This window comes from Pan paniscus, chromosome 12, assembly GCF_029289425.2.
Source record: "Pan paniscus chromosome 12, NHGRI_mPanPan1-v2.0_pri, whole genome shotgun sequence".
NCBI lineage: Eukaryota > Metazoa > Chordata > Mammalia > Primates > Hominidae > Pan > Pan paniscus.
Genome location: NC_073261.2, coordinates 57,564,683 through 57,708,861, shown reverse-complemented (window position 1 = coordinate 57,708,861; position 144,179 = coordinate 57,564,683). Strand labels below are relative to the sequence as shown.

At 42.6% G+C, this 144,179-nt stretch overlaps 1 protein-coding gene across 5 annotated transcripts; it reads left to right on the top strand.

Moving 5' to 3' along the window:
- Positions 1-27,809: 27,809 nt before the first annotated feature.
- On the top strand, positions 27,810-120,040 carry ARHGAP25 (Rho GTPase activating protein 25). 5 transcript variants are annotated; one of them, XM_003830920.3, is made up of 11 exons: positions 27,810-28,275; positions 68,538-68,737; positions 75,552-75,639; positions 81,134-81,250; positions 100,532-100,739; positions 106,524-106,656; positions 109,510-109,583; positions 111,093-111,214; positions 112,342-112,538; positions 115,545-116,077; positions 119,197-120,040. In XM_003830920.3, the coding sequence occupies exons 1-11, from the start codon at positions 28,215-28,217 to the stop codon at positions 119,402-119,404; spliced, it is 1,941 nt and encodes a 646-aa protein (XP_003830968.1). In that variant the 5' UTR covers positions 27,810-28,214; the 3' UTR covers positions 119,405-120,040. The 5 variants fall into 5 exon arrangements, with proteins under 5 accessions (XP_003830968.1, XP_034809192.1, XP_063450965.1 ...); XM_034953301.3 differs by having other exon boundaries at positions 27,826-28,275; positions 100,535-100,739; XM_008956336.5 differs by having other exon boundaries at positions 27,890-28,275; positions 68,163-68,737.
- Positions 120,041-144,179: the final 24,139 nt, after the last annotated feature.

The following is a 144,179-nucleotide window of genomic DNA, read 5'->3' as shown; positions in this document are numbered from 1 at the left end:
TATTCCCTTCACAGCAATCAGGGTAATCTTTTGAACATACAAATCAGGTAATGCTACTCTCTGCTTAAATCCCCTCATGGCTATACAATACACTTTAAATAAACTTCAAACTCCTAATTACCTAGGAAGCCCTAAATGATCTGACATTTGCCTATCCCTACAAATCCATCTCAACCTGTATTCCCTCAGCCAACTGGAGTCTAGCATTGCTGGCCTTCTGTATTAGTCCATTTTCACACTGCTATAAGTGTATGTAATTTATAAAGAAAAGAGGTTTAATTGACTCACAGTTCTGCATGGCTGGGGAGGCCTCAGGAAACTTACAATCATGGTGGAAGGCAAAGGAGAAGCAAGCACCTTCTTCACAAGGTGGCAGGAGAGAGAGAAAGAGTGAAGAAAGCCACATACTTTTAAACCATCAGATCTTGAGAAAACTCACTCACTCTCATGAGAACAGCAAGGGGGAAATCCGATCCTATGATCCAATAGGCTCCCACCACATCCCTACCCTGACACATGGGGATTACAATTCGACATGAGATTTGGGTGGGGACACTGAGTCAAACCATATCACCTTCTTCTCTCTTCCTGGAGCACATCAACTGATCTTCCAAGGACTCTGAGAATACCCTTCTCTTTGCCATTTTAACTAAGTCAGCTCCATTCCCACCCTCAGATCCCTCCGTTGGACTCTTCCCCCCAGAGTTTATAAGTGCATGACAGTGAGAGTTCATGCCCATGTTGTCTACCATTATATATCTAGTTCTAATACAATGCCTGAAACGTAGAAGGCATTCAATAATGACGTCAAGGCCTTCATATCTGTGTTTTCTGTTCTGAAGTACCCTTCCTCCACATCTTCACACCACTTGCTCCTTCATATCCGTTCCCTGAGCTCCTCTCCCCTGTCACCTCTTCCAAGAGACCTTCCCATCACACTCACCCATAGCTCTCTTTACCTTTAGGTAAGCCTTCATTATGTGAACTATTTTATATATTCCCTTAAGGAACATGAGCTCCATGAAGGCAGTGGCTTTGTTCATTGCTTTATGTCCAACACTGAAAGTAGCACTTAGAACATAGTGATACTTCATAGACATTTGTTGAATGAATGAATGTAGAAAGCCAGGGAATGTAACATTAAAATCCAAAGTGAAATTGCTGTGAAGAAGACTAGAAAATAAGTTTGCATTAATTGCCAATTATTAGCAGTGTGAGAACAGACTAATACAAATGCAAATTCATTTTTCAAAAAACTCCCTGATTTAAAAATTACAGGTATATGTATAAATATATGTGTATGTGTCCATATGTAGACACAGACACAAAGTAACAAATTATAACAAACCAGTGTAACAAATCAGTATGGTTTTGTAGTGTGACAGTTGACTGTAAAACAGTATTAATATGCTTTGTAAAGAACGAAGGGTTGCAGGAAGGTATTATATTATGTGTTTATAATATCTTCCTAGATAGAAAAAACTATATAAATCTTTTGTTCCCTTGTCCTATGTGTGCTTTGACTGACCCATGACTACTTGGGCAAATTTTGGACTGCTTCCTTTGGTAGGAAATAACTGAGACCATACATTTGTAAGGCATCTATCTGGCCAAGGTCATGGACATAGCCTAGAGCCTTGAAATCATTTTTCTTGGGGAGCTCTAACTAGTGTAAATAGTGCTCTGGCCAGTGACAACCAACCTTTTAGTCTCTGAATCGACATGAAAAAATCTCTTCTTTTGCCAGGGATAGATTTGATCCATAGACCTCAGGACTATGGGCTCAGTGTGCTCTGTGTGTCATTCAGCACTGTGCCCTGGCTTCCCTGCCATCATGCACAATGAATGGCTGTGAACAGGTTGGGAGTTGTTGGGAAAGGCTAAGACCTGTCTTCCCAGTTGATGTGGACCGGACTTTCCTACCAGCTCACATTTGGCAAGAAGATGGCCCTCGATGTGTACAAAGCTCAGATGCAATTTTGTCACTGGGTGGGTCAGCTGGCTGCTCACCAGCTTCAGAAAGAATGCAGTGGAACTAGGAAAATCTTTAGGGACAAGAAATAAGAAAGCTCAAGATGAGAAAGCAGCAAGATCTTTGGAAATTTGGGTATATTGCTGAAATTCTCTCGGAATTGCTGTTATTGGTTCCTGAAAATCTTTGAGGAGAATAGGAACCATGAAGAAAAGATAACATAATTAATAACATTTTTGTTGTTGTTCGAGGAAGCAAAGCTATAGGTCCCATTTAAATAACCAAGCATATTGAGTCAGATTGATCAACCGTTCTCCATTTATTTCCCTACTAAGCCTGAATAAGTGATATAGATTTAAACTATGGCAGTCAGAGTTTGCATTAAACATAACACATAGCTTCGGGACCAGAGTAAACATGCCTCAGTCTTATTTCTTTGTGGGGTGGGCTGGAGAATCTGTGTTTGAATTTGGACTTGCCACGGGGAGGCCCCTCTTCCGTTCTCATCTTTTGAATCACCAGGTTCCTTGAGAAGCCAAGATCTGTCTTCCTAGTTGATGTGGACCGGACTTTCCTACCAGCTCACATTTGGCAGGAAGCTGGCCCTCCATGTGTACAAAGCTCAGGATGGGATCCTGAGGGGACAGGTGGTTTTCTGAAAGGCCAGCAGAGGGAGCTAAGAAACAAGAGTTTTTTCCTTCTGTCAACTATTCCCAGTGGTTACCGATGTGGATAAACAGTCTTTTCTCTACCAGGTTATGATCTGGAACATATTAAACCAAGATCCAAACACCCCGTAATTTGGCAAGTGAGTGCGCCTTGTGTATCAGTCACTCTGTGCCTCCCTGAGCCAGCCATGTGGTCTTTGTCTCTGAGTGCTAGGAGGACAAATGCAACACAGGCCAGTCTATGTGGATGTCTGCACTGCTTTATGATCCTCCTGGGGTGGAGGCAAAGAGAGCAGAACCCAATCGCATTTTGGATTATGAGACTGTTTCGCCAATACATTTCTCCTCAATTCTTTTGTTCTAATAAATTAAAGAATGGCTTTCCTTAAGGTAATAGTGTTAACCCTTCTGAGATGCTTTATAAAAGAGTCTGATGACAATCTCTTCATAAAGGAAGCAGCCAATTACCCAGGGAAGATAGCACGGGGTTGATTTTATGTTAGGTCAGTCAGCAAATGGACCAATTAGGTAATTTACAAATTTAAAAAAAAATAGCCATAGAAAGGCAGGAAAAAAACAATAATTCAACCCAGAATTGCAATTGTAAAGAGAAAAAGAAATGCTTTTTAAAAAGTACATAAATTTGAATTCTCGAAGAAATTCATCTATGAACAGAATCCATTAAATCTCCAAACAAATGGACTAATAACAATAATTTTGCACTAATGGAAGACCTCCAGATTATTTCCTGGGCATTAGTGGGGAATGATGACTAGAACCAAATGGAACATAAGTATTATTTGAATCAGTCTTTATTCTTCAGATGTGAATGAAATAATGATTATGGACTGAACTGGGCTAAAAATAACTACAGAGCTTTTATTTATTTACTTACAGAGTCTCCTGCAATGATTCAGACTTGGCTTTTCTGGCTTCTTCCATAGATAAGCACCAGCCTAGGAGCTCTCAAAGTTGTTCCAGCTAAAGGACACACTCAGCTTTTGGTCTACAGTGACTTCCAGCCTAAGTGGCTCTGGACACTGCTGGAACCCCCTGCTCCATCTCCCTCCATAAATATGTCTCTGCAGCAGGTGAGTGACAGCTCCTTCTCAGAAGGTCAGAGTCCTCAGTCATCTGGTGATTTGACAAGGCTCAAATATTTGATCCCTGACATAAACTTGGTGGCTTTTTCTTATATAACTGAGAGTTAGCTAGGGGGCTGCCTGCTGCTTGAGATGGAGGCAAAATTGGCTTCAACTCTCTAATAAATGGGCCTATGGAAAGTGAAAACCAAGATCTCTGCTACATCTCTCTAGTGTGGACTCACCTTATATGGTTCTCAGAGTCTTTTCTGCCTCCTTGGACTTCCACTTCCTCCCTGGTTGTCTAGGTCATCCTATGTCAAACTTGAACTTGGCCTTTTAAGTTTCCACCACAACAAAATCATTCATACAGAATGCAGCCCCCTCCCTCTCAATGGCACCCATTTAACTTGCCGTCTTTTCTGTGCTGGATTTGACAAGGAAATCCAATGTCTTCTCCTTTTATTTGTAGTGCATTCAGCTCCTTTCTCTTCAGCCTTTGTGCTGACCTTCATGAACATCCATGGTACTGGTTGTGGTGGATGGGGGAGGAATGGAGGTGAACTTTCCCGTAAGTCCTTCTCAAAGTATTTCCAAAGGGGAAGAGTGACTTTACTAAGATAAATTTTGGTGCAAACCACAGGTTGATATTTTGCCAACCTCATTATGATGATTTTAACTCAATTATTAGTATTTATTTTCATTTTGAGATGGAGTCTTGATCTGTCACCCAGGCTGGAGTGCAATGGCGTGAATTATTAGTATTCTTGAAAGAATAGCTACTCCCACCTCCATTAAGCTCCATTCACAACCTCCATCTTTTAAAAAAATTTTTTTAATATACTTTAAGTTCTGGGATACATATGCAGAACGTGTAGGTTTGTTACATAGGTATACATGTGTCATGGTGGTTTGCTGCACCCATCAACCCATCATCTACATTAGGTATTTCTCCGAATGCTATCCCTCCCCCAGCCACCCACCCCCGGCAGGCCCCAGTGTGTGATGTTCCCCTCCCTGTGTCCATGTGTTCTCATTGTTCAACTCCCATTTATGAGCAAGAACATGAAGTGTTTGGTTTTCTGTTACTGTGTTAGTTTGCTTAGAATGATGGTTTCCAGCTTCATCCATGTCTCTGCAAAGGACATGAACTCATCCTTTTTTACAGATGAATAGTATTCCATGGTATATATGTGCCACATTTCTTTATCCAGTCTATCATTGTGCATTTGGGTTGGTTCCAAGTCTTTGGTATTGTGAATAGTGCTGCAATAAACACACATTAGCATGTGTCTTTATAGTAGAATGATTTATAATCCTTTGGTTATATACCCAGTAATGGGAATCCTGGGTCAAATGGTATTTCTGGTTCTAGATCCTTGAGGAATTTCCACACTGTCTTCCACAATGGTTGAACTAATTTACACTCCTACCAACAGTGTAAAAGCATTCCTATTTCTCCACATCCTCTCTAGCATCTGTTGTTTCCTGACTTTTTAATAATCACCATTCTAACTGGCGTGAGATGGTATCTCATTGTGGTTTTGATTTGCATTTTTCTAATGGCCAGTGATGATGAGCTTCTTTTCATATGTTTTTTGGCCACATAAATGTCTTCTTTTGATAAGTGTCTGTTCATATCCTTCACCCACTTTTTGACGGGTTTCTTTCCTTGTAAATTTGTTTAAGTTTCTTGTAGATTTTGGATATTAGCCCTTTGTCAGATGGATAGATTGCAAAAATTTTCTCCCATTTTGTAGGTTGCCTGTTCACTCTGAAGATAGTTTCTTTTTCTGTACAGAAGCTCTTTAGTTTAATTAGATCCCATCTGTCTATTTTGGCTTTTGTTGCCATTGCTTTTGGTATTTTAGTCATGAAGTCTTTGTCCATGCCTATGTCCTGAATGGTATTGCCTAGGTTTTCTTCTAGGGTTTTTACGGTTTTAGGTCTTATGTTTAAGTTTTTAATCCATCTTGAGTTAACTTTTGTATAAAGTGTAAGGAAGGGGTCCAGTTTCAGGTTTCTGCATATAGCTAGCCAGTTTTCCCAGCACCATTTATTAAATAGGGAATCCTTTCCCTATTGCTCGTTTTTGTCAGGTTTGTCAAAGATCAGATGGTTGTAGATGTGTAGCATTATTCCTGAGGACTCTGTTCTGTTCCATTGGTCTATATATCTGTTCTGGTACCAGTACCATGTTGTTTTGGTTACTGTAGCCTTGTAGTATAGTTTGAAGTCAGGTAGCATGATGCCTCCAGCTTTGTTCTTTTGGCTTAGGATTGTCTGGGCTATACAGGCTCTTTTTTCATTCCATATGAAATTCAAAGTAGTTTTTTCTAATTCTGTGAAGAAAGACAATGGTAGCTTGATGGGGATGGCACTGAATCTATAAATTACTTTGGGCAGTATGGTCATTTTCACAATATTGATTCTTCCTATCCATGAGCACAGAATGTTCTTCCATTTGTTTGTGTCCTCTTTTATTTCCTTGAGCAGTGGTTTGTAGTTCTCCTTGAAGAGGTCCTTCCCATCCCTTGTAAGTTGTATTCCTAGGTATTTTATTCTCTGCAGCAATTGTGAATGGGAGTTCACTCATGATTTGGTCCTCCATCTGTTATTGGTGTATAGGAATGCTTGTGATTTTTGCACATTGATTTTATATCCTGAGATTTTGCTGAAGTTGCTTATCAGCTTAAGGAGATTTTGGGCTGAAACGATGGGGTTTTCTAAATATACAATCATGTCATTTGCAAACAGAGACAATTTGACTTCCTCTCTTCCTATTTGATTATTTCTTTCTCTTGCCTGATTGCCCTGGCCAGAACTTCCGATACTATGTTGAATCGGAATGGTGAGAGAGGACATCCTTGTTTTGTGCTGGTTTTCAAAGGGAATGCTTCTAGCTTTTGCCCATTCAGTATGATATTGGCTGTGGATTTGTCATAAATAGCTCTTATTATTTTGAGATACATTCCATCAATACCTAGTTTATTGAGAGTTTTTAGCATGAAGGGCTGTTGAATTTTATCGAAGGCCTTTTCTGCATCTATTGAGATGATCATGTGGTTTTTGTTATTGGTTCTGTTTAAGTGATGGATCACATTTATTGATTTGTTGATGTTGAACCCAGGGATGAAGCCAACTTGATCATGGTGGATAAGTTTTTTGATGTGCTGCTGGATTCAGTTTGCTACTATTTTATTGAGGATTTTTGCATTGATGTTCATCAGGGATATTGGCCTGAAATTTTCTTTTTTTGTTGTGTCTCTGCCAGGTTTTGGTATCAGGATGATGCTAGCCTCATCAAATGAATTAGGGAGGAGTCCCTCTTTTTGTATTGTTTGAAATAGTTTCAGAAGGAATGGTACCAGCTCCTCTTTGTACCTCTGGTAGAGTTCGGCTGTGAATCCGTCTGGTCCTTGGCTTTTTTTTTGATAGGTAGGCTATTAATTACTGCCTCAATTTCAGAACTTATTGTTCTATTCAGGGATTTGACTTCTTCCTGGTTTAGTCTTGGGAGGGCGTATGTGTCCAGGAATTTATCCATTTCTTCTAGATTTTCTAGTTTATTTGCATAGAGGTGTTTATAGTATTCGCTGATGGTAGTTTGTATTTCTGTGGGATCAGTGGTGATATCCCCTTTATCATTTTTTATTGCATCTATTTGATTCTTCTCTCTTTTCTTCTTTATTAGTCTGGTTAGTGGTCTATGTATTTTGTTAATCTTTTCAAAAAACCAGCTCCTGGATTCACTGATTTGTTGAAGGGTTTTTCCTGTATCTATCTCTTTCTTCTGCTCTGATCTTAGTTATTTCTTGTCTTCTGCTAGCTTTTGAATGTGTTTGCTCTTGCTTCTCTAGTTCTTTTAATTGTGAGGTTTCGGGTGCCAATTTTAGATCTTTCCTGCTTTCTCCTTTGGGCATTTAGTGCTATACATTTCCCTCTAAACACTACTTTATCCGTGTCCCAGAGATTCTGGTATGTTGTGTCTTTGTTCTCTTTGGTTTCAAATACCTTATTTATTTCTGCCTTAATTTCGTTATTTACCCAGTAGTCATTCAGGAGCAGGCACAACCTTCATGCTGATACACAGAAATGCCTGGTTGGAGAAGGGCAAAAAGTTGAAAATATTCTTTAGTAGAAAAAAAAATGTGCACTAAAAAGTATTTTTTATTAAAATACAGAAGGAAAGAAAAATACAATGGGTTCAGATGGGCATATGACAATAATAAAATGTCTCACTTCCGTTCCTCCCCTTCTCTCCCAGCACTCCCCTGAGGTTGCCATTTTTGGACATTTCTGCTTTTAGCTCTTCTGGTGGTTAGAATCATGACTTCCCTGACTGAGAGGCATGACTAGCCCTGAGCATGAGGGTGGGGCTTGTGCGCTGGAAGGCTTAACTTGAACCTTGTGAGCAGGAAGTCAGGCTAGAACCACACTCCTAAAGTGCCTGGGGAGGTTGGGACTTTTCACTGTTGGTTGCTTCCTCAAATCCAATGGTTCTCGAACTGGAATCCTCAGCACTGCCTGAAAAGTTGGTAGAAATGCAAATTCTTGGGCCCTACCCCAGACTTATGGAATCAGAACCTTTGGAGGTGGTGCCCAGCAACCCATGTGCTATTTTAACAAATTCTCCAGGCCATTCTGATGCCTGCTCAAGTTTGAGAAGCCCCGTTCTAAGACAGCCAATCAAACAACCAAACACCACCACCACCACCAACAAAGAGACAAAACTCATTTCTTCTTCCAGTGATTGGTTTGGGGTGGGCACGTGACCCTGCTCTGGCTAATGCAGTGCAATGGGAGGCTTGTTTAAGGGCTTCCGGGAGGAGGTCGTGCTCTTGAAAAAGATGCTTGGGAAGAGTAAGAGGCATTGCACCGGGTGCTTTCCCGTGTAGGTGAGAGGCATGGGGCTGCTACTGCCATCTTGTGGACACACTGAGTGGAGGAGGTGAACCGAGGGAAGAACCTGGATGCCTGAGGAATGAATGCCAGAGCCCCCAGAGTAACCATCTGGGAGCCATCCTACTGTGGACTTCTTGTATGATATGTATTATTTTTTAAAGTTAAGAACATGTTGAGTTTGGTTTAGCAGTGAGGCACCCGGACACAGTTCCATTCTGGAACTGTATCTCCTCCCAGACATAGATGAGTGGCTGCCAAGAACAGCTCTCTGGGTAGGCTGGGCCATAAAAGCCACTATTACATGAACAGGTGAGGGCGGTTGGGAGGAGAAATGAATCTACTTCACTCTTTATTCCATAGGTATTTTCAGTCGTTTTCACACCTGCCATTTCTGAGTCCGGGGCCCTTCTGGCGCCCTGCCCTCTTTCATCCTTCTCTGGGCCATGTTCTGAGCTGTTGTTCCTTCTGCTAATGTTACTTCCTGAGTGTAATTCCATCCACTGACAGGCTTCCAGAAGTTAATGAAAATCCTTGGCCTGCCCATCCTTTCCTGTGCCCGCCATTCTTCCTATCTTCCTTACTGCCATCTATTTGGGGAAAGTAGAGAGATAAAGGAGTGTTTGGCTTGCCAACTTGAATGGGAAGGCCCAGATTGTTTCATTGTTTGCTTTTACTGAGACTTGGTTATCATTCTCCCTTTTCAAAAGAAGAAAGAAAGATGAAATAGTGGAGGAGGAGAGCTGCCCAGCAAGGTTCCCTCTGGGACATCCATGTAACCCTCTTGGAACATATGCTAATGCTATGGAAATGATTCTTAACTCTTCATTTTGTGGCTCCTTCCAAAATGCAGACCATTCAAGGTAGATGGGGACACTGTGGTGAGTAAACTTGATGGGGAGGGGCTCTCAGAGCTCCCGAGTTTGTCCTAGATTACGTCTATCCTTCCCCGGAGCTTGGGTGGACATCTTTCTCTCTAAGAAGATGAAGAACATGGGTCTCTTTGCCTTCATAAGTTTGTGAAACTGAAATTTCAGTTGTCCAGCACAAGCAGAGTGAGAATGTATATACATAGTTTTATTCAAACCTTCAACCACATGATGTTATCTTGAGGTAGCACTTACACTGGTGAGAAACCACCGTGGGATCTTAGGGTCATCTCAGATAGGCGTCCTTATTCTACTGTATAAGTTTTCTGAACCAAACTTCCTTCATTGTGACATGGTTTTGCCACAGCTGGTCTTTCTCTTTACTCTTTGATCCTGGTTGAACGATTCCTGTAGATTCTATCTCTCTTTAAATGTCAGAATGTGACATTCAATATTTTTGGCGGTATTTGTTTTATGTGTATTCCTTAATGTTTCTGTTTTAGTTAAATACAGTCACGCATCATTTAACAATGAAGATATGTTCTGAGAAATAGGTTGTTAGGTGATTTCAGGTGATTTCATCGTTGTGCAAATGTCATAGAATATACTTACACAAAACTAGGTGGTATACACCTAGGCCATATGGTACAGGCTATTGCTCCTAGACTACAAATCTGTATAGCGTGTTACTGTACTGTAGGGAATTGTAACACAATGGTAAGTATTTGTGCATCTAAACATATCTAAACATAGAAAAGGTACAGTAAAATACAATATTATTATCTTATGAAACCACTACTGTATATGGGATCTGTCATCAACAGAAATGTCTTTATGTGGCACATGACTGAATACATCAAACCTTAGGTTCATTGCTGTGTGAATCAGGGACCTCTATGTTAAAAGGCACAGTATGGGAGAAGCATTGTGATCTGGCCCAGGGTCAGGATGTTGAGGCTTTTACTGGCTCTAGAACTGAGTCAATTCAATCTTTTCTTTTTAAGCTTTAGACACTTCCTCTGCAAAAGACGATAACTTAATCACAGCCTCTGACAGGTTTGTGGAGTTGAGGCTTGACAAGGGTGTTAGGTAAAAACTGCAGTCTTGCATATGTGAAGCCAAAGGTCTGAGCTGTGAGCAAACCTATCATCACCGCTATTGAGTGACAGCAGTCACTCGGCCTTTCACATTCCAACTTAAAAAGCAGATGCCTATTCCTATGGCTTTTCTTTGTATAAACACTATCCATAAAGCAATGGCAGAAAAGTTCTGGTTTCTCTAAAGTGGGAGTGAAAACTAAGACATATTTTAAGGTGTTCCAAGTGTAGAGGTTTTTATGAGTCCCCCTTCCACTTACCCACATGTGAATTGACATATTTTTGCCAATATAAATTTATTCTTCCTTTCCAAAGCCATTAACTTAATATTCATAAAAAGAGCTCTGTTTTTTCTTTTGCACTCATATTTCATTGGTTTAAGTAACCCACTTTATCATATAATTAGAATAGTAAGTACGGTTTATATCATCTTGGAATGCATTAGCTGGGCAACAGATAATTCACTTGGTGGGAGTAGAAGTAAATGGTGTACTACCAGCTGTGAACACTCAGCAGCTACTATGCACTCATCAAAGAGTGTTATAAAGGGTTACAGAGAATTGGGAACTTAGTTAAGGGCAGATTTGTTAAAAAAAAAAAAAAGTATCTTCTTTGCCAATCAAATGTGTCCCCTCAAAGTAGACCTCTAGAGCCTGGCTACTCAAAGTCTGATCCAGAGACCAGCAGCATCACATCACATTTTCTTTTTCTGGAGGATCTAAGGGGAGAATCATTTTCTCACCTTTCCCAGCTTCTAGAGGCTTCCAGCATTGCCTGATGGCCCCTTTCTTCCATCTTTCTGACCTTTGTTTTGTACTCACACTTTCTACTTCTACAGTCAAATCTCTTCTTACCTCCTTCCTATAAGGGCACACTTGGATAATCCAGCATGGCATCCCCATCTCAATATCCTTGACTTAATCGCATCTGCAAAGTACTTTTACCATATTGTGAAATAATAAGAAATATATAAGTGTGTGTGTGTGTGTGTGTGTATGTATAGATAGATAAATAGATAGATACCTAGACAGATAGATACGTACATAGATAGATAGATAGATACATAGATAGAGATATTTGTCTCTGACCCCAGTTCCTGACATAGAGCTCCTAAACTTTTCTAATACCCTAAGTGGTACGGGTACTAGCAGCATGATTTGTTCTAACATTTGGTCTTTGAGTCCAGTTCCTGACACAGAGCTCCTAAATTTCTTGGTATTTTCTGGGTGATAAGAGTGTCTTTTATTCAAATGAAACAACTCTTGATGAGGCCTTGGATAGCTTTAGGATAGGGGCTTGTCATCAGAAAGACAAGGCCATGATTAGAAGCTTAGCACTTTTAATTCCCAACCTTCATTCTCTGGGGAGGGCAGAGGAGCTAGAGATTGAGTTAGTAATAGATCAAGCCTACATGATGAAGCCTCCAAGAAAAAAAAAATTCCCTAAAGTATGGGTTTTGGAGAGCTCTGGGGTTGGTAAACACATCCATGTACCAGAAGTGTGGTGCACCCCAGCTCCACAGGAATAGAAGCTCCTGCACTCAGAGCCCTTCCAGACCTCATCCTACATACCTCTTTATGTCCTTTATTATAAAAGAAAGTGGCAAACACAATAAGTGTCTCCCTGAGTTTTTTAAACTATTCTAGCAAACTATCAACCCCAAGGAGAGGGTCATGGGAGCCCCAGTTTATGGCCAGTCTGTTAGAAGCACAAGTGAGAACCCTGGACTTTTGACTGGTGTCTGAAGTGGGGGCAGTTTTGAAAGACTGAGCCCTTCGTCTGTGGGACCTGATGCTAACTCCAGGTAGATAGTGTCAGAACCGAATTGAATTGTAGGACACCCAGCTGGTATCAGGGAATTGGTCGACATGGCAAAAAAAAAAACCCCCCACAAAACAAACAAACAAACAAATAAGAACAATGCCCACATTTTGGTGACCAGATGCAAAGTGTTGAAAATGTAGAGGAAAAAAATAACCTTTTTTTTTTCTATATACATGTAAAGGAACACATTCTCATGTTCTAGGGATTAGGATGTGGATATCCTCGGGGGCTGTTATTCAGCCTACCACAACTTTGCTGTCAGATACCATTTTAAGGTAACTTAATGATTATTAACACTACTGTTTAACAAGTGCCTGCTATGACCCAGGCACTTTACATATACATGAAACCTACTTCTTATAAGAATACCCCACAGTAGATATTATCACCCTATCCATGTAGATGAGAAGTCTGGGGTTCAGAAATCCCAGTAGGTAATGACAGAGCAGGGGTTGGTACCCAGACCCCCATGGGTCCCAGCCTCTGACCTTCTCTTGGTACCTGGCTCATGCCACCATCATAATCATCTGCTTTATTCCCAAACTCAGCATAAGGTACGTCTATGTCCAGGTTTGTCCAGTGACCTGTCGTGTTCACTGATCTAAAGTCCATGCTTAAAGATTTCCTTTTGAAAAGGAATCTTTAATGTTACATGAAGACCAAATTGATGGTTTCGGTAAAAAGCCAGAGCAACTTCCTGTGCACTATCAGCTGACTGATCAGGGTTCTTTTCTAGAAATCACACACCCAGTCAGGGAAGGTCTCCATCTTCAAAATTACAGGAGTTAGACAGAAATGCTGTCCCTTGGCAGGAAGTGGCTTGAGAGATGCCACTCTAATGGGCTTCCTTGATAAACTGTGCCTTAAGGGTTTAGTGGAGCCATGGGATGAAACTGGGAAAAAACAGGAATTGCAGACATAGAAACATTTCAGCCAAAAAAAAAAAAAAAAAAGAAAGAAAAGAAAAGAAAAAAGAAAAAAAAAAGCTCCTATACTTGCTCTGGAAACTTTACCCTGTACAGAGATTAACTTCTTCTTAATTATGTAGCCATTATGTAGCCATAATCACTTTGTTGTTGGTATCATCCAAAAGGACAAGTTCTGGATGCATAATGGCCACAGTCTGTTTTTTGCCTTTTCTTCACCTTCCTGATTCCCAAAGTCCTACAGTAAGTTGGGCAAAAATCTATGTAGTTTTAAAATTTGTAGGCTATTTTCTAATAGACTTTCTCTATGCTAGATGTTTTGGGGCATTTGAAGGTGATCCCAGTAGATTCCTCTGCTTGACCAAAATTATCTTTCAAAACTGAAATCGATTTTTATCTGGATGTCAGGATTATAACTCTCCCCTTTCCTACCTACCCCTTCCCACAACACAACTTCCTTTCACCTGGTGAGTCTAAGCTGACCAAACTGGGTGTGCCATTGTTTGCACACGTACTGGGCCACTGGGCAGGCAAGGAGGGGCTCCTTAAACCACACCAGAGGTTTTTGGTCCAGAACTGGTCACCACCCTCAGCATGTCACCATGCAGTGCTTTGTGGACTGAAATCCATCTGTATTCACAGATGTGGCTGAACGCAGAAACACTCAAGGCACCCCCAGACTCCAAAGCCTTACTGTGGCATAATATCCTCATTGCTTTTTCCCTCCTTATGTTCCTGGAGCTACACATGAAACTTCTTGGGGGCAACTTCAACTAATGCCAACTTGATTAACATTGGAAATAGTTATGTTTCAAATAAAAATGTACACAAGTTTTAATTGCACTGGCTACCTCAAATTTTCTGAACAAAGCTTTTTTGCATAAGAGATAAAGGTTGGTGACGCCTTTTATGAAATTGGTCCAAACTCATCAGAACTAGCAATCAAAAATTAATTCCTTGTTTTATTTTGAATTTTATACTTTATTGTAATGATCGTATTGTATATTTCTGAGCATTAGGTTTGCAACAACTCATGGATAAAGTATGGATTTCTGACCTGACCTGTAAGCAAATTACTCCTCCATTCCACACCTCTTTTCTGTGAAACGGGATGACTTAATCTCTGCCCTATTTACATACAAAGTCATGATGACAGTCATGAGAAGGAAGTGGATTTGAAATGGCAATGAAAGTCAAAGTGTTATCTTTGCCAGTGTGTGGACTCAGTTTACATTAAAGTTACAGGTTCCCACCAGCTCCTCCTCTCCCCAGGAGGTCTGGTGTTCTACGTGTAATCACTCAAGGTGAACCATGACTTTCATATCAGCAGTGAAATCAGCTGCTTTAGTTATTTCCTGTTCTGGCAGCACCCTGCTGAGCATCTCGTGATTTCAGGAGAGTAGAAGCTGGGTGGTGGAGCAGTCCAGGTTTGTCTTAAAAGTACAGTTCTCCAGCTGTTGTATTGGATTTCCTCTCACGGAAACCTAAGGTCGACAGAGGATTACAAATTTGCCTTTCCATAACTTGGATCCCTTGCTCTTCTCTAGGTGTCGGGATTATAACTCTCTCCTTTCCTACCTACTCCTTCCCACGACACCACTTCCTCTCACCCAGTGTGTCCAAGCTGATCAAACTGGGTGTGTCATTGTTCGCACACTTGCTGGGCCATGGGGCAGGCAAGGAGAGGCTCCTTAAACCACACCAAAGGTTCGTGGTCCAGAATTGGTCACCACCCTCAGCATCTCAGCATGCAGTGCTTTGTGGACAGACAGCGTCCTTTCTCACTCCTTTGAGTGACCCTCCCCAGCTGGCTCAAGTTGGCCTTGCAGCCTGATAGGCCTTTTAAACAAGGAAAGGAAGGTCTCTCAGCACACTTTAACTTATTAGTTATTCAGCTTATTTTCTTAATAAGCCACAAGCTCTAAGGGCTCTTCAGAACTCCTAATTTCAACATTGGAAATTATTTTCTTCTCTTTATTAAGAATTTGTAGCCAGGTGTGGTGGCTCACGTCTGTAATCCCAGCACTTTGGGAGGCCAAGGCAGGTGAATCACTTGAGGTCAGGTGTTCAAGACCAGCCTGGCCAACATGTTAAAACCCTGACTCTACTAAAAATGCAAAAATCAGCCAGGCGTGGTGGCACATACCTGTAATCCCAGCTATTCGGGAGGCTGAGGCAGGAGAATCGCTTGAACCAGGGAGGCGGAGGCTGCAGTAAGCAGAGATTGCACCACTGCACTCCAGCTTGGATGACAGAGCGAGACCCTGTCTGAAAAAAAAAAAAAAAAAAAAGAATTTGCTACATGCCAGGCACTATATTGAGTGCTTTTTATATATAAGAAGTAAAGCTTAAAGAGGTTAAGCAACATGCCCAGGGTCACCCAGGCAGTGAGCTGAGGAGGTAGGATTTGAACCCACTCTGGCTCTAGGGCCCATGTCTCACCCTAGCTCAGGCTCCTGAACCTCCCAATTTTTCCCCATCAAGCTGGGCACATGAGCCCTCAAGGACAGCTTTGCAAAGCACCATACAAAGTGCTTGAGGCAAATACGAGTGTCACTTGGTGCAGACACCCTCAGGCCAAGGTCAACAGCCACATAGGCTCCCCACTCTCCAAATGGGAGAGGTGCGCTAGGTCTGGAGTTCAGCTGGAAACACATGGGCCTGTGCTCCAGCAGAGGGCTCCCACCACCTCTCCGCTCTCTTTTTTTATGAAGCAAGGGTGACAGCGCCTCCGTTTTGCTTCTTGAACTGGCCATTCCAGTGCTCATTTAGATGCACCGGTAATGGTTCATAGGAGTGTGGAATATCCAGCAAATTCCACGATGCTGGGTGTGGTCATGGGAGGCAGTGGTCATAAATGAAGTTCTTGCTGTGGGATTGTCAGGGAATCCAGCACATGACAAAGGGAGTTATCCATGATCATAGTAGTCTGTGATCATTCCCTTGGAAGAGACAGACAACTTCATGCCTTGAGAATGTTTTCAAGAAAGTGAAGTCCCCTAATCGGGGGCAGGGAGCCTATAAAGTTAGCCTTCTAGTTATGGGCCATGCCACATCCTGGTGGGATGCAGCCCAGCTCACTCAAACCACATGCCGCTTAGCTGGTAAGCAGTCTATCTCTGTGTCACATAGATTCCCTGTTGGGCTTCCCAGTCCTTGGTGGCTGTTTCATGACTGTGCTGAGTCCTGCAGGCCTCTATGGTCTGTGGTATAATATTATGGCTCCTGCATCCAGAGGCTTCTTGGGCTTCTTCATTCCAAATGCTTTTCTCAGAAGCGGTCTTTTCTGTGCAGCACAGTCCCACACTGCTAGCTGAGAGGATGGGGACTGTGGGCACCTGCTAACTCTTCTATCCCTAGTCCCAGCCTGTGGAAGTGATGGCCCTGGTGTTTTCTCTAGCAGAGTATACCAACGTGGAATGAATGATGTCTGACTAGGCCTGCAGAAGGGGTCAACAAGGCCCTACAGGGTGGTTTATTTCATTTTGGAAGGAGGAGGAGAGACCCTAATTGTTCAGGTGTAGACACATCTGATAATGGGAAATGGGTGGTGTGGGAATAAATCTCTCTCTCTCTCTTTCTCTCTCGGTGGGGCAGGCTCTCACTCGGTTGCCTTGCTGGGGTGCCGTGGCACCATCTCAGCTCACTGCAGCCTGGACCTTCGGGCTCAAGTGATTCTCCCACCTTGGCTACCTGAGTAGCTGGGACTACAGGTGTGCCACCACGCCCAGCTAATTTTTGTCAAATCTCTCCCTTCTTTGAGGTCTGAGTATGACAGGACAATGGCCTCCATTGATGAGCCACTGGGGCCAGAGAGCAGAACCGTGCAGCTGAGAAGGACCGTCAGATGACTGACCTCTGGAGCTCTCTGGACAGCCTGGAAGAGTGGCTTCTTTCTTCCAGGGAGAAAGCCTCAGTCTCTCCTGGACTGGGCCCCAAACTCTCTGCACTTCACACTGGACTGGCCCCGAACTCTCCAGGTGTTAAGGAGCTGACATTTCCCCCCAACTCTCTAAACATCTGGTCTCTAAGCTTAGACTACCTGACACCTAAATCTATAATGTTTATTTCTCCTGAGCAAAACCTCTCTCATACTAGCCCCTCTGCAACAGCAGGCAGCTGCCTCACTGGGGAAGCTCCACAGTGCATGACCTCTGTGGGATGCTAAGAGGATGGGACTATAGCCACCTGCTGACCCTCAGGCCATTACCAATTGTATTTGCTGATGTTCTTCCTGAGCCACTCTGAGTGACAAAAAATATTTAAGGTTGAGGAAAGAAGCCTTTGACATTATTTAACTATGCTCCAATGGACCTCTGCCCTAAACACCAGTGGCAGTAGGATCTCCATTTGGAGATGTTTACTGGGCATCTTTGGCCTAATGCGGGCCTATCTCCAGCCTCTGTCCAGCCTGCTCCTTCCCTGTCTTTCCCATCTCAGCAAACGGGACCTTCTCCCTTCCATTTTCTCAGGCCGTGCTCGACCTTGTCATTTTTCCCTTGGCTTCTCTCATTCTGTCACGCCTGTCATCCAACCCATTGGGAGAGCAGATAAGATCGATCCAGGATATATATGAAGTATTGGACACTTCTCATCACCTCCCTGGCTACCAGCAGAGCCTTTGCTGGTCTATATTGTGTTGCTTTTCTACAATTTAGAAAAACATCACCCCCATGACTGAATGGGTGGCAGAGCCTTTGAGTAGAGAACGCTACTCCTTCCTTGGATGGCTGAAGCCCCACAGTTAGACTCTGGGCTGATGCTCAGTGCCCTGACTAGACTCCAGTCCCACCTATCCATGAGGCTGGTGCCTTGCTCTCTGCATCACCTGCACAATCATGCGCAGTGAGCTGAGCAGGCCACGCTGGTGCAGACCTGCTGTCTCACTCACCTAGACCATTGCAGTCAGCTCTAAGGTCGCCGCTTTTACCCTTGCCCTACCACCTTTCAGTCTATTCTCAATGCAGAGGCCACAGCGATCTTTTATTATTTTATAATAATAATTATTATTATCATTGAAACAGAGTCTCTCTCTGACACCCAGGCTGGAGTACAGTAGTGTGATTGTGGCTCACTGTAGCCTCAAACTCTTGGGCTCACACATTCCCCCCATCTCAGCCTCCTGAGTAGCGGCGATTACAGGTGTGTGCCATCCTACCTGGCCAATTTTTTTCTTTTCTTTTCTTTTAGAGATGGGGCCTCAACTGTGTTGACCAAGCTGTTTAGAATTCCTGGGCTCAAGTCATCCTCCTACCTCAGCCTCCCAAAGTGCTGGGATTACAGGCATGAGCCACCATGCCCAGCCTGATTATTTAAAAGTATACATCAAATCAAGGCACTCCTCTGCTGTAAACCTCACTCTAAGCAAAAGCCAAAGTTCCGGCAAAGTCCTATGAAGCCCCATACAATTCGTCCCCTATTACCTTGTTGACCCATCTCTTGTTATCTTCGCCTTCCTCCCTTTGCTATGAACACAAGACCTCCCTGGGGTCTCTTGAAGTGCTAGGCCTCCTCTCACCTCTGGCAGAGCTCTTGCACTCACACCTCCATCTGCTGGAAGGTTCTCCCACATAGGTTTACCTGGCTCATTCTCAACCTGGCTTAGGTCTTTACTCAAATGTCACCTATTCTGTGAAATGTCACCTTCGCTGTCCAACTATTTAAAAATGCAATCTCCCTCCTCTCTCCCCTCAATCTGACATTTCTTTCACCCCTTCCCATAGCACTTTTTCTTTTTCTCCACAGCCCTTACCACCATCTAACACGTTACATTTATTTCACTTATTTATTTTCTTGTCTCTTTCCTCATTAGAACAAGCTCCACAAAAGCAGGCATTTTCATCTGTCTTCTTGTTGGCTGTGTTCTCAGCCCCTAGAGCACTGCCTGATCCCTAATAGGTGAACGGTTCCTTTATATTTGTTGAATGAATGAGTGGCAGGAGGCAGAGTGGGCCTATTATGTGGAAATAAATGAAATTGTTCTTGCTAGTCAAAAGCTGTCAAATATTGGCAGCTTCACGTGGTTCAAATTAATGTAACGTAATACAGAACAATGGCCAAAAGGAGGTGTTACGTGAGGGACATTTGCTCCTGATTTTCTCAGTGTGCTCCTTCCTGTTGGAAAACATGAGATTCTTTTATAATCCCTTGGGAACGAATTTCCCATATAAATAGACATTTCCCTTCCTGAGCCCATCATTCACAGAGCAGCCTTCTTCCAGGTAGAGCCCCAGCAGTAATAATGCCCGTCTTGGCCTTCAGGCCTCCAGATATAAATTTTTTGGCTATGGGACAATTTTTTTTGGCTATGGGACACTTAGAAAAAATAAAGATCAATAGACTATCAAACTGTAGCCAGACATCAGATCCAATGCCAGGGACCTTGGCAAAGGTGACATCAGTAACGAGAGGAGGTGCCTCCAACTCACTGCTCAGGGCTGGGAGGAACAAGCCTCTGTGGTCTGAGCCCAGGAGCCTGCACCCCATCCACTGGGCTCACACAGAGTGTTCAGAGCCCAGAAATCTCTTCCTCTGCCAGGTCTGCCTCTGCTGAGCTTGCAAAAAGGCATAGTCCTATTGCACAAATCTTTTTTTTTTTCTTTTCCTTTCTGTTTTTTTTCCATATACCTAAGGGAATGGGAATAAAACCTTGATTTTGTGCCTTGTAAATACAGCTTTTAAAAAGATATAGACTATTAAAATCCAAATAAAAAAGATCTTTACGTTTGGTGTCTCCAAATGCTATATTCCAGGACGTACATGCTGAGGCATCTGTCAGTCAAGACCACAAGATACAGCCATCCGGCCTATGCACTTAGTATTTGCTAAAAGCGTGGTTACTGGTTGAGTGCATCTGCAACACGGGGGCCCACATTCAAATGCCTGCATGAGCCAGGTGGGAAATACAAGCGAGTGAAACTGGCTGACTCATGGCCACAAAGAAATGTGTTTCCTCCCAATCTGCTTGACTTCAGGCCATCTTTTTTTCCCCTCACTTTTGGTTAAGATGTGGATACAAAAAGTATTATGCTTTTCTTCTTAAATCTATTAGAAGGAAAATATCAATACAAGTGTGACTACAATAGCACCTGGCACAGTCTCCCAGGAATGTAAAGGTTTGTGCCAATTTAGGGCACTTGATCTGCCTCAGAGGGTCTGCCTCTGCGGAGCTTCCATCTGCTGATTAACAGGGCATCGCCCTACTTCACAAAGGCCTGTGTTCAGAGAAACCTCCCCCGGCTTTGTGCCATGGCCAGGGACCTCCTGACAAAGGTAGACCCTCACATTCTGACTCTCCTGGAGTCTGTTCTTCACTCTGACCCAAACTGTGTCAAGTTCAGAAAACTGATCTCTGCTTCTCCCTCCATCCATTTATCTGATGCTCATCCGTGAGGCAGCTGGAATAGGATTGCTCCATTCCCCTGCCCAGGCATTGTTTTAAATCCCTGCAGAAAACAACAGCTACAACCATCATGGTGATGAGGGATGACGGTGACAACCACAACCTGGAGAGCTCGATGGAGAAGGAGAGGGAGAGATCTGGTGACAAGTGACTCTCTTCAGCAGATCTAATCACTCCTAGAAAGATGTGACTGCCTTTTCATGCACAGCATCACTTAAAAGTTCTAGAGAACTAGGCAAGGGGTAGGGGAAATGCAGCTGAAGTACATAGAAAAAAGTCTGCCGGAAATTTGAAATGATACTGAGTACAATGTACATCAGAAGGATTAAATGGAAATAAGGCAAAAGTAGGAAAGTTTCAGTCAAAGTTGAAGGCTTGAGTTTTAGCTGGATGTGGTCTTGAGGAAATGCAGGTTCAGTGGGACTACATCATCGGATGTTTCACGAAGCAGGAATTCTGCTTTGGAAAACCAAACCAGCCAATAAGCAAATGAAAAGATGCTTAACATCATTAGTCGTCAGGGAAATGCAAATCAAAACCCCAATGAGATAATAACATTTCATCCTAACCATCCACTAGAATGGCTAAAATAAAAAAAGACTGATGATAACAAGTGTTGGGGAATACGTGGAAAAAAATGAAACCCTCATACATTTCTGGTGGAAATGTAAAATGGTGCAGCTACTTTGTAAAACATTTTGGCGGTTCCTCAAAAATTTAAACATAAAGTCACCATATAACCCAGAAATTCCACTGCTATGCCCATCCCCAAGAGAGATGATTTTTTAATTAAAAAAAAACTTGCTTATTCAATTGAAAATAATTTTTAATAAAAGCAATGATAATGCCATTTTGTCAGGGGAAGATAATAGTTTATAAAACTTGTGCACAAGGCCAGGCATGGTGGCTCACACCTGTAATTCCGGCACTTTGAGAGGCTGAGGCAGGAGAATCACTTGAGCCCAGAAGTTTGAGACCAGCCTGGGCAACATAGTGAGACTCCAATCTTTATAAGTAATATAAGTAAACATAAGTAAATAAATAAATAAAATTTTAAAAACTTGTGCACAAATGTTCATAGCATCATTTTTCATAATAGCCAAAACCTGGAAACAATCCAAATGTCCACCCACTAAATGAACAGATAAACAAAATTTGATCTATCCACACAATGGAATATTATTTGGCCATGAAAAGAAATAAAGTTCTGATACATGCTGCAATATGAATGAAACTTCAAAACATGCAAAGGGAAAGAAGCCAGTCACAAAAGACCACATATTACAGTATATGACTTCATCGTGTGAAATGTCCAGAACAGACACCTTTGTCTATACACAAATCTATAGAGACATAAAGTGGTTGCCTAGTGCTGGGGAAAATGAGGAGGGTCTGCTAATGGGTATGGAGTTTCTTTTGTGGAAGATGAAAGTGTTCTACAGTTGATTGTGGCAATGGTTGCACAACTCTGAATGTACTAAATCACTGAATTGTACACTTTGATGGGTGAATTGCATGGTATGTGAATTATGTATCAATACAGCTCATAAAAAACAAGCAGTCAGGTGAAGAACAAACATGAGAAACTGTCTTCAAATGCAGATAACAGTAACAGAGATGACAAAATGAAAGACAAGGAAGTGACAGAGTGGAGAGCTAACATGCAGATAACTGACGCTCCTGAGGAAGATCCTAGAGCCAGTGGGCTGCAAATCAGAAATAAAGATATAAGAAACTCCCCCTGCACTGATTCCTTGCAAAATCACTCAGACACATCGACACCTAGACACATCCAACCCTTACAAATGCCCAATAAACACATTAAAAAATAACTTTAGTTTCACTATTTAATAAAAAAAGTATTTGCTTATTCAACTGAAAATGATTTATAATAAAAGCAATGATAATGCCAACTGTTAGTGAGGCTCTGAGGGAACTGGGCCCTACATATATTGTTAATGGAAACATAAACCGTAGAACTTTCTCATGTTTGTTCTTCACCTGACTGCTTGTTTTTTTATGAGCTTTATTGATACATAATTCACATACCATGCAATTCACCCATCAAAGTGTACAATTCAGTGATTTAGCAATTTGAGAGCACATAGCAAACCTTAGTATAAGTATATTCTTATTCAATTTCCCAGCATTTCTATCTCTAAGAATTCCCCCTGAGGGGGGAAAAGGACTAGATTTATCCAGATATTTAGCTATAAGAATATTATGAAAATTTATGCATATCTCCAATGCTCAATGACACAGGGATTTGTTAAATTAATTTTGCTCTCATCAAATATTAAAAATCATGAGGCCACTGATGATGTTTTGGAAAAATGCTTAATGACAGATACTTTTTCATGATTTTTTTTTGTCAAAGGAAGATAACGGTTTATAAGACAGCATATGCACCATTTAAAAAATTTACAATACATGCATACATACATACATTACATGTACACATGAGTAGAGAGTGAGGGAGAAGTAGGAAACCAAGAATGGGAAAAGTTCTTATTACACATTAAGTGGTAACAATGATTTTTATTTTCTTTTTGCTTTTAAAACACTTGTATGGTGATTATGCACGGACTTCTGTAATGGTAAAAATAATAACGAAAGATGTTTTAAGAGTTCTCCAGGCTGGACACAGTGGCTTATGTCTGTAATCTCAGCACTTTGGAGGCCAAGGCAGAAGGATCACTTGAACCCAGGAGCTTGAGACCAGCCTGGGCAACATAGTGAGACCCCCATCTCTACAGAACGAGTTTTTAAAAAATTAGCCAGGCATGGTAGTGAAAGCTTGCAGTCCCACCTGCTCCATAGGCCAAGGCGGGAGGATTGCTTAAGCCCAGGAGGTTGAGGCTGCAGTGAGCCATGATTGTGTCACTGCACTCCAGCCTGGTTGACAGAGTGAGACCCTGTCTCAGAAAAAAAAAAAAAAGTTCTCCTCAGGCTAGAGTCCAACCCTTCAGCAAGTGCATCAGACCCTGGCCCCAGCAGCCCCTGCAACTTCAACTAGTGGGTATGGGGCATCTTTGGGGGCCATACATCATTTCTGATACTTCCCTAAATGGGGGCCGTATTTGTGTTTTCACAGCGATCTGCCATTTCATTTGCCTGGAGCGTTCTCCTCTCACTCCCCCACCTGGCTTCCTGACTATTCTCTCATGGATCCCCTTTCCTGGGATGCCGCCCAAGCAGAGGGAACCATTTCCTGCTCCCACTTTACCCTGTGCATGCACTATTTTTGTATCTTGCACGGCAAGTTTACATTTCTCTCTCATGACTCATTTGAGGATTAGGCTGGGTTCTTAATCATCCTTCTTGTTTAATCAGCATCCAACGCAGGCCTGTACAAATGTTTATGGAGTAAACGAGTGAATGAATGAATGAGTCTGTTTGAGCTCTAGGCTCACATGAGCCTTGAGTGCAGAAGATCTGCACTCAAGTGCCCCTTGGGTCCCTAAATCAACATGCCCCAAACTAAGCCCACCGTTTTCTCCTTGTTCCTCATTACCAATCCTCACTGTTTTTGTGCGTGCCCCATCTCTGTGATTGGAACTACACCCTTCCAGTGACGAGCTGGGATCTTGGGTGTCTCTTTTTTCTGCTGTAATAATTCTCCTGGGGCTATCAATTCTGTCACTCACATGACTCCTGTGTTGTTTTCCCTTCTTTCCATGCCCATGCTGCCGACCTCTCTCCCTCACTCTTCCTCTCTCTTAGATATCTGCCACAGCCTCCTCACCCCTATCCTGTTGAAAACTCCCCAGTGACCTCCGTTTTCCCCAGGATACAGTCAGAACTCTTTGTCAAGGTTTACCTGCCCTGTGTGATCCAGCCCTGCTCAGCCCTGACTATCTCTCCAGCTTCGTTTCTCCTCAACCCCACCCCTTTCATCCTTCTTAGGAGCGACCTGAAGAGCTTTCTTCTCTCCGTGCCTCATTCATATTGTTGGTTTTGTCTGGAATCCTTTTTCCAACCCCCTTGCCTCCCTAACTCATTTGTCAAGCCTTACTTTAAAAGACACTTCTTCCAGGAACCCTTCCTTCACTCCCCAAGTCCAGTTAGGCCCCTCGCATATACACCCCCCTAGCTCCCTACACTTTCCCCAACATAGCTCTCTCACACTGTATTTAATTGTTCACTTAATTGTTCTTCTCCCCCAACAGACTGTAAGAGACAACAGCCGGTGTCAGGGCGGTGAGGTGGGGAAGCAGAAAACACGTCTGCTTGTTCACGAACGTTCCTCCAATGTCCAGCAAAAATTTGGTCCTTAATAAATCCGCTCATCATTCAACAAGCCAACAGATGGAACAATGTTTGCTTGCGCTACTGCAGATGCTAATTCAAACTTTGGGACCAGGCAAGGCATTTGGCTCTTCGTTTTATGAAGATCAGAGAGAGGGAGCGCAGTACCCAGCTGACTGACCGAGAGAGAGAGCTCTGTGGTGGGGGAAGGCTGCTGTGTTGGGCCCTTGTGGGGAGTGTGCTTTCCATCTGATTGCCTTTCCGCATCTGCACAACTAACTTCCCCCATGGGTCACGAGTTTTTCCAAGACTGACAGGAACCTACCCTGAAAAGTAAAGGAAGTTCCCTGCGTGTTTCTTAATGACACCTTCAAAATATTTTCAACATTCCTCAGTTTAAAGGTCCCAGGACTGAAATTTTAGATGGTGTCGAATTCCCCCGTGGAGATGCTGCTGGGCCGGGCCAGACAGCTACCTCTCCCACACCCGCTTCATGAAGTTGGGATACGAAAAAGAGCAGTGGTGTTTGGGTCAGGCAGGCAGTAGTGCAATGTCTCCAAGTAGCTGAGTCAAGTTCAGCGGAATCCAGCTCCCTGGGGAGGCTGGAGGGTAGCTGGGTAGACTGGGTGAGTGTGGTGGATTGGAGTCTTGATCAGCAAACACTCCGGCCCTTCTTCCACCCCTCCGGCCCTTCTCTCTCCCCACTGCTGCTGAGGACTGGGTGTACTTCCGGCCTCACTGACTTTGAGCTTGGCCATGTGACCTGTGTTGGCCAATGGAATGTGAGCAGACAGGGTGTGCACAGAGGCGTTAAATGTGCTTGCAAGGTTCTTCTCTCTTGTGCTCCTTTCATTCCTGAAGACAGGAGTATACACCAGGTCACCACTGTTCCTTCAGCCTCGTTCTCTGGATATACAGTTTGGATACATTTAGTTTGAGATGGCTACTATAGATCTAAGCAGAGATCCATGTGATTTGGAGTTCAGGGGGTCTGGGCTGGAAATACACATTGGAATCATCTGCAAATATGTGACATTTAAAGCCTTGAGACAGATGAGCTCACCAAGGTGTGAGTGTGGATGGAAAAAGAGTCCAGTCGAGTCTTGGTTTCCTTCAATATTTAGAGGTCAGAGAGATGAGAAGGAATCAGCAAGAAAACAGACACGGAAAAGCCAGAAAGGCAGGCAGACAGCCAGGCCAACCATGGGCCGTGGGAGCCCCATGGACAGAGGGCTCAGAGTTGGAGAGAGCTATCAAATGTGTCCGACACTGCTGATGGGCCCGTGAGATGAAGATGAAGCCCTGACCTGTGAGTTTAGTGACAGGGAAGTCGTAGGTATCCTTGATGAGAATATATTTTGTGGAGTCATAGGGGCAAAAACATCAACCAAGGGATTTGGGAGAGAATAAGAGGAGAGATATTTGCAAGTTAGACAATTCTTACTAAAGCTTGGTTCAGAAATGAAGGAGAGAAATGGGACTCTAGCCCAAGGGGGTGGTGGCATCCAGAGAGATTTTTTATGGGATAAAAAATAGTAAGTTTGAACGCTGACAGGAAGGATCAAAGAGAGAGAAGAAGTTGATGATGCAATAGGGATGGGAGAGTGTTAACAGCCAGTTCACCCATTGTACCAAGAATAAGGTCAGGGGTACAGCTTGCATGCAGGTAGGTGAGCAGATAGAGTGAGGGAAGCTTGTGGACATTCTCTTTCAGTTACATTGATTTTCTCAATGAAACGGGAACCCAGGTCGTCAGTAAGAGTAAGCAAGTGGCAGGTGAAGAAGAAAGTATGACAGAGTCATCTAGGAGAGTTGGAGAATGAATGGAGCAAGGTGTGCAGCTTAGATGCTGGCTAGCAGTGACTGTTCTGAGCACTTTGTACTGGCTTTTCTACTAAAGCCTCACAACAGCCTATGAAGTAAGCCCTATTATTTGCCCCATCTACAGATAAGAATTGAAGCACTAAGTGGTCAAGAAACTTGTCCATAGTCCCACAGCAGGAAAGCCAGGATTTGACTACCAGTGATCTGTTTCCAGGGCCCAAATGCTTAAGCACTAGGTTAGGCTGACCCAGTTAAACATGAAAGCTTGTCACGGAACTGAACTAAATAGAATAGAATAAAGGTTGAATTAATGTGTGTGGTGCAACCACTCTGTGTCAAGCTCTGCACTAGATTCCTCTGCAAAAACCCTTTGAATTGTGGTTATTATCAACCCCATTTTACTGATGAGGACATTAAGGTCTGGAAAGATTCAGTTGCTTGTTCAAAAGTTGAAGAGCTAGCAAATGGAAGCCCACACCATGTATACAGCCCACACACCCTGATTCTAAAGCCCACACCCTGTGTACAATGCCAAAGAACCCTTAGGATATGTGAGTGGGTCGACCTAGCTTAAGTTGCTTCATTAAGCCAAATACATCAAAACCCTCCCTACATCAGGCTGAGATCACTTGCAAACTTTATCCTGAGCACCTGGAGAGCTTGCGACATGGTCCTTACAGCAGGAAGAATTTAAAAGAAGATAACTTTGGGGGAATGCTTGTTGTTTTTCTGACCATTTTTGGATGCTTGATCCGTTAGGTGAGGAAGAGGAGAGCTTAGAGTTGAAGTAGATGATGGGAGTTTCGACATTTTCTTTTAATTAAAACTGTAATCTTTTATAACAGAAGCAACGATTCTGGTTTTTCAAGCATTTCCAAAAACCATTTTCTCAAGAAAGAGTGCTCATAATGTATCATCTTCACTGAACAGCCACCCACTTCCTCAAATGCAAGGAAGCAGACAGTTAAAAAAGAAACACACACACACACACACACAAAACCAAGAGGCAGCAGTTGTTTATCACGACCTCAACTCAGTAAGGCCTGAGATTCTTTCGAAAAGGAGCTTTGCTTCCCATGACGCAGAGGGAAGTGTCAACTGGGATATTTCTGGTAAAACTGAAAGCAAGAAAAGCAGGGTGCTAGCCCCTGTGGGACTGAGGGTGGAGGCTGGGGGAGTTTGGGTGCCATCCTCCAGTGACAGATGGATGGACCTTTCATCTAAGAGAAAGGAGGAGACACGTTGGCAAATCAGCCTCAAGCCTAAGATTGCTTGTGAAGCAATCATAAGGAGGAACAAAAACAGACACAAAAACAGAGGGAAAGAGCGAAAAGACAAGAAGGGCGCAAACTGTGACAGACTCACCGCTTCACTAACTACTCACTTAAACTGGAAGCAAAATGTCCCTAAAATTGCCAAGGAACTGGGATTTCAACCTGAAAGTGGAGGCTGCGAAAATAGGTATGGTTGGTGTCTTTTCGTTGCCTCTGTGATTCTTACGTATACTCGAGCACCATTTGCATGTTGGTCTGCAGGGAGCATAGTCTACTTAAAAATGGATCTCGCAGCAAATCTGAGTTTGAGGGACCATTTGCATTTAAGTTGGCATGCCAGGTCCAAGTTCTAAAATGCTGGGAGGGGGTTCTCTTTCATTTGGACAAAACAGTGGGATGGAACTCCTTGGTGTGCAGGATCTGGGGTACTTCGGATGATTTAAGGCTACAGACTACACACAAAACTGTGAGTTTTTAGAATATTCCATTTCCTTCCTGTTTGGAAACTCATCCATATTTTGAATGGTTCTGAACAGGAGCACAAAGACTAGAGTCTTTTGAAGTGCTCAATCTGTAAGTAAATTCAATGGGTATTCTGTTTTGTGAGCCCAGGAGTCAAGGTGTATTAAAAGGTAGTAGCAAAAGGTAGACAACAAAAACAAGACAGGAACATAAAAATGTACTAAAGTATAATAAAGACCTTACATAATAAAAATATAATTAAAGGAACAGAATGAGAGGGAATTCTTAGATGAGTTGGAAAAGAGATGTATTTTTTATTATTTTAAGGGAGACTGGCATATTTTCTGAGATAGTCTGGCCTTTAATCCATACCCTGTCCTTCTAATGATGATAGTGATACATTAAGTTTAATCTATATATTCGTTATGAAGTTCTTTACATAGATTTCTTCTATTGCTAAATTGGTCACAGTAATTCACGTCAGAGCAATCGGGCTGAAAACTATTGCCTACATTTATGTATCTCACCCATACATGAGATAACTTCCTTGATATTAGATATAGATAAGTATTAAGGTGTTTCTAACAGCTTGGAGGAATTTTGCTTGGAAAAAGGTTTAGATTTGAACCTCTAATGGGGTTAAGTGTGCTACTAAAATAAGTGCTCCATTGAAAAGTCACAAGCGGAGCATTAATGATGTAGGTCTGAGAAAGGGTTTGAAAGAAAACAGAGTAATCAGAGAAGCCATTTATCTTGATAACTAGGGGAGATTAGCGTTCCCTAATCAAGCTGTGAATGATTGTATGCTGAGGTCAGTTCAGAGAAAAGGTAGTGTTCATACCTCTTACAAAAGCAAGAGATTTTCCTCCTAACTATCATTGATACAAATGTACTTGGCTAATGCTCAATCTATGTCATACAAATTATATGGTTCTGTTCCTTTGAAAGTGTCCTGCTTCTACATAAATAAGGTCATTCTGCCTTCTCTCCACCTATGTTTGAACCTGTGTTTGAACACAGGTTATTAGGGTCTTACTCTCCTTTGGTTTAAAAAACAAGAAAGTTGAGACAATTAATAGTTAAATGATTTTTTTTCACAGATATAGGAAATTACCACACTAGAGCTAAAGACTGCATATACTCACGTCTGGGATTTGATTGAGTGAATTTCATGATTTTTACCAATGTTTCTTAAAGCATGGTCCCATAGATAACCTATATCAGACTCACATCAAGTGCTGGCTAAAAATGCAGATTTCTGGGCACCATCCTTACAAAATCAGAATCTCTGGAGGAAGGCCCAGGATCCTGCATTTCGACAAGCACCCCCCACTTTCATCCTCACCTGAGGAAGAATTCCTGCTGTAGGTACTGTGGTCTACGTTCACTAGCCCCAGCAGACAGTTTTCACCCATTTAGTATAGGGCACAGTGCTTGTTCTTAACTGGGCACACAATAAATATTTGTTGGCTGAATGAATGCTTCAGCCAACAAAAACAAGCAGATGATGTTATTTAGTATTACTTAATGAAAAAATAATAATAAGGACATAATGAAATACAGAGGAGCCCTTGTCATTATCCATGCTATCTATAAGTTTGTCACCCTGAAGGACTGGACTACAATAGGGTGCATTTATAAGTGTCACATGAACTAGAATTCAGATCATAATCTGAGTCCTCTGATGGGGGAGAGCCCTTGACTCAGTCACAGGACTTCCAGTCCCCTCTCCAGCATCCTGTGTCCAGGTGTAACTGTAGGAACTGGCTTACCAATATATCAAAGAAACTTACCTCTATTGGGAAGACCTGTGGAACTGGGAGTTATGTCAGGAAAGCTGACAGTCTGTGGTTTTAACGTTTTCTCAACCTAGATACCATTGACATTTGGGGTTGGATAGTTTTTTGTTGTGGGGCCTGTCCTGTGAATTATAGGATGTTTAGCGAATCCTTGGCCTCTACCTTCTAGGTGATGGTAACACCCCCCTACCACTACCAGTTGTGACAAATAAAACTGTCTTTACATATAGCCAAGTGTTCCTTGGGGATGGGGATGAGGGTAATATCTTCTCTAATTGAGAACTCCTGGAGTAGATGATCACCAAAAGGGTGGAATATAAGGTCATTTGGGACTAGAACCCAAATATAACTCATGATTCACTCTGTAGCTCAATTTTTTGGAGGCTTTTATTGAGATCTGTCCTCAGGGAGCCAGGCCATAGCTTAGGAAGGACACTAGAATGGGCACTTGGTGAAATAGCAAGACACTGACCCAGAATGTGACCCAGGAAAGGGGCCCTAGCTTTTTTTGATGAGCTATGCTTCCAGTTTCCCCAGAATCTTGTGAGCTGGAGTGAAAGTGAAAGTCTCTGAGAGCGAGGGGAGGGACTCTCCACTGTACTTCCATCTCAGAGCTGAAGAGGGTCTTGCTGGATGGCAGACTCACCTGAGTCCACTACCATGAGTCTGACAGATTTTCATGCAGTGATGAAGAAAAGTCACAGAACTTCCTGCATCTGACCTATTGATCCTGGCAGGAATAGGGGTTGGAAGAAAAAGGAAAATGCAGAACAAACAGTCTTGACTTGAGGTGGAGCCAAGAGCACACACTTCTTCCTTTGATCCTTTATCATTTTCAATTTTAGAATCATGACAGCCTTTCACTGCCTTCACGCAGTTACTCAAATATTTTGCTCGTTAATTTATGTGCCTTTTTAACTGAATTGTCATCACTGGAGGACAGGTCCAGACTTTCTGGACCTCCAGCCCCAGGTTACAGGGCTTTCTTGAAAGAGTTACATGGCTTCCCAATGACCAGGCCAGTCTACTTGAGCACATTTTGTACCTTATTTGAACACTGAAATGCTGGTTCCCCAGTTTCAGGAGAATCCTGAAACTATATAGCCCATGGTGAACTGATTTGTGTTTGTTTGATGTTCAGCTTTCGGAACATCAGAAAGTGGTGAGTGCTTTCTTTACAATTCATTACCAAACTTACTATATGCTAACCAGACCAGCCTGGGTTATGGACTGAATGTGGTCTGTTTGCTGTGCCCAAAGTCTTTGCTTTCCATGAGTAGCCTCCGGTCCCTGATAGATAAAGGTCCCCGATAGATAAAGGTCCCCACACATGCAAGTAGAGTCACTGCTAAAAATACAAAAAATTAGCTGGGCGTGGTGGTGGGCACCTGTAATCCCAGCTACTTGGGAGGCTGAGGCAGGAGAATTGCTTGAATCCGGGAGGCGGAGGTTGTAGTGAGCCACGATCATGCCACTGCACTCCAGCTTGGGCGACAGAGCAAGACTCTGTCTCAAGAAAAAAAAAAAAAAAAAAAAGAATATGAACATGGCCTTCTATAGACAGTGAACAGCTACACAAGGGAGCTGTTCCTTCCAGGGCCCACTCTATTTTTATGCAGAGGTTACATTGCCATTGGTTGTTTAAGTAAAAATGTCTGTCCATAATGTTGCTGTTGACTTAACATTTAGGCATAAATTAAATTCTCTCCACGAAGTGCATGCTTCCTGCTGCCCAGGCCAACAGCCTTCTGGCTATTTGAGGAAAAAGGACTGATGTCACTCACCTCTGGGCCTTCTGCAGCAGCAGCAGAGTGGGGACCAACCTAAGTGGTGATGGGAAAACAGGACCTGGTTTTATATCCACTCATGCACAAAATTCCCCCTGTACATGCCAGATGAGGTCAGCTTAGATTCTGTACTTTGTCTGAGACTGTGCACTTGGATTGGCAGAGGCTAGCTTGATGGTTCTTGGTGCCTATGTGTCTGAAACTAGGCCAGGGTTAAGATGCCCAATGGCCCTGGCGTGGGTATACATCACTATAAGTCACTTCATTAATGGTAGTGCTGCCATCTCCCTGTCTCACACCTCACAGTTATGAAGCATCTTCATGTAGCATCCAATGGGAGAACTCTATGGAGACTCCACCAGCTGGAATGTGGTCCTTTTGAGTAAGGCCCACTGTGGGGGTGTTGGAAAGATGCTGGGACCAATTGAGAGAAGTAAGTTGATGAAAATGGTCCTATCACACACAACGCAGCTTGAGGAAAGAATCTTGCATGAAGGTGCACCCCAGTCGAGTGGTCTGAACTTGTGTTAAGATACAAGAGATGGGAGGGAGTAAAGAGCAGAAGCAAAGTCCCACTGGTGGCCACAGCAATTGAGACCAAATAGTACCTGGAAGAGCATGACGGAGAGCCACAGCGAGGCACAGGCAGATTGTGGGGATTCTGTCACAGAGGATGGCATGGAAATTTTGTAGAGTCCCCAGACAGGAACTGAGATACAAAAGTTACAAAGAGAGAAAATAATTGACATTTTTTGTGTTATGCTTTACTCATCATCCTCTTTCTCTTTGAAAGCTTGTTTAAAAACCAAAAGTCACTTTGCAAAGAAAAAAAAAATGATACCAATAGGTCTGGCAGACCTAGAATATAACTTTGTCTTCTTTGAGGGACTGCAGTGCTTCCTCATTTCTAGTAAGACAGGAGTGCAACTTACTGTGTTCTCTTTGTCTTGGCTGCCAGGAAGCTGAGCTAAATATGAAATATGAGGACAGTCCTGTAGGGCATACAGTTCAGTGGGGGCAGAGACAAGGAAACAACTGCAAAGCGGTGAGAGAGGTGCAGTGATGATGAGAACAGCTATGGGAGTCCCAGATGGTGCCTAAGAGGAATTCTGGCCCCACTACCCCTGTTCCCATCACTGCCATTCACCTTCTTTAAGATCTAGGTGCAGATGTTCTTGAGGGGGCCCCAGACTCGCTGTCTTTCTCACAGTGATTTTCCTGCACATTGTATCTACTTTTTTGGAGAAACAGAAGGCTTTATACTATGTATAGACCCTCTGCATGAAGGAATTAAATGGAAAGTCTTTATGATCTGGCCCTTCTTACCTGCCCACCTCTCTCTTGCCACCTTCCCTTCTCCTGCTGCACACTGGAGACTTCAGCCACATCCTCCCTTCTGTAGCTTCCAGCTCTTTCTCATCTGCCTGGAGCCCTCTCTCCATCTGGGTCTCCCTTACCACCACCAGTTCCTACCCATGCTTTGGTCACAATGTAAACATCTTGTCCACGGGGAGTCTCTAGGTCTTCTGATCACTGGAGAGAGAGTATAATAATCCTTTCCCAGGCCATTTAAACAGAGAAGTTTACAGCTCTCAATACTATGGACTTCCTTTTAGATAAGAGCCATGAACATTTCTGAACATGCATATATGAGTCAACCCCACAAGTAACTGATCCTTTGGCTTTTGAACAAAATGAGTTGTTCTTAATACGGTATGTAACACCAGCACTCTAGGCCCTCACTGGGGAGAATAACCTCAGATTGCCCAAAGAAAGGGGCTAAATTGTCCATTGACTCTTCTTGATAAAAATTGTGAAAGAAAGGAGGACGTGTGATATAGGAAAGTGTGCATGAGCTTGGGACTCTGCTTTAAGCAGTAGTGAATCTGGGGCAAGTTGCTTAGCTTCTACAAATGAGATAGTAACACATATGCTGAGAGGAAGAAAATATTTCATGCATATGACATATGTTAGGTGCTCAGCAAACATCTGTTTCCTTTCTTTATAGGCAGTCTCATTTCCAACCTCAGATCAGACTAGAAGCTGTACTTGGATTACATTATCTTGCTACCCTCGCAGAATAGGGCTCACTGAGTTGTCTTTTAATGTTATATCTTCAGTTTATAGCTTCCCTGCAAGTAATGATTTCATGAAATCTGCTCCTAATTGTACTGGAAAAATGAGAATGAAGAATGGAGAACGCCAGCAACTTCTATGTATAACTCTATGTGAGAAAGTTGCTTGGGAATTCAGTGTTCAGAAAATAACTTTGTCTTCTTTGAGGGACTGCAGTGCTTCCTCCTTTCTAGTAAGACAGGAGTGCAACTTACTGTGTTCTCCTCTTTGTCTTGGCTGCCAGGAAGCAGAGCTAAATTTGAAGCTGAGTCACAACTTCTAACGCCCATTTGATTAGCATACTTTTAGTCTTTGTCTTTGATCAGAGTTTATGTGTTCATTGCAAATAATTTCCATACTTTAAAAAATGTTATTATTTAAAAATATAGATGGGGGAGTCTCACTATGTTGCCCAGGCTGGTCTCGAACTCCTGGGCCCAAGCAGTCCTCCTGCCTCAGTCTCCCAAAGTGCTGGGATTACATGCATGAGCCACCACACTCAGCTTCAGATTTCCTACTTTTTAGTAGTGACTGAGCATTGCAATTTATCTAAGAAAGGTTCAAGGAATATTAAAATGTTGAAAGTTATTTCTTTTAGTTCATAAAGTAAAACGCAATTCCATGACCACTCATATTCTTTACCTAGAGTTACATAAAATTATGCAATCTTCAGTACATTCAGACCAGTCATTTCATTTCATGCACTCATTGAGTCACTCATCATGAAACATGTATTTGCTCACTTGTATGTGAGAGGTACTTAAGCAGCATTGCCCTGCTGTGCCTCTCATGCTGCAGGCACCCCTCACCACCCCTCCACCTTTCTAAAAGTGATGCTCAACTTTGCTACCACCATCTATTCTCCTTAAGCTGTGACTGACTAAGGTGACAGCTGCCGCACTGTCTCCTTTCCACGCCGTACTATCCATCCACCCCCAAAATATGCACACATGGATCTCAGCTCTGGATGGGGCTGCGATACCCCACTGCTGGAATTTTGGCCTATGGTGGCTGAACCATTTGCTTCCTTGTTGGTTTGGAGTTTCAAAGTGAAAGAGGAAGCAGTAAGATATAGAGTTCCTGAGTGTGATGTGAATACTTTTTAATATTTTAAAATAATTTTATAAAGTTGACAAAAAGAATTTTCTGACAAAGTGTAAACTAACCATAATGGAATGAGCCAGCTATCATACAGTGGTTAAAAAGCTGGCTTTGGGGCCAGAATGCCTGAATTTGAATCCCAGTATCATCGATCGGTCACTGTGTGACGTTGGTCCTCAGGTTTTCCAACTGTAAAATGAGTGCAATCCTAGTGCTAACTCATGCAGTTATTGTGAGGGTAAGAGAAGATGATCTATGTCAAACTTTAGCATAAGAGCTGGTATCTAGTAAGTGCTTCATAAACACTAGTAAGTATCATTATTGTTATGGACATTAGCTATAATGGAGATCTGATATCAGCTCCTTTGAATCAAGTCAATGGTGAAAACCACAGCCAGCAGTGCCAAGGTTTTGTTTGTCTTGATTAGGTTTAGTTCTTCATTCTTTTCTTTAGACATATGGTCTTTACAACATCTGCAGATATCTCCTTTCCTGCCCAGTGTCTGTTCCTGGCTCACAGCACACATGCTGATCTGCAGTTGACTGGTCATGTTCTGCTTCTTACTCTTTATGCTTCCAAATGCCATGTACTCACTTCCTTCTCAATTTGCATGAATTGTGTCAATTTTGTCTGCATGGCTATTCTTGTTTTCTTCCTTTTTGCTTTGTTTTGTTTGTCTGTTTTTGCCAGTTATTTTCCAAATAAGTAAAATGCCTGAGTTGTGACTTTCTAATAAGGATAATGATAGCTTCTGGTAAGTTTCCTGCAGAATTCCTGCCTTAGAAATGTCATTGTCTCTGTGCTATGACAGGAGCAGTTCCTCAAACTTTCCTTGCTTTGGGTAGGCAAAGAGTGACTCTGGGTTGTTTGCTGTGTGGAAGACCCTCCTCCATGACTTAGTGCTTCCTCCTCCAGAGCTGCCCACCATCTCCTACTGTCATGCGTACCTCTGGCCACTGAAGTGAGGTTGGAAGTTGTTAGTTTGGGCTTCAGGGGCTCAGTGTTTAACTGCTTGTGATCACTTACATGTGGGTTACAGCAGTGGCAGAGCAGTTTTTCCTATTAGCTGTAAGAGTCCTGTACCTGGCCTACCATTCTCTTTCAGATCATTATTTGTAGATATAATTGTGGGGGAAGAGCAGGACCTTCAAAATGAGGCTCCTGCCTTTCTTGTCCTCAATTCTGCTGTTGCTACCCAAAGATTCTTGTGCATGCATTCTTCCTCTTTGACTGTCATTCTGCATTTGATTCTATGCACCTGGTCATTCAGAAGCCAGAAATCCACTTTATTAGTGAGTGAGGAATCTCCTTATGCAGACATCTCAGAGTAAAAATGATAGCAGATGTAGAGTTGTCACCTCCAGTCCATTCTCAGCCCAGCCCTTGTGCTCTGTCCTGAGACCAATCTGTTTGATCTTGATTTTGGCACTGATCTTCTTCCTGTGAGCGTTCCTCATTCTCTTTCCCAGGTAGAGTGACAGCTGGCCTGATTTGTCTGGGACTCAGGGGGCTCGTGGGACATGGAACTCAGTGTGAAAACCAGGAAAGTAACCCTAGAATCAGGTCGCTAGGCCCAGGGAAACAAAGCTGTAATTGTCTTAGGTGCTTTGTGTGTTTCTTGAATTGAATTTCCTGAGAAGCCACACAATTTATGGCAAAAATTGATTTAGGAGAAAATATCTTTAAACCTGGAGTCATTATTCTTTCTTTTTAGTACTCATGGTTAGAAATCCTTCCAAATTCATTTTTCAGCCTCCTTGAAACTGTCATGCTAGCTTCCTCCATCTGTTTTTATGAATCTTTTAGTCTTGCTCACATTTTCTCCAGAAAGATCGGGAGCCACATCTGTCAGTGTATTGCAAGGTACTTCTTTCTAAAATCACACAAAAATTCCTACCCTTGTGGGTCCTATATCTGGCCCATAAGTTTGCTATTCTGCTTTCTGGATATATATATATTTTTTCCAACTCTATCTCTCCCTCCCCATTACCAGGGCCACCACCCAGCTTGTCCTGGGAAGGCTTCCTGAATTACCCAGGTACAATTAGTCCCTCTCCCTTCTGCGAGATTGTACCGTTTTGCTCATTTTTCTTCTATTCTGATTGACACACATTTATTGGACACCTACTATGTGCTGGACACTTTACTAGGCTCAGAATTAAGAAGATGAAAAAGATTAGGATTCTGACAGTCTCATTAGAGACACTCTGAGGAAGCAGGGCTCTCCCACTAAAGGGAATTAGACATATGCAGTGTGACTGTGACTGTGACGTTTAAAAAGCTGACACAGAGTTTGTTCTGTAACAAAAGCTTTTCTTGCCCCACTTGAGCCATAGCCCCTAGATATCTACAAGGGGCAAGTTTTTACATGTTCATTCAAGTCTATATGCTCCTTCCAAAAAGCCACAAATCAAGCTTCTAATGCCACATTGTTATTCTGATTTAGAGCCAGTAGAGAGTGCCCGCGGACAATGCAGTTGCATTTCCACCAATAAATGTGGTCTATTTTCATTATTTCTCCCCAGAAAACCCTGGATTTAACCAGTTTTCTGGCCAGCACAAAATTATCCCAATCTCGTTCTTCTGTGGCCTGAAATGCCCAGCATGGTAATGAAAGTGATTAATAATGTAGTCAACTTTGTGTCTTCACAGATAAAAAGTAAGATTCCAGATAAAAATCACTTCCTGAAAGAAAAACAAAAAAGGACACTTGACTTAACTACGAAGACATACCTGAATGTAGTAGGCAGTCTTTGAGAATGAGGCCCCTAAAGGCAGATGAGCCTGGGTTTGATTTCCAGCTCAACCTTTTCTCACTTCTTTGACTTTGGGCAAGTCACTTTAATGTCTCTGTGTCTCAGTTTTCTCATCTGAAAAATGGGGCCGGTAGTTCCACCTCCTTTGCAGAGCTGTTAGGTAATACTTCCTCCAACCAGCTCAGCCACTCATAGTCATAAATAAACCATGTCACCTCCTACAATTGTACCACCTCTGAAATCTCACTTTCAGACTTCCCACTCTGTGCCCACCACATCCTATGTGCCCAGCTCACCCACTCCAGCAATTCTCTGACATTACCTCAGTGAGCCACCATTCCATTGGTCCCACCATTTTTTCACTATCAGTCACCCCATTAGGTCCTCCTTACCATAGATTCATAACTAGCATTAAATCTACTACTGAATATGCACCCTTAAATTCTCTGGCCATTTTTCCTCATCATAACCCCTAACCCTATTTAAACCTAATAATCCACCTTCTTAGTGCCTGTAACTGGACAGCTGAACATCGCTGGAGAAGATCACCCCTGAGCTGCCTGGATTCACTTTGAGTTTATGACCAGTCATTTGAGGTGGGCACTCAACAGAGCCAGACAAACTTACTATGTCTACTGTCTTAAGAGTCCACTAGTGCTGCTGTAACTAAATAGCTGAGACTGGATAATTTATACAGAACAGACACTTATTTATTACAGTTCTGGAGGCTGGCAAGTCCAAGATCAAGGTGCTTTCAAGATCCATGTCAGGTGAAGGCTCATTCTTTGTAGATGATGCTGACTTGGTGGTCTTACACGGCAGAAAGGGATGGGAGGGCAAAAGGGAGGAGTGCCGTGACCTCACATGATGGAAGAGCAGAAGAGGGTGAACCCACTCCTTCAAGCCCTTTTATGAGGATCTTAATACCATCCATCAGAGCAGAGCTGTCATGACCTAATCACCTCCCAAGGGCCATACCTCTTAATACTGTTGCATTGGAGATGAAGTTTCAACATGAATTTTGGAGGGGACACCATCATTTAAACTATAGCACATAGCTAGTAAATTCACTTTCATTTTCCCCAAAGCTTTTATGCCTACTTTTTAATTTTCTCCTCTAGGTCTTAACACTTCCTTCTGCCGTCACTCTCACTGATAACATTCATAGAGAAAAATATGTACAACTAAGTGAGAATTACTCAATTTTCCTACCACCAAAAGTTTTCGTCTACCCACATCTTTATCTCCAGTGCTGCCCATAGGCCTGGACAACAGGGGCCTCCATTGGAAACATGTATTTTAGAGGGTCCTGCTCTTTTCTTGCTCCATCTGTACTCCTTCCTCCTCACAGGGCAAGGAGTCTGGTCAAGCGGACATGCCCACCTAGACCCTGTGCCCTGCCTGCCTTCTAGACCATCTGAGATTGTGAAATTCCCTACGCAGATGGCCAGGAGCTGCAAGAATGTTTTCTAGGTCCTCCCAGTGGTTTTTCTGCAGACGGTTGATTGCAGAGAGGCCCAGAACAAAGTTCGGATGTCTGGGCTGGGGTGTCCACATTCATGTGTGTAAGGCCCCTGACTGTGAAAAATGGAAATGGAGATGGAGGGAGAAGGGGCATGGGCATGGGTTTAAAGACAGGGACCACCCCCCTCCCCGACCCCACAGGGCCGGGCGCGGTGGCTCACGCTTGTAATCCCAGCACTTTGGGAGGCCGAGGCAGGAGGATCACCTGAGGTTGGGCGTTCGAGACCAGACTGACCAACATGGAGAAACCCCATCTCTACTAAAAATACAAAAAATTAGCTGGGTGTAGTGATGCTCGCCTGTAATCCCACCTACTCGGGAGGCTGAGGCAGGAGAATCGCTTGAACCTGGGAGGCAGAGGTTGTGGTGAGCTGAGATTGGGCCACTGTACTCCAGCCCAGGCAACAAGAGCAAAACTCCATCTCAAAAAAAAAAAAAAAAAAAAAAGACAGGTGTCCCCATGTATCTTCTTGACACAGGCTTTCAAATATAAGTGATAGACTGATTCCTTCTCACTCATCAGTCAGCCCAATTAAGCATCTGTCCTCGTCTTACTCAACTGTCCTGCAGCATTTGACACAATCAAGCATTTTCTCCTTGAAAAAAAACTTTTTAGACTTCCTTGACACTGTGCCCCCTGGCTTTCCCTTACCTCATTAGTTACTCTTTCTGAGTCTGCTTTCATGAAGTCTCCTTCTCTACCAGATCTCTTAACAATGAAGTGTCCCAAGCAGGACTGGCCACATCATTCGTGGAGCCTAGTACAAAATGAAAATGTGGGGTCCCTTGATAAAAAATTATTAAGAATTTCAACATAGTGACAGCAAAGCATTAAACCAAGTGCAGGGACCATCTAAGCATGGAGTGCTGTATGACTGTACAGGTTTTCTGTGAAGCTGGCTCCGGTCCCAGGGCTCAGTCCCCCTGTCCTCTTCCGTTTATCCAACCTTAAAACCTTTAAAGCCCTTTCCATGGCTTTAAGTCCTACCTTAACTTTCATACATTAGCTCCAACTTCTCTTCTGGGTTCTGGATGGCCCCACATCTCCACCTGAATATCTCACGGGCTTCCTCCCCCAGTGTGTCCAACGCAGAATTCTGAATCATCCCTCTTCCCACCCCTCCACACCCAGTTCACCTGCCCTTTGCAAAAGGCTCTACTATTCACCGAGTTGCTCAGGCTAAAAACCTAGAGTCATCTTCATTCATGTTTTCCCCTTCCACTCCAGATCTAATCCACCAGAAAAGACTTTTGGATTCACCACCAATTTATGTCCTTAATCTGATTATTTCCGTTATCTCCAATGCTGTAAACACTGCCATTTCTTGCCTAGTCTAGGAAATAGTTAGCTGACTTGGCTTCCTGCCTCCACTCTTGTCCTGGACCATGTATTTTCTGCACGGTGGCCAGACTCGACATCTTTTAAAAGTGGAAATCAAATGTGTCAGTTCCTCATTAAAATTTTCAGTATACTTAGGATTAAATTCAAACTCATGATCTATGCCCGTGGGATCAGGCCCCTTCCCCTCTCTCTCCACCCACCTGTAGTCCTCTGCTCCTCCCACACTGTGTCCCAGCCACACCCTCCTTCTATTAACAGTTTTCTGAACATCCAGTGCTCATAGCCACCATCTCAAGGCCTGTCTGCTGTTCTCCCTGAAATGTGCTTCCCAGATCTTACCATGGCCTTTCCTCCACTCCATCCAGTTTTAGTTCAAATATTATCTCTTCAAAGAGGTCTTTCCTGACCCTAGCATATAATTAGCTGTAATTAGCCCCTGCAAATCCAATCTCTCTTTATCCCATTATCTTACATTTTTTCTTTATACTGTTATTTGTGCCTGAAACGATCTCATTCCTTTGCATGTTTGCACTAGATCATAAGCTTCTGAAGGCAGGGCTTTGCCTGTTTCATGCACTTTTAGATAGTCACTGCCAAGAACAGTTTCTGGCACATTACAGGTATCAAAGAGACTTTTGTGGAATAGCCTGTGGCCTGTTAACTTTTCTGCAGCCCAGTGAAATTAAGTAAGTTAAAATGAGTCCAAAGCATTTTTTTTTTCCTGTCCTTATTAGTGATTGAACAACAGTTTGGTCCAGAGAGAGATATTTCTGACTTTCTTATGGAGAGGGAAGTGGGGCTTTTGGTTTCTGAAGCTAATTTGGAACAGCATGTGGGTGACTGAGCATTTAGCTATCCCTGAGGGCGGTCAGGTCTTAAGTCATTAAGGCTTAGACTACTGAACAGAGCTACAAGGGGTATGTCTTGCTCCTATAATCAAAGTCTTCTTGATGATTGAAACTCAAGTGTGGTCAGAGAAATCCTTCAGACTCAGGGGCCCTGGGAAAAGTAGCTCTGCTCAGGAATCCAAACATGAGAATTAAACCTCAGTTTTGTAGTATGGGCAGTTAGGTTTAGTGGGTAACTGTGATTAGAGGCGAGGATGGGCAAGGGAGAGGAAGAAAGAAAGACAGAGAAGCTTAGAGAGAGAGGGAGAGAGATACCAGCATACAGGGGTGAGGGAGAGGCAGATGGAAGGAAGAAGGAGGAAGAACAAGTGGAGGGTGGATGTGGGTGGAAGAGAGGACCAATTACATTGGGCCCTATGCTTAGAAGGGTTCCACACTGAATTTGATGTTTTGTTGTGACCATACTAAAATTCTTAATGATTTTTGAACAAGGGGCTCTACATTTTCATTTTGCACTGGGCTCTGCAAATTATGTAGCTGACTGACATTCTGCCACCTTGTATCACAGGAACTAGGTCATCTTTGAGCCATCCCTTGGCCTCATGACCTCCTCCTTCCCCAACTGACTGCACCGTCAGTCCTGTCCACCTCCTACCTAGATCTCACATTTATCCACTTCTCTTACCTCCCTTTCAAGCCTAGATTCCACTGTAAGCCTCTTAACCATTTCCCGTCTTGCAGTTTTCATGGCCTTTAATTTATTCTCTGTGAGCACCCCAGTGCTTGCGAGTGTCGATAGCTTTGTCGATCAGAGAGGTCACCCTGAGGCTAAAGGGAATCATGCAAAGGCAGCCTCAGTGCTTGAGCTGAACATTCTCAACTCCTGCACTAAGTTAGTGGTTACCAAACGTGGCTGTCCTGGGGAGGTTTAAAAAAATTCACCTGCCCAGGTTCCACTCCAGAGACACGGATTTAAGTAACAAGGGCTGTGGTCTAGGTATTCGAACTTTTCTAAGCTCCCAAGTGACTGGATATGCAGCAAAGTTTGTGACCTGTGCCATAAGTGTTGCTAAGACCCAGAGCCACAGCGCAATGGCAACACATTCCCAAAATGTTTGCAATTGTGTTACTTTATCATAGTGGTTTTGAGTTTTGCAAAATTTTCTTCTCTAAAAATATACATTAAAACATTATTTAATATTCCAGAGTACAGCTTTGAGTAACCTGGCCCTTTTTTAAATTTTATTTTTTAAAGAGACAGGGTCTTGCTCTGTCGCCCAGTCTGGAGTACAGCTGTGTGATCACAGCTCACTGCAGCCTCAACATCCTGGGCTCAAACAATCCTCCCACCCCAGCCTCCCAAGTAGCTGGGACCACAGGCGTGCACCGCCATGCCCGGCTGATTTTTTTTTTTTTTTCGTAGAGATGAGGTCTTGCTCTATTGCCCAGCTGGTCTTGGACTCCTGGCCCCAAGTGATTCTCCCACCTTGGCCTCCCCAAGTGGTGGGATGACAGACATGAGCCACTGCGCCCAGCCCCATGAAGCCACTTTTTTTTTTTTGAGATGGAGTTTCATTCTTGTCACCCAGGCTGGAGTGCAATGACATGATCTTGGCTCACTGCAACCTCTGCCTCCCTAGTTCAAGCGATTCTCCTGCTTCAGCCTCCTGAGTAGCTGGGACTACAGGCACCTGTCACCATGCTCGGCTAATTTTTGTATTTTTAGTAGAGACCGGGTTTTGCTATGTTGGCCAGGCTGCTCTCAAGCTCCTGACCTCAGGTGATCCTCCCGCCTCGGCCTCCCAAAGTGCTGGGATTGCAGGCACGAGCCACCGCACCGGGCCGAGCACTTTTTAATTTTTGGAAAATGTGTACCTCCACTGTGAGAGGCGTCTGTGTGTGTGTGTTGTGGTTTGAGTGCCCTGAATTAGTTAAAGGCATTCCTTCTTCTCTGAGGTTCCCTGCAGACCTGACTGTCTGTGATTCTGCAGATGTCAGGGCTGCACAGAAGAGGGTGGAGGCCGGGCCGGCCCCAGATCCTGCTCACACAGGGAATTAGTGTCAGAAGTGACGTGTTAAGGGGTTACTGAAACCAAAGGTGAAAGCTTTTTGCTTATAATGTGAGTAGTGAGGAGGAGGCACTAATAATAGTTATTAATGCCACTTGTCAACAGACCCCTGGAAAATAGGACAATACATCCTTTCTCTCCCAGCAAGTCCAGCTGACATTTATTTCACCCGCTTTAAGCACGAATTACCTGTGGAGTATCCTAGAAGGACTTGTTTTTGGAATAACATTGCAGACTCCAAAAATTGTCTACCGTTTCTGACTCTTTCAATGTCTTTCACTTGTACACAGTGTCTCATTCCATCCTAAGAGGGGTTAAAGGATGCTCATCCTCACGCTGAGCCCAGGGAGGGTGCAGGACTTGCTCACTCACCCAGCCAATGGGGGGTGCTGGCCTAATCCCAGGCAGTATTCTGACTCCCAACCCAAACCTATTGTTGGTCCACTAGAGACTTTGGATAGAAACCAGAGGAGAATAGGAAGGGCCAGGAAAAACTCAGGCATGTAAAACAAGGAACCAATTTTAAGGGTGGAAAGCTAAGGTGGAGATACATAGCATGTATAAATACAACTAAAGAGCCATGGGCATTTGGCACATTTTAGAGGACAGTTAAGACTCTTACTATCCTCCAGTTAGCAGTAGATTTCCTCCTATTCGCACACCTGCCATTGCCATTTTCCCTTTCTGTTCCAAACGACTTCAGAATGGCTTACAATTACACCCAGCTAACATCTGTATCAGGTTTATATTCAGTGTCTTTCCCTTTGTGTCCATGGATTAGCTTCAGTAAGCCCAAAACCCTCTAGAAATTCTGTGAAAAATTATATGCATATAGGCAGATTCTCAAAGGGGCCTGTAATCTCACAAAGGTTAAAACCATTGCTTTATGTTTCCAAGTACAGAAAATCTCCTCATTAAGTAATCCTGTAATAATTAGTCTTCCTGGTCTGGACCAATCCAAGAGCGACAGCTAACCGGGAAAATCCTAGAATGGCCTGCTGAAGGCTGGTCCTGGCCAGCCACAGCTGCATCCTGTTCATTGCGAGGTGTAAACTGACGCTGGGAGTGGCCACTAGATGGCGGCAAACTCAGCCAAGTTTGGCATGGGCTTCCGTTGGCGCTACCAACTGGCAAGCTGTGCAGGTTCCTGGCATCCATTTCATTAGCTTCAAAATAACGCGACCACGAATAGTTGATTGAATTTTAGACCCCACGTAAAATTCTTCTGGACCTCACTTATTGTGTTGGGGCAGAGATTTACTGTTCTTTCAATTCACTTGGTCTTTAAAGCATAGAGGGCAGGCAGCAAAATTACCCTCCACGTCCTGACATCTCTAAGGGAATAAAGCTTGGGACTGCTATAAATAAGGAAAACTTGTTAAAGTTCATGAAATCAGCTATGGAAATTGTGGAACATAAGTCATGGTTCCATTTGTTTTATAGAAGTGTAAAAAATGAAATCTGTTCTTCAAGATAGAAAAAAAAGAGAAATATTATGAATGCCATTTAAAGGAGACACCTGCCATTTCTGTTTCCAAGTTCCCCTGGGGCCCACAACCTTTTATTTGATAGTAGGTCTCCAGAGGAGCGGTGGCATTATTGTTATCTCATAGATAAATACAATGGGCCTCCTTAGGGCTGTTTTCCCAACTCCACCTTTCTAAGGGCTCCTGACCCAGTCTCCAAGGATGGTCACTGGCTTGAACTTTGGCTTGAACATTCCCCCTTGGACATAGCCAACTAGAGCAGAATGAACAGCTGACTCAAGCTGTGTCTATTTCATTTCTCCTCAGTCTGAGGTTCACAGAGAATGGGCATTTGTAAGTGAGTCCTGGAAATCAGAGGGCACTAAGAGGAAGGCCTTTGAACTCTGTTGAGAACTCAAAACCTGCAAAATGTGCCTTGTTTTCTACTCTTTCTGAGCCATGATTTCCAACCCCCCAAATTTCCCTAGATTTTGTGAAATAATATACTATGCTTTAAAAATTACACACACATAAATATTATATACATAGTATATATACAAAGAGAGAGAGAGAGAAAGAGAGAGAGATATCAGGGATTCCCAATCTCATCACTGTTTTGATCCAGATAATTCTTTATTGTTGGGGGCCATCCTATGCATTGTAGGGTAGTCCCTGGACTTTACCCAGTTGATGACAGCATCAATCCTCCCAGTTATGACAACCAAAAATACCTCTAGACATAGCCAAATGTCCACTTGGGGTGGATGGGGGGTGATAAAACCACCCCCCAGTTGAGAACTATTAGCTATCTATCCTTCTATTTATCTGTATCTAGATTAAACCAACTTGATTTGGTACCTGTTTCTTGCAACCAAGATATTAACTGAGACAATGGGAAAATAAAGACGTAGAGAAATTATCTGAAATGCTCATATAGTAACACAGCAAGTTGCTGTATGGCGGAATCAAGACTAGATCCCAGAGCTCCTGAACATTAGTGGGTTTTCTGCTACTTTCCACAAGAGAACTCCTGTGCAGGGTCTTTAACCACACCAACTTGCCCAGCATCTTGCTTTCCTTTGTATTAAAACCCAGTAGTACTTGAATTATGGAAGGAAACACTCCTGGCTACATTTTCTTATTTGTTTGGGTCACCAAAATAAATAATGTGGGTGGGGATCATGGTAGGGCTTTCTTCACAGGAAGTTGAAGCAGTGTGGGTTTGTTGCCAGGCGTGGCATCGCATGGCTTTCCTTAGCACCTGTGAAAAGAGCAAAGCTAAATGAAGGGGTGCTATCTGTCCACTCTGAAATGTTACTCCCAGATCACTGGGGTAGATTTAGCTTGATGTTGCTCTTGAATGTAGTCTTTCCCACGTTCTCATGTTTTTTCAGGTTACTTACCTCAACAAGTCGCTGTAGAATAGTAAATATCACTTAATTTTTTTCATTCAGAACTTCAGAACTTGCATTATCTGTGGAAACATTTGAAGGTCAGGAGGAGGTGAGAATGTCAGCTCTGTGTAACAAATGTGCAATAAATGTGAGCAAATGAAAACAATGTTTTTAAATGGTCATTCGGTAAGATGTATTTTTTTTTTTTTTTTTTTTTTTTTTTTGAGATGGAGTCTCGCTCTGTCACCCAGGCTGGAGAGCAGTGGCCCAATCTCGGCTCACTGTAAGCTCTGCCTCCCAGGTTCACGCCATTCTCCTGCCTCAGCCTCCCAAGCAGCTGGGACTACAGGCGCCCGCCACCATGCCCAGCTAATTTTTTTGTATTTTTAGTAGAGACGGGGTTTCACCATGTTAGCCCAGATGGTCTCGATCTCCTGACCATTTTGAACTGCAATCAGGTGGGTTTTGTTAAATACATACAGCCACGTAACAACCACCACAATCAAGAGTTCCATCACTGTAAAAAATTTCCTCCTCTCATCTATTTCTAGTCAGCCCCTCTCACCCAGCCCAAACCTTGGACAACCACTCATTTGTTATCTGTTCCTATGCTTTTGCTTTTTTCAAAATGTCATATAAATGAAATGATAATGTGTGTTTTTTGAAGCCTGGTTGCTTTTATTCAGCACAATGCATTTGAGATTCACCCATGTTATTACTTGTATAGATAGTTTTGTCCTTTTTATTGTTGAGTGGTATTCTATTGTATGAATGTATCTATTCATCACTTGAAAGATATTGGGATTGTCTCTAACTTTTAGACATTACGAATAAACTGTTGTAAATATTTGCTTATAAGTTTGTGTGAGCATAACGTTTTATCTCTTTTGGGTAAATATTGAGGAGTGCTACTGCTGGATCATATGATAGGTATATATTTAACTTTATAAGAAGCTACCAAATTGTTTCCCAAAGGGGCTGTATCATTTTATGTTCCTACTGGCCATGTATAGAAATTCTGGCTGTTTCTAATTCTCACTGATCCTTGATATTGTTAGTTTTTTAAAAATTTATGTTAGTTATTCTAATATATTTGTAGTAGTATCTCATCTTGATTTTAATTTACATTTTCCTAATGACTAAGGCTGTTTGGCCTCATTTCATTTGGTAAAGTCTCAGATCAAAATTTTGCTCATTAAAAAATTTTCTTGTTTTCTTATTGTTGAGTTTTGTCCTTTTTCAGATATATGATCTGCAAATATTTTCTCCTAACATGTGGCTTGCTTTTCACTCTCTTAGTGTTTGCTTTTCATTCTCTTAGTTTTAATTTTGATGAAGCCAAATATCATGTTTTTCTTTTATGAATTGTGCTTTTGGTGTCAAGAGTTGTTTTTGATAACCTCAATCCAGTATATTCTGTAAATATTGAATACATTTCATAAATATTACAGACTCTTTGAGTCTTTTGTTCAACTCCTGCTTGCAATGGTTTGCAAACATTTTCTTTTATTTTTTCTCTCCAGCACTGCCCACATGAACACACCCACACACTTAAGCATTATAAACACAGATTTCCTGTGTTACTCTGAACTCTCAACCCTCCTTTTCCAGGCCTCCTCCCAAAGATCATAAAAGCCACATTTTCCAAAATATCTTTTATCACTCAGAGAAAAGTGCTGGAAGATTGTAATGACCAGTGCTATTTTTATGGCAGAACACTCCAAAATAAAAAAAAATATATCATACTGGATTCTCTTTTTCAAAATTATGCAAGTTAATTCAAAATGGCATTCTGAAAACTCACCGCCCGCCAATCCATCAATCCCAGGTGTAGCATAATACATGCTATGTATTAACTGAATTTAATGTTAAAGTCAATTAATTAGCTACATTTATCTATTTGTATTTTGAAACCTCTTCCCATAAATTAAAAGGAACAGAAATTTTTGCATGCTTTTTCTTGAGTCTGAGTACAACTTCTACCTACCGCTCTTGCATCTGATTTTAAGTTGGCTTGTTTCACAGTTGATACAATAAGAAAATGCCAAGAAAGAGGAGTGGGGGTAATGGTTGAGTTAAAAAGTTGAAAGAGGAAAAATTTGATTTGTTCTTGAGCACACGGAGCAAATCCCTTTCTTTTGTTTCTACAATTTTACGTTAAGATATTTACTATTTCTTTTCTAAATGTATCCTAAACAAGCTTATCATAAAACATGTTATTTTATGTTTGATGAATCTCTATTTGGTATATGCATTAAATTTAATGAAATTATACCCTTAAAATATAGCTCATAGAGGATTATGTGTACATGGCAGAATCTATCCCGCCACCTAGACAACAATTACTCTTTCCAAGTCTGTCTGATGTATCTATTTTGGGACCCTGGTGTCTAATCAAAATTGGCAACTTCCAGAAGGAGGCTTGGACAGTGAGTTGTACTTAATTTCAGTGAGTTTCAGCTCTTAACACAATAGTGGCTGCACATCCTCTACCCCTAGCCCTCTGGCAGGCTTTCCAGATGTGCATACATTCCAGTAGCAGCTTGTGCTCAACGTGCAGGGGCCAGAATGGGAAAAAATGAACCCTGTCCTACAAATAACAGGGATCTATGTTGTGATCACTGATGCCTGCCTCTGATCACAAAGGTACAGACAAAGAAATGGCAACCATGTGTTTGCAACTCTCCCTATTGTTGTAAGCACCTCCCCCTCTGGCTGAGGTGACTTCCAGGGGATTTAAAGAGCTTGTGCCTTTTCCTGTGTCTCCTTCATTTTTCTCCTTTTCCCTTTTTGGGAGCCAGACATTGAAGACTAAGACATTCAAAAGCAACCACATATATGGGGTAAGTTGGAAAGACATTGAACTTGCCCAGGGGAAGGTACAGCCTCAGAAAAGACCTAAGAAGACTCTTAAGTGTGCAGTTCAGGCTGATCCTTGGCAACCTACAACAATTACAATAAACAAACAAAATCCAGCAAATCCTTGAGGAAGGGAGACAATCTGATTTCCAGAGTTACCATATCATCAGATTCAGATATCCAGTTTTTAGCAAAAAATTATGAGGCATAAAAAGAAACAAAAATGTATGGCCCACTCAAAGGGGAAAACAAAGACCAGCAGAAACTGTGCCTGATGAAGACCTGATGGCACATCTACTAGACAAAGACTTTTAAAAAAATCTTAAAGATGCTTAAAAAACCGAAGGAAAATGTGGAGAAAGTCAAGAAAATGGTGTATGCATTAAATGAAAATATCAAAAAAGAGATAGAAAACATAAGAAAGAAACTAAAAAGAAATGCGGGAGCTGAAAAGTACAATAACTGAAATGAAAATTTTAAAAGAGGGATTCAAAGGCAGATTTGAGCAGGCAGAAGAAAGAATCAACAAACTTGTAGATAAGACAGTGAAAATTATCAAGTATGAGAAATACAAAGAAAAAAATATAAGAAAAGTGATCAGAGCCTAAGAGACATCTGGGTTACCATTAAGTGGACCAGCTTACTCACTGTGGGAGTCCTAAAAGGAAAAGAGAGAAGGGTGCAGAGAGAATATTTGAAGAAATAATGATGGAAAACTTCCCAAATTTGATGAAAGACATGAATATAAACATCCAAGAAGTTCAATGACAGCTGATGAACTGAAAGAGACCCACATCGAGATACACTATAATCAAACTATCCAAAGTCAAAGAGAATTTTGAAAACAGTGAGGGAAAACTGATTTGTCTCATACAAGGAATTTTCAATAAGATTATGAGCAAATTTATCGTCAGAAACTTTGAAGGCCAGAAGTAGTGGTCTGATATATTTAAAGTGCTATTTTTTTCAGCTGTCAACTAGAAATTTTATATGCAGAAAAAATATTCTCCAAAAGCAAGGGAGAAATTAAGACATTCTCAGATAAACAGAAGCTGAAGGAGTTTTTTACTTGTCTTTGCAGTAAATGCTAAAGGGAGTCCTTCCTGCAGGTTGATATAAAAGGACACTAAACAATAACTTGATGCCATATGAAGAAAAAAAGATCTCAGCGAAGGTAAATACATCTATGATTATAAAAGTCAGAATTACTATAATGATGGTATGTAACTCCACCTTTGTTTTCTGCATGATTTAAGGGGCAATCATTTTAAAAACAATTATTAGTCTGGAAGCTAGCATTATTGTCAGTCTGGTTTGTAATTTCACATTTTGTTTTCCACACAATTGTGGAGACATGAAAAATTATTAGTATATAAAGATGTAATTTTGAGACATCTGCAACTTAAAGGGGTGGGGTGCAGAGCTGTTAAAGGAGCAGAGTATTTGTATGTTATTAAAGTTAAGTTCATATAAATTTAAATTAGAATATCATCACTTTAGGATAGTAAGTGTAATCCCAATTGTAACCAAAAGAAAGTAGCTAAATAATATAGACGTACACAAACACGAAGGAAGAAAGTTAAATCTTTCACTACAAAAAAATCAACTAACATAAAAGAAGATAGTAATGCAGGGAATGGAGGACAAAAAAGCTGTAAGGTATGTAGAAAATAAATAGCAAATTACAGAAGTAAGTTGCTGCTTGCCAGTAATTACATTAAATGTAAATTAGACTAAGCTCACCATTAAAAAGACAAAGATTGGCAGAATGGATAAGAAAACAGCCCACCTATACGCTGTCTACAAGAGACTCACTTTAGACCCAAAGATACAAATAGATTGAAAGTGAAGATAGAGAAGGATATTTCATGTAAATAGTAACCAAAAGAGAATGAGTGACTATACTAATATCAAAGAAAATGAACTTTAAATTTAAAAAATGCTACAAGAAACAAAGAAAAACATTATACATTAATAGATTGCTCAGTACAATGAGAAGATATAACAATAATAAACATTTACACATCAAATAACAGACCATAAAAATATATAAAGCAAGCATTGATAAAATTGAAGGGAGAAATAGGCAGTTCTATAATAATGTTGGAGACTTCAATACTCCACTCCAATAATGAATAGAACAACCAGACAGAAGATAAGTGAAGAAATAGAGGACTTGAACAACACAATAAACCAACTAGATCTAAGAGACATATACAGAACACTCTATCCAACAACAAAATACACATTCTTGTCAAGTGCACATGGATATTTTCTAGGATAGTCCATATATTAGGACACAATTTAAGTCTCAATCGATTTTAAAAGGTAGGTATCATACAAAGTATCTTCTCCAGCCACAATGGGATAAAATTAGAAATTAATAAAAGAAGGAATAGTAGAAAATTCTGAAAATTGTGGAAATTAAACAATACACTATTAAACAAACAATAGATCAAGGAAGAAGTCACAAAGATGGTTAGAAAATACTTAGAGGTGAATGAAAACAAAAACACTACATGTCAAAACTATGGAAAACAGAGAAAGCAGGAGTAAGAGGGAAATTGATGGAAGAAAGATCCCAAATCAACAACTGAACTTTATAATTTAAGAAACTAGAAAAAGAAAGGATAAACTGAACCCAGAGCTAGCAGAAGGAAGGAAATAATAAAGATCAGAACAGAGACAAATGAAATATAGAATATAAAAATAAGAGGGAAAGTTAACAAAACCAAAACTTAGCTCTTCAAAAAGGTCGACAAAATTTACAAGCCTTTTGGTAGATGGATAATGAAAAAAAAAGAAGATTCAAATTACTAAATTCAGAAATGAAAGTGAGGGTATTACCACCTATTCTACAGAAATAAAAAGAATTATAAAAGTACTATAAGCAATTGTACACCAAGAAATTTGATAACCTAGATTCAATGGAAAAATTCTTAGAAACACAAAACCTATCAAGCCTAAACTAAAAGAATAGTTTTAGTTTAGAAAAGAATAAAATCTGAATATGCCTCCAACCAAGGCAATTCAGTCAATAATCAAAAATCTCCTAATGAATTAAAGACCTGATGTCCTCACCAGTGTGTTCTACCAAACGTCTAAAGAAGAACTAATACCAGTCTCTTTGAAACTTCTCAAAAGAATTGAAAAACAAGGGAAACTTCCTAACTCATTCTACATTACCTTGATATTAAAGCCAGACAACAACATATCTAAAGAAGAACTAATACCAGTCTCTTTGAAAATTTTCAAAAGAATTGAAAAAGAAGGGAAACTTCCCAACTCATTCTACATTACCTTGATATTAAAGCCAGACAACAACATATCTAAAGAAGAACTAATACCAGTCTCTTTGAAAATTTTCAAAAGAATTGAAAAAGAAGGGAAACTTCCCAACTCATTCTACATTACCTTGATATTAAAGCCAGACAACAACATATCTAAAGAAGAACTAATACCAGTCTCTTTGAAAATTTTCAAAAGAATTGAAAAAGAAGGGAAACTTCCCAACTCATTCTACATTACCTTGATATTAAAGCCAGACAACATTACAAGAAAACTGCAGACCAATATCCCTTATTACATTGATGCAAAAATCCTCAACAAAATGCTACAACAGAAAAATGACACAACTGCACAATAAAAGATTATAAATCCAGACCAAATGGGATTTATTCTTGGAATGCAAGGGTGATTCAACATAGAAGAATCAGTCAATTTCATTAATACATCTCATTAACAGAATGAAGGAGAAAAACATATGATCATCTCAAATGATAGTCATGTATTCGACAAGATTCAACATTCCTTCATGATAAAAACACTCAATAAACCAGGAATAGAAGGAATCTACCTCAATGTAATAAAAGTCATATGTAAATAACCCACAGTGAACATCATACTCAACGTTGAAAGACTCCAAGCTTTTACTCTGAAATCAAGAACAAGGCAAGGATGTCCACTTTTGCAACTTCGATGCAATGTAATACTTGAAGCCCTAGACAGAGGAACTAGGTGAGGGAGAGAAATAAAAAGCATCCACATTAGAAAAGAAAAAGTACGCTTATCTCTATTTAGAGATAATATAATCTTATATGGAGAAAATCCTAAGGATTCGACCAAAAAGCTGTTAGAACTAATAAACCCAGCAAAGTAGCAGGATACAAAGTCAAAGCTCAAAAATCAGTTGCACTTCTATACACTAACAGTGATCAATCTGAAAAGAAAATTAAGAGAATAGTTTCATTTACAATACCATCAAAAAGAATAAATTAATTAGGAATTAACCACCAGAAGGTGAAATACTTGCACTACAAAACTACAAAACTGCAAAACATTTCTGAAAGAAATTAAAGAAGAACAGAATAATGGGAAGACATCCCAGGCTCCCTAGGTTGGAAGACTTAATACTATCCAAACCAACCTACAGATTTAATGCAATTCCTATCAAAATCCCAATGACTTTTTTTTTGTAGAAATAGAAAAACTCATCCTAAAGTTCATATGGAAACTCAAGGGATCCTCAATAGCAAAAAAAAAAAAAAAATTTTGAAAAAGAACATTGTTGGATAACTCACATTTCCTATTTGAATCATATAATTCAAAAATTATATGATTAGTTACAAAATTTAGAGTAAACCAAAACAGTGTAGTAATGGCATAAAGACAGAAACAGATGAATGGAATAGAATAGATTGTCTGGAATAGAATAGATGTAGAGGTCACATACACATATATGACCTCACATATATGTGTATGGTCAAATGATTTTCAACAAGGGTGCCACGATAATTTAATGGGGAAAAGATTGTCTTTTCAAAAATGATGCTAGGAAAACTGGATATCCACATGCAAAATAATAAAGTTAGGCCCTTACCTAATACCATATACAAAAATTAACTCAAAATGGACCTATGAACTAAATTTAAGACCCAAAACTGTAAAACTCTTAGAAGAAGACGTGGGGCAAAAACTTCACAACACTGAATTTGGCAATGATTTCTTGGCTTCAACACCAAAGGCACAGGTAACAGAAGAAAAAATAGTCAAATTAGACTTCTGAAAATTAAAAAAATTACGTATCAAAAGATACTACCAACAGAGTAAAAAATCAACAGAATAGGGGAAAATATTTTCAAATCATATATCTAACAAGGGATTAATATCCAGAATGTATAAAAAGCTCCTAAACTCTACAAAAAAAAAACCCACAAACAACTCAGTTCAAAAATGGGCAAAGGACTCGAATAGACATTTCTCCAAAGAAGATATGCAAATGGACAATAAATGAAATAATGCTATCAATATTAGTAATCATTAGGGAAATGCAACACGAACTACAGCGAGATAGCAACTCACACCCATTATGATGGCTGCTATGAAAAAACTGGAAGATAACAAATGTTGGTGAGGATGTGGAGATATTGAAACCCTTTTGCACTGTTGGTGGAAATGTTAAATGTTACAGCTGCTATGGAAAACAGTATAGCAGTTCCACAAAAAATTAAAAATAGAATTACTATCTGATCCCACAATTCCACATCTAAATATATACTCAAAGAATTGAAAACAGAGTCTTGAAGAGATATTTGTACATCACGTTCATAGCAGCATCATTTGTAATAAACATGGAGGCAACCCAGGTGTCCATTGACAAATGAACTGACAAACAAAATGTGGTATACACATTCAATAGAATGTATTCAGACTTAAAAAGGAAGGACATTCTGCAATATGCTATAACACTGATGAATCTTGAGGACATTATGCTAAGTGAAATAAGCTGCTTCAAAAAAGACAAATGCTGTATAATTCCACTTATGTGAGGTGCTTAGAGGAGACAAATTCATAGAGACAGAAAGTAGAACGGTGGTTACCAGGGGCTAGGGAAAGAAGGAAAAGGGAGTTAACTCTGTAATGGGTACAGAATCTCAGTTTTTCAAGATGAAAAGAGTTCTGAAAATGGATGGTGATGGTTGTGCAATAATGTGAATGTACTTAATACTACTGAACTGTACAATCAAAAATAGTTAAGATAGTAAATTTTATGTGTGTTTTACTGGAATAAAAATAATTGGGAAAAAATAAATCATGCAAGTTATAATTTGAGAAAAATAGCCCAAGTCAAATATTACAACTCATTTTTCATCTTCAAAAGATCTCGTATGCTATTAGATGTGCTAAGCCAGAGGGATTTGGAATTAGGACCGCATCCTGGGGTCCTGGTCTTAGCCTGTTGAGTCACCCCCTCATGGTTCTCCTTCTTTTACCTCCTGTTTGTGCATCTCTGGTTCCTGCTTCTTCAGTCTTTGCACAAAAGCTTAGTTGGTCCTTCAGTGACTACTGGCTAAAAACAAACAATAAAAGAAAAAAGAAACAAAAATGGTGTTCTTCTAGTTCTTCCATGAGAACTGTGAAGGAGTGGCCAGCCAAAAAGAAATGTCAAGCAGAGGCTAGTGTGTGGGCCAAGAAAGTCCAGGTCAGACAGAAACACTACAGTTGCTCACAGATACATACAAAATAAGTCCTGACATTTTTGTGAGGACCTTGGGTGATAAAAGGGAAACCCCCTAACGCATTTTTCAGGCAGCTGATAATGTTTGACAGCTTTGAAGAGGAAACAGAACTACCAGATGTCAGTGGCTGAATCACAGGGAAAATACTGCATTCTGCAAAGCCTTACTCAAGCATCATGAAGTGTAGCCCAAAGTTGATAGAAATGCTGATAAATAATAAAATTTTATGAAAAAGTAAAATCTCGATACTTTTTCACAAGTCACTAGCTGTAACCAAGACAATGATGTTGGCTTTTTTGTATTTGATCATCTTTCATGAATTTTAGAATGCTTTCTTTATCAAACTCTAAAAAATCTTTAACAAAATTGCAAAGTGTCACAGCAGTGAAAATTTTCATAAACTTCACAGCTCTCAATTATATGACACAGTAGAAGTATCAGAAGTATTCTGCTGTGTCATTTTCTGTTTCTTTGAAGATTCTCTGCTGTACTTCATCATTTTTCCATATACAGTTAAAACACCAAGCAAATATTTGGCCTGAATCCTAAAAATGTTTAATTCTTCCAATTTTCTGTAGTTGCATTTTCAGCAATATAGAGCGTTCCTTCAATTCTTCCCTCCCCTTTTTTCGGTTTGAGATACACTTTAACACCTACGAATGTGATCTTCTGTTCTTTATAACTAACATTTAATATAAACTAATGTTGAATTTATCAAAAGCAAGTTCATAATCTTTGAAAACATAAGACTTTTTAAATTATTGATGGGCTAAACCATTTACTAGTTTTTTAAATATTGAAGTATTCTTGCATTCCTGGAATATTCCAGACATTTGAGTGACAAAACAGGCAAAAATCTCTAACTCTGCAGAGTTTCTGGCATGTTTCACCGCATAAAAAGTGTAGAAAATTATTCTCATTTTTTCTGTAGAAACTGTTCTACTCTTCACTGTTTCCATGGTGGGTTTTTTGTGTGTATGGCAGTTATATATATTATTTAGTTTCTAATCTTTCTTTTAAAAACTTTACTGAGGTATAATTTATATGCCATAAAATTCCTTCATTGTAAGTGTACAATTCAATGATTTTTAGTAAATTTATAGGGTTGTGTGATGATTACCATAGTCCAGTTTTAGGACATTTTTATTACCCCAAAAAGTTCTCTCCAGCCGTTTTGCAATCAATCCCTGCTCTCACCCTCAGTCCTGGCAACCACTGTCTCTATAGAATTGCCTTTTCTGGATATTTCTTATGCACAGACTCATATAATTTGTTGTCTTTTGTATTCAGGTTCTTTCACTTAGCTGAATGTTTTTGAGGTTCTTTGTGTGGCATGAATCAGTCCTTTACTCCTTGGTGTTGCCAAGTAGTATTGCGCTGTTTGGCTTTCCCACATTTTGTTTATCCAGTAACCTGTTTGTGGCTTCTGGATTGTTTTCAGTTTTGACTATCATCTATAATACTGCTAGAAACATTCACATTCAAAAACTGTTATGGACATGTGCCTTCACATCCCCTGAATAGATTCCCAGGAGTGGAATTGCTGGGTGCTATGGCAAGCTTATGTGTAACTTTTTAAGACGCATCCAGTTAAGGGGTTAAGGGAGGGTAGCTACCCTCTCTGTTGAAGGAAAGTTCATTTTCTTCTTGTTTTTCTTCTTGTGTAGCTCCAGGTTAGTTGGACAGGCACCCTCTGTTCTCACTGGTATCGTGACCTGGTTGAGGAGGCAGCAGGACAGAGCTGTTACTTTTTGTCTGGCCTGACTTTGGGCACCCAGGGTAAACTGGAAATAACATGCCCCAGCCAGACCTCTGTGCGCACTTGGAAGGAGCTCTCAGGTCTCCATCTGTTCCCTGCCTCCATGCTGCTGCTGTTCCTCTCTAGGTGTTGTTAGTGCAGGATTTTCTTGGGCCCTTTCCGCTCCCTCTGGGGCAGGCTGTTCCATATGCATTGAGTTGTGAGACCAACAGCTTTCTTCAGTTTAGCCTTGCCTATCCTACATCTTGCAGAAATCCCTCTTCCCCCCAAATGGCATGCAGATAGAATCCTTCTTTACTTTTACTTTCATTTTAGATCTCCCCTTGTTATTACTGAGCTAGTCCCTTTGTCATTTTAATGGAAATTTGGAAATGGAAGCTCTTGCCATGAGGTCACCTAGAATTCTAGGTGGTCATTCCTTCCTGAGTTCCCTCACAGACCACCCTTGGGCTCCCTCCGGTTTCTGCTGCCCTTTCTCTCTCTCTGCCAGTAAGTGTTGGGGTAAAAGCTGACTTTACAGGAAATACTATCCATACTGGCAGCCTCAGTAAGTCCCTCAGTTCTTCCCATTCATCAGCTGATAAAGTGACAGTGCAGGGATATGGAGGCGGATCTGTCTGGGAGGAAATGTGTACGTAAGTGGTATAACATCTGTGTAATGTCATTCCGCTGTGCTCTGAGGAGTAACAGGTCTGAAATGCAGACCTTGGAAAATAGACAAGTTGAAGTTTAGAGCAATAGTTGACATGTAAAAAAAAAAACCCAACAAGCCTATTGAATTTATTTTTAAGCCGAATAAAATATTTAAAAAGATCATTTATTATATCAACATTCCAAACACAACAGAGAAAATATAATGAACCCCCATGTAGACCCACTACTGAAGTTCAACAGAATATTTCGTCACATTGTTTTATCTATCCCTTTCTTTTTATTTTATTCCCTTTTATGCTAAGATATTTTAAAACAAATCCCAGACACATTTTCCCCATGCTTAAGTATGCGTCCTTAAAAATATGGAAATTTTATTTTCTAGCCACATTGTCCTGATCACGCCTAACAAAACTAATCAATAATTCATTGGTATCATCTATCCTTTATCCATGATCAAATTGTCTCAGTTTTTAATGAAATCTTTTTATCAGGTTGTAGAATAGGAGAAACATATTATGACTCGTTTCCTGGGCCCACCCCACTGCTAGCATTATTCATTGGTCACTTTAACTCTCAGTAGTGTTAAAGTTTAAAATCACCGTTCCCTAAGACCTGTAGAGGCCCCAGAAACTGACTGGAGTGACGTCTGTTAGGCTGTAATGGCTTGTAGCCTCCTCAAGGGCCAGTGCTTGATGGTAGTTGCCAGTACTTGAGCATTGCCCCGGAAGGGTCCTTCCTGTGAATTACTCAGGCCATATAATTCATCCATGCTTATGCAATACAAATATTTCAAGCATCCTAATGCACTTATTTATTTATGAATGCTAGTGACTAGTGAACCAAAACCTCTTACCTAAAATAAATGACTAGCTTTGGCAATGGAGGGGTCAGTACTTCGATTGCTCTTCCTAATTTAACACACCACTAGGGTGTTGGGCAGAGCTTACTGCACTAATTATCCTGCAGTCCTACCTGATGAGAATTGTTCTTCCTTACACTAACGCCTGGGAAAGCAGGTAGCTTGCATATGCAGTTAACCAGCTACAGTGTCAAAGAATTTTCTACAGAGAAAATTTGCCCTCTGATTGCCAAATCTCCACTTTGCCTTGTGCTGAGGAAGAGGTAGCTCTGGGGCAGTGTTCAGTAGGAAACGTTCATAATTCCGCAAGCTTCTTGTTATTACACGTGGCTTCCTGTTATGCAAAGATAGGCGGAGAGGGCCGGGTAAGGTGTTGCAACTGATGGAGACACACAGACCCACAAGAGGCAACTGCACTCTAAATTCCTAAGAAACACGAAAGCCACAAAACATGAACACTGGAGGGGTGGCCCTGGAGAGGCACCCTAGGTGAAACAAATTTGCTGGCGTGCAAAAAAACCTTGCAATATTTGTTGCTGGCTCAGGTTTCCAGAGCTGCTGATAAGAAAGAAGTAACAGAAAGCCAGTACTCCTCTCTCTCTCCCCTTCTCTCTCTCTCTCTTGTTCTGTCTGTCATTCTCTCTCCCTCTCTCTTGTTCTCACTCTCTGTCATTCTCTCTCCCTCTCTCTTGTTCTCACTCTGTCATTCTCTCTCCCTCTCTTTTTCTCTCTCTCACACACACAGATAATTTCTCTCCCCCTGTCTCATATTGCTACCAAGACAGCATTTTTTACCTCTTCCTGCAGAACACGTAGCTATTGGTGCCAAGCCCCTTTCCAAAGCAGATTCTTTTCCTTTAGGTTGACATAGTCACTTGTCAAACAATAAAGGGCATTTCTAGAATCCGTAGAACATGGGAAAATGAAATCTGCCCAATTCCGGAGTATTGAGGCAGGCATTTAGGGAACGACTTTTAGACATTTCTATGAATTCGGTTATACAAATTTGTCTCGAGGGTGAGTGCCCTGGGAAGACCCGTGTGGTTTAATTTCAGGGTACAGAGAGAAGGCTCCTTTGCCGTCATCAGTCTCACAGTAAAGATGCCTTTTGAAGGGGCAGTGCTTTTCATACTAAAGTTAAAAACGAAACTCAAAAGAATGATGGGTGCTTTTCAATGGGGGGGTGGGCGTTTGCTTTGAAGACAGAAAAGGGATACAGAAAGTGAGCCTGAAGTTTCTGAAGTCACATGTCCTAATTTCCTTCTGGGTGGAAACTGAGGGCCGTCATCCCGCAGTCTGATAACAGGATAGGTGGGGGGTCTGCATGTATGTATGTGTGAATGTGGCAGGGGCGTTGCATGTGTGTATGTGTGTGGGGTGGGGGCAGGGACGTATGAATCTGTTTATCATTTTCAGGTGGTAGCAATGCCAGGTCTGCTGTTTCAGAGAGCTCCTCAGTCGGCTCCCTCCTCAGCTGTGGTGTGGGCCTGACTGCCGGCCCACGGTAGCTTAGCTCACTCTCTCTCCCTCCCATGCCTCGGCCACGTGGGACCTTGCTCAGAATCCCTAGGTCTCTCCACATGAGCTTGGGTAGCAGCTGGTAAGATGTGGCAGGATTACCTAATATGTCCGTTTTCTTGTTGGGGTGTCAGCACAGCCTCAGTGGTGGGCTTGAGGTTTCAGTACCATTTCTCTGTCACTGTGTTTTCGAGGCCTGCTGAGCCTTGCAGAGCATACACTGGCGGAAATAGCACAAAATTGTTTGTGCACAATCTAGAGGCAAAATGGGTGGGGCTGAGGCAGCTGCTTCACATGATAGGTTAGGAGTAGTGGCTTTGTTCCCAGCTCAGTGAAGGGTGGCATGGTCTCTCCTGTCCAATTCACTCTGGGTTCTTTAACCCTGTGAATTACTAGACATGGATTCCATCTCCAATGTGGATGCCTCTCTTCACCACAGGAATACATGCTCCTTTCTGGGCTGTGGCTTAGGTATGGATATTGGGCTTTGAAATCAGATTTCTAGTTGTTAACTGGAGCAGATCATTTCACCTCTGTGAGCTTTGGTTCCTGGTCTGAAAAATGAGGGTGACTGTATGGTACTTACATAAAGAGCATGAGCATTAAATGACACAGCTCTATAAAGTGCTTGCACTGTGGCTGGCTCATGGTAAGTACTCAATACATAAGTAACTTGATATTCATTATTGTTAGATCAGGGATTATATCTTCCATCGGCCACTCTGCTCAAGTGGATGCAGTGAACATATCCACAAATCCCGCCAATAGGTAAATTGGCCAATATTTCTTGCAAATACAAAATGCCTGCGTGGTGGCTCACATTTCGTTCTAAAACATTTATTTTATTAACTCAGCAAATATTTATCAAGATGCTTCAATTGCCAGATGCTTTTCTAGGAAGTGTGGAGCTTTACTAAAAATCCCAAGGAAAACAGCACCCTTTTCTGTCTTGCATCTCAGTTTATCCCCACAGCCTCAAGTTAGAAATGCTTCCCTCTGTGCTGGTTTCCTCTATGCCATCTTTTCTTTGGTTTCTGAACGTCTATGCAAATAACTTTTCTGGTCTGAGATTTTCATGTCACTCAAATCTTCTGGCTTTCACTTGCACCTCTTTTCTCCCCCTAGTCTCTTTCTTAATTCATAAGCCTTACTTATCAAAAGCAAAACTCTTGGGAAGCTTGAAGCTCTCAGTCCACGCTCACACTTTATCATGTCCAGAACTGGACTCACCTGCCTGTTCAAACTGGCCTTGTTCTCTGATTTCCTTTCTTGCTTCCATGAATGGGTCTCCCAGATCTATCAGGGCTATGTCTGGCTGATCTCATATCCTCAGGACCCGAAATTGTTCTGGTGCATGTCAAGTCCTCAATCTTGAATGAATGAATGAATGAATGGGGAAGGCTACCTTACCAGAGCCACTCAAACCCCAAACCTCACAAAAATCTTTGTCTCCTGCTCCTCCTTGTTCAGCAGGGGGCTGAGTCCTCTCAGTATTAGCCTCTCATATTGTTTCCTCTTCCATCCTAATCCAGGCTTCTGGCTTTGCACCTGGGATATTGTGCAATGTCCAGTCAATCTCCCTCTATACCATCTCTCTCCCTCTTTTCATCCCTCCCCTCTGTAATATTCTCTTTCTTTTCTCTTATTTAAAATAAAATTGAGTCCATACTATAATAATAATGTTAATAATAATAGCTTTCATTTAATGTCTATGTTTTAAGAAGCAGGCACTGGCTGGGACCTGTCCACTTATCCTACTAATCCCTATGGATTTATCACCCCATAAATACATGTTATTATCACAGCTTTACAGAGGAGGAAACTGGCCCTCAGAGATAGAATACGGCTTACCCAAGGCTGCGTATGTAGAAGCCTGTGCACTTCTGCTAGTTTCTCCTTCCTTCTCTCTGTTAGGCACTGTGTTAGGTGCATGATACAAGGATGAGCAGAGCCAAACATCAAGGGAGTACCCCTGTCTTCTTAGAGTGCAAGTGGAGAGGGAAGACAGGAAAAGAAAAAAGTACCAAGCAAGGCGACAAAGGCTACGATACACATGTGTCTCCACTGACAAGGGTCCAGAGCCAGGGAGCAACTAAGTCTGGCAGGGCCAGGAAGGCTTCTCACAGGAAGTGGGGCCTGAAGGGATTCTTGAAGGATAAGTAAGAGTTTTCCAAGAGGTCAAATTGGATGTAGGTGGGGGTGGGTGGGGAGGACATTCCAGCAGAGAGAATAGCATACTGTCCTGGATAAAGAGCAGGATGGGTATGGAGAAAGAGCAGGAAATGCAGCAGAAAAAGCCACAAAGGACTCCAACTCCATGGTAGTTTAGACTTCATCGTTTAGGAGGGAGATGCTGGGGGTCATCAGAGGCTTTTAGGCAGGAAGGTAACATGATCAGAATTCTGTTTTAGAAGGCTCACGTCATAAGCAATGCTGTCAGTGCTGAATATAAGGAACAGGCAGCCTTCTGTGTTGATTGGTTGGCTGGGAGAATGTCACTCAAGTACATCAGAGAGACCAGCGGACGTAAAGCAGGTTTGGGCATGTGTGTCAGTGTTAGCCAGAGGAATGGTAGAGGTGAGAAGGGGAAAGGTGGTAAGTTTGATGAGGTGGTAAGCATGATGAGCTTGACATTCTCATGGAGGTGTGTTAGGAAGCTGGATGGATGGGTCTACAGCTCAGAAAAGAGGGCTGGGGGAAGCCATGCAAATTCTACTCCCTTTTCAAATCCATTTAAACATGGTTCCCAAACTAATGCACAGCTCATATCAACATACTGGGAAAATACCTGAAATTGTTTCCCCAGCTCTGAAAGAACTATTCACACCTCACCCACACATTTACAGCCATCCAAAGTGGAATCTAGACTGAGTCAGAATTGAGAGCAGATTATTTTGAGGGTTCAGCGGCAGAGGATGAAGAAAGGAAGTGATAACGTTTCTCAGCTGACTTCTCTGTTCATACTTCCTTCTTTAATTTTCCTTTGCCCCATCTTGGGGCAAAAAGCAGCTAACTTCTACAGCAGAAACAACATCCCTAGGCATGTGGCACTTCTTCTATTTCTCTTCTTTCCTTTCCAGTACTCTCTCACACCTGCAGACTAAAATTCAGCACCAACAGTCCAGTCATACAACTATATTTTATCATGGGCCTCCCTTGCTCAGGAATATGAAATAGCTCCCTACTACCTCTCTAATCAAGTTGAATGCCTCACTCTGTCATCTAAAGCATCTTCTTCTCTGGGCCCTCCAGCTTGATTTCTCTATTTGATAAAATGCTGCCTCACTTTTATGGCCCATTTCCACCCCATGCTTTGTAATGATAGCACTCAGGTTCTGGGAAGTGCTGACCAGCAGAACTTTCTGTGATAGTGGAAATGTTCTCTATCTGTTGTCCAGTACTGTAGCCACGAAACACACAGGCTTACTGAGTACTTAAAACATGGCTAGTATGACGGAGGAACTCAATTTTAACTTAATGTAACCTATTTAAGTCATTTAAATGTACACAGCCACTTATGGTTAGTGGCTACTGTACTAGACAATGCAGTGCTAGGGGCTTGCTCATCCTCTCTCTACTAGAATAATGTGAGGTTTCTAACCTTATTGAGGCCCTCATTTCTCACTTGCCCCAAGGTGTTCTGTAAACACTGAGCAACTGCCTTCCCACCTTTCCCTGCCCTGGTCTGCCTGCAGCCCCCTCTCCAACCCTCCGCCTGGTTCAGACCTGCTTCCTGAAGGGCTGGGAATGTGCACTCAGGGTACAATGACTGGCTCACAAGTGAAGCTTATCATGGTTATTATTTTCATTATGAGAAACAGCTCCATTAATAGTAACAGATCTCTTTGTTTACTTTATCCGGAACAAGTCACACCCACAAAGAAGAGAGACTGTTCAAAGAACCTAACAAGGAAAGTTGGTCAAAACCAAGACAAACTCAAGGCCCCCAGACTTTCTTCTCTGCTATTTTAATCATCTCATGCTAGGCCTGGCTGGTGAGCAACACTGTGGGCTATGGAGGGAGATGGCTCTGCACTTGGGATGGAAAGTGCCCCTGCTCAATCCCTAGCTCATCTGAGACCCCAGCTGTCTCCCTACCCTCAGGGTTTGGGCCTAATTCCAGCAGTGTGGAACTTTGTACTGAGCTATCCCCACTCTCTAACTTATAACAGGTGGCCCAGTGCCCATAGTTACACAAACTATGGTGGGATGTTAACAGGCACTAAAGAAACACTGGTTGGATGTAGAGTTAGTGGTATCATTTATGGATCTAAAACATGGCCAGGCAGAGCCTTGTTCATATGTAAGCAGATAAGCTGGTTGCCTTTCTGCTACAAGGGCATCAAAGGTCCCCTTGGCCAGGTCTGGGAACATAAGATCCTCGCACTTACTCCTGCCTTTGCCAGGTCATTCTGCAATGCACACGTGCTCCTAGGAGGGTTTTTTGTTTGTTTTTCTTATAGTTGTTTTTGCCACAACAAAGCATGAAAAATTTCACAGAACTGTGAACAAAATACCAGCAACTAATTTCTTCTATGCTGAGTGAATTCTTTCCAATCTGTAGTATCTTTTTCTCTTCTGCTAACCCCTTCCCACTTCTTCAATGCTGTTGGAGACCTTCAGTTTCCCCTAACCCCCACTGTGGTCCTAATGATGTCTGTGGGCCTCTGGGGGTGGCCCAAGGGGCCTGAGTCCTTCTAGCCACCATGTGGCACTTCCCCTCACTCCTGAGTTGGCTCCATTTGATGGCATCACCTCAGAAGCCAAGTAAAGGTTCCTCATATGCCACTGCTAGAAGGGGGTCCTCCCTATCATGTCTGATGTTGCTACAGTTGGATGGTCACAAAAGCCACACCGGGATAGACTTCACTGAGGCTACTGAAGTGGGGGAGAATGCCTCTGCATCTGCTGGAATGCCTCACTCTTCGATTTTCTCCAAAAGTTTTGTGTGTAAACTATCTTTTTCATTTTTGCCTACTCTCTGCCCTCTTTCTAGGACAGATAAGAGTCCTTGCAAGGTATAGTCTCTGACTTAGAGAGATACAGAACTGTATACAGTCCTTCAAATTCCCTCCTCCCCATTGTATTCTGCCAAAATCTTTCTGTAGTTCTTTTGGGATCATTTCCACAGCCTTAGAGCAAGTGATCAGCCCACACTGGCTGCTTTTTAATTACAGATAGAAGGCCTTGAAGATAGCAAGTAACTGAGGAGCAAGATCTCAGATAAAGTTCTTAACTGGGATGCTAAGACACACTGATATAAAGCAAATCCTTTGTAAGCAAGCTACCAAATTGTCATCAAAATATCAAATTATCTTTTCTACATCTGAGTATAAGCACTCTTGTGATGATGTCTGTCCAATGGGAAGCTGAATCAAATATGTCTTGCAACGTGGGATACAACCTAGTATGACCTCACCAGGTCCCTGGTGGGAGGTAAGAAGTGACTGCCAGATGGAACCAGGTATAAGAGTATATTATGGGAACTCAGACCCCTTGTGAGGGTCAAGGGAGCCCAGTTACAGTGGAGTCCCCTTCAGACAGCAATATTGGACCGAAGGGTGAAATGTGGAAATAGGGTGATAACTCCAGATACAATTGGAGATAGCTACAGAAAGACTCTGTAATGCCATATAAAACTCTGGTGTTTGAAAGTATGCCATGATTATAAATAAAGATTGAGAATCACAGGCGTAGAAGGAGATAGAAATAAGGGAATCAGAAAGAATGAAATTCTGTCCTTTGCAGCAACACGGATGGAGCTGGAGGCTATTTATCCTAACTAACTCAGAAACAGAAAATCAAATATCCCATGTTCTTATTTATAAGTGGGAGCTAAACAATAGGTATACATGGACATAAATATGGGAATAATAGGCACTGAGGACTCCAAAAGTGGGGAAGGCAGGAGGAAGGTGAGGATTGAAAAATTACCTGTTGGTTACAATGTTCAATATTTGGGTGATGGATACACTAGAAACCCAATCCCCACCATTATGCGATGGACTCATGTAACAAACCAGCACGTGTACCCCCTGAATATATTTTTCAAAATCAATGAGGAGATGTTGGCAATTTAATGCATTAAAGATAGGAAAGAAGAAAGAGAGGAAGCTTGATGATGGAATGACATTTTGAAGTGAAGAGGGAAGTTGAAGAAGCTCTCAGTGATGACTCCCATCCTTTTAGTAGGAAGTAAAGTCACCTGTTGATAAAAACAGCAAGAGTAACATATACTTACCTTTGACCAGGGACTGTGCTAAGTGGTTTGCATATGTTTGTTTAATCTCTATAACAATTCCATAAACAAGGAAGTATTATTATCCTAATTTAGCAAGTGAGGAAGCCGAGGCTCAGAGAAGCATAATTTATCCATCGTCAAAAAGTCAGGAAAGGTAGAACTAGTCTCCAATCAGGTGAAATGAAATGGGTTGGGAGCAGAGTTGATAGCTTAGTTTAGCTGTGTCGTGAGTGGTCCAGGGATGGACAAAAGCTGAAAAGGGGGGTTGGAAGATGGAGCCTTCCTCCAGCAACACTTGGCAGAAGGAGAGGGGTGCAGACACTGGGTATTAGCAAGTGTGGAGGGCAGTGCAGGCCAAGGAGACAAGGGCATCATTGACCTGGCTGGGAAATAAGGAAGATGGGGCTCAGAAGGAAGTGTTGAATGGGGACCAGGGTGATCGATGGAGCGCTGCGGATGGAAGGAAAGGAGAGCATGGTCCTGGGTGAGGGTTACCATGGAGACAAGATGTGGAGGTACAGGCTGGACTTAATCGAATGACAGGCAGAACTCCTGTGTGAAAACGAAAGCCAAATATACCATGCTGAGTGCATGCAGGTTCAAGGGGTTCTGGCTTCAAATCCTGCTTCTGAGTTCTATTGGCAGTGACGATCTAACTGTAAAGGTCATAGGAAGGCAGCAGCAGTGAGCGCCTTGTACAGCATAAAGGGCTGGGATACTCTCCGTGGGCAGGGGACAGAATGGCACTGGGCAGGAGAATTCAGAAGGTGCCAACTCCCTGCAGGCTGGCCCTGTGGCCGGGGGCTGGGGTTTGAGTGGGGTCCGCTGGAGGGGGCCTGCGTTCCACAGCGAGGTTGGAGCTAACAGCTTCTGTCTTGCGGCCCCTCCTCTAGCCGGCCGCTGTGGAAGAGTGCCCAGGCAGCTTCCGGCGGCCTCTGCAGCTGCGTGGGACTCACCCCGAGCCTTCAGAGTGAGGCATTATTTTCTCCTCTCTCTTGTCAGATACTGACTCCCACGCAGGAAAAAGGAAGCACCTTTTGTCAGATGCTGTGGCCACTTCCTCTTCAGAAGGCTCCAGCCAACCTTTCGGTTTGCAGAATGACGGGGCCCGCCGCGGTGCCGGACTGCCTGTGCACGGGGCCACCGACTGAAGCCTGGGTTTTATTCTTGGCCTGGCCCTGACCGGGAGCTGACCCCTCGGCTGCTTCTCTGGCTCGGGGGGGACTTTCTCTGGCTCAGATCCGGACCCCTGAACTGGACCTGGTTGTCGTCCCCCCGCTTCTCAGCCCCCTCTGGGGTTCCTCTCTCCTCTCCGCCCACTCTTTGCTCACTGCCCCATGTCCCTCGGTCAGTCGGCCTGTCTGTTCCTCTCTGTAGCTCGGTCAAGGAGTGTGATGACTGGCGAGCAGATGGCTGCCTTCCATCCATCGTCCACCCCCAACCCGCTGGAGAGGCCCATCAAGATGGGCTGGCTGAAGAAGCAGAGGTCCATCGTGAAGAACTGGCAGCAGAGGTACTTTGTGCTGAGGGCGCAGCAGCTCTACTACTACAAGGATGAAGAGGACACGAAGCCCCAGGTACCAGCCAGGCTGTTTGTCCCGTTCATAAGGCACGGAGGAGGCGGGCCTGGAGCCCGCTGGGATTTCACTTAAACTCACAGGGGCCTTCTCAATAGGACCAGACACACCCATTGGAAAGGAAATTGCTTTTCCCTTTACACCATTTTCTAGATACATAAAGTGAGTTGCAAAGATGACAGAGTGGTCCTCCAGGAAGCACCAGGATGGGCACTGTGGAGTTTCCTACACATGGCTCTAAGTCAAGACTGGCAACAGGGCGGTGATGGTAGTGACACTCAGTCAAGGGCTCGGAGAGAGTGGATTTGGGTTCAGGAAAACCGATTTTGGGACTCATTGATTTGTTTGTTCAGTAAGTATTTATTGAGCGTTTATTATATGCCAGACACTGTTCTAGGTACTTGAAATAAACTACGAGCAAAACAGATAAAAATCTCTTCCATATGCAGCTTAGAATGTGGAGGAAAAGACACATAAACACAACAAATAAGAAAAGTATGTAGTTTGTTAGAGAGAAGATTAGTTCTATGAGGAAAAAATAGGATGAGCTAGCAGATGTCAAGAGTTAAGGGAAGATGTAATTTTAAAAAGGCTGGTCAAATGACCTCATGAAGAGGGTGACACTGGGGCCAAGACTAAAGAGGAGAGGGAATAAGCTGGGTGGATCTCTGGGGAAAGAGTGTTCCAGGCAGAGAGAACGGCCGGTGCTAAGGCACCAAAGGGAGCATGTCTGGCCTGGCTGCGGAATAGCAAGGAGGGCACTGTGGTGGGAGCAGAACTAGCAGGTAGGAATCAGAGGGGATGAGGTCTGAGAAGCAAGAGGGTAGTCAGGGGTCAGGGGCACAGACTGCTGGGGCACTGCAGGCCACTGTAAGGACCTGAGCATTCACACTGAGGGCCACAGGGAGGCATTGCAGGGCTCTGAGCAGAAAGTGACAGTTTTTGGTTTAAATTGTAAAAAGACGGCTGTGGCTACTGTGCTCAAAAATAGAGCCAGAGGAGACGCAAGTAATCTAGGTAAGGGGTTATGATGTTTAGGGGCTCAGTAGGAGTTGTGGGTTGGAGGAAAATGGTCAGCTTCTGGATATACTTTGAAAGTAGAGCAAACAGGATTTCCTGATGCAGTGGATAAGGCTGTGAGAATGGGCTTTAATCCTAAATCTTGGGCCTAGGTCTCTTTGGCCAACCTCATTGCTTTTTTGGCCATTGTGGTGTGTGAGAATAAAAGAGGATCCTCTGAACAATTACCCCAGGGCCCCAGGTGCAAACTGGATGTCTCAGGGCATCCAGCACAGCTGTCACCCACCTAGAACTCATGTGTGTGGAGATGGAAGTATGGGCTTGACCAGAAGGAGCTTATTTGGGATGACAGACTCTAGAACCTTCTGGAGCCAGAACAAAATCCCGAGAAAGGCAAGGACAAGAAGTGTGTAGATATTGGGGGTGGGTGGGACCACAATGAAAAGGTCATTTTGGAAGAGGACTGTTTTCTTTAAGGGCAGGCTTGAGGATCCATTGCACATCAGCAGGACTTGGTTAACCAGTTCCTCCACTTAAGGGCTCTGAACTCTGGAGTCTCTGTCACTGCAGAGGCCAGGGGAGGATCACAGGGACCCCACCACAGATGGGGCTCTTGCCTGGTGTTCTGTGCATGGTAACCAGCCTTCCTTCTCTTTATAAACACCCCAGACCTTATTAAAGCCAAGCAATTCCAGGCTAAGATGGCGGTTGATATGTTAAGACGATGGAGGAAGTCCTGCTATCTGCAGAGTGCAAGGGAGACGGCAGTAACGCTTTGGCCACCCCAGATCAATGAAAGGGGCAGCTGAGTGTGTTTCCATGAAGTGTAGAGGGTGAGAGGTACTTTATATAAAAGGATGTGTTATTTTCCTGGTTCCACCACTGTTTGGCCCTGTAATTATTTAATTTTTCTGGACCCCTCTTTATTCTTTTATAAAATTAGACAATACTACCTGGCCTGCATTTGTCACAGGATCAAATGATATAAAGCCGGTGTAAAAAACTGTTTTGTAAAAACATAAACTAATGTCAAAGGGTAAAATAAATATCTGAAGGTTCTTGCTTCTCCTCCTTACTTCTGGGAGGAAGAAACCCAAAGCCTTCTCAGGACTAAATTAGCCTGAGATAATGAGGTAACACTTCTAGGATGACAGGGATAATTTATTTTGAGGAAATCTATTGATATAATACATCGGATCAATAGGTCAAGTAAGCAAAACCACACAACCCTTCAATAGATGGCTGAAAAATGCATTGATAAAATCCAACACTCATTTCAGATATGAAAAATAGAAAAATAAAACCTTTAGGAATAAAATAATAATTTCTTAGAAAGAATAGTGTATTTTACCACATGTTGATATGTATCATTTGATTATAAAAGCTTTAAAACTTATTCACAATCCCATCAGTAAGAAATAGCCACCTATATCCCCTCCACTTTCAGCCTTCCCTATACATATGTATTTAGGAACTCATCTATTGTAAATGCAAAATTAGTATAATAAATATTATTTAATGAAAAAATTAACAATATATCATGAATTTTGCCCCAACACTAAATATGATTCTACAATGTAATTCTTAGTTATGTCAAAACAATCTATTATATGAATGTTCCATAATTTATTTAATTAATTTTCCACTGTTAGGAATTTGGGCTGATGTTTATACTATTATCACAAACAATAATTAAGTATATTCCCCACAGCATTGTTTATATTAGTGATATGACAACAATGCCCAGTGGTAGGGGCTAACTTATATTAGGCTACATTTATATGTCTATACAATAAAATACAATTCAGACATTGATGCTCCTAATTAATACTTTTTGAAATGGAAAAATGTCCATAACATTACTGTCTTTAAAAAGCAGTTTACAACAGAAGATGATGTATATACTAATCCCATTCTTGAAAAAAAAAGCATGAATCTGTATTTATAGAAAAAGGCCTAGAAAGACATACACAGAAGTATTAACCGTGGTTATCTCTGAATACTGGGGTTACACATACAATTTCTAATGTCTCTTTAAAAATATTTTTATAATTGAAGTGTAATCATTGTAAATTTAAAAAGAATGCACACAAACATCCTATCCCCCAAGATACCAAAAAACAGAAACATCACAATAATCTTGGAGCCATCAGGCGTAAGGGCCCTCACATACACTGATGATGTGTGTGTTGGTTGGTACAACCTATCTAGAAAGTCATTTGGCCAGATTTACTAAACACCAAAAAATTGTCATATCCTTAGACACAGTAATTCTGGGTCTACTAAGTTCCAAAAGAAATAATAAGAATATTCAATGCTATTTATAATGAGAAACATTGGACCTAGCATCCGGCAAAGGAGAATGTAGATAAATTATGGAGCCGTGTATGATAGACTTTCCTGTATGTGCTTCTGGAGAATCCTGTGGCCCTACAGAAGGCAGTCTGTGCATTTTTTCTTTGAGTTCTCAGAAAGATCCTGTCCAGTTTTAATGGTTTAAGGCTGTGTAAGTCCATGAACTAGCTTTATATAAACCATTCTAGAAAGTTGTTTGTCAGGGAAATTGTTTCAAACAGAATCTCAGCTTATCGCCCTCAAGTTTCTGTTACAATGATGGTCTCAGACAATCCTAGTAGTAGGGTAGACCCGTGGTCCCATTGTCTCATCTGCCTGTTTTCTGAGGCATCGCCACAAGTGGCTGTCTACCAGCGGTGTGCTGGTAAATAGTTAACAACTGGCCCTCTGATGGGAGAGCTGATTGAAGTGCAACATTTGCTAATTTCTGTGCGGCAGATACTCCCATCATGACTGATGCAAGCTACCAACATTATACCACTGAACTCAGAGTTGAGAAGAGACATGCAATAGCACCACATTATATAGGATTTCCACCACACAGATAGAATAGATGGAAATAACAACAGCAGAAATGATAGCAAAATAAAGAATCAGAAAGTTGTACAATTTAAGTATCTTCACCTTTTTAATAGAAAATATTTCATTGTAAGCTCATAGAATTTAAATTTTAGTAATAGCTGTATTTAACTGGCTTAAAATTTAACAGTTAAGTTCTCATGAGCCAATATAAACATTTTGAAAAATGCTTTAACAAGGAGTTGGGCTAAAATGTAGTTCTAGATGAACTACAAATTGGATTTAAAAGTTATAGCTACAGAATTCTAGATATTCTGGCACCTCACTGCCACAGCTGTCTCCATTGCTTTACTGCTGAAGGACTTGTGGCCTCCTGCATAAACCTTTCTGTCCTTCCATCTTTATACAGAGTCCACCCCAGTCAACTTGCTAAGTACAAGTGGCTCTGGGCAACTTGGGCCCTTCCCTTCCTGGAACAATTCTTCCTTCCCTATCAGTGTCCCCACCCTCACCCCTACTGGTGTCTCTTCCTCTTACCTGCTTTCTTCTTGCCATTTATGAAGTTCAAGCCTCTCATGCTGAGCTCGAGGAAAGGGCCTGCAATTAGTCATTTACACCTTGGTGTGAACATGTTTAACTCTGATTGTTACTTCTCTCAGCAAGTGGGACTTGTAAGTAAAGCCTTATTTGTAATTCCGGAATCACACTGACTGAGGCTGGAATCGTAGATTTCTTATTATCTAGCTTTTGTGATCCTGGGTCAGCTAATTAACTTCTTTGAGCTTTACTTCTTCCTTTCTCCGATGGGGAAGAATAACAGTCCTTCCCTCCTAGACTTCTTATGAAGATTAGATGTGCTGATACATTCAGGGCAATTAGCATAGAGTCAGACACCTAGGGAATGCTCAATAAATGGCATGTATATTTTTAGTATTTTATTGTTACAATTTCTGATGAAATGATTTTGGGTATCAAAACACAGTTTGGAGAGGTACTTAGGGGAGGCAGACACCTCTGTGTTTGCCCTTTCCTTCTCTCCTTACCAGACAGTGCTCCATCCTGTCTAAAAGCAACAAGGCCTTTTATTCTGGTGCCATAACTCATCCAAAGTAGCTCTGCAGCACAACCTCAGGGTCATTTTTTCTGAAGGCATGGATGTGATTTATTAAAGATGGTGAGGACTGTGTAGGTGGAGGTTATTTTTAAATAATAAAATTAGAGGAATGTAGAGGAATTGCAGAATTCTACTTTCTAGACTGATTTTCTTTTTCTTCTCCTCCTTCCCCTTCCCCCTTCTCCCCTTCCTTGTCTTTCATCCTCATTCTCCTCCTCCATTTGTTCTTTCTCCTCTTCCTTCTCCTGCCCTTTCTGTTCCTTCCCCTCCTCCTCCTCTTCCTTCTTGTCTTGTTCTCTCTCAGTCTTAGGCATTTTTATTTCTAGATCCTCAAGAAACATTTATTCTCTTAGGCTCCTGAGTGGATCTTACTTCTGAGATTTCCTTAAGACTCTTTTGCCTTTATAGTGTTCTCTGCCACCAATCATCTCCATCGGTACTTTGTTTTGAAATAAAGACACGTGTGTTTACTCAACTCAGAATCAGGCCTGCTACCTTCAACAGCCAGCGATGTGTAAATTATGAATAACTAGATCCAGTGCGCACTAACTATGTTACTTTGTGCAGTCACTTAGACATTCAAAGTGTCAGTTTCCTCATCTGCAAAGTGGCAGTGATAAATCTTGCTATGCTCTGGATATGGAGCTGTTGTGGGGGTCTAATGAATTATCTCAAGTGGGCCAGGCACGGTGGCTCACGCCTGTAATCCCAGCACTTTGGGAGGCTGAGGTGGGTGGATCATGAAGTCAGGAGATCGAGACCATCCTGGCTAACACTGTGAAACCCCATCTCCACTAAAAAAAATACAAAAAAATTAGCCAGACGCAGTGGTGAGCGCCTGTAGTGCCAGATACTCAAGAGGCTGAGACAGGAGAATAACTTGAACCCAGGAGGCAGAGGTTGCAATGAGCTGAGATCACGCCACTGCACTCCAGCCTGGGCAACAGAGCGAGACTCCGTCTCAAAAAAAACACAAAAGAATTATCCCAAGTGAAATGCACTGTAAGTGATAAAGCACCATGCACACACATGGTGGAAGTGGCTTGTTTTTCTGATAATATATCTGTGTGTAAGAGGTCACAAATCCTACTAAACTCTCAGACCCCTTCATAGATCTGGGCTTGGTGGTGGGACCATTTCCCACCACCTCAGCTTTGATGGTGAAGAGCATTGGCTTTGGAGTGACTTCTGAGATGAACGACTATTCTGGCACTTACTAGCTCTATGACTTTGGGTAGATTATAGAAGCTTTCTGATCTCTTTTCTTCACCTATAAAATTTACATAATGATACTTTGCTTAGAGGACTGCTGGAAGGACTACATGAATAATACATTCAAGGTGGTTAGTGAAGGTGCGAGCACCTTCTACTCAATACCCCATCCCCTCCAATGGTCACCTGAGTGGTTCAGTCCTCCCTGAACCCCTCTGGCAGCTTGGCAGGTAGTATGGTCTCCGCAGCCTCAGCATTGCCTTCACAAAGACCAAGTGTCTCATTTGGCCATCAAGTTGGGTCCTTGGAAAAGTGGGAAGAGGCAAGTATTGGTGATGGCACCCTCTTAGCTCATTCTTATATCAGAACCTTGTCTTTCTCTGGGCACCTGATTTGCTCTGGAATAGCTGCCCTTTGATTTGCCCAAGGCCTGAGTAGCAGAAGGGGCCCCATTAAAACTGGGAGGCTAGCTTCCCACGTCCCTATCCTCCTACTCTCCTCCCCATCCCATCATTATCCTATCTGTTCTCCAACCCAATTTTAGTTTATATTAAATTGCTGCTTATCCTTAAGGTCTGACTTTTCATCTTTCAGGGCTGCATGTATCTACCAGGATGTACAATCAAGGAGATCGCCACAAACCCAGAAGAAGCTGGGAAGTTTGTCTTTGAAATCATTCCAGGTAGGCCACAACAGGTAGGACAGAGGTGCAGTGCAGAAGTAAAATTCCCATTTTACTTCTGGACCCTAGAAGTCAAAGCTATATTGGGAGAGTAATTCAATTAACTAACCAACCAGCCTATTGAGAGCCCACAATGGTTCTTTATACAGTTAATGAAGCTATTGTAGTTTATTAACTAGTATCAAGTGCTTGAATAATGCCCATGAAAGAAGTAGGTGAGCATTTTGTTCAACTCTGTAAGCATTTCATGAGCGTGTGCTAGGAGCCAGGTACTGTACAAGGCTCTGAGACACTGACATGAAAAGTGCACCTTCTCTACTCACTAAAATGAACTCAGTGTAGAAGGAGAGTAGGTCATCAAATTTAACAGTTAAAATATAAATGGAACCACGTGAAATTGCCATTTTGATGGGTCAAAAATTGTAAAAATTCAGCAGCCTCAGATGGTTCCACCCATTGCATCTCACCCATTGCACATGATTGGCACATTGGAGGTGCCTCTTTCAAATCAAGAGTTTCCTTCCTTGAATGCATTTGGAACAAGGGGAGTTTGGGTCATGCTCCTGGATCTGCCACACTGAGATGCTTCTACTCTTCTCCCTGTCTCTTGCTCCTCTGCTAGCCCTAGCCCTGCCAGGGGCTCCAGGACTAGAGGCTAATCTGGCTGGGTAGCCTTGCTGCTACTGCTGTACTGACCACAGCGGAGGAGGCCACATGGCCCCTGAGTGCCTCTTTTCTTTACCCCCTCCTTCCCATTCACACAAGGTGACTGTGTGCATAAGAAAGTTGATGGAGAAGGCAGCGTAGCATAGAGGTTAGAAGTGTCCAGTCTGGAGCTAGCCTGCCCTGACCCTGGCACTCACTATTTGTGTAAGAGGTTACTTAATTTCTCCCTGCCTTTTGATTTTTTGTCTATAAAATGGGGACAATAATGATAATAGTAAAGATTTAATAAGGAAATAAATATGAAGCATTTGATACAGTGCATGTCATATCAGTGTTTGATATTTGGGAATAATCTAGAGATAATTATAATGCAGAAAAAAAATCCTAAACTTGGCTATGACTGTTTATAGAATACAAATTTACAAAAATTTTTAAGTTCCTAGATGCTTGCTTGTTTGTTTTTTTTGTTTTTTGTTTTTTGTTTTTTTGAGTTGGGACAGTCTTGCTCTGTTGCCCAAGCTGGAGTGCAGTGGCGTGATCTGGGCTCACTGCAGCCTCTGCCTCCCCAGTTCAAGCAATTCTCCCTGCCTCAGCCTCCTGAGTAGCTGGAACTAGAGGTGTGTGCCGCCATGCCCAGTTAATTTTTGTATTTTTAGTAGAGACAGGGTTTCACATGTTGGCCAGGCTGCTCTCGAACTTCTGACCTCAGGCAATCCACCTGCCTCAGCTTCCTGAAGTGCTGGGATTACAGATGTGAGCCACCATTCCTAGCCTCCCTTGCTTTTTCATCTGAATGTCTGACTTCCTCTCTTTCTCTTCAGAGGAAAAGCAGGAAAGCCTGCTTTTTCAGTCTCTCCTCACTAGAAATATCTCTCTCCCTTTCCACAAAAGGTTATTCTGTTCTTAGGATGCTTCTCCCAGTGCAATTCATGGGACACAACCATCCATGGTAACATGTGTGTCCTAAAGCCTGGGTTTTCAATCTAGAGTAACCCTACTGAGAGATCCAGGTGAAGATTCACTGTGGGCTTTGCACCAAAAATACCTACTCTTCAACATTGCTATACCAGTGCAGGAGAAAGGTTTGTTCTCTCATTGTCACTTATGTTTGCAGCAGTCTCCTGGCCTGCTAGAGGAATTCACAAACAGATCCTTTCTCTCTCTCTCTTTCACACATACACACACACACACACACACACACACCACATCTCATAAGGACAAATAATACTAAAGTAATAATAAGATAGGAAACCATTTTCATAAAGATACCATCATCTTCCAAGGTTCTACCCAACCGTAAAGTGAGATATCCTTCATGTTATAACATAGAGAATTTTTAGTTCCTCTTTTTATCATCCTCTTTTGCAAGATGATTCTCCGGAGCTAATGCTGGTGTAAGAAATGGGCTTCCCAGATAGGATCCTCTCTCTGTGATCACCAGTTTTAGTCGCACAAACACCACATAGAAACTTTTAATTGTAGGCATGCTAGTTTTTTTTTTAATTGGGGGCAGGCAACAATTTAGGGTAGGCTTCCCTCTCCCTACTGATCTCTCATAGCATAACTATCTATTCTTCTATTCTCCTCCTACCCCAGGGAACCACCAGGAAGGGGTTGTTCCTTCTGTTGCATATGTTATCTCATTTAGTTCTCATACCACTTTATGATCTGTTGTTACTCATTTATACGACAAATTCATTGAGCACCTCCTATGAGCCAAGTACTATTGCAGGACTGGGAATGTGGCAAAGAACAAAGCAGCCTGCATGCACGTTACGTGGGAAGAGACTAGCAGCAAACCAAATATATGGGCAAATTATGTAGTTTTTCTGATAGGATAGCAATTATGGGGAAAATTAAACCAAAGAGAGAGAAGGTGCTGGCTGAGGTGGTTGATTGGTTATTGTGAACAGAGCCGGCAGAGTTTGTGTTATTAAGAAGGTGAACTTTGGGCACAGATCTGAAGGCAATGAGGGAGTCAGCTAAGAGCACAGCTGGAGGAAGAGCATTCCAGGAAGTGGAAATTGCCAGTACAAAGTCTCTGAGCCTATTTCATATGTTCAAGGAAGGTCAAGGAGGCCAGTGTGGTTAGAGTGAAGTGATGGCAGGAGACAAGAATAGGACATTTTCTCAGGGGTTGGCACAGATTTCATAGGCACTTGCAGGCAATGTGAGAACTTTAGCTTTTCTGCTAGAAGGATGGGGAGCCACTGGAAAGTTTTGAGCAGAGGTGTGACATGACATAACTCATGTTTTAAAATTCTTTTGAATTGAAAACAAAAGTAAGTAGTGGGGGCAAGGGCAGAACAAGGAGATCAGTGAGGAGGCTTTTGCAAGAATCCAAGTCAGAGATAGCAATGATGAAGGGGCTGTGAAGTAAGCAATTTCTGATCACATTTTGAAGGTAGGGAGGGCTTCATTTGCTAATGAATTGGATGTGGGAAAAAGAAATCAATGTTGACTCCAAAAGTTTTGGCCTAAACAATGGAAAAGATGGATTTGCTGAGATTTGTGCATGTAGCAAGTTTTTTTCGGGGGTTTGGGGGTAAGGGCATCAGTTTTGGACATATTAAATAATATCTCCATTGTACTGGTAAGGAAACTATTGCTCAGGATAATTTAGCTACTGCAGCGATAGAGGTAAGAACAAGATATTAAGGGATTATAGAATAAGGACTCCCCACTCAACTTGGAGTAGGGGGAAGAAAGGTCCCTAGAAAAGGTAACATTTGAGTTGGGTTTTAAAGAATGGGTAGGAGTTCTTTAGGCAGATTAAGAAAAGAAGAGAGGTCCATTTCCAACAAGAGAAATAGCCCAAAGGGTAACACATGTTGAACAGGCTGTGTTTAAGTCAGATAAATTATGTGCCTGAGGTCAGAGGTGCTGTTCGTAAGCTTTGTATTAATGTCAGGCAATTCCTGTTAATGAAAGTCTGTTCTAGCACCCCAATTATGCCCAAATATTTACTTTTTTTTAGGACAACAGAAACCTTTTAACCCCCCTTTGGTTCTTGTCTCTTGGACCTATCTTAATATCATCAAGCTTCACATTATTTCACCCTTTGGGACAACCTGATTTTCAATCATCCTGTCATCAGGTCATCAGCTCTCCTAACCAGAAGAGTTAGTCCATGGAAGTCCTCTTCATTCAGGAACATCTTGAGACCTGCGTGTTTCCCAGTGGGGTTGCTCATGACAGAACAAAAAGACCTCCCAGGAATCAGGGTAAACTGAGAAGACATGTTTTAACAACATAGTAGACTGGAGTTGAGGCATGGTGGAGACGGAGCGGGGAAAGACACCAGATAAATTTTGTCCAAGGTCAAATTTAGGAGCAATATGGGCCAGTGGAATCTTTCATGGGAGTAAGGACACCGACAGACTTGCCCTGTGTTTGGCAGCAACTCACTGGATACTGACGAACTGGTGCTTTTGCATCCCTGGGGTTCAGTTCTATTATCTATAAAACGGAAATAATACTAACTCCTTATTCTATTTCAAAGGGATATTGCAATTCCTAGAGGGTCTTTTCGTTCTGCCCTGAGTATTTTTAACTTACCATTTTACTTCTGAAAACATCCAGTTCTCAGGATATTCTCAATGCCCAGGGCTTTAATGGTCAGAAAAGCTGATGACCTAATGACAAGATGGAGTCAGAATCAGGTTATCACAAAGGGTGAAAGAAGGTGAGGCTCAGTGATATTAAGATAGGTCCAAGAGACCAGAACTAAAGGGGATTTGAAAGTCTTTTCCTGCCTTACAGGGAAATACAGGTTTAGGCACAACTACTCAGCTAGAACAAGCTCTCTGAGGGAGATGGCCTGCCATTGTGAGAAGAATGGATTGCTGCTTACGAAGGCACTTTGAAATTTAATATCCCATAATTGAAAGGGATCACTATTGTTTTCTTGTCCCCGCTAAGACCTTTTTATTTTAACCAACTAAAGAAAATACCAACTTTGAGGATTTCCATTTGCAAGCAGGTCCACGGATGAAGTTAGAGTTCAAGTCTCAGATCTGATACTAACTAACTGCATGGTCCAAGACCTGTGTTTGATACTCTCCTTTTCCCTCTCTTGCTTCTTTCTTCCTTTTTCACTTTCCCACATTCTTTCTCTTCGTCTCCTTCTCCCTGCTCTCTGTTCCCTTCAATTTCTCCCACCTTTTTGGTCCATTTGAGAACACCAACCGAGGAAGCACTACACCTATCTATAATCTTAGGTTTGAAGTGAAAATGGTAAAGAAAGTTCTAACAAGTTTCATGTATCCATTAACTGAGTATTGAGAACCTACATTTGAAAGGTGTTGTGTGGCCAGGAGAGCAGAAATATGATCACCAAGCACCAATTTTGTGAAAAAAGCACACATCTATTCACTGTCACTCCCACCTGAGGTTGTCATCTCCTACCCTACCCCCACAACTGAGCTCAGGACTAGCTTAGGAAAGTATCCATGATTGGTGTGATGATCTAAAGTCTTCTAACTTTTATGGGCTGACCCTGTCTCATCTATGCTGAAACTGCACCATGAACTTCCTTTTCCTTTTGGTAGGAAATGACTTCTGTCCTCTTAAATGAAAGTAGCTCTCAGCCCAAGCTATGCCAATTGCAAACCATTGTGTTCAATGATTTGTCTGTTGAGTTAGAGCTTCAGTAAGAGTGCCCGGATATCCAGTTCCACTGAGGATAATTCAACAATGCATTTGTGTTGTTTGGCTGGTAGTGCTTCATTGAACCAAGACATCAATTTAGGTCTGGTTCCCTTCCCTTCCCCTTGCTCTCATGTTCTTATCACTCTAAGACCTTCACAAGTGCTAATTCTTCCTCCAGCCTCATGGGACCAGAATCGCATGGGACAGGACTCCTATGTCCTCATGGCCAGCTCTCAGGCGGAGATGGAGGAGTGGGTTAAATTCCTCAGGAGAGTTGCTGGCACACCCTGTGGAGGTAAGGACCCCTGCAGGCTTTCCTGGGCAGGTGCCTATGACATCTCAGAAAGTAGGAAGTAGCTCCAATGTGATAGCTCCTTGAGCAGTGCTCAAGGGAGACAACCAGAAAGCAGTTCTCTGCATGCCCATGGCCAAGTGCTCTGTCAAATGTGGAGGAAAAGTGGGCTCAGAGCTTCTAGCTTCCCACCCCCTGCGGCACCTGGGTCATCTCAAAGAGCCATCTCCAAATTAACTGGAGGGAAGGCAAGTCTTTTGCAGTGAGTAAATGTGTATGATATCTGGAAGTAGTGCTTTCTCCTCTCTGGGCCAAAGTACTCTCATCTGTAAAATGAATGGGTTGGATAAGCTGACCCTGGGTACCCAGCAGCACTGGCTCACGCAGCACCACGAGTCTGCCTGGTTCTGGGAACTGATGGCAACAGCTATGCTGAAAGCATAAGTTAGGCTGCATAAGTCAGCACATGAAAATAAAGCTACTGTCCAAAAGAGGGATGATCAGACTGGGGAAGGTTCAGGAATTGTGTCTGAAGTCTTGCAGGTGTACAGTGAGTTCAGCATTCAACACTTTTCTGGGTTTCACAACTCAAGAATTTGAGCTCTCTGGGAATCCTGGTGATGTTTCCACATTTGAGGAGGGTCCTGACTAAAGAAAACGGATGCAAAAACTATCTGAAATTAACAAACATGTGAATCTAGTAAGTTTCCCTCCCTTTATAAAAATATGAAAAAACCGACAGGTATGAGTTCTCAAGTTAACATTTTCCTTCAACTTTTTAGGAGCACGCCTACTTGTGTCAACTCCAGATAACCTTAAATATATAGTTATGTATTGACTGTGTGGCCTGTTATTTTGGAAATTATTTAGGGAGGCTTTCGTAGTTTGAATATTAAATATTTATTTCATTGGCCTACAGCTTCCTTCAGAAATTTCAAGAATATCACAATAATTTTGTGGAAAGTAAAGAAAAAATATTCCATCAGAGGCATTTTATGTTTATCTTTCATCTACTGTTTACATCTACACACTTTTTTCAGAATGGCTTAAGCATTTTCCCCAAGTTGCTATGGAATCTTTTTCTTTTTTTTTTTTTCCGAGACGGAGTCTTGGTCTGTCGCCCAGGATGGAGTGCAGTGGCGTGATCTCGGCTCACTGCAAGCTCCACCTCCCAGGTTCACACCATTCTCCTGTCTCAGCCTCCTGAGTAGCTGGGACTACAGGCGCCTGCCACCACGCCTGGCTAATCTTTTTTTGTATTTTTTTTAGTAGAGACGGGGTTTCACCATGTTGGCCAGGATGGTCTCGATCTCCTGGCCTCGTGATCCACCCGCCTCGGCCTCCCAAAGTGCTGGGATTACAGGCGTGAGCCACCGTGCCTGGCCTGGAATCTTAATTGATACATTTCAGCATTTATTTGGTTACAAATAGAAATTGTATCCAATGATGTTAAACAACCAAGAAAGATTTGCTGGTTAGATACATTAGCTTCTCAAAGCAACCAAGAGCAGGAACTGCCAAGAGGTTTTATAAGAGTCTGGGACCAAGAAAGGGGACATTAGCATTGATTTTATCCTGTCTGTTTCTCTGGGAGCACATGACCTGCAGGTACATAATTAGGCCACATGCTGGAAAATCTTAGCTGTGACCATCCTTATTGCGCTGGATTATGAGATTGTGAGCCACCCTTTTCTGTTTTCTCCAGTCCAGTGCTTTAAGCTATCTGCATAGACAAGGGTAGTGGATGTTGCCTAATCATGCACCTGCTCTCTGAGTCAAAATGGTATCCGTGTACTTTCACTAGATTCTGTGGCTACTGTGATGCTTGGCTGAGCCTTGCCATAGTGAACTGCTGTACTCTGTCATGATACACATGGGGATTTCACCCTCACCGCACCCCGAGACCACCACCCTGAGAAGCAAGTCAAGCATGAGTCCTGTAGGTGGTGGAAAGTCCAGCGAAGGGGAAATCAGAGTGCAACAGCACCTATTTATTCAAAGAACAGTGTTGCCTCTGATACAGCATCTCAGATTATTATTATTATTATTATTATTATTTTGAGATGGAGTCTCACTCTGTCTCCCAGACTGGAGTGCACTGGCACGATCTCAGCTCACTGCAACCTCCACTTCCAGGGTTTGAGCGATTCTCCTACCTCAGCCTTCTGAACAGCTGGGATTACAGGCATGTGCCACCACACCCAGCTAATTTTTGTATATTTAGTAAAGACAGGGTTTCACCTTGTTTTGGCCAGGCTGGTCTCGAACTCCTGACCTTAGGTGATCCACCACCTCGGCTTCCCAAAATGCTGGGATTACAGGCATGAGCCACCGTGCCCAGCCACGTTTAAAGTTACTAACCAAAATCATAGATCCCAGAATGTGAGGGCATTTTTAAGACAGTATAGAGTCTCATTTGAGGCCACTGGACAAATCAGAAATTTGTTCTTCCTATTTGTAAGTTAGGGAATGTTGGCCTTAAAGGGACAAATGACGTGTCCCGTGGGCCCAGGAGGTGAGGGGCAGGGCCAGGGCTCTTTTGCCACAGCACATTACCACTTGGAAAGAATCTCTAACGTGGGTTGACTAGATGGGAAAGGCATGCCTCCCAAATATTGTGAAGTCACCGAGACATGTGGCTGCCACCTCTTTCTAGCCCTTTGTGAAACTTTCTTTTTCCAACCAGAGCCTGCCCCCTTCCCACCACCTTCACTACTACCACCCCAAAGGAGATGGAATCCTTTCTTGTCAAATTACAGCACTAACCTTGAAACTCATCTCCACACATTCACCCCTGCCTTCTTACAGTCTGTTTTCGACAGAGCGGCCAGAGTGAGCCTGTTAAACCTGTCTTATCAAGATTCTTCTCAGCTCAACATTCTCTGATAGCTTCCTTTCTCACTCAGAGTAAAAGTCAAGGCTTTATAATGATCTTACAGTGCACAGTCTGCCCACCGCCTCCCCTCCCGCATTTCCCTTCTGACCTTCTCCTGTGCTCATTTCACTCTAGCTTCACCAGCCTCCTCAAACATCCTACCCTTGTTCCTGCCTTCAGGCCCTTGCACTTGCTGTTTCCTTCGCTGGGAATCCTCTTTCCCCAGGTAGCTGCATGGCTTGGTCCCTTACCGTCTTCAGGTCTTTGATCAAACATCACCTTAGTAGGCCTTCCTCTGTGATTCTGTTTAACGTTGGACCCCTTCCTTACCCCTCAGTTCTGCCTCGCTTTGCTCCTTGGCACATAACCTCTTCTAACATGCTAAATATTTCACTCATTTGTTTTGTTCCTAGCTAGACTCCCCTCACTGGAACGAAAGCTTCAATCTACTTGGCAGGAATTGTTTTTCTCTTTTTTTGTGCAGTACCATATCCTAGAATCTAAACAGTGCTCAATAAAGATTTATTAATCGAATGGGTGAAAGAATCAAGTCATTTTCCCATAGCAGCACTATGTTCAGCTCCCTCAGTAGGCTCGTCTCTGCTAGATGATGATCAGCTTATCTGAGAGGTTATTCAGTAAATGGGTTGTGTCCTCTATAATTATAATGTCTTCCTCCAAGTATGTCGGTGGTGAGTCTCGGTGGAGCTCTTTATGGTGCAAAGACCTCCCTTGGAGAATCTGATGAAAGCTGTAGAAACTCTCCCCAGAAAAATACCTAGACACAAACAATTTTGCTTCTGACAGCAAAACATTTTCAGACACCTGTAGCCCGTCTGTACACCCTAGGGAATGAATCCCAATTTTAAATTTTAGAAGTTACTCTGGTGACAACTGTGCAGAGCCGATGCCTCTTCTGGCTTGCCGTCCCCTTTTGGGCTCCTTTTCTCCCTTGACTGGAGAGATGGCCCACATAGTCTTCACGGCATTCCCAACTTCTTCCTCAGGGCTCCTCCTGCCTGTAGCTGGCTCTGAGTGTTCCTCTCACTTTAGAGGGCAGCACATTGGTGTTTCAGCCTTTTTCTTATCAGTGGGCTAATTTCTTGCCACCCTTCTCTAAGGGCTTGTGACTTCTGACAACTCATTCTCAGCTTACTCCTGCCCATTTCCTCTAAACTACTCCTTCCTTTTAGTAAGGCAGGCTTGCCTTCTCTGGATCTCCACACTGAAACCTGGTCCCTGTCCCGTCTCCAGGGAGCAAGCAGTCCAAATTGCAAATCATCACACTCTGTCCAGACCTGCTTTTGTCCTCTTCCTCCGGAGATGAGCCATCTGAGGTTTTGCTCAGGCTATCGCTGAGTGAGGAAACAATGCATTACATTGTTCTCCTTTACCCAACCCAATTTTAAAGTCCTGAAACAGGTCCTATGTTTTTGAAATTATTATTATTAGTATAAATTTATGGAGTACAGGTGCAAATTTGTTACATGCATAGATTGTGTAGTAGTGGCCAGGTCTTTTAGGGTACCCATCATCCAGATAACACATATTGTACCTATTAAGTGATTTCTCATCATACACCCCCTTCCATCCCCTCATCCTTCTGAGTTTCTGTTGTCCATAATTCCATACTCTATCTCTGTGTGTACACGTTACTTAGCTCCCACTTATAAGTCAGAACATGTGATATCTTTCTGTGTCTGCCTTGTTTCACTTAAAAATGGCTTCTAGTTCCATCGATGTTGCTGCAAAAGACATGATTTCATTCTTTGAAATGTCATATTTACTATTCTTTGGCTGAACAGTAAGTATACCATTGTGTGTTTATACCATATTTTCTTCATCCGATCATCTGTTGATGGACAGTTAGGTTGATTCCATATCTTTGCCATTGTAATAATCATGTGAGAAACATACAAGTGCAGGTATCTTTTTGTTATAATGATTTCCTTTCCTTTGGGTGTATACCCAGTAGTGGGATTGCTGGATCAAATGATAGTTTTATTTTTAGTTTTCTGAGAAATCTCCATACTGTTTTCCATAGAGGTTGAGCTAATTTGCATTCCCACCAACAGTGTATGTGTTTTCTTTTCTCTGCATCTTGACCGACATCTGTTATTTTTTTACTTTTTGGTAATTGCCATTCAGAGTGGCATAAGGTGCGATCTCATTGTGGTTTTTATTTGCATTTCTCTGATGATTATTAATGTTGAGGATTTTTTTCGTATGCATGTTTGCCATTTGTATGTCTTCTTTTGCAAATTGTCTGCTCATGTCCTTTACCCACTTTTTAATGGGGTTATTTGGTTTTATTGTTGTTGAGTTATTTGAGCTCCTTGTAGATTCTGGATATTAGTCCTTTATCATATGCATAGTTTGCAGCTATTTTCTCCCATTTAGTAGGTTGTCTGTTCACTCTGTTGATTCTTTTGCTGTACAGAAGCTTTTTAGCTTAATTAAGTCCTATTTGTTTATTTTTATTTTTGTGGCCTGTGCTTTTGAGGCCTTAGTCATGAATTCTTTGCCTAGACCAATGTCCACAAGAGTTTTCCCTTGATTTTATTCTAGCTTTATTCTAGGTTTTATAGTTTCAGATCTTACATTTAAGTTTTTAATCATCTTGATTTTTGTATATGGTGAGAGATAGGGCTCCAGTTTCATTCTTCAGCATTTGGCAATCAGATTTTCCCAGAACCACTTATTGAAAAGGGTGTCTTTTCTCCAGGGTATGTTCTTAGAGACTTTGTCAAAGATCAGTTGACTATAAATATGTGGCTTTATTGCTGGGTTCTCTATTCTGTTCCATTGATCTATGTGTCTGTTTTTATACCAGTGACATGCTGTTTTGGTTACCATAGCCTTGTAGTATAATTTGAAGTCAAGTAATATGATGCCTCCAGCCTTGTTCTTTTTGCTTAGGGTTTCTTTGGCTATTTGAGCCCTTTTTTGGTTAAATATAAATTTTAGGTTTTTTTTCTAGTTCTGTGAAGAAATGACGTTGGTATTTTGATAGAAATTGCATTGAATCTGTAGATTGCTTTGGGTAGTGTGATTATTTTAATGATAATGATTTTTCCAATGCATGAGCATGGGATTTTTTTATTTGTGTCATTTACAATTTCTTTTGTCAGTGATTCTGTAGTTTTCCTTGTAGAGATCTTTCATCTCCTTGGTTAAATATATTCCTAGGTATTTTATTTTCTATAAGCTATTGTAAATCAGAATGCCTTCTTGATTTTATTTTCAGCTAGATCGTTACTGGTGTATAGAAATGCTACTGATTTTTGTATGTTGATTTTATATCCTGAAACTTTACTGAATGCATTTATCAGATCTAAGAGTTTTTTGGTGGAGTCTTTAGGTTTTTCTAGATATAAGATCACATCATCAGCGAATAGGGATAATTTGACCTCCTCTTTTCCAATTTGGATACCACTTATTCCTTTCTCTTGCCCGATTACTCTGGGTAGGACTTCCAGTACTCTGTTGAGTAGGAATGGTGAAAGTTGGCATCCCTGTTTTGTTCCAGGTCTTAGAGGGAATACTTTTGACTTTCTCCCATTCAGTATGATGTTGGCTGTGCATTTGTTGCATATGACTTATATTATTTTGAGGCACGTTCCTCCTATGCCTAGTTTGTTGAGAATTTTTATTTTGAACAGATGCTGAATTTTATCATATGCTTTTTCTGTGTCTGTTGAGATGATCATATGGCTTTTGCCTTAATTCTGTTTGTGTGATGTATCACATTTATTGATTTGTGTATATTGAATCATCCTTACATTCCTGATATAAAACTTATTTGATCATGGTGTGTTATCTTTTTGATGTGCTGTTGGATTTGGTTTGTTAGTATTTTGTTGAGGATTTTTGAGTCTATATTCATCAGGGATATTGGTCTGTAGTTTTCTTTTTTGTTGTTGTTATGTCCTTGTCTGGTTTTGGTATCACAGTGATACTGACCCTGTAGAGTGAGTTAGGGAGAATTCTCTCCTTCTCAGTTTTTTGGACAGTTTCAGGAGGGTTGGTATTAGAACTTCTTTGTATGTTTGGTACAATTCAACTGTAAATCCATCTGGTCCTGGGTTTTTCTTTTTTGGAAGATTTATTGTTACTGATTCAATCTCACTACTCATTGTTGGTCTCTTCAGACTTTCTATTTCTTCCTGCTTCAATCTTGGGAGGTATATGTTTCTAGGAATTTATCCATTTCCTCTAGGTTTTCTAGTTTGTGGGCATCTAGTTGTTAATAATAATCTCTGATGATCTTTTGTATTTCGATGGTGTTAGTTGTAATGTCTCCTTTTTCATTTCTGATTTGTTTGGATCTCTTTTTTTCTTGGTTAGTCTAGCTAGAAGTCTAACAATTTTGTTTATCTTTTTGAAAAGCCAACTTTTCATTTTGTTGATCCCTTGTATTATTTCTTTGGTTTCTGTTTCATTTAGTTCTGCTCTGACCTTTGTTATTTCTTTTCTTCTGCTTATTTTGAGTTTGGTCTGTTCTTGCTTTTCTAGTTTCTTGAGGTTTGAAGTTAGGTTGTTAATTTGTACTCTTTCTACTTTTTGATGTAGGCATTTAATGCTATTAACGTCCCTCTTTGCACTGCTTTTGCAGTAGCCTACAAGTTTTGGTATGTTTTTGTATTTTCATTTGTTTAAAAATTTTTTAGATTTCTATCTTAATTTCTTCCTTGACCCAATGATCATTCGGTAGCATGTTGTTTAGTTTCCATGTATTTGTGTAGTTTTTGAAGTTCCTCTTGGTATTGATTTCCAGTTTTATTCCACTGTGGTCTGAGAAGATACTTGATATGATTTCACTTTTTAAAAATTTTTTGAGACTTATTTTGTGGCCTGACATATGGCCTGTCTTGGAGAATGTTCCCTGTGTTGTTGAGAAGAATGTATATTTTGCAATTGTTATATAGAATGTTCTGTAAAAGTCTATTCATCCCATTTGGTATAAAGTCTAATTTAAGACTTTTAAATTTATTTTCTGTCTAGATGATCTGGGTAATGCTGAGAATGGGGTGTTGAGTTCCCACTATTACTGTGTTGCTGTCAATCTCTTTTTTAGTTTTAGGTCAGTAATATTTGTTTCATGAATCTGGATGCTCCGTGTTGAGTGCATATGTATTTAGAATTGTTATATCAGTTCATTTATATAGTTCCAAATGACTCACTTTGTTCATTCCTTTTTATTCTTTTTTCTTTATTTTTGCCTGGCTGGATTATTTCAGAATACTTGTATTCGGGTTCTGAAATTCTGCCTTTTGCTTGGTCTAGTCTGCTGTTGCAGCTTTTGAATGTTTTCTGTAATTCCTCCAATAAATGTATTTTGTTCTAGAATTCCTGTTTGGATTTTTACAAAGATATCTATCTTCTTGGTAAATTTATCATTCATATCCTGAATTGATTTTCTGATTTCTTTGTATTGATTTTAGATTTCTCTTGCATCTAATTAGGCTTCCTTAAAATCAATATTTTGGATTCTTTATCTGGGATTTTGAGGAGTTTTTTTGGTTAGGAGCTATTGCTAGAGAATTATTGTTTTCCTTTGAGGGTGTCATATTACATTGCTTTTTCGTGCTTCCTGTATTGTTACATTGATTTCTGCACATCTGAAGCAATAGTCACTTCCTCTTATTTTTGAATTTACATTCATTATGGGGTGGGGACATTTTTTCCTGAAGATGTGACTATGATGTTGGTTGGGTAGGGCCATTTGACTTTGCTTCTTAGTGTGTACAGTGGTGAAGACGCTGTATGATTTCCTTGGTCATAAATAGCCTTAGTGGTATCTATGGATTCCTTAGTGTGTTAGGGTGCAGTTATTGGTTACTTTTTCAGGTTTCAGTGGTAGCAGTGGTGGGCCAAGTGTGTTTCTCCTTGAGACCTCAGGCAGCATATGCTGGCACCTGTATTGGCAGTTCCAGGCAAGTTGATTCTTGGGCCTGTGGGGGGCTTTTCTGGATGCTGATTGTAGTAGTGGTGTACTGGGCAGGTGAGTGGGCTTTTGACCTTTTGGGCAGCGAGGATGGTGGGGGCAGTGGGTATAAAGGTGGTCATGAAATGTTCTTCTAGTTCTCAAGCACAGTGCTTTTGTGTTAGCCGTTGTTTCAAGTTTCAATGGGCTGTGTGGGCCAGCCTCCAGGCTAGTAGATGGTGCTTGCAGGTAACAACGAGCGGTGGGGGTAGCATGGAGATTTATGCCCGACCGCTGTTCCCCAGAAGAGGTATTTGGGTAACCCAGGTGGTAGTTGGGTTGTGGAACACCCAGGAGCCTGGATCCCACACTCTGTCTTGGAGTAGGGGGCAAAGTTGGGCAGAGCTGGACCAAACAAGCTTGTATTCAGGCCCTCCAATGGCATATGCATGCACCAGCCTTGATTAGGGGGTAGAAGAAGTCCTTAGGCCGCTTGTGAAATGCTTGGTGAGCGGCAACCTTTGCTGTCCTGAAGTCTTAGGATAGGGAGGATAGGGCTGTCCCAGTGGCCACTGCTTTGGCCCACAGGAATGAGACTTGCTTTCGTCTCACACCCCAGTCCCAGCAAAGTTCCCTCCTCCATCCTGGCTATGGCAGCCAACTTGGCCACCCAGTCAGTCCTGGCAGGCTGCACCTAGTCCACAACTCAGTCCTAGGCCATAGGAGATGCCATTCAGCTTAAGGCCAAGCCTCCACAACAACTCTCCTCTTGCTTAGGACCTGGGATGGTGGTGTGCCACGTTGCAATGCCAGTGGCTGGAGCCCACTCCACACTTGCTTCTCAGAACAGGCTGCAAGGGTTCATCCCCCGCTCAAGCCCCAGTCCTGCAAGCACCACCCAAGTTCCCCCATGCACAGCCTGTAAGAGCTCCGATCCAGAATGTTGTCCCACAGCAGCCAGCCAGGTTTCAAAAAGGGTGTAGGACATTCCCTGGAGCAGTTCCATATCATAGTCTTCTTGCCACTCCCCAAGTTAAGATTCGTGGTGTGGGAGAGTCAAGGTGCTCTCCTACGGCCTGGATTGTATAATTCCCCAGTGGAAAAGTGGACAGCAGAAAGGCACTCACTCACCCTCTCCCATTTGGGGGATTCGCTCCCCTTTCCCAGCTGGCCTCAGCCACACAGCTTTCCTGTTTTCTTTCTTCCTGGATATCAAAGCTTCCTCTCACTTTTTTGTTGAACTCCCAAGTTATTTCTTGAACACTGCATTTAAAGTGCAGTTGTCTGCACACTTGCTTGGTTTCTCTAAGTGGATGAGATTACTGGAAATGCTTGTAGTCAGCCATCTTGAAAAAGAAGATCTTGTGTTTTAAGCATCATTGTGTGTTTTCCAACAGGAAGCATACTGTATGTAAATATTGAATTGTTATATACCTTGGATTTCTTTTCTCCTTTCATTCTTTTAAGTTCTCTGCACCCTTCTGAGCATGATTTCCTAATCCACAGCACAATTTAGCCTGGAGGGGTGTGCAATCATTGTTATTCCATGTGTTCTGGTCTTTCTCACCAGCTACATTCGATATTAAAATAGATGATATTTACTTATTTCCATGAATTCCCTCATATCTCCTGCCCTCAGCTCCTAACAACAGACAGATACTTATTTATTCATTTGGTCAACAACTCTTTCTTTAATATGTGCTATGTGCCCAGTTCTATGCTAACACTGGGGCACAACAGTGAGAAAGAGAGAGAAAGAGGAGAGAGAGAGAAAAAAAAGCCAAAGTCTTTTCTCTCAAAGAGCTCACAAGCTAGGAGAAGACACAGCAATTACTTTTAAAGAGCCAAGAGAAAACATAGTTACAACCGTGAAAATAGCCATGTGGGAAAAACACATGACACCATATGGGGAAAAAATATCTTTGTCAAGTAGGTCAAGGAAGGCTTCCTTGAAATAGTGATGATTAAGCTTAACTCTGGAAGGCCAGCAGAAGCTAACTAGACAGAAAAGGGAGAAGCAGAATGGTGTCTTAGTCACAGGGAATAGCATGTGCAAAGGTCCTGTGACAGAAAGAAGAACAGGCTCTGGAGTGAGGGGAGGGTAATAAAAGGGGAGATAGCTTTGTTAAGGATGTTGGTCTTCATCCTAACAGCAATAGGTAGTCATTGGGGATTTCAAGGAAGAAGGTGAAAAAATCAGATTCTATTTAAAAGATCATTCTAGTTGCTGTGTGGAAAATGGATTGGGCTGGAGGTGGCAGATCAGAATGAAAGCAGGAGACCAGATATGAAACTCAAGCCATTGTCCAGGCAGAAAGGACAGATGGTGGGTTGGACACGGGTGGTGGCAGTGGAGATGCAGAAAAGCAAACAGGTTTGCACAATGTTTTGGAGGCAACATTGCCAGGGGGTGGGAGTGAATTTGATATGCAGAGAGAATGTGGAGTCAGATGAGTCCGTGATTCCTGGCCTATTAATGAATGGAGAATAAACACTGGGTTGGCAGCATGAGACAGCCCCGGGGCCCTTCCTGACAACCTTGCCTGTCTCTCTGTAATGCTGAGAGCCTGTTTGCTGTCTCCTGGGTATGTCTGATAGGGTTGCTGCACTATTTACTGTATCTGCTCATCAGGAGGACAAAATCATCTCAGTCTACCCAACAAACTACCTTCAAGATCATTATCTCTGAAGGCCCCCATGGAGCCATGTGCAACTCTGAAAGCATTTCCAGGGAATGGTGGGCTGGCTTCATAAACGCTAAGTGAAATTCTGTGTTTCTGCCAGACACATTGATATATAGAACAATGCTGGTAAGGGTTCCCGCTTGGGATTTTTTTTAACCCACCTGGGAAGTATCCCCTGAATGGCAGTTGACAATTAGCTGCTAAGTAAAAGGAGGCACTTATTTTTATTGTGGGCCTTGACAGCTTTATGTTCACTGTTTAAAAGCTGGAGAGTCCTGTGTGTAAAGGTGAGTGGGAAGGGGAAGTGCTGGGGGAAGAAGGGCCGGGAGGGCTGGGGCAGGTGCAGACAGATCCCATGGTTTCCTTTTTGGAGTCAGAACCTGAGCAGTATTTGCAAGCATGTGCTGATCTGGAAGTGAGAGAAGAGGGTTCTTTCAGTCTGGGGAGGAGGGAAGGCCTGAGGCTGGCTCATTGGAGGCGTGAGTCTTCGGCCCTGCCATGCCTCACATCCCCACGATGCCGCGGTGGGAACTGGGCTGTGGCTTTCCTGCCCTGGCACTGCTTGTTTGCTGGGATTTCAGGAGGAAAACCCCCAAGCTCCGAAAGAAAGGTATTTCTTTTTTATTTTGTGGTTCACTTCTTCCACTAAAAGACTCGTTTCCCAGAGCCTCTACCCTCTCCTGTCAGGGGTGGGGAGCGCTTCTGGAACTGATACCCTGGGAAGGAGGTATCAGTGCTGAGCGGGCAGGCACAGTGTGTATGGGGGTGGGGAGCTCTCCCTGAGGCCTGGGCTGGGCTAGAGGCGGGGTGGGGAGGGGCTCTTGTCCTGATCTTAGGAGTGTTTCAGTGATGACAAAGGAGGACCAAGGTAGGGAGGGAGGTGACAGTTGCTCTTTCTATTTCCACCTCCCCAAACCAACCCAGTTTCCTGGAGTTTTCCAGCAAATCTAAGGAAGGAGTTGAGGGATAAGGGGTGGAGATGGATTGTGGGGAGAGCTAGGGCAGTTACTAGTGTGGTAGTGAGGCCTCACCCTTCTGTGGTTGTTCAGGATGGGGTCCAAAATTTTAGGTCTGAGGACTGGAGACAAGGCGAACATGGTATGAGGGGAGGTGGGGCTGGCATGGGCTGGCATGGTCTGGCATTAGAGGAACTCCCTTGAGACTTTATGATCTCTGAACTTTTATTCCATTAGCTTTAAACTCTAAAGGGAAATAAAGCACTGAATATAGAATCACAGGGTAAATATGACCTCGGAAAAATTCCTGACTCAAATCTCAGTTTTCTCATCTGTAAAATGGAACAATAATATTTACTTTGTAGAGTTCTCATGAGGACTAAATGAGATAGCACATGTGAAAGTATCTGGGGTCAGTTCTCAGCATAAAATTAATGTCATTAATTACATTGGTTAATAGTTATAATTATCATATTACATATATTATAATTACATTATGGTAATTATATTACTTACAATTATTACAATAAATTCATGAAAATTTATACCTATTAAGATGGAAATGCTCTGCTAATGGCCAAAGGGGTGACAATTAGAACCCAGAGGTCAGACACTGGTATAACTCAGGACCAGGTCTTTGGAGTTCCAGGGATGTTTCTGATTCCAAACTCCTCATGTGATCTGAGATTAAGAGTGACAAAACCTGACTTAGCCAAGCTAAAAAAAAACAAAGATGATTTTTCTCTCATGTAAGAAGTGACACTGTTGGTCCTGATGTCTCCAGAGCATCCAGTGGTTGGTTCTTGTTGAGAGAATAGCTTTGACGGATTTCTAGGCTGCAGATGTCAAGTTCAAAGTCTTCATCATATGGGTGATATTTAAAGTGGTGAGACTCTGAGAAAGTGTGCAGATGAGGAAGGGAGGCCCTGGGACCCTCCAACATTTAGAGGACAGCAAGGACAGGAAGAATCCTCAGAGGAGGCTAAAAGCATCTGATGAGACACACGGAGAACCAAGAGGGACTGGTGTACCAAAAGCCACATGAGAAAGTGTCCCAAGAAGGAGGGGGTGGCTTGCTGTATCACTTGCTGCTGATAGAGTAGTTAAGATGAAGACAGAGAATTTCATCTCAGATTTTAAAATGTAAAGGCCATTGGTCTCCTTGACAAGAATAGGTTTGGGGAAGTACTGAGCAGAGAAAAGGGGCAGAGAATGGGAGGAATGGGAGGCAGCAGGTAGTGACAGCTCTCTGAGGTCCATCACATACCAGGTTCTGAAAACAGATGCTGAGCCAGATGGACTGTCTGCCTTTGAGGGGTCCACAGTCCAGTGGAAGAGAGGGATGTTTAAGTGAATCATCATAAAATTACATGACAGTGATAACATCGAGGAACACACAGGGAGCTCTATGAGTAGAGGAAAGAGTGACCAGTTTTCTCTGAGAAGACATCCAAATTCAGAAGACTGGGTTTCCAGGTGGAGAGTAGGAGGAAGGGCATTCTCTTGAGAATTTTTTAAAAGCAAAAACCATTTTTCATTCTTCCTTTCATACTCTCTAACTATCAAAGAGCCTGGCCCACAGCAAATGCTCAGCCTACATTTGTTGAATGACTTTGTGAATTCTGGTGGAAGGAATTTGCAAGAAACAGAGTTGCAAAAGAAACCATTATAATGATATAGGCAGCAGCAGTGAGAATAGGGAGCTTGTTTAAAGCATATTTGGAATGTACCAACCTAGGCCGAGCGCGGTGGCTCATGCCTGTAATCCAGCACTTTGAGAGGCCAAGGTGGGCAGATCACGAGGTCAGGAGATCGAGACCTTCCTGGCTAACATGGAGAAACCCCGTCTCTACTAAAAATACAAAATATCATCCAGGTGTGGTGGCATGTGCCTGTAGTCCCAGCTACTCGGGAGGCTTAGGCAGGAGAATCTCTTGAACCCGGGAGAAGGAAGTTTCAGTGAGCCAAGATTGCGCCACTGCACCCTAGCCTGGATGACAAAGCAAGACTCCATCTCAAAAAAAAAAGAATGTGCCAATCTATTTGGGGAGAGTGAAGAGTGTTGCGGATAATTCTAATGCTCACAATTTTGCTAATTGGGTTAGTTAAGTGCAGGTACCTTGTATTAATGGCTTTGTATTTTCAGTGCCTAGGAGAGTACCTGGCACTTGACGATGGAATGAAGCTATTGCCTTTGAGGAAGGCTACAGGAGAAGCAGTGATTTAGGGATGGGATGATAGTGAGATTAGAGAAGATACTGGGAGAATTGCCATTAGACATTGAACTTATGGGAATAGAGGAGAAAGAGAGAGAGAGAGAAAAGATGGAAATAGATATGATATAACTACATATACAATGATAAAATAAAACACTTTTTTTATGAGTATAATACTAAAGAGAGAAAAGCAAATGTTGGTCATTTGCATGAGAGCTGAGGTGGGGGATTATTCTTTCATAAATTATATCTATCAATCCATATGTACACACACATATATCCATATATACACATATATCCATATATACACATATGTGTGTGTATATATATACACACACACATATATACACATATATATACACACATATACATACATACATATATATATAGAGAGAGAGAGAGATCTGGACCAGATATGCAGATTAATAAGTTATAAGTTTATAGGTGATATCTAAATGTGTGGAATCATATGCACTTTCCTAAGGAGAATACTAGAGTGAGAAGAAAAGAAGCCTGAGTTGGAATCCCAGGAAATGATGCACCAAACGAGCAGGTGGAAGATGGAGCACAGTCAAAGACACTTGAAAGGAGTCATCAGTGACATGAGCATAGAACAGGAATGATTGGATTTATTGCAATGTAGGGAGACAGTATTGAAGAGGAAGGAGAATTAACAACATCAGTCTTCAGAGAAGATCAGTAAGTAGGGTGTGGAATGAACATTAGGAGAGCACTAGAAATCTTAGTGAGCAGATTTAGTGAAGAAGTGCAGGCTAATGAAACCAGATTGTGATGGGTTGAGAGGCTGAGTAGTGAGTGATAAGTGAGGAAGTGGGGCAGACATCTCTCTAGAAGTAGACATTTTTATTACAAGTATATGGTAAAGAGAAGGAAGGCAAATGTTGGTCATTTGCATGAGAACTGAGGTGGGAGATTATTCTTTCATAAATGGCAAAGACTTAGACCCACGTGGGATCTTTCAATTGAAAGAGAAAATTTCAACATACAAAGAGAAACAGTAAGTACTGGAAGAGATGGAAGGAATGGAACCCATAGTTCAAGAAGGCATCATCCTAGATGAAAGGTAGGGCCCTTTTCTTCCTCTGGGAGAAGACAGGAACACAGAGGAGAAAGGATGGGAAAGGCAGGGACTGGAGATGAGGGAGTTCACTCGTAACCCTCCATTTGATAATGGAAGGAAAGAGGAGCCAAGATCACCTGTTGAGACAGAGAAGGGAGGGAATGGGTGGGGAGCTCAACAGGAGTGGCAAAAATTTGGAACCAATGTCTTGCAGAGATTGGAAGGATAAATTTCCGCAATATGGTTGTGCATGGTCTTTTGTAGTTCTCAATGGCCTGATGAAGACACGCAAAGGGTAGTAGGAAGCAGCAGGGCGGGGATGTTGAAGAAAAAAGTATGGGTCAGATTAATATTAAAAGGGCTGCATTTGAGGCATGAGAGGAATAGAGGATGAAGGCAGGACAAGGCTGATAGACTGGGATGAGGAGAAAAGCTAGAGAACTAGACATATATTAAGGTGTAAGAAGGAGCTTAGCCCCAAATCACCTGCAAGGTGGAGCATCTCCTATAAGACCTCAGAAATGGAGCTTGAATTTGAAAGCTTTGACTTCTCTGTGCACATCCTTACATTGTGTTTGTGCTATCTTTCCCCATCAAGTCCAGTGGACCTCTGGAGCCTGAGTTTCAACTGTTCCAAGAGACATCTGCCTCTCTCATTGAAGGGCCCCTCTCTGGACCTCTCAAAAGAGAATTTTCCTGATGCTATGTGGTCTGTTTTAAGTCGGAATATTTCAATCATGTCCTATCAATTTGGTGAAAAGATCTGTCCAGCTCCTTTTACAGACAAATAGAAACCTAATTCCATATGGTTATTGAAATTTTCTAATTGTTTCTCACCATGTTTTGTGTGACCCCTCAAAGGCAGACAGTCCATCTGTTATGTTATTTTCATAACTTGTTGGCAAACTCATTAAAAGCAGGAACAAGGTCTTCCATGTCCCTTGTCTGTACAACCCATTCCATGGAACCTGGTGCTGGCACATGGCAGGGCACTCAATGCATGCTAGTGGGAAGCTGAATTCATATACCAAGGAGATTCCTTTTAGTGTTTAAACTAAAGAAATGCCGAATAACCATTAGTCATGTGAAATACTTGCTTAAAGACAAATTGATTCATTAAATCCTTCAGCAAAATTTGTTGACTGTCTACCTTTTGCCAGGGGTTACACTAGACATTGGGGATGAAAACAGCCCTTCCTCCTCTTCTCAGTAGCAGGGAGCTTACAATCATGCAGATGACACAGGTACATACAAATCATGATCACAGAGTACGGGAAGGATTGGGATATTCAAGAAACAATACGGTGCACAGAGTAGGATGTAGTCCCTCCATCTGGATGTCAGGAAGGCATGGCAGATATGATGATATTTGAGAGGGGCCAAGGACGAGAAAAAGAATTTTATCCTCTTTGTCCTCCTGGTGCAGCCAGGGAAGGGGGAGAGCAGACTGGACAGGGAGGAGACTGTTCAAGGACATGGAGACTGCAGAGCATTACGTTTTGGAAACGTCAGTGTGAGTTGCTTCTTGGGGCATGGCAGGACATCAGGCCAGGAAAGCAGGTGGGTGCCAAGCCTTGAGGAATGCCAGCCTTGATTCTCAAACTTTAGCCACAGAAGTATCTAATCACAGTCTCACCGCAATGCAATAAGTGAAACGAACAACAGCCAAGCAGATTTGGTGGTAGTGGGGAATACAGAGGCCACCTATTCAGCTCCTTCTAGATTCCACACTCTCACCTCCCAACACCTGATGTGATGAAAGAGGAGTCCCTGATGAACTGCCAGGGCTTTAAATGTCTATTTGAAAACCATCACTGTGGCAGTTGGGAGAGAAGCAGATGAGTACTGAAAACCAAGAGAAAGGCGCTCAAGCAGAATGATGCTTTAGAAAGGCAAGCAGCAGGAGGGTTTCGAACATGATAGAGAGAAGAGACTGTAGCGGTTACAGGTGAGAGAGGAGGCTGGCCTACGGTGGGTAGTGGGTGGGAGCGGAAAAGAACATGAGGGTCAAGAGCCTGGTACAGCTCTATACAGGTGGAATCCACAGGAACTCGAGATGGGATGGAGGGGACCAACGTGAGAGAGAGAATCATGGGGAGAGTCAAGTGACTTTGCAAACGGATGTCCTAGGGATTGAAGTGCTGGGTGCAGCAGAGCCCTGATTATGGCAGAGGGAAAGTCACGCGGGACAGGACAGAAGCCACGGCCTGTCTTCTGAACCTCCAGGGTATGGAAGCCTGGTGGGAGAATGGATAGGCAGTGGTTGTCCTGATTTGTAAACTTGTCTTCTCACACTGCCGGTGCGGGGAAACTGTGGAGTAAAGTTTCTCCACGCAGACAGAGCTGGGGTGAAGCTGGCCCCCACTTGCTTTGCTGGAGGCAGGGTAATTTGGGAAAATATTTTTGGAAAGCAATTTGCATGCCATCAAGTTATAAAAATGTTCAAACCTCTTGACCCAGTAATTCTACACTTGGGAATTTGTCCTAAGGAAATAGTTCAAAAGAATGAAACGCTTTTGTTCATGCATCCAAATGTTAATTAATTAGAAATTATGCATTGTACTGCATACATTCCAGGATCTCTGCCAGGTGAATGAACGTGTTTGCTGTGGCAATGTTTATAATTAAGACATAGTAAACAACCTAAATTATTTTAAATGCCACAGTGGTTTAGTGAGATGAAACATCTATGTGATAGACTACAGTAGTCCCTCTTTATCCTTGGGGGGATACATTTCAAGACCGCAGTGGATGCCTGAGATCTCAGATAGTACTGAACCCTATACACATTATGTCTTTTCAGTCTTAGTATAACTGAGACAACTACTACGCGACTCCTGGGCAAGTAGTGTATATAACGTGGATACACTGGACAAAGGGATGACTCACATCTTAGGCTGGACCGAGCGGGACCGCGAGAGATTTCATCATGCTACTCAGAATGACATGCAATTTAAAACTTATGAATTGTTTGTTTCTGGAATTTTGCATTTAATATTTTCAGACTGCAGTTGACCGTGGATAAGGGGGGATGCCATAGTGTGTTATGCTTTACTACTCTGTGACGCCAGTGGAACTCAAAACGGCCTGCTTGCTGCCGTGGTTAAGGCATATTGTTGGGAGTTCACTGCCTAGGCCTGAATCCCAACTGTGTCATGCTCTGAGCTGCCTGACTTTGGCAAGTGTCTAAGGCTCAGTGTCTTTAACAGTAAGGTGCGTGTGACATTAATACCATCTCATGGGGTTGCTGTCAAGGTTAAAGGACAAAAAGTGTGCAATTCCTAGCAAAAGAATTCAGTAAAAGCCAACCATTATTTTAAATATGTAAGAAATGTGTGTCAATATAAAAAGACTGATAAAGACTGCCTCAAATTTACAGGCCCCTATTTATAGCTTCAGGAAATATTCTGAGTGATTTGTCTCCCATATTTTGTCTAGTATCATTGCAATAAAACCTGTGAAGTCACAGGTGACACAGAAAGTCAAGAAATAGTTCATCCAAGGAGGCACAGAATGACGGGCAGGTTCTGTTTGCTCTCTCCTCAGCAGTGTTTGGCCAGCGCTTGGATGAGACTGTGGCCTATGAACAGAAATTCGGCCCCCATCTGGTGCCCATCCTGGTGGAGAAGTGTGCAGAGTTCATCCTGGAGCACGGCCGGAATGAAGAGGGCATCTTCCGTCTGCCTGGGCAGGACAACCTGGTGAAGCAGCTGAGAGACGCTTTTGATGCTGGGGAGCGGCCCTCCTTTGACAGGTACATTGCCCCACTGCAGTGTCCCACCTCTGCCCTCCCCTCTGCTTGGCTTGGCTGGGAGGGCCTCTCCATTCCAATTGAGCTATGGGACTTGCATAGACACTTCTAAGAGCCCTGGCTTACAACAGAAAGAGCCTTTGTTTTGCCCATGATTGGGAATTTGGGAGACTGGAGCACAGTTAGGAGAGTGTGCAGATAGTTTATGTGACAGATGATGTGAACCAGAACTGGAACCCTGCTGGGCAGATTCAGGTGATGTTTAAGGCACAGGAGAAGGTGATGTGCAGAGGAGGGGAGAAAGATGGGACCTTGCCTGAGGCTCACCCTTCAGGACAGATGAGGAACATGGAATAGCTGAGCTGTACAAACACTCAGTGTAGTGGAGAATGCACCAGATCTATATCCAAGGGCACCAGCGTCGTTCGTTAGCATTCCAGAAGTGGCTAGAACCAGGACTTCTTGTTAGTTTCCTGGATCACAGTACTACGTGATTCTGACTCAGTTCTGAGCCCCTTTGCAGGAGCACATCCTGATATCTTGGCCGCCTGCCATTCCTAAGTGTGGAGGTCTCCCAGCCCTGTTTGGGGCATATCAGGCATAGTGACATTTCCTCCCACCACCCCCTTCCTCCCCACCTTCTCCAGCCACTCAGCTGAGGTTTCCTTCTCTGCCACACTCAGCTAGTAAAATCCCCACCCGATGTTGTGCAATCTCCACCCCAGTTGCCTGCGTGAACTTGTCCTGCTGGCATAAGATTGACTGCTCTTTCCAAATTAGCAGCCCATTAACCAAGGTTTAATAAGATGGGCCTGAACTCTACCCAGTTTCCAAAAATGAAAGTTGCTAAGCTTATTTTGGACAATGGGGTTGGGTTGATTCTGAGAAAATTGTGAAGACCTAAGTGTCATCTTGTGTAGAAGCTCCCTCACCCCTCACTCTAATCACCAACGCTGCCCATTTTTCCTCCAAAGCTTCTCTGAGATCTATATGTTTCTCTCCATGCTTATGGCCACAGTCGTAGTTTGGACAACCATAGGGGTGTCTTTCTTGCCCTTAATAAGTTAATTTCCCATGGGTGCTATATTTTAGCACCCTAGGAAGCAAGAGATGGGGTTCTTATTGGAACAATAGCCCGTTATTGGCATCAAACACAGGGACCTTTCAGCAGCACCATAAACTGCATCTTGTTATCAGGCACTTGTTCCATTATGCTCACCACCTTTATATTCAGTTTCTTTTTATGTTTTCAGTTAACCTTGGCCTGAAGAAAGATACAGGTGGGTTGTTGCTAGAGCAATGCCATATAGTGTGCCAAAAGGAATAGAGGTGATTGCTGGGATATGCCAAATAACTGCCTTAGGCTCTAGCCTATGCACTATGGAGTTGGCGTGGGTGGTGGTGTGGGAATCTTTGATTATTTTGAAATATTTGAGGCTGGAAGGAGGAAAATTACCTTACCTTGCGACATCTCCACCCCTAGAAGTGAGGGGTAGGGTTTTTACACATCCAGAAATAGGAAGGGTCATCGGGGGCTTTTCAGGGGCTTCGCAGGGGCAACTCTTAGGTCCACATAACCCTTGAGAGGACAAGTCTGATTTGGGAGGTATGACTGACTCTTATTTGATTCTTATTATTTAGTTACATTTGGGCATATTTAGGAGAGACCAGGTCTTCTCTCTCCTATTCCACTCATGATTCTGAAAACCCTCTTTTCCCCTTTTTCTGCCCTCTCTCCACCCCCTTTTATCCTCCCCTACTTCTCATTCCATGGTGTGTTTTGGTGTTGAGGGCTGTGCCCCGCAATGGACAGAGCATAGAATGCCGGATGCATAGGGAAGGGAAAGGAGGGGAGGGGCTTACAGGGATCAGCCTGACTTTGGGATCATAGAATTGACAAAACCAATAACTCAAGACAGGTCAACAAAACGGGTAAATTAACTCTGAAGTGAAAGTGACCAGTGTTAGATGATTTCCTGAGAGTGAATCTGGCCTGGGAGTGGGAGAGGAAGAGACCAGCCTTGAGACAGTGTTAACCTGAATTGTGTGTGGGAGTTCCGAAGAGGGGCAGTGTGAAAGGGGGTGGAAAGAGGGCAGGAAAGGGGGAAAGGGAGGGTTTTCAGAGTCATGAGCAGACCAGGAGAGAGAAGCTATGGTTGTAGCTTTTTCTGCCTCCTATAAAAGGAATTCTAGGAGTCAGTGGGTGGAAGAAGGGGTATTTGGGAGAGCAAGGAGCTCCCTCTTGCTGTCCCCAACTTCACGGCTGTGGGAACTCACCCAGATCCTCTGCATTGGTTATGTGCTGGGTTCCACCCCAAGATGCCCCCATTACCTCACTAGAATGAAGGTGAGCAAAGGAGCTGTTTGGTGAGACTAGTGCAGGTCTTTCTGGTCGCCTTAGACACAAAAATGTGAACTTTAAAATCTCCTTGCCAAGTTTCTACCAGGATGGACACTGCCTGGCTACAAAGCTAACACACTTCTCACCCCTATGTGTCTGTGAGAAATGCACTTACAGACATGCCACATTACAAGCATCAATGCCCCCAGGGAAGGGCTGGCAGAACCATCTGAGTCTTGGGTAATCCCTAGTGCATCAGCCGTTGAACCCAGAAGCCACCTGGCTCCTGACTTACTCTTAGCCCTTGATTAAAAAAAAAAAAAAAAAAAGAATCATTTAAGGGTGCTCTATTGGATTAGAGGAACAGCAAACTCAGAAAAAATAATGCTACAAATTTAGACCATAAAATAGACATCTGAGTTAGCCCTAGTACAATGGGGTGCTCACATTAAAATAAAAATTTATAGAAATAATTGTTTAATTTCCATGGTGTTAAGTGCTAAAAAGGAAACTCAACACTATGAAAACTTAGAACAGGGGCTTTTCACATGGTCTGGTGTATTTAGGGAGGTCCCCAAGAAAATGACATTTAAGCTGAGACCCAATAAACAAGAATGAGAGTTAGCAAGGCCCAGCAGTGGGCATGGCTTGTCAGGATTCTTTTTGGTGAAATGAACTGGGAAGCTTTCTGTAAGTTTCAGTGTTGTAAGATGATTTATATAGCTAATTTTGCTCTTTTATTATAACTTTGAAGTATCCATGGTGTAGCTGTATTTATAACCCCTTTCTCTTTTCTAATGATGGATGCTTTTGCTGTCTAAATTTCTCCCGATTAAACTGTCTAGGTGTCTTTTTTATTGTTGTTGTTTCTCTTCAGAAGTTCAAAAGATCCAATTTCCTTTCTTTTCTTTTTTTTTTTTTTTTTTTTTTTTTTTGAGACCAAGGCTAGTGTGCAGTGGTGTGATCTTGGCTCACTGCAACCTCTGCCTCCTGGATTCAAGTTATTCTCCTGCCTCAGCCTCCCGAGTAGCTTGGATTAAAGGCAACTGCCACCACGCCCAGCCAATTTTTGTATTTTTTAGTAGAGATGGGGTTTTGCCATGTTGGCCAGGCTGGTCTCGAACTCCTGACCTCAAGTTTTCCACCCGCCTTGGCCTCCCGAAGTGCTGGGACTACAGACATAAGCCACTGTTCCCAGCCAGGATCCAGTTTCTTGAATTATCCTTTACACTGTTTCTTCCCTTTCAAACTCTGTTTTCTTCACTCATTCCATTGGTGTGTTTTGGTGTTGAGGACTGTGCCCTAGAGTGGGCAGAGCATAGAATGCTGGAGGCATAGGGTAGTGAAAGGAGGGGAGAGGCTTACAAGGATCAGTGTGACTTTAGGATAATAGAATTGAAGGGAATTGGAAGACTGATTGGATGGGGGTGAAGGAGAGGTCCCAATCAAACGGGAGTCCCAGGATGCTGATAGAGACAAATGGGTGGGTTGCAGTGTAGGAACTTTAGGAAGATGCAACTTTTGGACTTTGGGAGAATTCTGCTCCTGCAAATTGTCAGCTGACTGTCTTTCTGCCACTTTCTCGGGAACTTCTCATAACATATTTTGACAAAAGTACTTTTCCTAGCCTGGCTTTGCCTTGGGTATTTTTGGGCAGTGACTCAGCAGGGAAGGATTTTCCAGAATCCCCATGTTAAATGAATGGTTCCTACCGCAGATTTCCTGAGGGCAGCCATGGAGCACAGAGCAGGCTCTGTGCCAGCCCGTGTTCTCCTATTGAGATAGAGTTCACAGGCTGCAAAGGGGAAGCCTTTTCAGAAGACAGCTACAACAACTGGCTGTCAAAACCAAAGTAAAATGCACACAAAGCACCAAGACAGAGCTTTACAATCAAGCCCCAGTATTCTTGCTTCTGTTGCCTCAGATGCCTCCCTTCTCCTCCTCTTGTCCAGATCCACCCCTCCCTTCCCTCCTAGGACCAGGAGACATGTTCTCCAGCCTATTCTATATTTCTCATCACTGAAATCAAGGAGATTCCAAGGTTATTCTGGACCTCTTGCCACATCACAGCTTTTCACGATGCTACCAGGGCTGCTACCTAAGAATGCCAGGTTTTATCAATATGAAATAAACAAACATTTCTTCAATAATCAGCTTCAGGAATATGGTAGTGAATCTTATTTTCTCTTGTAGCGTTGCAGAATCAATGCAATCGCCTTGTAAGCCAGGGGTCAACAAACTTTTCTTAATGGGCCACATATTAAATATTTAGGCTTTGCAGGCCAGATGGTCTTTATTGCAACTATAATACTCGCTCAGTACATAAATGAACAAGTGTGGTAGTGTTCTTCTATAATTTTACTTACAGATGCTGACATCTGAATTTCCTATAATTTTTACATCGTGACATACTCTTCTTCTTGTGAGTGTTTTTCCCCCAGCTATTTAAAAATGTAAAAATAATTCTTAGCTCCCAGGCTGTACAAGTAGAGGCAGTGGGACAGATTTGGCTCCTGGCCCGTGGCTTGCCAAGCCCTCCTGTAAATGGAGAAGCTGAACTGAACAGCCGTGCCTCTTTCAGTCAATCAGGCCCACGGGGAGGCGTCCTCTCCTCATGCTCCAGGCTGACACACATGCTGCCTGCCTCATGCCCTAACTCCTCACCGCCTTTCAGAGTTCATCTGAGGTACTCTTTCATCTGAGAAGTCACCTATGTGTTCCCATCTCTGCCTTGGGTGTTCTTTTTCCATACTTCCATAGGATTCTGAGTCCTGGGCTTCCCATATCATGGCATTAGCCACACAGTATTGTAAGGACATTTTAATACTTGAGTCCCCACAGTTCTGTGGCTCGATGGGGCCAGGGCTCCATCCCTGGATTGGATGGCTACCGATGTCCCTTGGATTGGCTACTGAAATCCCAGTGCTTGACAAGTATCTTGCAGTATCTTGCACCTAATAGGTTTTCTCGATGCTTATTGATTGAGTGAATTATTGAGTAAATACGTGAGTGAACCTCAGAACTATTTTAAGCACTCTGGAAGATTAAAGAGAAGAATGGACCAAGAATATAAAGGAGTTAACACAAGCAATATTAGAGACTAATTAGACAATGCTAATTGTGAGGCACTAAATGACTTGAAGAAAGAAGAAAGCAATAAAGACGAAAATCATTAAGGAAGGTTTAGTAAAAATGTAGACCTTGAACTTACCTTTGAGGTAGTTGGGTGGAAGAGACAGAGGAACATTTATTCAAGAATGTTGTTCCAGAAGGGCGAATTAACAAAAATGTTTTGGTCTGATTCTTCTTTATTAGACTCTACTCCTCTGCAAAATCTCCCTTTGTAATTTATGGTTCTATTCACTGAATCATCAGGATGGAAGAGAGGAACATCCTAAAGTTTTTCTTTCAAAGAGTTTCACAGAGTGTTGCTTATTTTCTTCCAGAGACACAGATGTGCACACTGTGGCTTCCCTGTTAAAGCTCTACCTCCGAGACCTCCCAGAGCCCGTGGTTCCCTGGAGCCAGTATGAAGGGTTCCTGCTCTGTGGGCAGCTCACGAATGCGGACGAGGCAAAGGTTTGCATCTTAGAGTTAGTTGTCCTGCTTTAGAAGAAAGTGATTGGTTTTCTGGACACTAATCCAGTAGGCAGCAGTGGGTCAAGGGGCCTATACTTTTTGGTAAGATAGTCAAATGCAACTTCCTCAGCAACAAAAGGTATATGAACTCAATCATAATGACTGGCAAACCACAGCCTTCATGAGATGCAATAATCCAATAAAGAATTGGACCATAATCAAATACTGCTGGATCACATTAAAAGTAGTGAGAAAAGGAGGATACATCGGAGGACGGTTTCAAGCATGATGGCCTTGCTGAGACTTGCTGGGACACAAGGACAGGCTGGAAGGCAGGTGTGAGGTCACAAAGCTCAAGCTCTACAGCAGCTGTGACTGTCAGGTGTGGTCATCCAAGGAATGCACGTGCCAGGGAGAAGAAGGACAGGGAGGGTTTTTTGATTGTTGTTCTTTTCAGCCACAGCTGCCTGTAGGGTCTGTAACCACCATCTGCAATATGCTTGTGAGAGCGCACAAGTTCACTAACAAGATTTTTGATCCTGTATAAATTTATTTCTAGAGAGGCCTTATAGTCAACAATGACCACACTGTAGTCATGTTATTATAATCAACCGACCAACCAAACAACCAAAGAAACTGATGAAACCCAACCAACAACAATAAACCTTGATGATTTTTAAACAAGATTTTCAAAGCCAAGTGATCCATGAAGAAGTTTATGTTTATATCAATGACCATGTTAAAAGCCCTCTCTGGCAAAATGGTGCACAGAAAAATCTATAATGAGACCTAGATTTAACCTTGATTTTGCCATTAGACAAATTATGCATCTTTTGTAAGACTCAGTTTATTTACTTAGACCAATAGAACTTTCTATGGTAATGGAACTTTTATGTATCTGCACCATTCAATATGGTGACCACCAGCCACACATGGCTATTGGGCATCTAAAATGTGGCTAGTGCACCTGGGAAGCCAAAATCCTAATTTTATTTAATTTTGATTTAGTTAAATTTAAGTAGTTACATGTGGCAAGTAACTGCTATATTAGACAACACAAACTTAGATCATTTTCATAGTAATATCAGCCATGCCTAGGATTGTTTTCAGGACCCAGGGATATGATACTGGTGGGTGACTTTAAAATTTTTTTCAATATAAGGGAAGGTTTATTATCTTCCACACTTCAAAATGTATTAGATAGTCTGCTTCATAGAATATATTTATTTAAAACGAATGAAGAAATAGCACCCTAGCCCTGCAAGAAAACACAGCTGTGAGAACTTCCATCCCTGACTGAGCATCATGATTTGAATAGATCCTGACATGAGAGAAAAGCTGACTTTCTATTTCAAAATTAAGAAAGGAAGAGAACATGATGCAGGTTTTGTAGCTCTTGTCCAAACAAAAATTAGATTGCATGGATCTGAGGTACGATATTTTGTGCGTAACTTAAGAATTTTATTGGGGGAGGGAGAAAGGGATATGAAAAGGCTTAACTTATACTGGTATATCTGCTCACCATTGTGAAAGTAATAAAATTTTATGGAATAAGGTTTAAAAGGCAGCTAAAAAGATAAACGTTTCAGATCGCATCTCACCCCTGGGTTCTGGGGAAAGTAAAGGAGGCACCTAGATGCTGTGCTGACAATAAGATTCCCACCCCTGCACTCACTTTAGACTTGCTTCTCCCAGCTTTCTCAATCCCAGCATCTTTGAGAGTTTCCACATCTGTGGCAATGCATGTCTACACACAGGGACCAAGGTCCTTCTCACTGGTGAAAACATGGCAGAGGTGGCAGCTAGGAGGGGTGAGTCTGTAGCAACCTTTGCAATGAATTTACTCGGCTCAACTGAAGAAGGGATCTCAGCATGAAGCTGATGCTACGCTAAGAAGGTCTATATCTACGGAAGCTGCTGCGTGTAGGCTGACAAGGCTGGAGGGTGCGTTTTCTGCAGGAGAGCTGCTCAGGTTTGAGGAGTGCCTGCACACCGCATGTGAATTGTGTACTCTCTTTTTTTTTTTTTTTTTTTTGAGATAGAGTTTCGCTCTTTCGCCCAGGCTGGAGTGCAGTGGCGCGATCTCAGCTCACTGCAATCTCCGCCTTCCGGTTTCAAGCGATTCTCCTGCCTTAACCTCCCGAGTAGCTGGGATTACAGCCGTCCGCCACCACGCCCGGCTAGTGAATTGTGTACTCTCACAAGCACCATGTTGCAGATGGTGATTACAGACCCTACAGGCAGCTGTGGTTGAAAAGAACACGGAAAAGCTCGCTGGCCCTCTTCTCTCCAGCACATGCTTTCCTAGTAGACCTTGCCTGACATCCACGGCCATCCATTGCAGAGCTTGAACAGTCTGACCTTGCACCGTCCTCCAGCGTGGTCTGCCTGTCTCTGTGTCCCGGCATGTCTCAGATAGGCCACAGTGCTTGAAATCCTTCTCAGAAGAATCCTCCTTTTCTCACCAGTCTTAAAGTGATTCTGAGATATCTTATTGTGGTCTTATTTTTTATTGGATTGTTACCTCTCAAGCATTCGTTAAGCAAACAATTAACGTATGAGTTGTTAAACAGTCCTTCCTTAGAGTAGCTCAGGGTCAAGGGTGGGGTGCAGTGGCATAATTACATATAAATAAAAGTATACATAACAAAAACTATGACCCTTTTTAAAAAAATGCTGTGAGAATTGAGTTATTTCCCTTTTTTTTTTTAAACCCACAGAACTACAGGAACAGGAATGACTGCCAAAGTGTTGTTTCTGCAGATACATCAATTCTGTTCCAGGGTCTCCTTGCTGGCACGTGGGCAGGCTCATTTACTGGTAAATGATTTACTTGTGTAAATCTCTTCCCAGGCTCAGCAGGAGTTGATGAAGCAGCTCTCCATCCTTCCTCGTGACAACTATAGTCTCCTGAGCTACATCTGCAGGTGAGAGGCCCCTGGTATCAACTCTACAGTTTTCAACCCCATCAGAAAGAAGCTCCTAGTTAGAAGAGGAAGGGACCGCATCTGTGAACAGAGAGATTCTGGTCTAGCACTTTGGAAGATCAGCTGTATTCACATAGCACTGAAGTAACTTCCTGTATAATTTCAAGGATTCTGAAAACCTGGTTGACCCAAAAAATGAACGTGCTCCCCACTTTAGGCCTGCCTCAGCACTGCCCAGAGTCCTGGTACATGCAAGAGAACCCAGAATCCTTATAATGTTTCTAGAATGATCTCCCATCTTTGTGATTCTGAGCCGTAGCTTAGCTCCAGGGAGACATGCATTCTGGGCCACCCTGGTTATTTTCCTTCAGCCCTTTCTGGGGACCTGCTGTGCACCACCCCTGTGGCAACTCTAGTTGTGGATTGACCCAGATCTGGCTCGGCTGGGAACTGGGATCTTCATCCCAGACTGACCTGAATTTTGTCTTTTATTTTTTAAAAGTAATTTGTTGTAGTTCCTAGATTATAAAAGTCATGCTTGCTTGACTTGGAAACCAGGAAGATATAGCAAACAGTAAATGAGAAATAAAAAGGACCCACAATCCCTTCACCAGCAACAAGCACTATTAACACTTTGGCATTTTTCCTTCTGGGTGTTTTCTCTCTGTGATAAATCTTTTCATACCTTAATGTAAATATAGGGGAATAATATTTTATACTAAATCAAAATTATATAAAGGATTGTGTCCTTTTTTTCGGTTTAATGTTTTATTATGAGCATTTCCCTATGTCATAAAATTGGATTATAAATAACTTCATAATATTTCATAATGTTTCATCATTTGGACACGTCACCAATATTTAATAATTGCTCTGTATTTGAAATTGTATTGCTTCATTCTATCCATTTTTAAATGGTTCTTTGAGAGAGTATTTAGAAATTCCCTGTTTTTACAGTGAATCTGAGAGCTTTGTGCCTCAAAGGGGTAGAATTTTAACAAAAATTCAGTATTAGTTATGGAGAACCTGCTGAGAATTAGCAATGCTTGTGCTCTAATCAGAGGATGAGAGCAAGGAGGCACCATGGATTCCCCAGCCCTGAGATTTTCTTACCAATAAAGTTTTCCTCTCTGGAGACTTGGGTGGGATGGGTGCTGAGAGCTGGGAGATAAGCCTATCAAGGCAGACATGGGTATGGGCAGATACCCATTTTACCTTTTCTAGTCCAGTCTGAGCTCCTGGAAGTGGATCTTGCCTCCTGCTTATGTGATTCCATTCACCTCCCCATCCCCCACCCCAGCAGCTGGGCAGGACCCTCCTGATTTCTCTTCCTTCCTTGGTCTTGGGTCTTTCAGGATGAGGCTAAATTCTTGGGGCAGAGCAGGCTGATCTCATTCCTGAGTCTGGGAGGAAGCATTGGATCCATCCCTGAGTTCTCATTGGAACCCTGTAGTGCTTCCTCCTGGCTACTTCCTGCTTTCTACCATGGGATTTCTTGGCTGTCTGTAGGTTCCTACATGAAATACAGCTGAACTGTGCTGTTAACAAGATGAGTGTGGACAACCTGGCTACTGTGATTGGTGTGAATCTCATCAGGTCGAAGGTCGAAGACCCTGCCGTGATCATGAGAGGTATGGCTGGTCCTGTAGTGAAAGCAGGTACACAGGAAATAACAATTACAACATTCCCCCTGATATTTGTGCACTGCTCTGTAGTTTCCCAAGCATTTTCAGCTGGTTATCGATCTCATCTGAATCATGCAATAGCCTTGTGAGGTAGGCAGGGCAGGAATTGTGTCCATTTTTCAGATCACAACAAAGGACAGAGGTCAAGGGTTTGCCCAATGGTCCCACAGTGCAGTAGACTAGTACAATAATAGCTAGCTAGTGTTTGTTAGTCTTTTATTACTTTTAAATACCCTTAGCCAGACTGAGCAAGCAGGTTTCATTTTATTTTATTTTATTTTTATTTAGGTATTTATTGAGTTGGAGCCTCACTCTGTTGCCTAGGCTGGAGTGCAGTGGTGCGACCTTAGCTCACTGTAACCTCTGCCTCCAGGGTTCAAGTGATTCTCCTGCCTCAGCCTCCCGAGTAGCTGGGACTACAGGCATAAACCCCCACACCCAGATAATTTTTGTAATTTTAGTAGAGACAGGGTTTCACCATGTTGGCCAGGCTGGTCTCGAACTCCTGACCGCAAGTGATCTTCCCGCCTTGGCCTCCCAAAGTGCTGGGATTACAGGCGTGAGCCGCTGTGCCCAGCCAGCTTTCATTTTATAAGCCAGCCCACAAAAAGGCTGCTTAAAAAGCTGTGCTGCGCAGGCTTCTGAGGCTGTGTCCTGACACAGAGTATTGATATCTGCCATGGGCGTGGGGGCAGAAAGCCTGGCACATATTTGCTATGTGTCTGATAAGAAACCAGATATCATATTGAGGACCACATCAGGAGAGAAAGATGTCTTCATTTTCTCTGCTGTTTATTGCCTACTTTCCTGATCAAAAACTAATCCAGTGGACTATTGGCTCCCTCTGAAACAGCTCCCTCTTTTATTCTACTCCCGTGTCCTTCTGTTCCATCCCTTTCAACATAATCTCCAACTCCAAGCAATTAAAAAGGGTGTTTTGAGAAGCAAAATGAGGCCCTTCTGGGCCCTATAGTTTTAGAACCGAGTTTGGAGACATCCGCAGGTGGGGATCCTTGAGGACTGACTACCTGCCTCCTACACTACACAACAGATCTTTTTCTTCTTTCTTTCAGGGACTCCTCAGATCCAAAGAGTGATGACTATGATGATCAGAGACCATGAAGTCCTCTTCCCCAAGTCCAAGGATATACCCCTGTCACCCCCTGCCCAGAAAAATGACCCCAAGAAAGCTCCAGTGGCCCGAAGCTCTGTAGGCTGGGATGCGACTGAAGACCTCCGAATTTCTAGGACAGACAGCTTCAGTAGCATGGTAAGGTGCAGAGAACCTTCCTGCTTCCATTGGGCTCTTCCTTTAGTCCAGGCCATCCCATGTAAGGCCTGCTCTCGGGTGGCAATTTGGGGAGTTTTAGGTGATGCAGTGGCAGTGGGCGCTGCTGCTACAGACTCATCTGAACACACCTTGAAAGCCTGGCCTCTTTCCAAATCTAGTTTCTATTGGCATCTCTGAGGGGGGTGAGTGACAAGTGTGCCAATCACCCAGTGACTGAGCAATGAGGTCCTCACTGAAGCCCACTCTAAAAGAGAGACTCAAATACAGTCCATAGAAGTTCAGTGGGAAAAATGTATACAACACTGTAAATGTTTTGGTCAGAATTGTGGAAAATTCTGGGTGAACGTCCAGAGAAAACTGGTTTCCTGCTAACCCATGAAACGTGATTGCTTTCTCAGAGTATGTGATGTGTTTGTGTAATATTTCTCATTCCTCGATAAGCCGTCTCAGCCGTGTCAGCCCCCACATTTGTGCTGAAGGGTTGAAACTCACGTTCCCAATGTCCAAAAGCTCTGCTGACTCTGAAATGTAGACCTCGTGAGGACAATAATTTACAAAGGTCAAATATTTTTATATATTTATAGGAACAAATATTTTTACAAAGAACATGTGAACTTTATATAGTAGCTTGATCTTTATGTGTGGCCAAAAAATGGATTTCAAATTTCTAGTTGACCAGATGATTCAAGTTACCTACAGTACTGTTAGCCCTGAAGATTGTTTTTAAAAGGCAGGTAGTGGGTAGTGGTTGTAGTTTTTCTTAGGATAGGTCTTTCTGAAGGCAATGCATTCTACTAACACTCTAAAACTAAAATAAAATTTAAAAATGCTCAGACTTCATGTAACAAGATCATCCCATAGTCCTTGAGAATAGCTATTATTGTACTCATTTAATAGGTTTCTGCCATTTACTGATTTCTGTGGGCAGGCACTATGCTGGGAAATTTACACTGATCACCTCTAGAGTCCTCATATTACATAACATTGTAGGGCAGAATTTATCATTCGTATTGTGTTATTGAGGAGCAGAAACTCAGAGAGGTTGAGCAGCTGGCCCAATGTAGTAGCACTAGCTTGTTATAGAGGAGGACTCAGATCCAGTCCTCCCTTCAGAACCCAGGTACCTCTAACTCCGGGTGGGGTTTCTGAAGCAAGCGATTGGCTGCAAAGGTTAAAGGGAGGGCTCGAACCTGATTGTCTGATTTTATGTTTAGGTCTCACTTGATCTTAGCCAAAAGGCCGAGAAGTGATTGATTTTGTGTTTAGGTCTCATATTCTCTCTCCTTTTTCTTTATAATTTCATTAAAAAATATATAATATATTCACATGGTTCAAGTAATCAAAAAGATAGAAAAAGGTATACGTTGAGAAGTTCTGCTCCCTCCCGTATCCCCACCCACCCCATCCCTCACTGCCTTAGTTTCTTATTTATCCTTCCAATGTTCCTTTATGAAAATATAAGAAGACATGAGTGTAAATTATTTACCTCCTTTTTTACACAAAATGTAGTATAATTCTCTCTCTCTCTACAGTCACACACATACACATACAGTCACACACAAACTCCCACACAAAACTCTGTATCTTGCATTTTTGTACTTAGCAGTATATTCTGGAGACTTTTTCATGTCAATACATAAACAGCTACCTCATATGACCTCATGTTTTCTAGAGGTATATAGTGTCCCATTCTGTAGATGTACCAGTCCCTATAGATGAAGACACTGCCTTCAGTTCTTTTCTTTTTCTTTTTTTCTTTTTTTTTGTGACAGGGTCTCACTTTATTGCCTAAGCTGGAGTGCGGTGGTGCGATCACAGCTTACTGCAGCCTTGACCTCCTGCTGAGGCAATCCTTTGGCCTCGGCCTCCCAAGTAGCTGGGACTACAGGTGCATACTACCATGCTGGGCTAAATTATTTTGCGTATTTTTTGTAGAGACAGGGTTTCAACATGTTGCCCAGCCTGGCCTTGAACTCCTGAACTCAAGTGATCCACCCTCCTCAGCCTCCCAAAGTGCTGGGATTACAGGCATCAGCCGCTGCACCCAGCCTTTCAGTTCTTCATACTACAAAAAAAGCTGCAATAAATAACTCTGGGACCTCCTTTTGTACTCAGGCAGATGTATTTCTCAAATGCATTTTCAGAAGTGGGCTTGATGGGTCAGAGGGTAAATAGATTTGATTGTATGATTTTGAGACAAATTATTGGAGTTTGTGTCATTTTACACTTCCAGAAGCAATGCATGAAAGAACTGTTTTCCTACAGTTTCGCCATCAGAGTGTGTTGTCAAATTTTGGGGGTTTGCTCATCTGATAAGTGAGAACTGGCATTTCAGTAATTTTAATTTTAATTTGAGTTTCTTGTATTATGAGAGAGGCTGAACATCTTTTCTTATGTACAAGGACTAGTTTCATTTTTTCCTCTGTGAGCTGCCTGATCTTGTCCTTTGCCCGTAATTACATTGGTTATTGATCTCTTTCTTCACAATTTTTATGAACTTTATCTATTAAGGAGAGTAACCAATTGTCTGATATGCGTTGCAAATACTTTTTGCTAGTTTTTTTTTTTTTTTTGGTTTGGTATGTGGTGATTTGTTATTTTGTTTTTATTTTTGTTCTTTTTAATTTTTTAGGTCATGGAAATCAAAAGGTCAAATTTATCAAACTTTTATGGCTTCTGGGTTTTCAGTCATAGTTATAAAGACCACCCATTCTAAGATTACATAAGGATCCTACTTTAGGACTCTTTAACCACAAACAAACACTTGATTTTGGTGAGACTTCATCTCTAGAACATGGTTCCTTTAGTGCAATATCCATTTGGAAAAAAAATGCCAATGCAGATAATCAACTAATGTGATATATTAAGAATTTCATAGGTATGCTACCAGGAAACTTTTGTTTTGGGGTCTCTAATCCATACCTTGGGAGCATGACACACAGAGGTGAAAACCCCATGTAACATCCATGGCCATTTCTTTTCTAGACAAGCGACTCTGATACAACCAGCCCCACCGGACAGCAGCCGAGCGATGCGTTTCCAGAGGACAGCAGCAAAGTACCCAGGGAAAAGCCAGGAGACTGGAAAATGCAATCTCGTAAAAGGACTCAAACACTCCCTAACCGGAAATGTTTCTTGACATCAGCTTTTCAGGGTGCCAACAGCAGCAAAATGGAGATCTTTAAAAATGAATTCTGGTCGCCTTCCTCAGAGGCTAAGGCAGGGGAAGGGCACAGGAGAACGATGTCTCAAGACTTGCGCCAACTTTCTGACTCCCAACGGACTTCCACCTACGATAACGTCCCTTCCCTGCCAGGGTCCCCTGGAGAGGAAGCCACTGCACTCTCTTCCCAAGCCTGTGACTCCAAGGGAGATACTCTTGCCAGTCCAAACTCTGAAACTGGGCCTGGAAAAAAGAACTCTGGAGAAGAGGAAATTGATTCTTTGCAGAGGATGGTCCAAGAGCTACGAAAGGAAATAGAAACACAGAAGCAAATGTATGAGGAACAGATTAAAAAGTAAGTCAGACAGAGGGGCACTGAGAGGCACTTGGCTTCCATCTTTAGAGACAAGAGGGATTGTTCCCATCCGCCAGAGAAGTCACATCATAAAGCTTCAATTTGGGGAAGACAGTAATCTATAGCAGGCCTAGAAAGGAAAGAGTAAAGGGAACAATGAGATAGCTAAATTGGTGAACACTCTAAACTTTAAACTAGATTTAGTAAATGTAAATATCTAGCTTAAGTAGTTTAATCAATAATTTCCAAACAGTGGTTCAAGAATCAACATGCTTTAATTAATTTAAAGGAAATTAATTTTTTTTTATGTTAAGGTCATTCATTGATTCTGCAAATATTCCTCGAGCCCCTCCTCTGTGCCAGGCACATTCCAGTTGTTAGGGTATAGCACTGAACAAAAGAGACAAGAGTCCCTGCACTTACAGAACTTCTTCTAGTGGGGACAGATGGACAATACAAATGTATAATAAAATATATGTTATGTCAGCTGATGGCAAGTGCTGTGGAGAAAAATAAAGTGGGTCAGGAGGTTGGAAAGTTCAAGGAATGGGTTCCAGTGTAAAATAGGGGGGTCAGGGAAGGCCTCCGTGAGAAGGCAGCAGGTAAGTAAAGGCCTGAAGGAGATGAGGAGCAAGTCAGTTGCGTAGATGGGAGATGACTATGGCCAGTGCCGAGCCATGAGAAAAGAGCAGGCCCCCATGGTCCCACCCAGGAAGAGTGGAAGCTGCCTGGGGCCAGGGAGAGTGATTAGAGGAGATGAGGGTGGAGAAGTACAGGAGGCCAGGACGCAGTAGGGTTTTGTCAGCCACTGCAAAGCCTGACTAAGAAGCTTCGGGGTGGTTTCAACCTGGTTTATGCTTCATTGGCTCACTGGCTTCCCATTGAGCACCGGCTGCAGGGGGCAAACAGAAGTGGGAGGCCAGTTAGGCAGCTATTTTCTCTGTCACATGCACATTCCCAAGATCTGTGCACACAATTTGTTCTCTTGGGTAGGTAGAGTATTTTTCTTGAAATATTTTTCACACTACTGATTGGCTGGCAAATTTGTTTTCAGGAGAGAAAGCCTTGATCCAGCTGTTCCCATATCAGCACTAGTCATGAGGCAGTGAAATGTGAATTCGTGGGCTCTTAGATTTATGGCTACGTCTTAGTCCATGCAGACTCAGGTATCTGAAGGGAAGACTACTGTGAACCCTCATTCATTGTTCCACACAGAGAGCTGCCATCCAGAAGCAAAATGTAGCTTGTTTGTCTAAGAACCTGAAACCAATCATTTGTAGAATTAAAGACTTCTGTGACATCTTGGCAGTGATCAAAGCAGTCCCATAGAAGGCACACACTGCCCTCAAATATGAGTATCTTCAACAGGGTAGAAAAAGAACTGGCTGCCACAGATGTGCCAGAGTCCTCTGAATCCATCGGTTGGGGAAGCCTCCCATCCCAGGCTCCTGAGCCCACACAGATTCTACCTTCCACTGGAACCCATAGTCAGGATCTAGCACAGTGCCTCACTTGGAATTTCTTCCAGAACCAGAAGGGTACAGAGAACTTGGAGAAGAAAAGTAGATTTGTAATGAGAGGGTCAGAAGGAATGGCCGGGCACGGTGGCTCACGCCTGTAATCCCAGCACTTTGGGAGGCCGAGGTGGGCGAATCACGAGGTCAGGAAATCGAGACCATCCTGGCTAACACGGTGAAACCGTGTCTCTCCTAAAAATATAAAACATTAGCCAGGCATGATGGTGGGTGCCTGTAGTCCCAGCTACTCAGGAGGCTGAGGCAGGAGAATGGTGTGAACCTGGGAGGCGGAGCTTGCAGTGAGCTGAGATCATGCCACTGCACTCCAGCCTGGGCAACAGAGCAAGACTCCATCTCAAAAAAAACAAAAGGAAAAAAAAAGATGGAATGAGATCAATTTAGCTTTAAGAAGAGATAGGTGGGGGTAAGCAAAGTTCTGAAGATGGATTGTTACCCACAGAGTAGGCCAAGGCCCTTGAAGGTAGAACCCAAGTTTTGGGCTCACATGGGAGCTCAAGTCTCCCTTGTGCAAATGGGCAGGCCATTTGGGGAGAAGGGAGGCACACTCTACAGAATGAAATTCTGAAACAAATTTCCAGTCACACAGTCGGCGAGTGTACACTCATTCCTAAGGGTTAATTCAGCACAGCCTGGCAGGGGGCCACCTGGCACTACATTAGGATTTGGGCCAGTAACGATTAAAATCCTGGCAATTCAGGAATCCCACAGGTTTTTCACCTGGCATGGGATTCAGAAGTGAGGGTGAGACTGCCAGGACCACAGCTCCCCAAAGGGCAGTTCCCTGTTTCTCCAAATCTTGGTCCCCAGGAGATCCTTAATAAGAAAGGGTGCTGGTCTATGCTCTCCATTGACACAGGATGAGGAGGCACTCATGAGCACAGAGGTGTGAGAAATTTGAAATATGGATGGGGCTTCCAGGACTGATACAAGGTGCCATGGGAGTGAATATATAGATCTATTAGAACTGGTCCCTTCTTTCAAAGACTTTGTTATCCGGTTGAAGATACAAAACATAAAACGACATGAGAAAAAACACAATAGATGTCACAAGATGGTGTTAAATGACAAATGAGGGGGCTGGGCATGGTGGTTCTTGCCTGTAATCTCAGCACTTTGGGAGGCCAAGGCAGGTGGATCACGAGGTCAGGAGATCAAGACCATCCTGGCTAACACGGTGAAACCCTGTCTCTACTAAAAATACAAAAAAAAAGAAAAAATTAGCTGGGCATGGTGGCGGGCATCTGCAGTCCCAGCTACTTGGGAGGCTGAGGAAGGAGAATGGTGTGAACCTGGGAGGCGGAGCTTGCAGTGAGCCGAGATCGCGTCACTGCACTCCATCCAGCCTGGGCGACAGAGCGAGACTCCATCAAAAAAAAAAAAATGACAAATGAGGGGCTCAGAAGTACTGTGGGGATTCAGGTTTCCTGGGACATCTTCATGTGGGAAGAGGGACGTAGCTGAGAGGTTGGATAAGGGTCTTGTGATTTGAAAGGAAAATGAGCAGCAGGTTGTGAGCAAGGGGGAAGGAAGAGCCTAGAATGAATGCCACATTCTTTCATTCTTTTCTTTCCTTCCCTGTAGCCTTGAGAAGGAAAATTATGACGTTTGGGCTAAAGTGGTGAGGCTCAATGAAGAACTGGAGAAGGAAAAGAAGAAGTCTGCAGCCCTAGAGATCAGCCTCCGCAACATGGAGCGCTCCCGGGAGGATGTTGAGAAGAGGAACAAGGCCTTGGAAGAAGAAGTCAAGGAATTTGTCAAATCCATGAAGGAACCCAAGACCGAGGCTTAAGGGTCCCAGGAATACTGCAGGGACAGCCCCAGAGAGGCCCAACTCTGGCCCCTTTCTCAGTGCTATCTGATGACGGGGAAACAAAATTACTCTCTGAGAGGGAAAGGACATTTGAGGGAAACATCAAATTTCCCCATAAATAAATGAATGGCGTTTGCAGGAAGGTGAGGGTGAGCAGAGATGTGTGTGGACATCTCTGACCATCCATCGCTGTATTCAAATGGATTGTTCTATTCCATTCTGGTCTCAGGCATGACCACGTCCAGTGAAGACGTTTGAGGCAGCACATCTCAGGACCCAGGCAATAGACTGGCCCCAACTCAGGCTGGACTGAGGTGTGATTAATTCTTTGTTTTTTGTGTGGAACAGCTCACCTTGTCAGACAGCCTCAGGGCATCTCTGAGACACAGGGCCAGAAAATGACATTCATCTTTTGAGTCCTCATCCATGGAGTGCTGTGTTTGGGGGGCTGCATCTGCTGAAGCGAGAACCCCATTCTGCCACCCCACCAGGATGCCCATTCTCCAGGACTTCTCCAACTTACTATTAGACTAAACCAGAACAAGCAACAAACTGTATTTATACAAGCAAAATTGATGAGAAAATTATATTCAAATAAAGCAAAAATTAAAAGGCTATTGCTAATCCATACGGCACCTTTGTGAGAATTAGCAAAAGACACTCCTTCCTTGGGGCAGGTGGCTTGCTGAGCAGGGCATGGGCTGAATTTCTGTCCTGACTTGCCTTTCAGGGACAGGTGTTTCTATACTTGCGGAGCCCCCATTTCTTCTGTATTTCACACAATTGCTGTGGGAATTACATGAGAAGAGGTAATCTAGTTCCTACTTGCTTTTTAATTGTGTATGGAGGGCCTGGGAACAAACGTTTCCTACTATGATAGGATTTGTTGTGGTTTTAGACAGTAATTTTCATGATAATAGTTTCTTTTTTCCTGTTTCACCAAAATGCAAGTGATTTTACCCTTAAAGGGACAACAGGCACTAGATGATAGGTGGGAGAGGGGCTTTCCCAGTGGACAGCTGATTCTTCCCCTTCTATGTCGAGCCAGCTTGGCAGAGGCCCTGGTCAGGCCCCGGACCTCTAGGTAGGTTGGTTGAGTCTTTTTTTGTTGTTATCATTCTAATTGGATGGTCTCCAAGCTCTTTTGACTGGGTAACTCGTCAACAGAAAATGTTTGAGCATACACCCCCCAATATATTTATTTATTTATAAATTATATATATATACTACTATAGTACTCCATAATGTATATTATAAAATACACAGAACAGTAACTGAATAATGATGAGATAAAAACAAAGATCAATAGATGTTCCCAAGTGTGCTTTCAGCTCTGGAGACCCCCGACCCAGTTGCCCGGGAGGTATTACCTGTACCAAATTTATATCTTTCATCCCACTGCTCCCATAAATGTGCTTGAACTCTTGAAGCCCCATGGCTTAATTAGTGGTTTGGAATCTATGGTTGCTGCAGTGAGAGTTTAGCCTTCCCAGCACATGGGCCTCCTCTGTCATTCCTTTTTCTCTCTGTCTTCTTCACTCTGGTTAGTCCTCCCTTCCTATGGCCAGGACTTATTACCCACAGAGTGAAAGTACAGACAGTAGCATCAGCATTTCTTGGTCCTGCTACTCAGGCCCTGCTCCACCAACGCCAGCCCCTTTGAGGACCAGACTGATGGAGAAGGAGGGCGACTCCTACGGCATTCCTATCTAGGCCTGCTTGCAGAAGATTGAGGGGAAACTCATTTGGAACATTCATAAGAAAAGCAATAAAATATTGGGATTCCTGAGTTTTAGGTGTTTTTAAATTACAGAATAGCAAACATGGAAACACTTATTGACCACCTGACTTACGTTGGCGAGTGCCTGCATTTCTGCCAGTCACATATCCTTGTGTTCTCCCACGGATTCCTCACACTGACTCTTTGGGGGCTAAAACAGAGTTGAATATGGAAGTGGCTGCTGTCACAATTTCCAAAGAAAACATTTGTCTGAAGATGCAAAGAGGAGGCTCTCAAGTCTGTTTGGAGGCCCGTGTCATTGGACCTTACTGGGTCCGGGAGCCAGAGCTCGTGCTGAGTGGAAGTGCCACGTTTGAATCCCAACTACCTCCTGGTCTGGCAGTGTCTCTCATTCTACTTTTTTCCACCAGTATTATGAGACAACAGAGCAGCTGTTGGCCTCAGAAGCACTAGACAGCCTAGCCTGCAAGTGTCAATCCCTCTTCACAATCAAGAGAAGAGTTTGGCTCACTTAAGTTGCTACTATTTGCTCCTGTGCCACCTTGCATACAAGGAGAAGACAAGAAACAGGGTTTTTTTTGGACCCTGGGACCTTATGAGTGCAAGGGTCACACAAACCCCTTCATCCTGCTGGAAAAGGCTGGGAGGAGGGAGCCCCTGAGGGCCAGAAAAGAAGATCTGGAGTCTGATGGCACTGTTTTAATGCCCTCAAAAGGCATGCATGTGATTGCATGACAGGGTAGCTCCAGGTCTCACCTGGACCAAAGGACCAGGTTCTAGAAGGCAATACCTGGAGACTGACCTGTGTCAAGGGGTGCTGTTGGACTCTGTAGCTCCTACCTGTACTTTCAGAGCCCTTCCATGGAAAGGACTCCATCAACTTTGCCTTTTTCCCAGCCACACCCTCACCTTTATGTTAGCCACTCTCCTCTTTGCTCATGAGCTGAGAACCCAGAAAGGTCTTCAATGTGCATTTGAAAACCCCTTGCCCTCTTCCCTCCCAAACTGCTTTTCTGTCAGAGCCTCAAGCATGTCCCTTATCAGGGTACTCTTAAGTTTGGGGCAGATATGATGCTTTTCCAGTAAGTCTGTACACTGGATAGGACAATTTGTACTAGGGTATTGGCTGGGATGATCCCCTTCCAGTGGATTCTGTTCAGAGCCTGCAGTCTGGAGAGACCATGTGTGGCATTCCTAGTGCATAGACAGCTGCAAAGGATGTAAACTATAAACATTTTGTTGTTGTTGTTGTTTTGACCAGCTTCCTAAAACTCTGCTCAAAGCCCTGTCCCCTCAGAAAAGCACGAAGCCGGAGATTCCCAGGCTGCCCAAGGCCGCTGAGAGGGGGAGGCCAGAGAACACAGTGGCACAGCAACTGCTGGCTGGATTCCACGGGCTCTGGGCCAGAAGATGCGTGTACACGAACGCCCTGTAAACTTCCACATTCCACCACTTCCTTTCCAGATAGCAGCAGTGGTCAGGTCACGTGCTTGCCGGAGAGCAGAGAAAACACTTGGAGGCTGCTTCTGCAATTAAAATGGGCTGCATTTACAAGAATTACACAAAACCTTTCATCCTGCCAGAGAATGATGGGAGGGAGGCCCTGAGGGTGGAGCTCCAGCTGCCACTCAGAAGCTCAGGGTGGCATCTGGCCAGCAGCAGCAGAGAGGCTGGAGCCAGGGGGCTTGTGGCTCAGATGATGTCCCAGGAGAGAATATCGACACAGCTGTGTAACTGTAGCTTCTATTTCTTCTGATGCTGGAAACTCTCTTAGAATCATAGGATAAAAACTGGAAAACACTCTGATTGTATTTAATTCATCCTGTTTATTTAATGGACAGGGGAACTGAGGCCCAGAAACATAAATTAAATGGCCAGTGCTCACACAGAAATTAGGAAGAGGATTGAAGGAGGTGATTTTGGAGGGCTCCTCTAACCCATGATTCAGTGATTCTTGTGGTTCTTGCTTTCTCTCCAAGGGTTCTTTCCCCCAAACGGCAACCATGGTGTGAACCCCATTGAATATCCATTGCTGAGTGCTTCCAGAATATAGAGCTCTCCTCAGCTCATGATCACAACCAAGACCCACCTAATATGATGCCAGTTTTTCACCTACTGTGTATTCCCAATACTATTTTAAAACACTGGTTCTCAGTCTTGGTGGCACAAGAGAATTACCTTAGGAACTGTAAACAAAAATTCTGATGCTCAGATCTTACTTCATATCAATTGAATCAGAATCTTTGGGGATGGGGCCTAAGAATTGGTAGTTAAAAGAAAAATTCCCAGTTGATTCCAATATACAATCAGGATGGTTAAATAGTTTTAAAACTGCTAAGTTTGGCTTTAGTCATGACTAATGGTAATATTAATTCTACCTGCTCCCCTTTCCCATCTCCAGTTAACACAGCTACATTCTCTGATTTACAGGCTGATTTTTCATGTGTTTATTCATCTAGGATAAGACATGATTAAGTGATACAGAATGGATTTATGTTATATGCCCATTATGCAGATGGTGAAAAGTGAGCCCAAAAATTTTTTTAAAAATGAGTATAACAGTAGCTTAGTATGAACAAATCCAAGGATTTTGAGAATTCCTAAATATATGGGGACACTGTTTACTTGCTTTAAGGGTTGACTCTAAACATAGGCAAAGAAGATAAGCACTTGAGGGCCTGATTTAAAGAGTCCTGAGAATAGCTCTGATGAAAATCATCTCTTTTTCAGACTCATGGTAGATTGAGAAATCCCTACCAGTAGCCTTTGGAAATTAACCACAAACGTGATATTTCTGGGAGACTCCATGAAGCCTCCATTAATCGTTAGTATCATCTTTATATTAGTTATCTGATTCCCAGCAGAAAGCTGTGTAATGAAGGAACGAGAGCCTGGCCAGATAAGCAGTGCTGTGGGTGGAGGAACAGATCAAGAGTATGGATGTTGGCCAGGCACAGTGGCTCACGCCTGTAATCCCAGCACTTTGGGAGGCCGAGGCGGGCAGATCACGAGGTCAGGAGTTCGACGCCAGTCTGGCCAACATAGTGAAACCCTGTCTCTACCAAAAATACAAAAAATTAGCCGGGTATGGTGGTGTGCGCCTGTAATCCCAGCTACTCGGGAGGCTGAGGCAGGAGAATCACGTGAACCTGAGAGGCGGAGGTTGCAGTGAGCCGAGATATCGCCATTGCACTCCAACCTGGGTGACAGTGCGAGACTCTATCTCAAAAAAAAAAAAAAGTATGGATGTTACCTAGGAGTATTGCAGTGTGGGGCCCTGGCTGCCTTAGGTGGGGTGAGGGTGCAAAAATCCGGCCTTAAAAAGGGAAACGGGGACTCATCATCAGGGTGGACGGAGAAATGGTTTGCCCCCACATACACCTGATACCTGCTCAAAGTTGGCACTTGTCCTCCTTCCTTCTCTCTGTTCTCCTTTATTGATGTCCTTTCAGTCCTGCTGAGGCCAGCCCATGCTAAACATCACCCTGGTTCTTGGGTCTTTGTTCAGCATCAGTAGCAATATCATGACAATAACTACCAATAATAAGCAACAAATACCATTTTAATACTTTCTGGTGAGCACTGTATCCATGTCATTTCCTTTAAATCTCAAATCAACTCTTTTCTGATTGCAATCAAACCTGTTTTACGGAGGTCTCAATGTGGCTTAGCTAGGAACTGAAGCGTATATACAGTCTACACGAGGCTACATTATCCTTGCCCTCACATAGGGAGGAAGTACAACATAGAAAATGACCCCTTGGCAGAGATGGACTAAAGCAAAATCTGCAAAGACTTTTTCTTTAAAAGGCTGGCAGGGGTTCTGGAAAGAACCACTAACTGCCTTTCTGACTCAGCATCAAGATGGAAAAATATACAGAGGCTGTTGCCTTCCCCACAGCCTAAGTCAAATCCACCTGCTTGTTCTGAGGCTGTCTGGGAGGGCACACATCACCATGCCCTTTCCTGGAGTCAATTCTTGGTCCCATGTCATTAGCTCTGCCCTCGAAAGAACTCTGGGAATGGGGTTGCCTTGGAGTCCCTGGTTCCGTGTGGCTAAGGAGTGAGCCTCTCATATCTCCATGCTGAATTTCCTCACTCATTCACAACCCTCCTTTCCATTTCAAGAAATCTTTCTGTTCCCACAAGCCTGGGAGGGCCTTTGAGTGGGGCATATTGGGTAAGTTTGAAGGAGTACTGCCAGTGAGACCTTCAAAAGGCTCTGTGTGAATGGGCTGGTGTTGGTGGGAGGAAACAGGGTCACAGATTCCCCATCCCTTCCCCCTCGTAAGATGTGTCATCAGTTAAATATAGGCTCTGGCCCTGTGGACGTTTACAGGCTAAGACAGCCCGCCCTGACTGGGGGCTCACAGCTTCTGAGAGGAGGACACTGGGATGTCTTCAGCCCATTTCACGTGGGCTGACTGTTTCCAAAACACTCCTGGTGGGTCAGCGAGCAGAGGAAGTGTTACCATGTGATCACTTTAGAAACAACACCCACCTAATGATGCACTAACACGGATTTGCCCTGTTTTTCACATTTGATCATTCCTGACACTTTGGTGAGGATACAAAACCCTATTTCTCTTAGAAGTCGCTCCTTCCCTGGATGTGAAAGAGGGCAGTGGTTTCCCTGTCAGTCCTCTTTTAGGGAAAGATCTGGGTGAGCACATGACCCAGCTCAGCTGGTCTGGGGCTGGACACAGACACAATTGTGAGAACTTGAACTGACTCACCAGGAAGCAGGTGGTTGGGACTAGGTACTGTGTCTATTTCAGTGCTAGATATTGCCTTTAATGAAAAACTAGCCCCAATCAGAAAAAAGCCAACACCACGCTCTGCAATACTAAGTTGACTCACCTGTTGAAATGCTGTTTATTAAGCAAATCCAGTATCCTCAGAATTCCAGCTTTCACTTGCAAGTTTCTTATGTGGGATTTCATAGTATTGGGCCCAGTGATGTGTACATCAATGGTTTGGCTTGCTGTTTATGCTACTTATTTACTCGAGCAGTCACTCTGGTGTGTTCTCATGGCTTTTCTGAAAGTATTAGAATACAGCTCCCAAAGAATGTGAGTGCTATTAGAGAAATAAAATACATGGAAATCATATGGCATCCAGCAATTGCTATGCCTATCTTGAGATAGTTGATCCCTAGATAATCTTGGTAGTTGTGTTACCAATGATGTCTTTACTTAGTACACATAGATTGCACTCAAGGAATAGCAAAATGTTACAACACTGATTCTTCCTCCTATAGTTAATGGCATTTTAAAAGAGTTATGCTTGACTAAAGACATAGTTTTTAAAAATGCAAATATTGAGTGCTTTCAATTCCCTAAGCATGGTGTTTTCTGCTTTACCTGCAATGTATTAATTAATTTTCACAGAAAACTATGAGGCAGCAGCTACTATCATCCCCATTTTACAGATGAGAAAACCGAGACTTAGAAAGGTTAAGTAATCTGCTCAGGCTCACAGTTCATATCCCATTTCTAAGAGACATTTTTTTTTCATTCTAATACTTTTGAAATTCAGTATGTATTTTATAGTTGATTGGTGCATTTAAAATGGAACATCTTACAAATTGATGGCTACTTAGAACTGAGAAAATATAACTGACAGAAGCAAGCATCAAAACCACGTCTACCTGATTCTAGTATTGGATCATCCAACCACAGTGGCTTGAGTGTCAAAGGAAACACTCAACCTGTGTCTAAGTAATGACCATAAAAGTAATAACTAGTCCACATTCACATTGAGGATAATGGTTCATATTCTTCCTATTTGATACTATTTACTCTATTAGAAAAATTGTCTGGTTTGGTCCGTTCAATTAGATTTATCTATTTATTTTTTATAGAGTATCATCAGTTAAACCTTCTAACCTCTGGGCCACCCCACCCAGTATAAGCCATAAGATATGGCTCATATTCTTCCTACCTATTTGATACTATTTACTCTATTAGAACAATTGACTGGTTTGGTTGGTTCAATTAGAATGATCTATTTATTCTTTGTAGAGTATCATCAGTTAAACCTTTTTTGCTGAGAAAGCTTCAGGCTTTTCATTTCTATAATGAGAGTTGTTTTCAAAACACATTTAAATAGTCAAGAGCCCAGGCATGGGTATGGTCACAAGCAGGAGGGTCTGAAGCTCCCTGAAGTTTGAGTTCACAACGCCATGGCTCCTGCCGTCCTTCCAAGGAGAGAGCAGTCACGTCAGTTGCCTTTGGTTCTTGTCTGACTGAGGAGAGATGCTCTATACGTGGTTTTGGTAATGACAGCATGTCTCTAACTCGAGATTAAGTTTCTGTCCTCTGAAGATCTCAATGTAATTCATTACAGAAGTGCTTCCCAAAGCTTCTCCTTGGAAGGCTTTTCTTTACACGATATACTCTTTGAACAATGGATGCCATGCTTAAATAAGTTTATAACACCCTCTTCCCCCTCAAAGATTCAGAAGTCAAGGCAACCACATCATATTGGGAGTCTAATTTGTAAGTCGATAAGATAAAAATCCCTTTGGTCAAAATTATCCTTGAAAACCACCAGAAATTGTATATAAGGTCCCCCAATTTATAGCTTTATGTGTACACCCTGGTCACTAAGGTGTGAGTGTAGTTATAAAGTACTGTTAATGATGAGACTAAGAATACGGACCACTAGGATTGCTGTTTTCTTTCCCTGGCATCCTCATTTAAATTGTTATTTTTATTTTTCATCTAGTGTATAGTTTGATTCATAGAATTTAAATGCATATATTAAATTAAAAGTAGTAATTATTATAGTACTAATAATAGTAATAATCATTGACATTTATTGGGGGCTAGCTATTGCCTGCCAGACTGCTCTAAGTGCTTTATTTGTATGAACTGAGTTAATCTGAACAGAAACTTCAGGGCTGGACACTATATTCCCTTTTTACAACAAAGTCACTTGCTTCTGCTTTTACTCGTGCCTTTGGCAACACAATGACTCTGCAAATTGTCCTGTGCCCAGAGGAAACATTTTTCTGAAAACTTCTGTGCTGGGGCAGATTTAGGGCAAAGTTAACACTTCAAAAATATCTCCAGTAATTGAGTAAATTGCTCATCTGTCAAATTGGCTCTTTGGCAAATTACTCTGCTTGCACATATTAATAGCCAAGCTTAGCCAACTTGAAATATGGAGATTTACTGGAAATCACAGTGAAGTGAAGAGAGAGGCAAGAGCAGAATTGAAATTCCCACCTGGCAGCAAAAGAGAGTTATGCAGAGCATATCAGGTAAGGCAGAGGCACTTCCTGGACCACTCAACTGAAGGGCACAGCCAGCAGTGAGGTGGGGTGGCCCAGAGGTTGGAAACCCCACAGAGAGAATCAGAGGGAAGCTGGAGGCAGAGGGAGTGCGCCATTCGGAATTCCAGGGGTTGAGGACCTCTAGGTCCCAGGTACAGTTGTAAGGCTGGGGGCAAAAAGTTGCTCCTGCCAGGCACTGTGGCTCACGCTTGTAATCCCAGCATTTCGGGAGGCCAAGGCGGGCAGATCACTTAAGGGAGTTTGAGACCAGCCTGGTCAACATGGTGAAACCCTGTCTCTACTAAAAATACAAAAATTAGCTAGGCGTGGTGGCACATGTCTGTAATCCCAACTACTCAGGAGGCTGAGGCAGGAGAATCACTTGAACCTGAGAGGAGAAGTTTGCAGTGAGCCAAGATTATGCCACTGGATAATCTTGGCGGTGGGGTCAGAGTGAGACTCTGTCAAAAAAAAAAAAAAAAAAAGAAGAAGCAAAGCAGCTCCAGGCCAGCCTGCACTCTCTTCTTGGAGCCTTTCACCCTGATGGTTCAGCCAGGGAAAGGGTGCCTTTTCTTCCCTGCCAAGGCACAGTCAGCTTCCTAAGCCTGCAAGGCTGCATCAGTCTAGAGTAGGCACTATTTTCAGCTCGCATCAAGGAGCCATAGAGGCAGCTGAATGATTCTCCAACAGATGGTCTCAGTAGAGTAGAAATGGCAGTGTAGCACACTGACAATGAGGAAGTTAAGGTGTGCCACAGTTGTTAATGGAACCTAAGTAAAAACTCAGAGACAGAGGAGTTTAAGGGAGTCTTAGCTCCCCAGAGATTTCTAAGAAGCCCACCTAAAAAAATCTCTTGATTAGTAAATGAAACTATTATTATTGTTATTATTACTAATAGTAGATGAGAAGATATTTTTGTAGATAATGAAGTCAATATCAGAAAGATTTAGTAGTGGACAGATTCAGTAGGCTGCAAAATTATAAGGTCAGACTTCCAATTCTAAAATGACTTCCTTAGTCTAGTCCAGGTGGAGGGTGGTGCTGGTTAAGTTTAAACACAGTATTACCTTGTGAGAAGTGTTCCAAGTTTTTAATTGTCTACTTCCAGGTGTACTACACATCTAATAGAACTACCACACGCCTCTCTGCCTTATAAACCTTTGCCTACCAACAATACAAGCTCAGATACCTTCCCTGAGTGTAGTGGGTACTTACAGAATGGTCAGTCCAGGTTCCTTTAGTAGAACCTGCTACCACGTGCATATCTACATACACCCTTTGTCCTTGTGTTACTGTGGAAGCTGCTTTGTCAACTCAGCCTGTTCCTCAGCCGCAGATTTGTTTTCTTTCCTTGGGACCCCAGGACAAATGCCATGATGATACTGTTGCAGGAGCCAGCAGTCAGCTGCTTAAGGTTGTCTCTTCTGTTCACATCTTTGTGCCATTCTTTGGCTAGCAATGTAGGTGCCAGTCAGGGTCATCCTATGAAATATCACATTCCTTGCCTGTAAACTGTGGTAGTGGGTAGGCCTGGCCTACTCACTGCACAAGACCGTCTTTAGGACAAAATAGGCTACTATGGATGAAAAGGCCACATCAGGGGTGTCCAGTCTTTTGGCTTCTCTGGGCCACATTGGAAAAGGAGAATTGTCTTGAGTCACAAATAACATACACTCACACTAATGATAGCTGATGAGAAAAAAAAAAATCTCATAATGTTTTAGAAAGTTTACAAATTTGCGTTGGGCCACATTCAAAGCTGTCCTGGGCCATACACAGCCCGCGGGCTGCAGGTTAGACAAGCTTGGGCTACATGGTACCAGTGTTAGCGTGAGGATGAGGGTGTATTGCACTTCATAACCCCCAATATAAGGATTCTCCTTAAAGCAGTCTTTCTGCCCTGTTTGCCTGGTGGCACTCTGCTCTCACAGTGAGACTTGCCACTAGGAAGGGTGGAAATTCTTCCCAGCTTCTCTGAGTAGTGGGGCTTGAGGATGAGGGTCCATGCCATAGTGAGAGCCTCTAGGCCTCTGACACAGACTGAGAAAATGGGCTGTGATGACACAAAGCCACTACGGGAAGTCTCAAGTCCTTGACCCAATGTGCACATTCCGAGCTTCCGGTGCAGCAATGAGCTGACACAAACCGTGGCGGCCTGAGGACCTGGACCTTCCGTTTTGCCTTTCAGGACCCGTGTTCACACCAGCACTTAGTTTGGAGGAAGCACCTGGAGGAGATGCAGAGTCCAGATGTGCGCCCTCTGCCGGAAGCCTACTGCACCAGGACGTAGGCCTGGAGTGGCCCTTAACGCATTCGGAAATCAGTCTTCACTAAAAAAACTTCCTCCAAAATGTTCTTTAACAGCCCTTTAAAAGCCATTGTTTCAAAACAGTCCAAGGTGGTGAACAATTAATATTTTCGATTTACATGAAGACTCTGGAGTAGGAATTACCTGAGTTGGAAACTCAGTTCTACTCTATTGGTATCAGGTTGCATTCTGTATCATCATTACAATTTTCAGAAAAACTCTCAACCTCGGTGCATTAGTTTTCTAGGACTGTCATAATGAAGTATATCACAGATTCCATGGCTTGAGCAATAGAAATTTATTTCCTTGCGATTCTGAGGCTAGAAATCTGAGATCAGGGTGTTAGCAGGATTGGTTTCTTCTGAGGCCTCTCTCCTTGGCTTGCAGAAGAAGCATAGTTGACCTCTCCCTGTGTGTTCACGTGGTCAAACCACTGTGTACATCTGAATCCCAATCTCTTCTTGTAAGGGTGCCAGTCATATTGGATTGGAGCCCACTAATGTGATCATGACCACATCTTACCTTAATTATCTCTGAAGGCTCTATGTCTAAATACAGTCACATTCTGAGATATTGGGGGTTAGGACTTCAACATATGAATTTTTGGGTGACGCAATTCAGCCCATAACAGTAACCCTTTTAAGACTGTCACTTATTTCTCTAATGAAAAGGCAGAACTTTCAGAATCTTTTAGAATCTCCCCTGCAGCTGAGTAAACATCTTAGTGTCTTCATAACTAGAAACCACAGGTGGTTGTTTCATTTTGTTTTAAATTTTCTATCACTGAAGATAAGTAAGATCAGAACTCGAAAGTCTTGCTAACCCATCGATGTCATGAGAAAGGCCCAGGATCAGGGTCGGAAAACCTGGTTTTTCTTTGTAATAGTTAATTATGAGATTATTTATTTAGCTATTATTATTATTATTATTATTATTATTGAGACGGAGTCTCGCTGTCTCCCAGGCTGGAGTGCAGTGGTGTGATCTCGGCTAACTGCAAGCTCCGCCCTCCAGGTTCACGCCATTCTCCTGCCTCAGCCTCCCGAGTAGCTGGGACCACAGGCGCCCACCACCACGCCCAGCTAATTTTTTTTTTTTTTTTTTTTTTTGTATTTTTAGTAGAGACGGGGTTTCACCGTGTTGGCCAGGATGGTCGCGATCTCCTGACCTCGTGATCCACCCGCCTCGGCCTCCCAAAGTGCTGGGATTACAGGCCTGAGCCACCGTGCCCAGCCTCAGCTATTATTATTAACAATAATATTTTTATTAGCTGGATGTGATGAGGCAGTATTTAACTTGACCCGGCAACCCTGAATGCCTGATTCTATACTCATCCACCTATTACTACTATGGGTTTGCAGAGATATGCCAGACAAGCACATTCCTTATTACTGTAATGATTTTGCTCCCAACGACAGTTCAGTTCTCTCAGGACCTGGAACGGACCTCGAGGGGTCTAGCACAGGGGCCCATTGCACCTGGGCTCCAGGTGGATCTGCAGCGTACACTGCAGCGGCTGAGAAGTCTCTCCTTCCCCTTCATGCTGGACTCCCCCAATCTCACCATTCTGACACTAAGGAAGCATCACTGAGGAAAGGAAAAGAAGAGCATGCTTTTCTTAATCCTTGCTGTAGAGCTTTTCTAAGCCACTCACTCCAGACCTTCCCAGTCTTCCTACCCAGCTTTAAACTTCCCTCCTGCTAACTGAGGCTTTGGGGGCCAACAATGAAAAGATGTTCCCAAGTCCTGGAGGCATCCATGGCTCCCTGCAAGTCTGTGGAAAATTTCCAGTGTATGGAGAAAAGCCCCTGCAATGTGGAGACAGCATTTTGGGATACTTCTGGTATACCATAAGCCTGGCTGTTGATCGCATATGTGGAAGGGAAGAAACAAATGAAAAGGCAGAAAATGTTGGTGGCCCACTTCCTGCCACTAGTGGGAGCTCTAGGTTCATGCCACTCCATCAACCCAAGGATGGGGTAGAACACCAGGTGAGGATGGAGACTGGGACTAGGGGATGAGAGACTGAGGTCAAAACTCTCCCCTGCAATATTATCTTTCCAGAGTCCTGTTACTCCACACAAGTAGTTTGGCAAGAGAGGCCTGGGGCCTTTCCCTGCCTCTTGAGCCCCAGTGTGAGTTTGAAAAGCAGGGCTCTAGAGATGAAGATGGGGACCCAGGGGACAGAGGCTCAAGAAGCCAGGCAGCCTGCTTCCAGGTTGCAAGCAGCCTGGGACCTGGACAAAAGGCATCCATCCTAAAAGCCCCAGGTGTTGGACTGGGCATGGTGGCTAACACCTGTAATCCCAGCACATTGGGAGGCCAAGGCAGGCAGGTCACTTGAGGTCAGGAGTTTGAGACCAGCCTGGCCAACATGGTGAAACCCCGTCTCCACTAAAAATACGAAAATTAGTTGGACATGGTGGCATGCACCTGTAATCCCAGCTACTCGGGAGGCTGAGGCAGGAGAATCACTTGAACACGGGAGGTGGAGGTTGTAGTGAGCGGAGATCATCTCATTAACACAAACATTGTTGGCTGGGCGCAGTGCCTCATGCCTGTAATCCCAGCACTTTGGGAGGCAGAGGCGGGTGGATCATGAGGTCAGGAGATTGAGAGACCATCCTGGCTAACACGGTGAAACCCCGTCTCTTCTAAAAGTACAAAAAATTAGCTGGGCGTGGTGGCGGGTGCCTGTAGTCCCAGCCACTTGGGAGGCTGAGGCAGGAGAATTGCGTGAACCCAGGAGGCAGAGCTTGCAGTGAGCCGAGATCGCGCCTCTGCACTCCATCCAGCCTGGGCGACAGAGTGAGACTCCGTCTCAAAAAAAAAAAAAAAAAAAAAAGAAAAGAAAAAAAGACAAACATCGTTAGTTTTAATTCCACTATTCTGTACCTACCAGTTTTCTTCTCTGTGCAAGTCATTATTTTAGGAAGGATGGTGTTTACAATCATAGGTTTGCTTCTGCCAAAAGAAACACCTGCTGAGAACCAAATGAAGATAGATTCTTCTCTCAGGCCTAAGAACAAGGCCCGTCTGGCAACACCCTGGCTTCACTTCACTGCATTTATCATAGTTTGTGATCATGAATTTATTGGTAAGATTATTTTATTAATGTTGGTCTCATCCACTAACTTGTTAGGCTCATGGAGAACAGACCGTGTCCATCTGCTTCACTGCATTAGGCCACATGCCTAGCAGAATTCTTGGTACGTGAAAATTGACAGTCTGGTGGTTCTCAAACTATGTCCTGGTGGTTCTCCCACACCAGGAGCTGCAGCAAACTCAGAAGGGCACCATGATATTTTACATTTTTTAGGTAAAAGCACAGTGATCCTCAATATCTTGGTGACCCAGAGCAGATGACCAGTTTGAGGTAGTTTGTAACTTCAACATCAGTTCATCCACATTCCTTTCAATTACATCAAGGCTTTTGAAACCGGGCTTCTGGTTGTTGCTGTGATAAAATGCAAGTGTCTCACAAAAATGAATGTGAAACAGGAAAGGAGGGTGGTGGTGTCCAATCTAATTCCAAGGTTTGAGAAACCAGGCAGTACCCTATAAAAGCACATATCCCATTAGTAATTGTGGTTATTTACACATGACAAAAAAGTAGCATTGTTTTTCTTCCTATTTATGTGTATTCTTTTTCAAACAGCTACTAAGTTATTGAGACAGAAATGCTTAGCAAATCGTGTGGGATTTACCCAAGAAATGGCACAGTTAGGTATTTCTTTTAGCCCAGGGGCACTGTGAAATGTCCACTGAGAAACTAAGGGCACGTGAACTGAGGTTTGAGAGCTTCTGGCCTAGTCAATACTTGTTGATGGATCGATGGATTCAGGATCCCATGCCTTTAATTATGATGTCCTTTATCACTTTACCCACAAAATATTATAAATCAGAATAAACAAAAAACACCCTTAGAGAAAAAACATCACTGTATCTTTGTTTTTCCTCACAGAGAAGAGGAGAGTTCTACCACTGAGCTCTCTTTTTGAAGACTTACCATTTACTGTTTGTTGAATACTTACTATTAGTCAGGCAGTAGGCTTGGTTTTTTCCCCGCTTCTCTCCCCACTTCAATAAGATGGTCTAAGCTTGAATGTATTTATTTATTTTTAACACAAGAGTCAAAGGAGGTTTGCTTTAATACTAATAACCATTCTTTTCATGATGATGATACATTTTTATAATCCATCACGATTAGTTATAATTTTAACAAATCATATCTTTATTGCTATTGTGAAAGTTTAAGCTTTAACAACCTGCCAAACATTGTTTAAGCAATTTACTTAGGCTAGTTTATTAAATGAGAGTAAAATCTTAAAGAAGTGGGTGTTATTAGGATGATGACTCCTATTTCATGAAATAAGTAAGCAAGCAAATAAATAAAGGTTTGGCAAGGTCACATGACTAGCCCAAAGTCTCACTGCTATTGGTGGGGGAAACAGGTTTTGAATTGACCGTGCTCCATGCTAATAATGCCTGCAAAATATGAGAAGTTACTTAGTTACTAGTAATTACTTGGTTACTAGATAGAAATGACTTGTTACTGATGTGAAAATTAGGGGTAGAGAAGGCTCCTTACATTCTGGTGTGTTTTATGTAGTTCAGTGTGCTACCGTTCTGAGTGAGCTGGAAGTTTTAAGAAATGCAAAGGGACAGACAGCCAAACTTCTCTCCTGAAGAGTCAGTAGCTCTTTTTATAGAAGTGTACCCATTGCGGGGGAAGGTGGGCCTCTCAGATTTAGGGTACTTATTCTAAGTAGAAATGTAATTGCCCTTGGAGAGTGATATGTGTTGAAGTGATGGGGTGGCCAGGTGAACAGTGGATCAGGCATTCTCGGTGCCCCTCTCCAATCTGACCGTCTCTTCTACAATCACCTGTACTGAAGGTACACTGAAGGTCAGATATGCCAGGAAAACTAATACAAAGAAAAAGAAGATCATATCTTCTCTATGTCATGGTGACAAACAATACAAGGAGACTTCTAAAAGTTTGTGAAAAAATGACATTAAAAGATAACATGAAAAACAGAATCTTTATTTCTCAATATAGGCTCCATCAAGTTGAAGACACTTTTGTAAGCCATGATACCAGCCGTTTAGTTAGTCCATCCCTAAAGAACTGAGGGTCCTGGGAATTTAACCATGTCATTGCAGTCTTTTTTACATTATTAACTGAAGAAAAATGGCTACCCTTTAAAGATTTTTTTAAAATTAGAAGATAAAAGGAAGTCAGGAAGAGCCAAATCAAGACAGTAAGATGAATGCCTAATCTCATTGAAACTCTTGCAAAATTGCCATTGTTATATGAAAGGAATGAGCAGGAGCATTGTCCTGGTGGAGAAGGACTCTCTAGTTGAAGCTTTCCGTGGCATTTTTCTGCTAATGCTTTGGCTTTCTCAGAATACTTTCATAATAAGCAGATTTTGTTACTCTCTGGCTCTCCAGAAAGCCAACAAGCAAAATGCCTTGAGCATTCCTGAAAACTGTTGCCATGACCTTTGCTCTTGAATGGTCCACTTTTGCTTTGACTGGACCACTTCCACATCTTGGTAGCCATTACTTTGGTTATGCTTCGTCTTCAGGATCCTACTGATAAAGCCATATTTCATCTACTGTTACAATTCGTCAGATAAATGCTTCAGGATTTTGATCCCACTTACTTTAGTTTCCATGGAAAGTTCTACTCTTGTCTGCAGCTGATCTGGGTGCAATGGTTTTGGTACCCATCAAATGGAACGTTTGATGAGCTTTAATTTTCCAGTCAGAATTATATATGCTGAATCAATTAAGATGTCTATGGTGTTGGTTATTTTGTGTGCTGTTAATCTTCTGTCCTTTTCAGTTAGGGCACAAACAAGTTGAATTTTTTCCTTGCAAATTGATGTGGATGATCTCTGCTGTGGTCTTCATCTTGAATATCATCTTGTTTCTTCTTAAAAAGAGTTATCTATCTATCTGTAAAATGCTGATTTCTTTAGGCATTGTCCTCACAAATGTTTTGTAAAGCATTAATGACTTCACCGTTCTTCCACCCAAGCTTCATCATAAATTCAGTATTATTCCTTGCTTCAATTTTATCATAATTAATGTTGCTCTGATACGGGCTCTTTTCAAACTGATGTGTTATCCTTCTTATTGCCTCAAGCTAGATACTGTTCAGACATGTTATAATAAGTTAGTATGAGTTTATTTTGGTGCAGAAAAATTTTTGAAATCCATATATAGTTTTTTCATAATATACATTTTCCATGAACTTTTTGCAGACTCCCGGTATTTCTCTTTTTTGCATGAATTGTGGAGGAAACAGTATTTTCTGAATTTGTCACCCCACCTGAATAGGTAAGTTGAGTTGATAACAAGTGAGATACCAGAATTCTGGGCTGGAGCTAACATCACACGTATCCAACACTGGCTATAGGGCAGTCCCTTCTGGTCTGGCCCCTGCTCTGTTACTACCTGCAAGGGAATGTTCAAGAGTGCTACCAGCAGTTTCAAAAGGAATAATTTTAAAAGAGAATATGTGTTGGCTAAAGCTCATAAAGAACCAACAGTCTCAGAGAAGGATGTAGTCCTTGTCACAAGGAGACACTATCCCACAGGAAAAAAAAATCTTTTGCATGGTTTCTACCTACACATTTTGTTTTTTGCATTATCATATTAATAATACTTGTCCTCATAAAATAAAAATTTTCAACAACAAAATATAGAGATAATTAGCTTTTGGAAAGATATGCTGTAAAGCAGCCCCAGGTTCAATTTTAGGTAGTAGATTTTACTATTTTGTGCCAGACATATTATTTCTTATAACAAATATTTTTAGAGCACCTAGTGAATGCCAGTCTCCATGATAGATACAAGAAAACAATAGTCATTGCCTTCACACCATGGTTCTTCTAAAATGAGAACCAGATATGAGAAAGCAAATAAATAAAAGACCTGTAGATTGTGATTAATACTACTAAAGAAATAAATAAAGAGCTTTGCTAGAGAATGAGAACAAGAGCCCTAAGAAGAATATTTTGGCAGAGGGAATGGTAGAGGTAACGTTCCTAGTAGGTATTGGGATTAAATTATTTAAAACACAGTTCTTGTAAGTAGATACTTCCATATCAATAAAACCAGTGCTGTAATAGGGGCATGTACAGGTTACTATTGGAACACAAAAAAGGACCACTTAGTACCAAATGTAGGGGGAGCTACTTCAAAAGATGGCACTTGAGCAGTACTATAGTGAGCAGAGACTGGTCAAGGGATGATTCTGAGGAGGGAGGAAAATGGTTCAGATCAGAGGAGGCAGCACATGCAAAGTGGTGCCATCAATAATTCAGAAACCCATAATTAATCTGGCTAAATGGAACCAGGTCCCAGAAAAGGTTAGAAAAGATAGGATTGAAATTAAAGTTGGCAAGATTTTATACTAATTGTTCAAAGTTCACAGATAATATTGCTATTAACAATTGTATGTCCTTAGCTCCAGCTCAAACTTTTAAAAATTTGCTGCAGAGCACATTGGTGTAACTCAAGATTTTAAGAACTTGCCTATCCTTTAATAAATACCCTGCAAATTTACCTGGTGCCAGCTGTTTCTCATCTCTTTCTTTGACTCCATTGTCGTCTCTTCATTCTACTCCATAGGGTGGCAGCTGGAAGAGATATACAATTGGACTAGGAATGCTGAAGTATACAGTGTGACCTAAGAAAGGTTCATCTGTTGTACAGAAGCTATGAGGTATTTATTATTTCATAATAACCTATAGCTCTGGGCCCACATGGGCCATTCTGTGTAACTTCCCTAGTCATTGTATAGTATCAAAGACAGCATGGAGAGATCAGAACTTTTTTTTTTTTAGGAGATGGATTCTTGTATTTTACTTGTGTCTTTTGAAACACTCCCAGCTGGAACTGTCCTTAGCTCCAGCCTTTTACATACCTCTCTCAATGGAGTGTCAAACTCATTTTCTCCACCCTCACCCCAGATGTTCTGTCAATTTGTGTGTTTAACCTTGGTCTCCCTGCCACTTCTCTTACATAGGTCTAGCTTCTCTTACTTTGTTCTCTCCTTGTTACTCCCCTCTAACTGGTTCTGTCTTCCTTTGCCCATCATCCAACTGTACATTACCAAAGTTTAGTACCTGGAACCTGGCAGGCAGAGACAGAACCCAGAAAGCAGGCCCTGGAATCAGTCTGTGTGTGTTTCATGTGAGACTCCCTCCCCACTGACCAGCCTTGGCAAAATAATTTACCTTCTTCAAGTCTTAGTTTCTTCAACAAAAGGGGGCTAATGATGGTAATGACCTGATTCAGTAAAGAATGTTTGACTGCAAATAATAGGACACAGAACTAAACATGAGCCAGGCAGTCCAGCTGGACAACTCTCTCTCCTAATGAGAAATCGAGAAATAGGAGGTACAGATGCGGGAGGGCAGCTCCACAATATCTTGGAGACTCAGGGTCTTCCCTTTCCCAGCTCCCCCTCCACCATCCTTGGTCCTTTGGCTTGTGTCATGCTGGTCATGCTGGTCACCTCATGTTTCTAAGGTGACCCCCACAGCCCCAGGCCATTTGACAACTTTCAAAGTCAAGGAGTGGAGGACAAATGCCTTCCACTTTTTGAGGCACTGTTCTTTCATCTGCAAAAAGAAACATCCCAGAAAACTTCCCCTGACCTCCCATTGCTCAGAACACAGCCACGTGGCCACCTCTTGCTGGACAGGGAGCTGAGGACATGCCTATCTTGCAAAGCAGGGCAGAACACAGTGGTGCATTCAGGTCAATTATGAGCCACACCATGGGTGTGAACTAAATTGGGGTTCTCTTAGCAAAGAAGCATGAGTAAACAGGGATCTGTTTTTACCCACTTCACGATGTTGTCATGAGGATTAAATGAGGTGACATCCTTGGAACACTGCCTGGGACTTAGTAAGAGCTTAGTAAGTGTTAGCTACTATTTTTTATTTTTATCTTAATTATTTTTGATTCTGCCTCATCACCCCTTGCTGTAGCAGCCTGGAGTCTTCTGTGCAGCCATTTCACATTCACTCTGAGGTGTGCACACCTGTACTGTAAGCAGCATAGACAAAGGCAGCTCATGTTTATGGGTGAAGCTGCAGTGGTAGCTGAGATCCACAGGAAGGACAGGGGCCGAGAGCAAGGAAAGAGAGTTAGGAGTCTAGAATAATCTTTAACCAAATGGAGCATGGAGACCAGTGGTGACACTTGGAAGTATTGTTAGGCAGTCTGTGGTCTGGACACTATGAGACTAGAGAGAATCTGCATCAATCTCTTGACTACATGGCTTCCCTCAAAGCAGTCCCAGAACCGGAGTGAAGAAGGCAGGAAGTAGTACAAATCTAGGCTTGGAGCTTTGCCTTGTGGATGAGCTGAAAGGACAAGGAGACTTGAGAACACAAGCCAGAGAGTGGATAGACTGATGGATGGTGGATCCATGACAGTAGACATGGGAGTGAAACTTGGAGGGGCTGATAAATTAGGATAAAAATGAAGAGACTGGTCAAGGGACCGAGTGTCTTTTTAAGTCCAATAACTGGTACAGTCAGTGAGAGTGAAGAGAGAGCCAGAAGAAGAAAAACTTGCAAAATGAGGACTGAATAAATCTATTCCTGTCTGCCTGTACCACACATCACTGGTCTACCCACAGGTTTGACATATGTTTCCACAAAATTGTTCCCAAGTTTCTATTTTTCTGTGAAGAGTTTCAAATCCCCACATATTTCTATTACACTTCCACTGATGTGTTCTATCTCCCAAAGCATCCCCAGCAGTGCCAAGATTCACAGTGCCCACAAGACTTCCCTGCCTCCTCTGAGATCATGCCCAAGGGTGAACATTCAACCAGGGCTGGGACAATCCTAGTGCCTTGACCCACGTCTCCCTTGGTGGCTGCCACAGCCACTGCCACTTTGTCATGGTCACCCAAAGGCAACAGCTATGCTGGCCACTTACTCAGAGAAAGGGTAGATTCAATAGGGGTCTTGGGTAGAGAGATGGGTAGTCCTGTGAAGAGGACAGTCTTCTGGTGGTGACTGGCAGACCAAGGTCAGTTACCATCTTCCCAGTATGGGTCTTCATCTCTGACCTTTTTCCCGTCTCCATATTCATATTTCTAACTGCCGGACACATCCACCATGGGAGTGGGCATCTCACACTCAGTATTTTCAAACTAGAAACCTTGTTTTTTCCCTTCAGTCATGCTCCTCTCCTTTGCAATTCTTAGGTAATATGTCACCATTCAACCAGTCACTGCTGCTAGAAAACACAGAATCATCTGGAGTTTTCCATGGCCTCCACTCTGTTCCTGTCACATCTGTTTTCCCACCAAGCTCAGGCAATTCTATTTCTGAAAATATCTCTAACCCATCCTCTCCCAACCTCAAGCATTTATATTGACTCAGACCAGTATCAACTTCCCTGATGGACTTTCTACCTCTAATAGCTCTGAACAAGGAAACAGGACAACTCTGGTAAACAATGATCCTGGTGGAAGGAGGTGGACAAAAAACCTGAGTGACAGTGAGTGGCCACTGATCAGAAGACTCAGGGACCTGTAGCTGTTTTAGCTCCTGGAAATAAGGCAGTGAGAGATATTGTCTAGTATCTGGTATGAAGTGAGTTGCTGATACTGTGGCAGGCAGAGCACTACTGTTTGCAGACTGCAGCAGGATCCACCAGGTCCCTCCAATTGCTACTATAATTAGCTCAGGAGATTAAATTCTGTTTTGTTAAATGCTATTCATTCATTACCTACCATGTTTCAGGTCCTGGTTGAGACCATAGGGGTATCAGGCAATGCATGAGAACAGCATGTGCCATGCCTCATGAAGGAAACTTACAGTCTAGCTGGGAAGACAGATATTAATCAAGTGTGTTGAGTGTTATGAAGAAGAAAGTCAGGGTTCAGTGGAGCATATACCTGGAACACTTAACCTAGTCTAGGGATTCATGGAAGGCTTCCTTGTGGAAGTGATAAGAAAAGATCATGCAAGTAGTTAAAAAAAGAATGAATTAACAGCATTTGCAGTGACCTGGACGAGATTGGAGACTATTATTCTAAGTGAAGTAACTCAGGTGTGGAAAACCAAACATCACATATTCTCACTGATATGTGGGAGCTAAGCTATGAGGATGTGAAGGCATAAGAATGATACAATGGACTTTGGAGGTTTCGGGGAGGAATGGTGGGGGGCCGAGGGATAAAAATCTATAAATATGGTGCAGTGTATACTGCTCAAGTGATGGATGCACCAAAATCTCACAGATCACCACTAAAGAACTTATGTAGCCAAATGCCGCCTGTATCCCCATAACTTCTGGAAAAATAAAATAAAATAATTAAAAAAAGAAAAGATTATGCAAGTAGGGAATACCCACAATGGGTGGGAAGGGGGGAATTGCATTCCAGAGAGAGAAACAAAAGATGAAATTTTATTAGTTGTCCAATTTCAAAATACATTGATTCTTGGAAATGAGTAGAGAGATTTTCAAATGAGGCATGTGGTCACAGTATAGCTGCTTCTTGGAGACCCCTGGTTTTAGCACCACTATGATTTTCTCAAACATATCTGCTAATGTCTGTAATGGCAGAATATCCCATTGCAAGCTAAAGTCTTCAATGAAATCATCATATTTTATTTTTAACACTCATGTATTCATTCATTCAATAAATATTTATTGATTACCTACTATGCCAGGTACTGTTCTGGGAGCTAGGGAATCAGTGATATGAAAATTATCTTTCATATCAGTGATATGAAATATCTTAGTGTAAAATGGAAGCTGTAAGAACATGCCTCAAATTGTGTTCTGTAACTTTTGTGTGCCTTGTATACATGATCATTCCAGGGGAGCACATGGACCCCAATTTCAAAAACCTTAGAGTAAGTCATGGAAAGTCAAGGTTTGGGAGTTCTCAACCTAGTCCTGCCTGAAAGTGTTTTCTGATCTCAGAAGTTCATTTAGCCTCTCTGGTTTCTGAAAATAAGAGGGCTCAGCTAGATGAATTCTGAAGCCATTTCCAGTTCTACACATATATAAATTTGTACACTCACATGGTTGGAAGCGACCCTAAAGCCATCTTGCCAATTACACTAAACCCTTAAATCAGTCATTAGTAGAATCTTAAGGAAAGAGCAGCAAGTGTCAGGAACACTTAGGAAGAAAAATGAGAAACTCCGACCAAGAAGGGCCACTGGAGAGTGTTTATTCAGAGACACACAAACATACGGAAGCTTTGCCATGAGGTCACCTCCACTTATCTCTGCACTGCTGATGGACTATACACATTTGTTGGAATTCTTCTCTCAGAAGCTGTGAGTCAGCCGGAAGCCAAGTCACAAATAGGTCCACAATTAACTCAAGAAGTAGGAGCCCTTGCTTTCTTATCTTCCTACCACCCTCATTTTTCTGGTGATGTGAAAGTGAAAATTCTTTGGAGCTCAGAAGGAGGTTCTGCAAAAGGCAGAATTCACAAATGTAAAGCATTTTTTTTTAGGACGAGACAGAAGACATGACATTCGTGGGAACCACCACATTTACAAGAGGCAGCACTCCTCCAGGATTCACCTCCAAACTTTTTCGAATGCTTCCTGTGGAAAAGTCTTGTCAAGGATGGTCTTATTTTTTTAATCGGGAATTATTTTCTCACTGATCATTGCCAAACTAAAAATCTTGGGAATTTCATTTTAGCCTTTTACTGTGGGACACTAATTGCTAAAGGAGACCATTTCAGACAAACCACATTTAATAATGTGTGTTCCAATCCTCCAAATTTCTGGTGTGCCAGCTCTGTTGGACTCTACTAGGCTTTGGGAAATGTTTTTGCCTTCACTGGGAATGGCATCAGGAGGGCTCCCTGAGAGCTCTTTGCTGACGCCCTGCAGGTTTATAAAATGATGCTTCCCCAGATCATAACCAGTAACTCATGTGTACACAGAAGAGTAAGGTAAAAATCAATCAGCCTCATATTCAGCCTTCTGGGAAAAGAAGTAAAATATGTAGCAGGGAAAGGTGAACCGGGGTTTTCAGTGGAGGGGGCAGGGCTTCCCACCTTCACTTAGGAATGCTATTCATTGACATTTATTGCTTCCTTACACATTGACACACATTGTTCCAAGTACCTTGAATGCATCAACACATTTAATCTTCATAGTAAGTCATAAGGCCAGTGCTTTTGTTCTTTTCAGTAGGCAAATGAGGGAACTCAGACACAGAGACGGGAAGTGACGTTCTAAGGAAATGTAGCCAGGAAGTGGCAAAGCTGGAATTCAAACCCAGGCAGGCTGGGTCCAGCTCAGGCTTTTACCCTCTGAGCTACACAGCCCCTTCAGGAGCAAAAGGAACCAGGGCTGAGGGACCAGCTCATGGCCATCTAGGTTTCCTGAAGCTTGGCGTGCTAGGG

Coding starts and splice junctions, on each gene's coding strand:
- ARHGAP25 (XM_003830920.3), top strand. CDS start 28,215: ATGTCCCTAAAATTGCCAAGGAACTGGGATTTCAACCTGAAAGTGGAG. Junction 68,738..75,551: donor AAGAGGACACGAAGCCCCAG/GTACCAGCCAGG, acceptor TTCATCTTTCAG/GGCTGCATGTATCTACCAGG. Junction 116,078..119,196: donor TATGAGGAACAGATTAAAAA/GTAAGTCAGACA, acceptor CCTTCCCTGTAG/CCTTGAGAAGGAAAATTATG.